The sequence below is a fragment of the Rhinolophus hipposideros genome (assembly GCF_964194185.1).
Source record: "Rhinolophus hipposideros genome assembly, chromosome: 10".
Taxonomy (NCBI): Eukaryota; Metazoa; Chordata; class Mammalia; order Chiroptera; family Rhinolophidae; genus Rhinolophus; species Rhinolophus hipposideros.
The window spans coordinates 45,077,199-45,215,507 of NC_138056.1; the positions used below are offsets into that span (position 1 = coordinate 45,077,199).

Here is a 138,309-nt window from a genome sequence, read left to right on the forward strand (position 1 = left end):
CACTCTTCCTCTATGGTTTTAGGGTATTGGTCATTACCCACTTAATCTGAAAAAAGCAGCTAGTATTCACATAGGTAATCATTTCTAAAAGATAGAAATAACAGACAGATACCTGGACTAGTAGGTCAGTTTGAATCAGAGAGAATCAGAAGAAAAGAGTCCCTGGAAAGCATGATCTGTTTAGTTTGACCACAGATGTGCTTTCCAAATCAATATTCCTAAATTTCAAACAATAATGCAGAGGGAATACTATAATCCTATCACTTCCCTAGACTCAAATTCACTGTTGCTCGTTCTGTCTAATTATTTATTTTATGCCAGACATTGTTCTGGTTGCTAGAAATTAGAAAAAAAATAAGATTACACATACTGACTTTGCGGTGGCATAACACAACATGATGTTCGGGAAAATAAAAGGCCTTTTTTTTTTTTTCTTTTTTAGCACAGGTGGAGAATATGGTGCATCTGACGTATATGAACACTTTCCTCTTGAAATCTTCATTTGTTGGTCTCAACAATCCTATCATCTCCTGATTCTCATCCTACCTCTCAAAATAGGATTAAAAAAATTCTCCAACATTTATTTCTCTTCTACTGCTAAAAGGCTGATATCCTCTGTGGAGGCACCATGTACATTGTGGTTAGTTTGAAGATGCCTGAATGAAAGTATGTGCTTTTAATGTATGTCTATATCCAGTAGACTGATCATTTGGTCAACAATCCCAGGACCTTCTCTATATTTGGGTCAGGCTTGGTATGATAGGAATCATATTTGAATTCTGAGCATTATGCCAAAGGTCAGCAAGAATTCCTAGGGCAGCATCTGTTTTATATGTCATATGAACCTTATATATGATGATACAAGATTGATAGCATGTAGCCAGCAAGGATCAGCTGTGTACATATTGAGTGTTTAGGTCTCATGGCATTTTTACAAAGTGTTTGCATTTATCTTGTTTTTATACCGCTATAATTGCACAATTTTAATTTATAGATTACTTCATTAATTCAATAATTATTTAATAAATACCCACTCTATGCTAAGTCTCATTTTGTATATCAAATGAGCAAAAAAACAGACATAGTCTTAATTTCCTGGAGCTTCCAACAGATCTAATGGACAATCAGCACATAATAAGTGGTATAAATACAAATCAGAGAATTGCAATGAGAGTAACTTATTTGAGAGGATGGGAGAAAAAAATGGTGGTGTGATAACAAAAATCCCTCTGAAGAAGCAACACTGAACTGAAACCTGAATGATGAAAGGAGCTTTTGTGCAAATATTTGGAGTAAATAATTTTAAGCAGATAGAAGATCAAGGACAAAGCTCCTGAGACAGGAATACTCTTATTATTATTTTTTTTTTTTAATATAATGATACCCAGAGTTTAGGGAGTGAAGGCAACCAGTGGTCTATGATGTCGGAAAGCTATACGGGCCAAGTCATATAAAGATTTCTGAAGATGATAAATAATTTATATTTTATTTTAAGAGCAATGACAATCTATCAGATTTTTTTCTCAACAAGGACTTATATGACCTAAGAAGAAGTTTGTAGAAAAGCATGGTTTCTCTGGGGAGAATACATTTTTAGGAGGCAAGTACAAAAACAATGAAACTAGCTAGTAAATTGTTATAACAGCCAAGGAACAGATGATGATGTTATAAACAAAGACATCCGTAGTGTATAGGTGAAAAGTGATCGGATTCAGGCTTGTTTTTTTAAGGTATAAATGATAGAATTTGATGAAGGATTTGATAGACAGGAAAGAGAAAAAAAGTGAGGAATCATGAATGACTCTTAAGAGTTTTCTTAAGCAATTGTGTGATGGGTGCAGTAATTTCTTGATATTAGGAGGAAGTGGAGAGAAAATAGATTTCTGGGGAAAATCAAGTATTTGATTGCCATTATTTGAGTTTTTAGATTAAATAACCAGATGGAGATATCAAGTAGGCAGCTGAATCCATGAGTTGGAGCTCATGGAAGCGGTAAGGACTTAGAGGTACAAATTTTAGGCTGTAATAGTAAGTAAAGGTTGACAGTGTTTTCACTCTCTGGGAACTTACAATTCAGTCTGTAGCAGAGACATTAGTCAAATAAGTAGGCTAATGAATATCAGATTATAAATTGAATACATTTTATAAAGATAAATATGTTATCAAAATAATAAATATGTGGGGGACACGTTTAATTAAGAGTCTTCGTAACTACCAATTTGTATTTCTTAATCCATTCACCTTTTTCACTCGGCTCCCCAATCCTCCTCCCCTCTGGCAACCATCATTTTGTTCTCTGTATCTATGAGTCTGTTTCTGTTTTGTTTGTTTGTTTGTTTTGTTCTTTAGATTCCACATATAAGTGAGATCACATGGTATTTGTCTTTCTCAGTCTGATTCATTTCACTTAACATAGTATCCTCTAGGTTCATCCATGTTGTTACAAATGGTAAGATTTCATCATTTTCTATGGCCAAGTAATACTCCATTATATAAATGTACCACATCTTGTTTATCCAATCATCTATTGCTAGGCACTTGGGTTGCTTCCATATTTTGCATATTGTAGACAGTGCTGCAGTGAATATATACATCTTTTGTTCACTGATATATAGGGATGCATGTATCTTTTTTGAATTAGTGTTTTGGATTTCTTCAGATAAATACCCAGGAATAGAATTGCTGGGTCATAAAGGTAGTTTTATTTTTAAAATTTTGACGAACCTCCAAACCATGTTATATAGTGGCTGCATCATTTACAATCTCACCAACAATGCACAGGGTTCTTTTTTCTCCTCATCCTTGTCAACACTTGTTGTTTGCTGATTTTTGATGATAGCCAACGGGCAGGTATAAGGTGATATCTCATTGTGGTTTTAATTTGCATTTCTCTGATGATTAGTGACCTTGAGAATCTTTTCATATGTCTATTGGCCATATGTAAGTCCTCTTTGGAGAAATGTTTATTCAAGTCCTCTGCCGATTTTTTTTTTTTAAAGATTTTATTTGGGAAGGGGAACAGGACTTTATTGGGGAACAGTGTGTACTTCCAGGACTTTTTGTCAAGTCAAGTTGTTCTTTCAATCTTAGTTGTGGAGGGTGCCGATCAGCTTCAAGGTGAATGGATTAAGAAATACAAATTGGTAGTTATGAAATAGTCACGGGGATATAAAGTATAGCACAGAGAATATAGTCAATAATGTTGCAACAACTATGTATAGTGCCAGGTGTGTACTAGACTAATCAGGGGAATCATTGCACAAATTATATAAATGTCTAATTACTATGCTGTACACTGGAAAGTAATATAAAATAATATTGAATACAAAAAAAAAAAGAGTCTTCCTGAGAAATGATGGTTGAGGTCCAGAGGAAAAATAATTCAACATTATTTTACAAAGAGGAGGCAGTGTTTTGGATTTGGAAAACTCCTTGTGAAAGGACATTTTAGGCAGAGAGAACATCAGGAGAAAACTCTCATGAAAGAAGACAAATGGTAATTTTGAGAGATAAAAGAAGATATGTGTTCAAAGACTGACAACTTTTTCTTCAAAGGGCAAAAACAAAACAAAACAAACCCACAAAAACAACAAAAAAACTCACACACACACACAAAAACCTCCAAGCATTTAGTAAGGGAAATGTACTAAAAATGGTGAACTAAGTTATCTAATGCTGAACAGTCAAAAGGTACATTCAGAAGAAGATCAGCCTGAGGAACTGTCTGGTGGGCCAGTATGACACAAAGATGAAGAATAGGTCACTAAAGGAAGCCAGAAACTGAAGCTACTTTAACATGTTGGAATGACTAAATCAAATGTGAAAGCCAGTATGGTCTTTTAAACACATGCCTACATTACAAGAACCTTGAAACCTCTGGCTCTCAGGACCAGAATTCAAGGCAGGAAATTATGTAAAGAAGAAGCCAATCAATTTTATTGCAATGAGCCTTTTTAAAATTCTAGATTTAGCTGTTTAACATTGGCCTTCTGATCTTTAGAATGGCAGATTCTAAGAAAAAGAAAACAATTGCTCAATCCCTTCCATAAGTGCATGTCAAATAAATACTCAACTGACTGATTAAATGAATGAATAACTGCATAGGAAACACTGGGCTGATGTCAGAGGGTATGGGTCTTCAATTTAAGTTTCTATTCCATAAGGACAAAGATGCGACAAACATCTCAGGGGACCAGAGCTCCTTTGGAAACCATGCACCAAAGGTCTCGTGCATAAATAATCCTCTGTACCTATTTTCCAGGAAATAAAAATTAATTGTTGGCTATGTCATCGGAACCAGTTAAAACAGGAACACCTTCACGAAACATTATTTGGAGGAAAAATATACTTGGAGACAGCACCAAATGGAAAATGATGGGTATGAAGTGACTGTTTAAATGAATTTGTGATATTCAAGCTCAAAAGATTAGTCTTCACTTTAAACTGTGGCTGCCTGATCATGGCACTGTACACCAGAAGCTAAACATTAACGAATGCCAACTATAATTTTATATATATAATGTGATGGCTCGGTGCAAGGTTGGAGGGATAGTGGATGGGGGGAGGGGGGTTCACAGTGTGAGGGATACAAATGATGAACGTCTAAGTATTACCTTGTTTTGTACACCTGAAACTAATAAAATAAAATAAATAAATAAATAAAAATAAAAAATAAATAAATAAAAATAAATGATATCTGGAAAAAGACCATTCTCTTCCAGGCAGCAGATCATATGATTCTAAAGAACAGAATTGCTTGACTGTATTTTACAAAGTTAGTAAACTTTTAGAATCATTTTATTTACTTCAAAATTCCATCTAACTCATTTAAAATTGGAGCATTTCCTTTGAAATATACACTCTTGCTGCCTGGAAGACGTATTTCAGTTCCAGCATGATGGCTTCAGTAAGCCCTAGCATGAATTCCTCATCCTTCCTGCTTACAGGATTTTCTGGCCTGGAGCAGCAATATCACTGAATCTCCATTCCCTTCTCCGCCATCTATGCCATGGTGCTTCTGGGAAACTGCCTGGTGCTGCACGTGATCCGGACCGAGCCGAGCCTGCACCAGCCCATGTTCTACTTCCTGGCCATGCTGGCCCTCACTGACCTGTGCATGGGGCTGTCCACAGTGCACACGGTGCTGGGGGTCCTGTGGGGGCTCAGCCAGGAAATCAGCCTGGATGCCTGCATCGCACAGACTTATTTTGTCCATGGTTTGTCCTTCATAGAGTCCTCTGTCCTCCTTGCAATGGCCTTTGACCCCTACATTGCCATTTGTCACCCACTACACTACTCCTCCATCCTAACTCATAACAAAACCATGAAAATTGGGATGGCAATCTTATGTAGGAGTACTTTACTCATATCTCCAGCCATCATTCGCCTAAAGTGCTTAAATTATTGCCATCCAAAGTTCTTAAATTATAGCCATCCCCACATCCTCTCTCACTCTTTCTGCCTACACCAGGACCTTCTCTGCCTATCCTGCTCAGACATTCAATTCAATAGCTATTATACCCTGATGCTGGTCATTTGCACACTATTGTTGAATGCTCTTCTTATTCTTTTCTCCTATGTCCTGATTCTTAAGTCAGTCCCGGCATAAATCATTTCAGACCTGCATCTCCCATATCTGTCCTGCCCTCGTGTTCTACATCCCCATCATTAGCTTAACTATGGTGCACTGTTTTGGGAAGTATTTCTCCCTCATGGTCTATGGACTCATGGGCAACATCTGTATCCTTTTCCCACCCTTGATGAGCATCTACCGTGTCAAGACTCAAAAGATTCGTAGCAGAGTGCTCAAAGTTTTTTCTCTAAAAATATATTGATATACTCAGGTCTTTTAAAAAACAAAAAAGGACAAAAATAATAAGTACACAAAAATCAATATAAAATAAATTTTATTAGAATTAGAGATTTTGCCCCGAGTCTATGATTCTTGATTTTAAAATGCATTTTAAATGTAGTCAGAGAATGACCTACAAATACATCTCATTTTAACTTATATCCTGGAAGTGAGTTGTTCTTAGGGCTGGAGGTGAGAGACTCCATCTGAAACATTTCATAAATCCTAACAACTGTTGTTCTGTGTGAAACAAGACATATGAAGGTTGTTCCATAAGTATGATCCTATTCATAAAGGTATAAAAGTAGTTAATGTGTCCAAAATAGATTTGGAAGCATTTTCTTTGCAGTATAACAAAGCTAAATTCAAATCCTAGGGCTTCCAGTTTCAAAAGCAGATAACTTGAAGCTTCTTTAGTTCTCTGAGATTCAGTGAATTAATCTTCAAAATGGAAACAATTCCAAAACCACAGGCATGTTGTGATAACTATATAGGCCAGAATTGTCCAATAGAATTTTTTCAAAAATGATGGAAATGCTATAATATAGAATAGCATATATAGATCAATATAGAGCAACAGCTACACATAGCTACTGAGCATTTGAAAGGTACAAAGTACAACTGGACAGCTCCTTTTTAAATTCCAGTTAATTGTAGTTAATTTATATTTAAATATTAAAACACCATTGTATTGGACAGTTCAGATATAGACTATTAAGAAAGACATATAATGAAATATGATGTGGGATTCAACTTTTATCATGTCTACTTTAAATTGGAATACTCACTTCTTATATTTTATGTGTGCACTCCACTGTCATTGAGCTGAAAGTAGATTTTGCTCTGAATCCTGTTTTTAAATCTAAAAGGCAAAGTCTCCTGAGCAGATGAAACTGTGTGCTTATGACTAATTCTGAGTCTAAGAGAAAAATATAAAAGACTATAAACAAGTTTCCTTCAAAGTAATTTAGTCCTGTTTTCAAAGGAAGGAAAGAAAGGAATCAGGTAGGTGTCTGTAGGGATAAAGAAAAAATAACTAGTTTAATCTTTCTATAATCTTCTAGGTACCTAAGTTGGAAAATGTTAACACTCAACAGATTAATGCATCAGAGTAATTTTACACCAAGAAAGCAATTATTTTCTAAGGATATTTTTAGATATAAATCTAAACTTATGTATTTAAAACTTACATTTAAAACCTGTGTTTATGCCTTTTCGTTTTTTTGTACTCCATTCAATTAAGTAGTGTCTGTTTATTGACTCAGTCAAGAAAGTAGAAATACTGCCTTTAGTTACCAATAGCTTAAGCCTCAAAGTTAGAATAGTTCCTGGATAGAGCAAAGTATCTTGGCCAGAAACAATAACGTAAAATTATCTTTAGGATAATAAATTAGGAATACTGAGTTAGAGTAGGGGGTTAATTAGAAGGAGAGGAGAGTGACTTTCCCGATATCAATAATGATCTAGTCTACTTTCTGCCAAAGCTACAAGAGCTGAAGAGTATAATGTAGGGTCTGAAGTGGGGATGAAAAATGACTATGTTCTAATTGCTAATTTCAATGTGATTCATTCTCTTGCTACATAACCAATAGAGCTATAACTCATTAGGTTAATATGAATGTGGTATTGGACTATGTGCCCTAATGGTAATAATCTTCATGGTCCATATTAGCAGACTAGCACATGGCCAATTTGACAAGATTGGTATGGCCCAGTTTTAGAATGAAAATAGCAGTTAGCTGCTGAATCTTCAGGGGTCATATAGGTGTCTAATCTTTGGGCACATGTTGCTCAATGGTCAGACAAGCTTCCCTTCAAAGTCTTGACACTGCATAATTGTCTCTCCCCAGAACTGACTCAATCTTGGGGAAGCAGGGCCTCTGCAATAGCAGGATATGTATTCCATCAGACAGTCATGATGGAAGACTGACAGGAACTTAATGTTGAGTTAAAGGAATAGAGTTACATGTCTGATACACCTGAGTGGTTGGTCTGAGAGTCATGTTTAATATGGTGGGTGGGGGGTTCATTTGAGAACTTTATACTATGAATACCTATGCCTAAAATTATGGCAATTTATAGAACATGAACCAACAAAGTTAGAGATAATGGCTGTGAAGATTTCTGATGTATTCTCAGAAATCTCAGGTTATTTTAGAACTATATAATTATACTATCATGATGAGATTTATGAAGAACTTCAGAATGTTTATAATTCATGACCAAATGAAACGAGGTCAGCCAAAGGAAGGGAGATGAGTAAAGGTAGCAGATAAAAGTAAATTTCTGTTGATTACTGGGTTTTACACAGAAACAAACAGGTTTGGAAAGTTTGTACTTTGGATTGTTTTATAAAGTCCTCTAGTTTGGGGAACTAACTTGAAAAATAACAACCTCTTCCTCGGGAGAAGGCCATTTTTGAGTAATTAGCCCAGGTCCTGACGATAATAATAGAGTGACTTATCACAGGTCTTAAAAATACAATCTAGCCCTCACAGCCTTTTGAGAAACTAGGTAGAGACATTCTTCCATAGATTCCAGAGAGCCAGCTTCTGAGGAATAAGAAAGCTGTTATCCATGAAGTAATTAATTCTGGGGCTGTTGTCAATGTGGTGGCCTGAAGAGCCAATGAGAAATAATAACCTTGTAGGAGTTAACCAGACTTCATTATAAGGCTACTGTAAGGCTACTGTCCAGCTTGGGTGGGAAACACTACTAAGATAGCCACACTGTGTTGAGGGAAACACACGTTCTCTGCTTGTTGCTTTTGTTACTAGGTAGACTGCAATGCCATTAACACTGCTCCCTGAATGTAGTCATAATTAATAAGAAGGATGCTAAAGGATATTCCACAGTTAGGGGATTTATAGAATTATTCTCTGTAAAATTTGACTCAAAAGAAAAGACAAATACCGATCAAATACCGATACTGGTATTTGAGTAATCCCTCACTGAATTGGGTAGGCTTGCTAACTGACAGAAGCAGGATGCGGTAAATCAGAAGGTCTAGTCTGAGTTGGATTCATTTGGCTCTCACATAAAAAAGCTAAGGTTGCTCTTTTCGGCCGGGACCGCCATCTTCCAGTAATTCGTCAAAATGACCAACACAAAGGGAAAGAAGAGAGGCACCCGCTATATGTTCTCTAGGCCTTTTAGAAAACATGGAGTTGTTCCTTTGGTCACATACATGCGAATCTACAAGAAAGGTGATATTGTAGACATCAAGGGAATGGGCACTGTTCAAAAAGGAATGCCCCACAAATGTTACCGTGGCAAAACGGGAAGGGTCTACAATGTTACTCAGCATGCGGTTGGCATTGTTGTAAACAAACAAGTCAAGGGCAAGATTCTTGCCAAGAGAATTAATGTTCGTATTGAGCATATTAAGCACTCTAAGAGCCGAGATAGCTTCCTGAAACGGGTAAAGGAAAATGATCAGAAAAAGAAGGAAGCCAAAGAGAAAGGTACCTGGGTTCAACTGAAACGCCAGCCTGCCCCACCCAGAGAAGCACACTTTGTGAGAACCAATGGAAAGGAGCCTGAGCTGCTGGAACCCATTCCCTATGAATTCATGGCATAAGTGTAAAAAAATAAAAGACCTCTGTAAAAAAAAAAAAAAAAAAGCTAAGGTTAATAGCTTAGCTTTTACCTTAGAAGTGATCCTTAGAAGTGAGAAAACATGTTTTTAATAAAAATAATCTGCTCATAATAAATCTACAAGCAGATGCTCACTGTACACTATACTAATTTTCCAAGGCCTATCAAAACTTTATTGTTAAATAGACTTAGAAGATTTTCTACCTGAGGCTATGTGTTGTTCCCTAGGATATTTGTGACCCCAGTATTTGAAAAAGGGAGAATGCTCTAGAGTAATGCACAAAGACCTCTAGATGAGAGAAATGAAATTTGATCCATTTTCTAGAATGACTCTTGTGGAAATTTAAAATATAATACTTGACCCAGTCAAGAAATCCTCTGCAAGGGAAATAGGTGTCCTAAAGCTTTTCCACCAAAAGTGTGGTTTTCGGTCCTGCAGCCTTAGGGCCATATGGGAGCTAGTAGGAAATGCAGAATCTTGAGCTCCGGTCCATCCCTAGTGAATCAAAATTTATATTCGTTTTAGTTTTGAGGACGCTGGTAATGTTCTTCTTCTTGGTCAGTGTTGGTTACAAGCTTTTGTAATTTTGTGCCAATTAATCTAGCTGTCTGATTATTTATGCACTTTTCTGTGCTTAGTATAATAATAATAAAATACGAATTTAAGAAATATGAAAGTGTCAATTTACAAGTAAACCTGAAAGATTAAAAATATATTTTTATTTCTGCTACTTTCTATAATCCACTAAAGCTATAGGTGTACACACAGAGACATTGTGAAAGGGGATGACAGCAGTGTATACACAAACAAATTTCATAAATATAGAAATCTTATATAGGATTCTCAAGAGACAAAACAGGTATGTAAATCTAAAATCTAGGTACTTGCAGGAGATACTAATGGGAAGAAAAAAATGATCTGTACAGAACAATCCTGGAAAAACACAGGGGTGGGAATGAGAAAGGTAGAAATGTGAACATTTGTGTGAGATTTCTTACCTAAAGTATTCAGAAATCCACTTCCTTTTAATTCTGGCAAAATGATTCATTTCTATAGTAACTGATTCAAATATGGTCCACATGTTAAGTACAAAGGATGCTAGGACTGAGGTGTTGTACATAAAAGAGAAAAATTATGTAAAATAATACACATTGAATATTGAAGCTCACGGAAAACTTGTCCCCACCCATCTCCTAAAATACTAAACAGACTACTATTCCACATCTAGAGGATTTATAGGATTATTCTCTGTAAAAACTGTTTCAAAAGAAAAGACAGATGGATATTGGTATTTTAGTAATCCCTCACTGAATTAGGTAGACTCCTTCCTCATCAGCCTACAAGGTAACAGACTTTATAACAAATCCCATCATGTTCATAGAGATCCGTACTTGATTCTTGGTTCCTCTCCATGAAACATGGATGGACAGCCAAAAATTACCAGGAATCTGATTTAATCCACCAATACAAAAATCACAAGTCCAAAATAAATTTTAAGGAAGAAAATTGACTGGGTGAAGCAGAGCTTATTCAGAGCAGAGAATAAAACTGAAAAAAAAAAAAAGTCCATGAATAATACTCTTAATGTTATACTCAGGTATATTAGATCCCTGATATAAGAACAAAGTACTATTAATAAGAAATAATTACATAACACAGAATATTATTTTTAAATTAAACAACAATATGAGAAAACCAATAGAAGTCTCAGGGGATAGATTTAAGGAAGCAGAACAGTGTTAAATATAAGGACTGAGAGAAAAAAACATAGGGTCAATCCAAGAACACCAATGTCTTACTACAGAAGTTGTAGAAAGACAGGGAAGACAAGATGGGCACTAGATTTATCAGGGTGATCACTTCGTAAGTTACATAAATGTCTAATGACTATGTTGTATACTTGGAACTAATATAACAGTATATGCCAACTGTAATTGAAAAATTAAATATATATATATATTTTTTTAAAGGTAAAAAAACACAAAAAACCCCACCAAAACAAAAAAAAAATGTATAGGAGAAATTTGTTAGAATTAGGAATTTATTAGGAAATTATATAAGACTTTTCCCAGAACACAGAACAGAAGTTCAAATTGAGAGCATCACCAAGTACACTCGGGGTGGAGGGGCAGAGAATTTATATATGTAATTTCATAATAAGTTAAGAGAATGAAAAAACAAGCCATAGATTCACAGAAAACATTTGCAAAATACATATCTAATAAAGGACTTGCATCCCAAATATGCAAAGAACTTCTAAAACTCAACAATAAGAAAATAAATAACTCAGTTAAAAACTGGCTTCTCTCTCTGCTCGGGCCACCATTTTAGGTCAGTTTCTCCATCAATTCCTATAGACATGCACAGTTCATGAGTAAAGTTTAAGGGAAAAATGTAATGAGGGAGGGAGAATATACTGGACCATCAAGTGGCATTTTAATTTGTTATTTTTCAGACTTCCATGCCAATATCTCTCGTCTCATATTGTTGCCTCACATTTCCTGTTCACTGACTGTTCATACTTCATATGGTTATGGTATATTAAAGCAATATTATTTTCCATATGATCATTTGAAAATTTTTCTGCTTAGATAAGATAAAAGTTGGAAGCCAATGCAAAATGAGATAAGGCCTCTGAAACAGTTCTTTTAGCTTTGAGAAAGAATGGAAACAATGGTGATGTTGACAACCACTGAGATTCATTATTATTGAAACGGTGACCCTATGTCTTCTATTTTGAGATTTAAACTTCTAGGATAATTCGACTTAACAGTGTTGTTTGGCTTGGGACGTTTTAAGTTTTTCTTTTCTTTGCTTTCCTCCACTCCCCGTCAAAACTTAATGACTCTGTTTACTATACATTTACTGTGCATACCAGTTTCAATGGTTCTGTTTACTCCAGACCTTATGCATACTTGCTTCAATGACTTGAAGGAAGTTTTTACATCTGTATAAGATCCATTCCTATCGTGGGGGCAGATCAAGTTTTTGGGAAGCACTTTTTTTCAGGAATTGCCTGACCAACTTCTCCTTTCCTTTGTTCTACCTCTCTTTGCAAGCCTATAAAAAACTTTTTGACTTATTAATCGTGGGAAGGCAGTCTTTGTGACAAGGAGTCCACTGACTTCCCTTAACGCTGGCATTTTGGAATAAACCTTTTTTTCCCACCAAAAAAAAAAAAAAAAAACTGGATAAAAGATCTGAATGGGCACTTCACCGAAGAAGATATACAAATAGCAATAATCATATGAAAAGATGCTCAATATCACTTCTCATTAGGGAATCACAAATTAAAACAACGATGAGATATCACTACACACCTATTAAAATGGCTAAAATCCAAAACACTGATAATACCAAATGTTGGTGAGAATGTGGAGCAATAGGGACTCTCATTCATTGTCGGTGGGAATGCAAAAGAGTACAGCCACTCTGGAAAAGAGTTTGGCAGTTTCTCACAAAACTAAATATTGTTCTGCTAAATAATACAACAATTGTACTCCTAGATATTTTACCCAAACGAGTTGAAAACTTATGTTCACACTAAGATATGCACAGAATAGCAGCTTTATTTATAATTGCAAAAATTGGAAGCAACTAAGATGAATGGATAAATACACTATAGTACATTCATACAAAGTAATGTTATTCTTTGATTAAAAACAGAGAGAGCTATCCAGCTGTGAACAGACATGGAAGAAGCTTAAAAGCACATTGCTAAGGGAGAAGAGCCATCTTGAGATGGCTACATATTTATATGACTTTAACTATATGACGTTCTGGAAAAGGCAAAGCTATAAAAACAGTGATAAGATCAGTTGTTGCCAGGGATTCAGGCAGGAGGGGAGGGATGAATAGGTCGAGAACAGGGGATTCCTGTCTAGTCTTTCCCTATTTAGGCCCTATAGTAAGGCTTGCATTAGAATTTTTCTCTCTTGCTCTTTGGCAGAGGTACTAGTATCCAGGAATCTCTCTTGCCTGTAAAACAGCTATGTAGGTGCAGCTTGAATAGCCCTAAATGATAATGCAGATTTAGAGCAAAAATTCCAGCCAGTTCAACATCCTCAATTTACAGGAAAGAAAGCTGAGACCCAAAAAATTTCCACCACTATTTTAGTTACAGAGCCACAATCCCTTATTTATTTTCTTGAAATCCACAGAACTTTGAAACCTGAAGCTTTTGGCTGCACAATCTGACCTACAGTGACGACAAAACCTGATATGAACTGATGTGAGGATATTGTCATGTTTATTTGTCATATTTCTTCAGAGTTAAATATTGATATGTTCGTTGAAATAATATGAATCTATTTGATTATGAGGGACTTAATAGGACCCCAATGATATTGTTATCTAATATCAAGAATATGACCATGTCATTTTTCTAAAATCTGGAAAATTATTTTCCTAAAAACTGTGGCCCAAGAATTTCAGATAATAGAATATAGACATGTGTAAGAGATACTAAATGTACTGAAGGTCATGGGTAATAATTAATCCATCTGTGGAAGATATTACTGGAGATGGGTTTTAAACTGGTAACAGTTTACTGCCTTCTTGTTTATTATATGTATCTTGAAATATTATCTACCAAAACTTTTTTATCCAAGGAGGAAAGCATAACTACTTCAAGAAGAAAATATGTATCTGAAGTCATTATCTACCAAAAGCTTTCGATCAAAACAATAATGCTTAACTCTTCAATGGGATGAGACAATCAAAATTCGAAAGTATCAGAATCAAATATCAGTAGATCCTACAGCCTTCATCTATGGATCCTATTCTTTGTTTTTCTGGTCACAATCAGACAATCAGATGAGGAGGCCAATTTCTATTGTCACCTAATTTCTCACTGTCTTTTTCAACCTCTTTTCCTCTACTATATTTTGATTTCCTTAATTTGTTTTCCAAGGATAGGTAGGATAAATACTGTTGCTTTTTTTTTATATCCAAAACCACAAGGAGAAACCATTCAATTAACCACCACTTACGGTTTTAAGACCTTTGGAAGAAAAGCATTTGAAATACAGGGAACATTTAATGTCTCTTTCCATTAGCACTCACACTTGTATAATAAGATATAGCTTCTTTCAGTGAGCACTGAAATGTCCAGGTAACTGACTGTGAGACGGGTACTTGTCTAGCATCGATCATCGAGTCAAGGTCAGCTGATGGTCAGTCATCATATTTATAGGGAAGTTATACTAATATAAATGAAAAAGGTTTTCAGGAAGCCCTTGCTCAATACCAGTAAACCATGGGTATTTAGAAGGCTTCACTTGAGAGAAGTTAATGAGAAAACATCTTTTTCTCCACAAATCTCTTTCATCTGCATGGAGTCAGTTTTCAATACCATTAGTATAATGGAATTTGTCTCTATCTCGTTTTTCCTCCACCCGGAACCCCCTTAATGTGTCCTTTAAAAAAATGAAGGGGATCGCTATAGTAGCTGATAGCATTTCTGGACCCCTCTGATGGTGACTCTGTGACCAATGGAGGAGAGGGGAAGCTAAGGAGACTTAAAATTTCAAAATAAATAAGATGATAGAATCTAGTTTTAGGTGCCTGCTAAGAAATGTACAATTCTTCCACATATGGCATTGACAATTTATATTTGCAAATGACTCCATGAGAACTCCATGAGAACAGGAATCACTGTAGTAGCATGAGTCTCTGACATGTACAAGAAACACGTAAGTATATGTTTACTTGGGTGTCTGAAAGTGCTAGCCAGAGGAACAACTGAACAAATTGTAGAGGAAGAGAAAGCAAGGGTACTTCTCCTTGAGGATTATGTACCAGAACCACTGTAGGCCATCGCTTTCTATAAAAGGAATACAATTCAATCCTCTGAGGACTAAAGAGGTGCTTAAAAGGAGGCATAAATAGAGAGTTCCAGATTCTTATGTGGGTTTTGGGCATCTCCTTGCTTTTATATTTATTCTCCACTCAACCAGTTAAATATCTTCAGGATCCCAGAAAATATAGGTAAGTAAATTGAGTTATGCTCAGTGAAGACATGTAGAAAAAGACACCAGGATAAAAACATACAAAACAAACAGAAATCAGTAAACTGTAGAAGCTGCTCATTTTTCCTAGGACTTAATCATCCTGCCTTTTTCTCCAACCTGACCTGTGATGTGTTGAACGTGGATCTAACTCCAAACTTCATCTGCAATTGAAGCCTGTCTTTATGCTCTTTTATTAAATGGGTCCTCTTCAAAGAACACAGATATATATTTTTTTTCCTATTAGGTATGTTTATGCAATGGTCATTTTTCTTTGATATGAAGATCTGAATGTTGTGTTTAGATATGTTGAACTTATATTCCAGTAGTTAAATACAAGGCTTAATGGTTAAGCAAATTTAGTAGTTAAGGATAATGCATATATGTACATGTACACGAATATTAGGTTGGTGCCAAAGTAATTGCAGTTTAAAAGGTTAAAAATAATTGCAAAACTGCAATAACTTTTGCACCAACCTAATATATACAATATTTTTTCTGATAGAATTTACTGAATGTTCATTATATATCAGGTGCTGGTGTAGGGACAGATACAGAAGCTGAAACTCAGAGATTCTAATTTCCTTCCTTATATAACAAAGAAGCTACATTGGTGATAGGGCAAGAATATTCTGCTTCTAAGCCCAAGTGTTCATCACTATGTTGAATTGCCTGTGCCTTATAAAAGTAAAATGATAGTTTGGGGGTAAAAATTGCCAATTGTTACCATGTGCTCAGTATAAGAAAATAAGTCTTGGCCTTTATGGATACCTTAAACTAGCTCAGTCTTGGTTTAGTGGATCATAAGCCTGAAGTCCAGAAATTTAAACTTGCTCAAGCAACAATTATTTTGGTCTTAATAGTAGTAATTTTGCAAGTGCCCTAATTTGATCTGTTGTTGAGATAGAAACATATCTGGTATACGTAGCAGCCATCCTAAAATACTAACTTTAAAATGGACTCATTTATAATTGGTGCTTGTTTTGACGTATTTTACAAATAAAAACTGAACTTTAAATTAAGTAACATTTTTAAAATTAAAGTTTATTGGGGTAACAATTATTCGTAAAGTTACATAGGTTTCAAGTATACAATTCTGTAATACATCATCTATATATCACGTTGTGTGTTCACCACCCAGAGTCAGTTCTCCTTCCATCACCTTATATTTGATCCCCCTTACCCTCATCTCTCACCCCCACTTCCCCCTTACCCTCTGGTAACCACTAAACTATTGTCTGTGTCTATGAGTTTTTGTTTTTTCATTTGTTTGTCCTGTTCCTTTGTTGTTTTCAGTTTTATATACCACATTTTTCAATGGTCATACAGCCAGAATATGACTTAGCCAGTATTTAAATTCAATTCTACGTAGCACATTATTTGTATTACCACACACTGCCTCTGTGTATATGTTAATGATTCAGTCAAAATATTCCACCAGTAATACTACAAAATAAGACTATAAAGAGCCCAGAATTAAAAGTTAGGTAACCACAGGTGATAATGCTACAGTCAAGACAAAACTAAATAAAACAAAACAGATCGCTAGTGTCCCAAAAGATCACCAGTAAAGTTAGAAAAAAACTTGCAGAATTTGTTTTCCTTCCCCCGTGTCTATTTCTGTGTTTCTTTCTATCACTTAGACTCTTCTCTCCCTCGTCCCTAATGTCCTTATGAAGTCCCACTCACTGTAAGCCCCACCTCCATACTGCACTTCACTCACACACAAAGCTCTGGCATAGATCTGTGTCGGTGTGTCCCCAAATTGGTCTTTTCTCTCACTCTGAAGCATCAAAATGCCAGTCAAAAAAATTCAAACAATTAATTTCAGCTACATGATAAATGAGTAAACAATTGGTTTATAATTAAAGTAGATCTATAGACACATGCATCTTTTTAATTTATCTTTTAATTTATTAGGGTGACAATTGTTACTGAAATTACATAATTTCAGGTGTACAATTCTGTATTGCATCATCTATAAATCCCATTGTGTGTTCACCACCCAGAGTCAGTTCTCCTTCCATCACCATATATGTGATCCCCCCTTACCCTCATCACCCTCCCCCTACCCCCCTTACCCTCTGGTAACCACTAAACTATTGTCTGTGTCTATGAGTTTTTCTTTCTCATTTGTTTGTCTTGTTCTTTTGTTGTTTTTGGTTTATATATCACATATCAGTGAAATCATATGGTTCTCTGCTTTTTCTGTCTGACTTATTTCACTTAGCATTATACTCAAGATCCATCCATGTTGTCACAAATGTTCCTCTATCATCTTTTCTTACCGCTGAATAGTATTCCATTTTGTATATATGCCACAACTTCTTTATCCATTTATCTATCGAAGGACATTTTGGTTGTTTCCATGTCTTGGCCACCATATACAAAGCTGCAATGAACATTGGAGCACACATGTCTTTATGCATAAATGTTTTCAATTTTTTTTGGTAGATACCCAGGAGAGGGATTGCTGGGGGAAAAAATGACATATGCATCTTAACGTTTTATTTTATTATTTTTAAAGCATCATGACCTTAAGTGACATATCAACTTAAGGAAAGTCCTAATGTGCTGACCATTTAAGTATTATACATTCTAACCTGCAACAAAAAATGAGGTCCAAACACTTAATCAAATAAAATGATGAATCAGGATATTGAAAACTCAGTTAAAATAAAAGCAAAGGTGGTAAAACTATACTGTACAATGATTAACGTACTGAACTACAGTGGAATCAAGAGATGAAGAGGCAGTCATTTCTGAAATCTGTGCACTACTTCAGAAAACAAGAAATTTAGCTAGCTTTTATTTGAGAATAGGGACTGGGGGAGGATGGGAGCCACTTGTCATCCATTTATTTTGTATCTATGTTTATATCTATTTTTATAACTCTATATTTATATGTACACACACACACACACACACACACACCCTACCCTAATGTTGTATCTCCGAGCCCAACACCTCCCTTGCTTCTATGCACATTCTTTGGGAACTACAGAAAAACAGTAATCAATAAATTACCCTCCCTTTCTTTTATTGAAAGACTATGGACCCCTGTTTTATAATGTGAAAGTATTAAGTTATTTGCTGCTATGGTGGCACTTGGAAATATGAAGGTTATTGTCTAATTTTCAATCAGCAACCCAAGTGGGATAGAGTGTTTTTCTTTCACCACATGCTAGGCATATCTATTTAAGAACCCAACTCAGTTTGGCATTAAAAATAGTTTAGGTTTTTAATGTTCATCCTACAATTTTAAAGAATGTGTTGATTCAAGGATCAATCAGTTTCATTCAGCTGAGTGTCCTTAATGCCTAGCACAGGGCTTAGTGTGAAAGTCAGTGGTCAATCATAATGAAGAGGGCATATGTGCTACATTGCCTGAAATCTACTTTGTCAATGCCTATTTTCTCCCATTTCCATAAGCAGTATAATTCAATTTCACATCTGTCTGTTTTACTCAGAGATGTGGTCAGTGAAAAATTTGATAACACGTTTTTATATCTAGTTTTATTTTTATAGCCAATAATATATGGTTGTTAACATCAGAGCTTTTAAATTGACCCTGCCTGACATTGAATCTAGTGGGACCTAGAGCAAAAGGATGAAGGTCTGTGGGACTCTTTTTTTCATTTATAGGAACATAACAATATCCATATCACAGATTGTTGTAAAAGTGTTTTCAACAGGCTAATTTGAAAATTTTATATATATATACATATATATATATAATGACATATATTAAACACTTATGAAATGTTAACTATTATCTTTTTCAGGATACAATATTTAATTCTTCTATGGAAGGAGTCAGAGTGCATTTTAAGCTACTAATCCATCTCATTGCTCTTTCAAAGAGAAGAACATGTTGAGGGAATAAAATCTGATCAAATATCTTTCAGCTTAAGGTGGCATTCCCAAATTTTCAGTCAGTCCTGTGGTCTTTCCTAAAAGGTACTTGGTCTAGAATATGTGGTCACAGATGGCTCCTTCCTTTCACAACCACACCAATCCCCAGGATATGTGGTATGTCCTGATTGGAATCCCAGGCCTGGAAGATTCGCATATCTGGATCTCCATCACTATCTGTTCTATGTACACTGTGGCAGTTGTAGGCAATATCTTCCTGATCTTCCTGATCGTGACCGAGTCCAGTCTCCATGAGCCCATGTATCTCTTTCTTTCCATGCTGGCCTTAGCAGATGTCCTGCTCTCCACGGCAACAGCCCCCAAGATGCTGGCTATCTTTTGGTTCCATTCTATGGATATATCCTTTGGTAGCTGTGTATCCCAGATGTTTTTCATACATTTCATCTTTGTGGCAGAATCTGCTGTTCTCCTGGCCATGGCATTTGATCGCTATGTGGCCATTTGTTACCCACTGAGATATACCACAATCCTAACATCTTCATTCATTGGAAAGATTGGCATAGCAGCTGTGGTCAGGAGCTTTCTCATATGCTTTCCATTCATTTTCCTGGTATACCGACTTACGTATTGTGGAAGGAACGTCATTCCCCATTCTTACTGTGAGCACATGGGCATTGCCAGATTGGCATGTGACAATATCAATGTCAACATCATTTATGGACTGACTGTGGCCCTACTCTCTACAGGACTGGATGCAGTGTTCATCATTATGTCCTATGCAAGGATCCTTCTCACAGTGTTTCAGATACCTTCTTGGGCTGCCAGGAGCAAAGCCCTTAACACATGTGGTTCCCACATTTGCGTCATATTTATGTTTTATGCCCCAGCATTCTTTTCATTTTTTGCCCATCGCTTTGGGGGTAAAACCATCCCTCACCACATCCACATTCTAGTAGCCAACTTCTATGTGGTAGTACCTCCTATGCTCAACCCCATCATTTATGGGGTGAAGACCAAACAGATTCAAGACCGAGTAATTTTGCGTTTCTCCCCCATCAGCACATGTTGTTAAAATGAATAATAATAATACATACTGGGTATTTCTGAATGAAACACACACACATGCACACACATACACATTGTTTAATAGTGTGTTGTTTCAAGGAGGAATAAGAATAGATAAAATCCATAAAGTAGCGTCACACACATTTAAAAAGATAGTATCTACCCAAGTTTCCAGTGCATTTTCCAAAATCTCTTAAAATTTTGAAAAAATATTTTAAATTAATTATATTCTCAATTCTTCTAGACATTCTATTATCATGCATTTCAACACACACATACACTCATATACATAAAGATAACTCTGAGAAAAGAGAAATATATTTCAAGTTTTAACCCAGATGTACTTTTGCTGTGTAGAGTTGGGAAGTGGAAGTGGTGAGACACTCAGCTTTTTTATAGACTGTTGAAATTCTGCTGAAATAGAAACACTCTTAGTGCAATCAGCTGATAGTGGACCAAAAGCATTAGGCCATCGCATTATAGTTATTTGTGTCTGCACCTGTTTCTTAAGTTAAAATGTGAGCTCTAAAATCAGATATTTCCTAATTGACTGATACAAAGTTTACTGCATGGAATTGATACATAGTATATATTTATTGAATAAATGGATAATACTGAATTAAAACAAGTAATAACCAACATTAAATTAACTTACTGGAGACCACATAAATAACTTAAAAGCTAATATTTTTTTTCTACATATCGGGGATTGTAGGTCCAAATCATCAAGGAGTATTGTGATATCAATAGAGACTTCACTGAGGGACTAAAATTTTGAAAAATTTCATACCCCAGACACAAAAATAAAAGGCAATAGAAGACTAAACAGGATATTTACACAAACTCTCATATGAAAAAGGCTCCAATCACACCAAATATAATTATCTATGGACTTATCTCCAGACTCTAATTCCTTCATAACAAGAAAAAATTTTTTACAATCTCTCCTCTTCGAGGCCTAGCACAATGCCATGAGAATGTGAAATCTGACTTGATTGACAAAGAAAGACAAAAAAAAAAAAAAAACCCAAAACCAAAAAACAAACTTTGAAATGTTCTCATGAATATCTGCAACCTTTAGAAGGTTAATTTTTTCATCTGTTTATAGCACATACATATACACACACATACACTCACATACATACACTTTGTGCATACATATATACAAACATATATATACATGCATACATACATACATACACACAATGGTGCACAAAAGAAGAAGAAATCTATGAATAGACTTTCCTATATCATTTTCATTTTGGAGAAGGGGGAAGAAGACAGAGTAAATACAATTAATGTGTGCCTACTGGTGCTAGGCTAAATAAATACTATTTTGATGTATCTTAAAAATATTTGGAGTTCCCACCCACAATTTTAGAAATTTAAAGTAGATATTATTTTTTACTACACTTTCAGGTATTTTGCTGTGAAATTTATATTCAGTGCTGCATTTATTCATCACAACAATACTGTAACGTTATTTATATACAAATGCAGGTAATAATATCTGCATTTTATAGGTGAGGGACATGTGTGTAGGACAGAGAGGTAAAGTTAATTTCTCAAATTATCAGAGCAAAAGTCAGGCTTGAACAGAAATCCTGTTTTGTACAAATAATGTGGCACTATTAATAATTTTAAAAGGAAGGAAAATATGATTCAGATAACTTATTAGAATAGCAATATGAGTATTATGTGAAGGGCCATATATTAACTAAAAGATAAGTTAAAAGTCAAAGTGAGAGATGAAAAGATGTTCCCTTCACCTTTGGAGTCATAGATAGTTATCTTGGCTTGCAATATGTGTTCTAGTCACTTTAATTTCAGCAAGGAAGTGTATTTTAGGGATGATGGAAAATTGGATGTTAGAAACGCTGGTTTGACTGTCACACACTAACTGTATGGAAATTGGCATGTTACATTAACCATTGATTCTCAACTGGTAAAATGGAATTATTTTAGTACCCTCCGCATTTATTGATAATTAAATGAAACATGTCATATGATATATTCAACATTTAGTAGACATTCATTTTTTTTTTGTTTTTGATGATAATGCTCATTTTTATGAATAGATGCATTAAATAACCTAATCCATCAAACAACCTAGGCCTGCTGCCAATAATCCTTAGAGAAATGTTTGGCATGGGTCATCCTCATAGATACCTAAGTCACATTAAAAATTGACAAAAGTCGCAACAAATAAGATTCTGAATCAGGGGCAAACTTCAAAACATGAAGGGAACTAAGAGAGTAAATAGATTATAGCATGATGACACAATATATAATTAAAGACCTTAAGACATTTTTATGTTTGCATTTGGCAGTGGGAGACTAAGAAAATGCCAATTATACAGAATGTATAAGAGGAACAAAAATAATTGAATTGACAGCCTTAATTTTACAGAAACGTTCAGGTTGAGGACTCAGGAATTTGTCGATGTGAAATGAGTTAGGACCTCAATGTCTGTGCTTAGCTGTCAAATGTAACATCACTGAGCTCTTGCCCTGGAATTTTTTTTAATTTTATTAAATTTATTGGGGTGACATTAGTTAATAAAATTATATAGGTTTCAAGTGTACGTCCCATAATACATCATCTGTATATTGCATTGTGTGTTCACCACCCAATGTCACATCTCCTTCCTTCACCATATGTTTGGTAGAGACTTGTCATGTCCTACTGTCTCCTTGACCACTAAGCTTTTGGCTAGTTAACAGTGACAAACAAAGACAGGATGCCACACAAAATGGAAATGGAGAGAGTTCTGGAGGGTCTTAAGGAAAATCAACATGCTTTTTCAGATAGATTTTTTGTTGTTGTTGTTAGGGTTCTCAGAGATGGCTAAATAAAATGAGAAGAGTCCTTTGTAAGAGGGAGAAACTGGATAACTTGTCATCAGACACTGAACTCAGATATTTAATTGACACATTGTTTCAATGGGTGAACTGTAGGTTTCTCCCAGAAGTCGATTTAGAGAGACTAAATAGTCAGAAGAATAAATGCTCCTTGTATTCTTTTTTTTTTTGTCTGCCCTACAAAACTCTGTGACATAAAGAAGAGTGTTAAGAAAGGGTTTCCATCACTAATCATTAAAAAATTCAAATAAAAACCACAACAAGATACCACCTCACCGCAGTCAAATGGCTATCATCAATAAATCAACAAACAATAAGTGCTGGCGCGGATGTGGAGAAAAGGGAACCCTTGTGCACTGTTGGTGGGATTGCAGATTGGTGCAGCCACTATGGAAAACAGTATGGAGGAATCTCAAAAATCTGAAAATGGAACTACCTTATGATCCAGCAATTCTACTACTAGGTATGTATCTGGAGAAATCCAAAACTCTAACTCAAAAAAATTTATGCACCTCTATGTTTATTGCAGCACTATACACAATAGCCAAGACATGGAAACAACCGAAATGCCCATCGGTAGATGACTGGATTAAGAAGCTGTGGTACATTTATACAATGGAATATTACGCAGCCATAAAGAAGAAAGAAATCTTACCATTTGCAACAACATGGATGGACCTAGAGAACATTATGTTAAGTGAAATAAGTCAGACAGAGAAAGACAAATACCATATGATCTCACTTATATGTGGAATCTAAAGAAAAGAATAAATGAATGAACTAATTAGAAACAGTCTCAGAGACATAGAGGAAAAACTGAGGGTTGCTAGATGGGAGGGGGGTGGAGATAAGGGGGAAGGTGAGAGGATTAGAAAGCACAGTCGGTAACCACAAGATTGCTGCGGGGTTGTGAAAGTCAATTTGGGTAATGTAATCAATAATGCTGTAAAATTTTTGTAGGGTATCTGATGGACACTTGTCTCATTAGGGAGACTACTTTAGGGGTGATGTAGATGTCTGATCACTGCACTGTACACTTGAAGCTGAAGCTGAGCAATAATGAATGCTAATTACAATTATATATATATTTACAAGAAATAGTACAGCATTAGGAATAGAGACAGTGGAAATGTAATGGCTGTGTGCGATGTCAGAGGGATAGTGGATGGGAGAGGGGTGTTGTCACTGTGTGAGGGATATAAATGATAAATGTCTAACAATTACATTGTTTTGTGTACCTGAAACTAATTTAAAAATGTTATAAAAAATAAAATAAAAAGAAAGGGTTTCCAAAAGTGTGAAGAGGGTAGACAGGACCAGGACACTCAGTGTCAAAACTACTGCAAAATATTGTGTTATCATTGACCTTTGAACTAATATAAATCAAAGAAATATAGGAACTAGAAAAAAAAGACAAATCTGAATTTTGTTTGTTAATTTTTATTTATTTATTTGCTTATTTATAATGCAGATGGTATGGCTTTTTATCTATAAAGCGTAGGAAAGTCAGCAGAGTTCTATAAGAATAACAAAAATCTATAGTGTTTATATTGTATTATGTTCTTGAAATTTGCCAAGAGGGCAAATCTTGGGTATTCTCACTACAAGAAAAAAGAAGAAAAAAAAAGGAAAATGGTAGACATGTTGATTGGCTTGGTTTGGGTGTATATTTCACAATGTATACATATATCAGGTCATCGGGTTAAATTAAAAAATGACCTCATTCAAAATGATATTAAAAATGTATATGTACTGAAATTAAATGTAGGAAATGCTTATGGTATATTGTTCATTGTAATGATAATTCTCTTCAAAACAACCTATGAATTCAATGTCATCCCACTCAAAATACTAATATGATTGTAATATGTTTTACTGGTGATTCAAAAACATTTTTTCGAAACCTATGTAATTTTACTAACCATTGTCACCTTAATAAACTTCAATTTAAAAAAAATTGTTTTCAAATTTTTATTGTGATAAAATATCTGTAGCATAAAATTTGCTGTATTAACCTTTTTTAAAAAGAATTTTTTCTTTAAAGATAATATTTTTAAATTTTTCTTAAAGTACAGTTGGCATACAATACTATATTAGTTTCAGATGTACAATTCCATGATTCAACATTTATTTACATTAACTATTTTTAAATGTACAATGCAGTGGCATTAATAATATTCACAGTGTTGTGCAACAATGACCACTATCTAATTCCAGACTGACTGTCTGCCAGTCCCAGTGAGACTGAAGGGGGCTGGAAACCCAGATGCCCTCTTAAAGGGCCTGTACCTAGACTCACTCACTTGCAAACACTCACACAGTCTCTGGTGGAGGGGCGGCAACTTGAGCATCACCAGAGACTTATGGAGAAAGACTGAGTTGTGTGGTTGCAATGGCTGGAGGGAGAGCAACAATTATCGCTGTGTGGAGCCTTTCTCATGTGTAGCCTACAAGCGAATCTTATGCTTTTTATGTTCTGCTCTCACCCAAAGGGCCAAATCTGAGACTGCATTGGTCTGGTAAAATCTGTGCTTGTGCAACACAAAGAGGGTTATTCTGAGTGTCACTCCAATCACAATTTGTGTAAGAAGTTGGTGAGTTAAAATGGTTGTATGTCTCAGAGGATCACAAATTGCCACGTAGTGGTCTAGGGTCATGGCCAGTTGAATATCTGACTCAATACTCTGGACGGTGTGGATGAGCCACTCTTTAAGAGATAGGCATCAAATTACATCTTTGGCTAATGAAACAAGAATATTCCTAGCATTTTTTGGTAGTATGAATATACTAAGAACAAAATCCGAGTCTCCAAGCATTTCCAGGAAGAGATACATGGGCTTGTGGAGGCTACAGTCAGATTTGATGAATACAGGGAGCAAGGATTTCCCATAGGGAGCAGTGATGTACACGGCACAGAAAGGAAGGCCGACCCAGAACTGAACAGACTCCAAGCCGGGGATCCCAATCCGTGTAAGTCCCGAGGGCATGAAGACTGTGCCATTGAGCTTGAGCATGTTGCCTTAGAGCTCCCTAATTAATGCTTTGAGTTTTTTTGTGGAGTTTCTCTCTTCTGCTATTTGTTCTTATCTAAATTTATAGATTTTCTTTTTATAGGAATGCATATTTGGTATTTATTTATTTTATTTATGTACTTTTAAGGACAAATGTTAAGGAGTCATATTTGTTAATGTGTGTATTTCTGTGGTTTTTATTTAATTATTATCTTTTTTTTAGTTTCAGGTGTACAAAACAGTGTAATAGTTAGACATTTATCATTTATATCCTTCACAAAGTGATAACCCCCTTCCTTCAATCTACTACTCCTCTGACATTGCAAACAGCCATTACATTTCCACTGTCTCTATTCCTAATGCTGTACTCTGCTTCTTGTAACCATATATATGTATATAAAATTGTAGTTGACATTCATTATTGTTCAGCTGCAGCTTCAGGTGTACAGTGCAGTGATCAGGCATCTACATCATCCCTGAGGTGGTCTCCCTAATGAGACAACTGTCCATCGTACACCCTACAAAATCTTTACAACATTAATGATTATATTCCCCAAACCAACTTTCATATTCCCGTGGCAATCTTGTGGTTACTGATTGTGCTTTCTAATCCCCTCACCTTTTTATGGCCATACCACCATGAACGCGTCTGATCTCATCTAATTATTTTTTTTAATATTTATTTTTTTCAGTTACAGTTGACATTCAATATGATTTTATATTAGTTTCAGATGTACAGCATAGTGGTTAGGTGTTTACATAATTTATTCAGTGATCCCGCCAATTGTTTAGTACCCACCAGACACTACATAGTTGTCGCAATATTATTGACCATATTCCGTATGCTGCATTTTACATCTCCATGACTATTTTGTAACTACCAAATTTTATTTCTTAATCCCTTCACCTTTTCCACCCAGTCCCCCATCCCCTTTCCTTCTGGCAACCGTTTTTGTTTTTTGTATCTATGAGTCTGTTTCAGTTTTGTTTATTCGTTATTTTCCTCTTTAGATTCCACATATAAATGTGACCATATGGTATTTGGCTTTCTCAGTCTGGCTCACTTCACTTAGCATAATATCTTCTTGGTTCATCAATGTTGTCACAAATGGCAAGATTTAATTCTTATATTTATGGCTGAGTAATATTCCAGTATATATATGTACCATATCTTCTTTATCCAATCATCTATTGATGGGCATATCTTCACTATTGTGAATAGCACTGCAGTGAACATAGGTGTGCATATATCTTTTTGAATTAGCATTTTGGATTTCTTCAGATAAATACCCAGTAGTTGAATTGATGGGCCATAAGGTAGTTCTATTTTTTAATTTTTTGATGATTCAAAATGTTTCCATAGTGGCTGCACCAATTTGCAATCCCACTAACAGTGCACAACGGTTCCCTTTTTTCCAACTCCTTGCCAACATTTGTTGTTTGTTGATTTATTGATGATAGCCATTCTCAGAGGTGTGAGGTGATATCTCATTGTCATTTTAATTTGCATTTCTCTGATTTAACCAAGGAGATAAAAGACTTGTATTTAGAAATCTATAAGACACTGAAGAAAGAAATTAAAGGAGATACAAATAAATGGAAGCATATATCGTGTTCTGGATAGGAAGACATAACATTGTTAAAATCTATCCTACTCAAAGCAATCTATAGATTCAATGCAATCCCTATCAAAATACCAATGGCATTTTTTTGTAGAACTAGAACAAATAATCTTAATTTTTTTGTGGAATCACAAATGACCCTGAATAACGACAACAATCTTAAGAAAGAAGAACAAAATTGGAGGTACTATTCTATCTGATATAAACTTATGCTACAAGGGTATAATAATCAATACAGCATGGTACTGGCATAAATATAGACACATAGATTAATGGAAGAGAATAGAGAGCCTAGAAATACATCCATGCCTACATGGTCATTTAATCTATGACAAAGGAGGCAACAATATACAGTAGGGTAGACAGTCTATTCAATAAATGGTGTTGTGAAAAATGGACAGATTACTTGCAAAAAATGAAACCAAAGCATTTTCTTATACCATATACAACAATAAGCCAAAAGTGATTAAAGACTTAAATATAAGACCTGAGATCATAAAACTCCTAGAAGAAAACAGAGACAGTAAACTCTCTGACATTGCTTAGTAATGTAAGGGAAACAAAAGAAAAAATAAACAAATGCCACTATATCAGACTAAAAAGTTTTTACCCAGCAAAAGAAACCATCAATAAAATGAAGGCATCCTATTTAATGGGAGAGAATATTTGCTAATGATATATCTGATAAGAGGTTCATATCCAAAATTTATAAAGAGCTCATAAAACTCAACACCAAAAAAACCCCAAACAATCCAATTTTAAAAAGGAGCAGAAGACCTAAATAGACATTTCTCCAAAGAGGACATACAGATGGCCAAAAGACTTATGAAAAAATGTTCAACATCGCTAATCATTAGATTTTTTTATTTAGAATCAAAAGTTGAATATCACTTTAAGTGGCGTTTTGTCAAGCCACTTTGTCAGTATATGTTTACTGATTATGTAAGTCCAGGAATGCATAATTAGATGCAAAAAATTTATTCTCTCTCTTCTCTTCTCTCTCTCTCTCTCTCTCTCTCTCTCTCTCTCTTTCTCTCTCTCTTTCTCTCTCTCTCTACCTCTCTCTCTCAACACAAAGGCACACAAATAAGCATGCAATTCATATGCAAAGGAGACCCATCACAACCAGTGGTGTATGTGCCCTTGTGTGCATTTATCACTTGAGGTGTATTAGTTCGGTTTTATAGCAGGTTGAGAAACTTTTAAATAAGATGTTTTACATATATCAATTCATTTTTACCCAAGATACATTCGCAAGCAGTCATTTAGTCTGCACTGAATAAATAAACTGGGCCATTCTCTATTTCAAGCGGTGTTCTTGACCCTGGACGAATAAGCAGTTATGAAGTAGTTACTCGGAACTTAAAGGCAACAATCTATTTGTGAAGATACATTATTACAATAAAAAGTTAAATATCTCAGTGCTCACAGATAATAAAACAATATTATTAAGGTGTTACTCTTTCCAACTTGATATATAGATGCAATGTAATCCCAATCAAACTCACAGCAGGTTATTTTGTATTTATGTACAAACTGTCCTTTAGTTTACAAGGAGAGGCGAAAGACCCAGAATAGCCAACACAACTGAAGAAGAACAAAATCGAAGGACTGACACTACCTGATTTCAAGACTTACACACACATACACACACACACACACACACACACAGAGACAGAGAGACAGAGAGACAGAGAGACAGAGAGAACCTGAATAACAAAGCCTTCCATTGAGTATGAAGGAAATCTTCAGGAAAGGTTCTTCAACTTCATTTTAGAAAGCTGGAGTGAATGACATAAACAGCTTCAAAATTAAATAAAAAAATCCATCAGAGAACTCTAAAACTAGATTTATTCCTTTAACAGTATTTGGTTTCTGAAGGAAAAAAATGTGGTAAAATAAAAAGAATTTTGCAGATTTTGATCAGTCAAAACTAGTTTATATGCAGATGTCTTCTCTTTTTGTATGACATTAGGTACAATTACATTAGTAAAATCTGTAACAACATTTTTATCTTTTATGGAAACAATATTTCTTAGAATTGTTAAAATTATAGTATATGAAAGGGCAGCAAATATGGGATCAAACGAATGATAGCAAGTATGTGTACTGAATTCAAAATCTTTAATTTTCTGGGCACTTCTTAATGTTTTAACGTTATCCTTTGAAACACTGCATTTCTACAAAAGTCAACTACCAACCAAGTAAATTGTAAGTTTTTTAGAAAGTTTTAATGACTATAACGGATTATTTTAAAACATGCACGTAACATTTATGGATTTTATTGTACCTAGAAACAAAAATTAATTCGCATTTTTTGTGGGTTTTTTTTTTTTTTTTTACTTACGGCCAGTGAAACTTATTCTTTAAATACATTCGTATTTCTAATTATGACTTTTCTTTCATAATACACACCAAAATAAACTGTTCAAATTTTTCTGTCTCCACTTCTTCATAATGTTATAAGAAATTGCAGACACTATGAAGCAGAGTGGAGAATCTTCCCAGAGTTTATTAACTGTTTTCCAAATCTTGTGTAGAAATATATCTGTAATAGTCAACTGCAAAGTCTCAAACAAATGAATGTTATGTTGTATTCAAAGTTTTATTAAATATTCCTTTTAGTTTTATGCATCCCATTTATTTTTATGTACTTCAATAGTGCGTATACTCCTTAACTGAATTTTCCATGCCTCTCTCGGAGTGTCACGGAGATATCATGCTGACATTTGGGAAAATGGCATTCAGGCCATCATTTGGGTTGATCGCTGTATTTAGGCAGATTTTTGTGTAAATGCAAAATACAAGGTAACTTTTTAATAATATTTAGGTAAGATGATATTTAAAGATGAATGAGTAAAAATAAAAACACTAAAGGACAATTAATTTTATCCAAAGTTTTCTAAATGATGTCATTTTAAAGTCCCTCGAAATGCTTACGACAACCCAGTTAAGGTAGGAGGTGCAGTTTTCAGGGCTGGCAAGATTTTCCCTTAGGAGTTATGATATTGACAAAGATACTGTGGATTTGGAGAACTAGAGTTGTTAGGACCTTGCAGCCAATTTGGTGGTGGACAGCATCAACAGAGCACACTGTCTGTGACGTCGGGGCTTTTCAGTGAGGCCCCCATCATATTTTCTACAACATGGAAAACTCAAAGATGATTCATGTGATATCTCTATCCTCAAAGTGTTTTTCATTGATTTGACAATGACATGGACACAAAAAAAGAACATTATATTAAGCGCCTAAACCTAATAATTGTAACTCCTGTGATAAACTCAAAATCACTAGAATGAAATTTGAAAACCTTTCCAAGCCTTTCTACCTTATGATGATTAGAATTTGCTTGGTAGAGTGATGATGAATGCATTGTTTAGGCTCATTACTATCAAGGAATCACTACTCAAAGTACCTCTCAGAAGACAAGGAACTAGGGAATACATACACACATCCACACAATACACACAATACATATCCATACCTCCAAACATTATATACATTATTTCTGTATTTATTTCTCTATCAACATATATACTGAAAACCTCAATTGTTCACTGATACTTTTAATTCAAATCTCTAAATAAAAGTTTCATTCTAATTTTCTCTTTTTTTTTTGATATGTGTAATTTCTATCCCCAAGGTGAGGAACAGGCCTCTAGTTAATCTCAGTTTTCAGGTTCATCATTTCTAACAAGTGTCAAATATTTTATGGGGTTGGTTTAAGAATAAAATTAGATTAACTAATGGACTTTTATTATTCCATTTATGGAACAAAATCTTATTCTGTATATACCACTGTCAATGCTACACTAGGTACAGGAGTTATGAACGTAAATTAGACAAGCCTCTTTTTCTAGATCCCTGTTTTTAGGTGCCAACTGCATATCTACACTAGGGAATTCTATGTCTTTTATTAAATATGTCCATAAGTGTAGAGATTTGTGTGTGTGTGTTTATTTCTTCACTTGAACTATCCTTCAGAAAAAATTCATTGTCTCATAGAATACCACACAAAATCGTCGAGACCAGTAAAAATGCAACAGTTCAAGTCATAGAGTATTTATTGTCATTCATATACCAAAATCTTACAAGACGTTGAGTAATAAAAAAAGAAATTACTAAACATACACCATAAATCCTTATTTCTAAAGTTGCATTTTAATTTAATATAATTGAAAGCTGTACAACTTTGAGCCCAAATGGAAACCTCAGTTAAAGCATTCTAGAAGAGATACCAAGAAAAATCTGAGCCTAGTCTTGAAAAATTATGATTTATTATGTAAAGACAGAAGACATTGCCAGTAAAGGAAACAATGAAAGTAAGAGTGGGGAAAAAAACAGAAGTAGAAACACTGCCACAAGAGAATAAAGTCTTAAAATCAGAATGAGCAGAGAGCTTCAAGATAAAAATTACAACTAAGTATATAGCAAATATGTCCAGTAAAAGAAAATTCTGGCTTTTGGCATTATGGAGGTCATTGGCTACTCTTGAATTAGAGGACAGTGCAGTATTAATGGTGAAAACCTCAAAAAAATGTGTCTAGGACAAATAACTGGGGCTCTACATGCAAAATCTATTACAAACCCTGGGCAAATTAATATAATGGAAGTGCTATTTTTTGCCCTTAGAGAGTCTGACATTATACTTCATCAACTACATAGAATGGGCAAATGTCAAAGTTATATGCGAAAGCCTGATGTGGACATATACTAATCAGGAGGTAGCATATAGATTGAGGGGCAGGATGGAAATCCACATCTTTAATTATCCCAGGTGCTACCGTCTGCCATCAGGTGACTGAATTTAAGCCAATGTCACTAATCTCCCTGTATAGTTGTGTGTATCAGCCTTCACGTGCCCGGTATATTTAAACTTTCTATTGAAGGTTTCTACAAGATTCATTTATCTTAAATCCACAAACATATTTACAATAATACACATTTAAAGTAAAGGTTTAATAAACTCATTGCCCATTTACAATATATACCCACATATGTGGCAATTATTTTAGATACTAGTTCCAGGGAAACACAAAAATAACGACAAAACCAGGAGCAAATTAAAATATACATATATGTTCTCCTTTACAGGACCATTTGTTTCCTCTTGAATTATAGTTATAGAAATTGCTTTTATTTGAAAAAAAGTATTTTACTTTATGTCAGATCTTAACACAAAACAAGTATGTTAAAATGTATCGTTTTATATTTACTTCATCCTTTGTCTTTAATTCAAATTCCAATATGTCCTTCAATTATATGATAACTCTATTATGTGTCTTTTTAGTATGTTATGTAAGTACTTTGTGGAAAAGAACTAGTTATAAATACATTTCAAAAGGTAAATTATAAATCCACTTAATATTCAACTGATAATTAAACAGTAAAGACTTTAAAGCCTTAATAATAGTATTATAATGAGTGAGATCATAAACAATAATACTGATAATTTGTTTCATATACATCAAATTCTAACATTTTACACCATTTCTTATGTAGTGGAATCAATGTCACTTCATATTTTTAAACACAAGCTAAAATACATTTAGTTTTGTTTTTTTTTAAAAACAAAACCTTTATTAAGGTATAATTGACATTATTTAATTAACTCCTTTAAAGTATTTAATTCAGTGGTGTTTAGTATCTGCACAGGTACATGTGGCCATCACTACAGTTGATATTAGAACATTTCATCACTTCAAAAACAAATCCTGTTCCCTTTTAGTTATCATTACTCCCTACGACAAATCCTCCAGCCATAAGCAACAACTAATCTACTTTCTGTCTCTAGATTTCTTTTCTTTTTAAAAAAATTAGTTTCAGGTATACAAAACAACGTAATAGTGAGACATTTACACCCCTCCCAAAATGATAACCTCCCTCCCCCAATCTATTGCCCCTCTGACATCGTATATAGCTGTTACAGTTCCATTGACTCTGTTCCCTACGCTGTATTATATAGTAACAGGATGTGGAGTACAGCATAGGGAATAGTTGTTCTTTTAGGAAATATTCTTTACTAAACGTTCATTTCACTACAAATAAATATTCATAATTTTTTTGTCATTTATCAGCTCAATATATGTTCCAAATAATGAAGAATTCATAATGAGGGAAATTATTTAAGTAGGAATTAGAGCCTTGCTGGTTGAATGGAAACTTACAACTCTATACTTCAGCACACAGTGACTTGAGAAAGCACAGACATTCACTAAGAACAAAGGTTTCTCCAAGTGACATTTTGTTATTTGATATAAATTAAGACAATAAAAAATCAAGAAGTATCCATAGAGTGGAAAATCTTGGACATTCGATCTCGAATCTGTTTGGTCTTCACCCCATACACAATAAAATTGAGTACAGGTGGGAGAAGCAGATAAATGTTGGACAGAAGAATATGAATATAAGGTGGAATATGGAACCCAAACCTGTGTGTAAAGAAGGAGAAGAAACCTAGGAGATAAAACTCAAGGAAGACACAAATGTGGGCAATGCAGGTGTTGAAGGCTTTGAGCCTGGCTTCCTTTTGAGGCAGACTGAAGACAGTTACAAATATTCGGATGTAGGAGAGTGTGATGAAGATTATGTCAAAGCCAAGTATACTAAAAGCCACAAACAGACCATAAATTTTGTTGATTCGAATATCTTCTGCTGCCAACTTCACGATGGCCATGTGCTCACAGTATGAATGGGAGACCACAGTGGTTCGGTAATATTTCAGCCTGCATTTGATGAGGATGAGACATGGAAAGGCAAGGAGTGCTGCTCTGAGTGTCACTCCAATTCCAATCTGAGTGATTAGTTCATTGGTAAAAATGGTTACATGTCTCAGAGGATCACAGATTGCCACATAGCGGTCCAGGGCCATGGCCAGCAGAATACCTGACGCAATACCCTGAAAGGTATGGATGAGCCACATCTGAAAAAGACAGACATCAAAATATATTTCTGGTAAATGGAACCAGAATATTCCCAGCATTTTTGGTAGGATGCAGGTACTGAGACCCATGTCTGTCGCTCCAAGCATTGCCAGAAAGAGATACATAGGTTTGTGGAGGCTTGACTCAGATTTGATAATGATCATAAGCAGGGAATTTCCAAGCAGAGCAATGATGTACATGGCACAGAAAGGAATGCCAATCCAGAACTGAACAGACTCCAAGCCAGGGATCCCAATCAGTGTCAGTACCGAGGGCATGAAGACTGTGCCATTGAGCTTGAGCATGATGGCTTACAACTCCCTGCTTTAGAGCTTTTGATTCAAGGTAGCAGTTGTGCTTAGTGGCCGTCTTCTATTTTCAGTTTTCACCTAGATTAATATAATCAGAGTTTAAATATGGTTTCAAATGGCATTTTGAAAGACATACTCACTTTGATTGGGCAATTTAGTTTTTCCAGGAATGCAGATACAGTATCCTTGAATGATTTATCTTAATTTCAATTCTCTTCTCTGTCTTTTCTCCCCCATTTCTTTTTCCCTCTGTCTGTTCTTCTCTGCATCTCTCTCTCTCTCTCTCTCCCCACCTCTCTTTCACGTGCACACATACACACATACACTTAGTTACTAACAGGAATATGCATATTCATTATTGAGAAAAGATATAGTCTAGTACTGTGAGGACATATGTTTGTATATTATCAGATAAAAATTATCCGAATGTATATCAGTTTTTTTGTTTGTTAATAGAATATGGACATATATGGTGATGTACTGATACGTTACCAAATATTATTTCCTGTGTCCTATCACAAAAAGCTTTTAATCAAGAGATCAGGCAGAAAGAAATGAAAGGCATACTGACTATTTCAAGTGCTGGGGCAATAAAAACTGATCAAGTAGGGCCCTCAATTTCAAGGAGACAGTGACCTACTGTATGATGCCATATAAGTGTCATGTTAAAATATTCACAGCGAGACGTGTATAGAAGTGGTATAACACAGAATTTGCACCCTACCTTCATTCCAGAATTGGATGCTGGGTTTTTTTTTTCCTTAAACTTGGATAAAGTTAGATATTTTGAGGGTAGAAAAAAAATGATAGATGAATGAAAATTTCTTATGAAAATTTAGAACTTCAAATTTTGGTATGGAAAAAATTCTACTTGATAAAACAATGGCCAAAAAGTAAAAGTTGTTATACATTTTATTTCTCCAGGAAAATTTTGATTACCAAAATCTGTTCATTAAATATCTTTATTTGAAAATATACATGAATAAAGGAGCCAAAAACATACAATGGATAAATGGAACCTTCTTCAATAAATGGTGTGGGAAAATTGGAAAGCCTTGTGGAAAAGAATGAAACCAGAGATTACGTCTAAAAATGGCAGCATGAGGTAAGCCTCTTAAAATCTCCCCTAGAATTTACAACAAATTGAACAATTATAATTCCACAAAGGACTCCATACATAGCAGACAGACAAGACTAAGAGGTGCTCAACTGAAATCATCTAAAGGTGGGCAAATTGGTAGAGCAGAGGAGGAGGGAAGCAGCAAGTGCTGAGACACGGCCATGCGTGGGTGCAGGACACAGACCTAGCTCGGTGTTCAGAGTTCTCTGCATTCCAGAACTACTGCAGCTGTGGGAGAGAGAAGAACTCAGACTTCTAGGGCTCCGCTGATGGCCCACAGTGCTGAGGGAACTGCATATAACACGGCTGAACCCAATGCTCATGGCTGAGACCACGAAGCAAAGACTGAGGAAGAAGGGTAAAAATGGTGGTTTAAGGCTTCACTGCCAAGCGGAGGACAAAAGACATAGGCATGGAGCCTACCCAACCCCTCCCAACCTTCCCAGAGCTAGAAGCAGAATGGAACCAGTGTCAATTCAAAAGAACAGAATATTTGCAGTTCTGAGAACTGAGCCAACAGCCATGGACTCAAAGCTCAAACAGTTCTGGCAAAGGTGAGAGAGCCTTGGGTGCAGGACTGCCTGAGGAGATGTTCGCCACCATTGCCCAGGGCCACATCTCACAACCCACCCCGCCCCTGGCCCCACCTATCTGGGCAGATCCCTGCAGGAGTAAACAGAACTGCTGAAATATACAGGCTCTAAATCTGGTGCAGGAAGAGCTTTGGAACTTCAGAAGCTCTCCGCATACCCACACAGACACTGCATCCTGTGACCCAGGCGAACTGTTAACAGAGGAGAAGCCCGTCTCCCAGGGAATCCCCCATTGTGTGAGAAGCTGGAATAGTGCAGAGAAAACACAGCACTACCGTGTGAGAGAGAAAAAAAAAGGCTCCAGTCAGAGAGAAAATAAAACATTCTACCAACAAGTACTGGAAAACAAAAGAAAGACTGTTTCCTATCAACCTGTGGCAGAAGCCACTCCTGTAGATGTCTAGGAAGAGAAATAATAAATCAGTAATTGCCATGAATAACCAAGGCAACAAGAAAGCTCAGAAAGAAAGTGAAAAGTCTCCAAAAAAGGAACTCAATGATATGGAAATATGTGACGTAAATGACAGAGAATGCAAAATTGCAGTTCTGAAAAAACTCAACAAGATGTAAGAAAACACAGAAAGGCAGTTTAATGAACTCAGAAACACAATCAAAGAACACCATGAGCATTTTACAAAACAGATTGAAATTTTGAAAAAGAACCAAATAGAATTTCTGGAGATTAAGAACTCAATATAAGAAATGAAGAATGAAACAGCCAGCGTAGGTAGTAGAGTTGACCAGATGGAGGAAAGAATCAGTGACATCGAAGATAGAAACCAGAAAAAGACACAGATGGAAGAAGAAAGAGACTTGAGACTTAAAAGAAATGAAACAACTCTACAAGAACTTTCTGACTCCATCAGAAAGAGCAATATAAGAATAATGGGCATACCAGAAAAAGATGAAAGAGAGAAGAGAACAGAGAATATATTCAAACAAATTGTTGATGAGAACTTCCCAAACTTGTGGACAGAACTGAATCCTCGAATCCAAGAAGCAAATAGAACACCTAATTACCTCAATCCCAACAGGTCTTCTCCAAGGCACATTGTATTGAAGCTGTCTAAAATTAACACCAAAGAAAGAATCCTCAAGGCAGCCAGGGAAAAGAAGACGGTAACCTACAAAGGAAAGCCCATTAGATTATCATCAGATTTTTCAGCAGAAACTCTACAAGCCAGGAGGGAGTGGAACCAAATATTCAAACTACTGAAAGAGAGAAATCATGAGCCAAGAATAATATATCCAGCAAAGATATCCTTTAGATATGAAGGAGGAATAAAGACCTTTCCACACATACAGAAGCTGAGGGAATTTTCCAATACATGACCTGCACTACAAGAAATACTAAAGGAGGCTATTCGACCACCATCAACAGGGACAATTGGTGGCAACCGAAACATAAAAAGGGGGAGAGTAAAGGCCTGTACCAGAATATGGGGATGGAGAAAGTAAGCGTGCTGAAGAAAATGGAATACTCTAAATATCAAGCTTTATTTTATATAAACTTAAGGGTAACCACTCAAAATAAAATCTAGAACTGAAATATATATACTGTAATAAAAGAAGAAACAGAGAGAAACATCATAGAATACCACAACACAGAAATAATAGACAACAACAAAAAAAAAAGAAAGAAAGAAATAATAGACAACAACAAAAAGGCATAGAAGCAATGGAGACACAGCCTTACCAGAAAACTAAATATAGAATGACAGGAAATCCTCACATATCAATAATCACCCTAAATGTAAATGGACTGAACTCACCAATAATAAGGCACAGAGTAGCAGATAGGATCAAAAAACTAAACCCAACCATATGCTGTCTGCAAGAGACACATCTCAGCTCCAAGGACAAACATAGACTCAAAGTGAAAGGGTGGAAATTGACACTCAAAGCAAATGGTACCCAGAGAAAATCAGGTGTAGCCATAACAATATCAGATGAAACAGACTTCAGGGTGAAAAAGATAACAAGAGACAAAGATGGACATTTCATAATGGTAAAGGGGACTATACAACAAGAAGAGATAACAGTCATCAATATTTATACCCCAAATCCGGGAGCACCAAAATATACCAAGCAACTACTAACAGAACTAAAGGGAGAAATTGACCAAACACAATTATACTAGGGGACTTAAATATATCATTGACAGCTATGGATAGATCATCCAAACAGAAAACAAATCATGAAATAGCAGCCCGAAAAGACACAAGAGATGAAATGGACATAATTGACATACATAGAGCACTTCATCCTAAAACATCAGACTATACATTCTTTTCTAGTGTACATGGAACATTCTCAAGGATAGACCACATATTGGGACATAAAATCAGCCTCAGCAAATTTAAGAAGATTGAAATCATACCAAGCATATTCTCTGATCACAAGGCTTTGAAATTGGATATCAACTGCAAAAAGAAAGCAGGAAAAAACACAAGTACATGGAGATTAAACAACATACTTTTAAAGAACGACTTGGTCAAAGAAGAAATTAGAGGAGAGATCAAAAGATACGTAGAAACAAATGACAATGAAAACACATCCTACCAAAATTTTGGGGATGCTGCAAAAGCAGTTTTAAGAGGGAAATTTATATCATTACAGGCCTATCTCAAGAAACAAGAAAAATCCCAAATAAATAATCTCACGTTACACCTTAAAGAACTAGAAAAAGAAGAACAAGTGGAACCCAACGTCAGCAGAAGAAAGGAAATAACAAAAATCAGAGAAGAACTAAATGAAATAGAGAACAAAAAGACAATAGAAAAAATTAATGTGACAAAGAGCTGGTTCTTTGAAAAGGTTAACAAAATTGAAAAACCCTTGGCTAGACTCGCTAAGATAAAAAGAGAGAAGACACTAATTAACAAAATCAGAAATGAAAAAGGGGAAGTTATCACGGACACCACAGAAATACAAAGGATCATGCAAGAATACTATGAAGGACTATATGCCACCAAATTCAATAACCTAGAAGAAGTGGACAAGTTCTTAGAAACATATAGCCTTCCAGGCTGAACCATGAAGAACTGGAAAATCTAAACAGACCAATCACCAGTAACAAAATTGATCCCTCATCCAAAACCTTCTAAAAGCAAAAGTCCTGGACCAGATGGCTTCACTAGTGAATTCTACCAAACCTTCAAAGAGGATCTAATACCAATCCTGCTCAAACTCTTCCAAAAAATTGAAGAATAGACAGTACTCCTTAACTCATTTTATGAGGCCAACATTACCCTGATGCCAAAACCTGGTAAGGACAACACAAAAAAAGAAAACTACAGACCAATATCTCTGATGAATACTGATGCAAAAATTCTAAACAAAATTCTAGCAAATCGAATACAACAATGCATTAAAAAGATTATTCACCACGACCAAGTGGGGTTCATCCCCGGGGCACAAGGATGGTTCAACATCTGCAAATCTGTCAATGTGATACATCACATAAACAAAATAAAGGACAAAAATTGTATGATTATATCAATTGATGCAGAAAAAGCATTTGACAAGATACAACACCCATTTATGATTAAAACACTTAATGAAATAGGTATAGAAGGAAAATACCTTAACATAATAAAGGCAACATAATAAATGACAAGCCCTCAGCTAATCTCATAATTAATGGTGAAAAACTGAAGCCCTTTGCTCTACGTTCAGGAACACGACAGGGCTGTCCCCTATCACCTCTGCTTTTCAACATAGTGTTGGAAGTCCTTGCAAGAGCAATCAGGCAAGAGAAAGAAATAAAAGGCACCCAAATTGGGAATGAAGATATTAAATTATCACTCTTTGCAGATGACATGATGCTATATATAGAAAACCTCTAAAGACTCCACCGAAAAGCTATTAGAAATAATCAACAAATACAGTTAAGTTGCTGGCTACAACATCAATATACAAAAGTTCATTGCATTTTTATATACTAACAATGAAATCTCATAAAAAGAAATACAAAAAACAATTACTTTTGCAATTGCAGCAAAAAGAATAAAATACCTAGGAATAAACGTAACCAAGGATGTAAAGGACCTATATGCTGAAAACTGTAACATATTTTTGAAAGAAATTGAAGAAGACAGAAAAAAAATGGAAAGACAATCCGTGCTCATGGATTGGAGAATCAACATAGTTAAAATGGTAATATTACCCAAAGCTATATACAGATTTAATGCAATCCCCATCAAAATCCAAATGGCATTTTTTAAAGAAATAGAACAAAAGATCATCAGATTTGTTTGGAACCACAGACCCCGAATAGCCAAAGAAATTTTAAGAAAAAAGAACAATACTGGAGGTATCGCACTCCCTGACTTTAGCTTGTACTACAGGCTACAATAATCAAAACAGCATGGTACAATAATCAAAACAGCAAAACAGCAGAAAAACAGACACATAGACTGTTCTCAATGGAATAGAATTGAGAACCCAGAAATAAAACCACATAAATATGGACAGATAATTTTTGACACAGAAGCTAAATACATACAATGGAGGAAAGACAGCCTCTTCAATAAATGGTGCTGGGAGAACTGGATAGCCACGTGTAAAAGAATGAAACTGGACTGTGATCTGTCACCATGTACCAAAATTAATTCAAAATGGATCAAAGACTTAAGCATAAGACCTGACACAATAAACTGCATAGAAGAAAATATAGGTACTAAACTTATGGACCTTGGGTTCAAAGAGCATTTTATGAATTTGACTCCAAGGCAATGGAAGTAAAAGCTGAAATAAACAAATGGGACTATATGAAACTTAAAAGCTTCTGCACAGCAAAAGAAACCATCGACAAAATAGAGATAACCAACTGCATGGGAGAGATTTTTGCAAACAGTGCCTCTGATAAGGGGCTAATATCCAAAATATACAAGGAACTCATGAAACTCAACAACAAAAATACAAGCAACCCAATTGAAAAATGAGCAGAGGACCTGAAGAGACATTTCTCCAAAGAGGACATACAAATGGCAAATAGACATATGAAAAAATGCTCAACATCACTCATCATCAGAGAAATACAAATAAAAACCACAATGAGTTATCACCTCACCTCAGTCAGAATGGCTATCATCAACAAGACAAATAGTAACAAGCGTTAGAGAGGCTGTGAAGAAAAAGGAGCCCTCATACACTGTTGGTGGGAATGCAGACCGGTCTAGCCGTTATGGAGGGCAGTGTTAAGGTTCCTCATAAAATTATGAATAGAATTACCATATGACCCAGCAATCCCTCTCCTGGGTATCTACCCAAAAAATCTGAAAACATTTATTCATAAAGACACGTGTGCTCCAATGTTCATTGCAGCTTTGTTTACGGTGACCAAGACATGGAAACAACCAAAATGTCCTTTGATAGATGAATAGATAAAGAAGTTGTGGTATATATACACAATGGAATACTATTCGGCGGTAAGAAAAGATGATAGAGGAACATTTGTGACAACATGGATGGATCTTGACAGTATAATGCTAAGTGAAATAAGTCAGACAGAAAAAGCAGAGAACCATATGATTTCACTGATATGTGATATATAAACCAAAAACAACAAAAGAACAAGACAAACAAATGAGAAAGAAAAACTCATAGACACAGACAACAGTTTAGTGGTTACCAGAGAGTAAGGGGGGTGGAGGGTGGGAGATGAGGGTAAGGGGAATCAAATATATGGTGATGAGAGGAGAACTGACTCTGGGTGGTGAACACACAATGGGATTTATAGATGATGTAATACAGAATTATACACCTGACATCTATGTAATTTCACTAACAATTGTCACCCCAATAAATTTAAAAAAAATCCAGAGCTGAAATATATGTGTGTGTGTGTGTGTGTGTATACATATACACACATATATGTATTTAATCCAGAACTGAAACATAAATACAGAAGAAATAGAGGGATAAATCATAGACTACTACCACACTGAAATAACAGCAACAAAAAGGCAAAGAAACAATGGAGACACAGTCTTACCAGAAAACTAAAGATAGAATGACAGGAAATTCTCACATATCAATAATCACCCTAAATGTAAATGGACTGAACTCACCAATAATAAGGCACACAGTAGCAGATTGGATCAAAAAACTAAACCCAACCATATGCTGTCTCCAAGAGACACATCTCAGCTACAAGGACAAGCATAGACTCAAAGTGATAGAGTGGAAATTGACACTCCAAGCAAATGGTACCCAGAGAAAATGAGGTGTAGCCATAACAATATCAGATGAAACAGACTTCAGGGTGAAAAAGATAACAAGAGACACAAATGGACAATTCATAAAAATAAAGGAGATTATATAACAAGAAGATATACCAGTCATCAATATTTATGCTCCCAATCAGGGTCCACCGAAGTATACCAAGTAACTACTAAAAGAACTAAGGGAGAAATTGACCAAAACACAATTATACTAGGGGTCCTAAATATATCATTAACACCTATGGATAGGTAATCCAAATAGAAAATAAAGAAAGAAATAGCAGTCCTAAATGACACATTAGATAAATGGGACATAATTGACATTTATATAGCACTTCATCCTAGAACATCAGACTACACAATTTTTTCTCGTGTACATTGAACATTGTCAAGGATTGACCAAATATTGGGACATAAAACTAGCCTCAGCAAATTTAAGAAGATTGAAATCATACCAAGCATATTCTCTGATCACAAGGCTTTGAAATTGGATATCAACTGCAAAAGAAAGCAGGGAAAACCACAAATATGTAGAGATTAAACAATATACTTTTAAAGAATGACTGGGTCAAAGAAGAAATGAGAGATCAAAAGATACATAGAAACAAATCAGAATGAAAATACATCCTAGCAAAATTTTTGGGATGCAGCGAAAGCAGTTTTAAGAGGGAAACTTATATCATTACAGGCCTATCACAAGAAACAAGAAAACTACCAGATAAGTAACCTCACGTTACACTTTAAAGAACTAAAAAAGGAAGAACAAATGAAGCCCAAAGTCAGCAGAAGAAAGGAAATAAAAAAAATCAGAGCAGAACTAAATGAAATAGAGAACAAAAAGACAATAGAAAAAATTAATGCAACAAAAAGCTGGTTCTTTGAAAATATTAATAAAATTGACAAATCCTTGGCTAGATCACTATGATAAAAAGAGAAAAGACACAAATAGGAGTGATGGCATAGGAAAGGCAGCAGTGAGGCTGACTTTTTTAGTTTTCTTACGGATCTAGTCACAAACGGGACATCTATAACCCATAAAAGGAGTCTCTGCTCATTACGCAGAACAGCTAAGACACTCGTGCAAGGATTACTTCAAGGTGGGCAAATTGGGTGAGCAGGGGAAAAGGGAAGGGAGCGGAGAGGAGACGCAGCCACATCTGCGGCTGTGGAGACACATGGGATGCCAGGACGGAACAGAGAACACAAAAGCCAGGAGATGGGTACTTTCCTTGCATCCCACAGCTGGTCTCTCCTGCCAAGGGGGCCGCATATCCAGCATCTAAAGCATTAACCTCAGCTGAGACCTCCAGCTGGGCCCTAGGTTGAACAAAGGAAACAAACTCCATACCTGGGCCCCACCCCGACTCTCCCAATCCTACCATTGCCTTTCCAGAGACTTAAACTGGCCCCTGAACTGAGGAGTAGTGTCAGATTACAGAGGAGCCATAGTGTTCTAGTTCTGGGAAGACCTGCGTGCAGCTCTGACCCAGGGAAGATACCATCTCATACCTGTTAGAATGGCTGTCATCAATAAGACATGTAGTAACAAGTGTTAGAGAGGTTGTAGATAAAAGGAAGATGCATACCCTGCTGGTGGGAATGTTAACCGATACAGCCACTAAGGAAGACAGTATGGAGACTCCTAAAAATAATTAAGAATAGAATTACCCTGTGACCCATCAATCCCTCTTTTGGGTATCTACCACCCAAAATTTAAAAGCATTTATCTGTAAACATGTATGTACCCCTATGTTCATTGTAGCATTCTTCATGGTGGCCAAGACAGGGAAACAACCAAAGTGTCCTTCAGTAAATGCTTGGATAAAGAATATATTGCACATATGCACAATGGAATATTACTTGGCCATAAGAAAAGATAAAATACTGTCATTTCACAAAGAAAAAACTGAGAGTTGTTAGATGTCGGGGGTGGGGATAAGGGGAAAGGTGAAGGGATTAGGAAGCAGCTGGTAACCACAAGATGGCCTCAGGGTTTTTGAAAATTAATTTGGGGAAGGTATTCAATAATGTTGTAAAGATTTTGTTGGGTATCCGATGGACATGCGTCCTATTTGGGAGACCACCTCAGGGATACTGTGGATGCCTGATCATGGCACTGTACACCAGAAGCTAAACAGTAATGAATGCCAACTATAATTTTATATATATAATGTGATGGTTCAGTGTGAGGTCAGAGGGATAGTGGATGGGGGGAGGGGGGTTCACAGTATGAGGGATATAAATGATGAACGTCTAAGTATTACCTTGTCTTGTACACCTGAAACTAATAAATAAATAAAAAGAAAAGAAAATTATAAAAAAAAAATACTGTCATTTGTGACAACATGGATGGATCTTGGGTTTATCATGCTAAGTGAAATAAGTCAGAAGATAAAGTTGAGAACCATATGATTTCACTTATGTGTGGGATAAAAACTGACAGCAACAAATAAACATGACAAACAAAAACTCAGACACAGACAACAGTTTAGTGGTTACTGGAGGATAAGGGGGAAGAAAGGGGTGGTAGAATAGAGTAAAGGGAGTCAAACATATGGTGATGGAGAAACTGACTGTGGCTGATGAACACACAATGAAATATATAGATGATGTATTATAGAATTTTACAGTTGAAACTTACATAATTTTACTAAACAATGTCACCCCAATAAATTTAATAAAAATAAAAATGAAAATATGTGCAGACAAATGATATTAATTACTATTATTTTAGTGAAATATATAAAAAATCATCAACATAAGGAATAAATATTTCAAATACACTACGATATTGAATAGGCAATAATATTTGTTCAGTGAATTCAATTTAAGATATGATATTGATAAAAACTAACCAGTTTTAACCTATTTCCTATAAATATGATTGCTATGATAATATAAAGTTTAATTATTCTTCATTTCAATAGGATGGGGTAAAATGTCTCAAAATTCTCATCTCACCCAAACTTGCAGAATTATAAGAAATAAATTTTTCTTGGACAAGATGATGCATAAAAGTTTTTAAATAATGCAGCAAATATAATTATTTGGAATTATACTTTTAATAGAAGTGTGGTGATTTTCTACAACCTTACAACCTTTCCTTTTCTACGTCACCTCAATTACCTTTTCCTATTCAAGCTACCGTTGGATTGCAGTACATAACCTCAGTTTCCTTTACTTCAAGTTCATTCATTCTGCTATGGAAGTATTAGTTCATGTTCCAATTTATACATTTGACTACAATTCCCATATAAAAGACACTACTATAATCTCCTGGAAGTTTATTTTTCCTCTTATACATTGAGGTCAATACTACATTAATATAGACTAAAGTCATATATAGTCTATCCCATTCAACTCCTTTTTTGCATCTTTTTCCACTTCAGAGTCTGTTGATAATGCATCTCATTAATTTTTTCAGAATTCATTTTTTCTTAGCAATGGGTGAATTTAGTGTGATGAAGGAGATTCCTGGTTTCACAATGTTATCTAAATTTTCAAAATTAAAAGAGGTAAGAGTATAAAAATGCATAACCTATTTTATAAGTGCTGTACAGAAATAGCAAAGTTTCAGAAATAATTATGATTTCTAAGGCTGGATTCTACATATGATTATGTATGGTGAGTGGCCTCCCTGTGGAAAGGTGACTATGTAAGGAAGTACATCTAATTCAGGAAAAAGTACTGAAAAGCTAATTTGGCTTTCTATTGGATTAGTCTTTCTCAATCCAACATTGCCAACATGCATCCAACATATATCAGTGAGTTTAAAACTTCTGTAGGGAAGTGTAGTGTTTTTTATGTCTATTTTTAAAAATGGCTGTAAAATACCAAATTTCTCTAGGAAAAAAAGCACTGAACGTTTTACCATTCTTTCAAAGTCTCTCATCCTTGCATGTATATTCAGCCTTTGAACACCCATCTATTGCTTTGTCTCATCTCCATGATTACGCTTTTCAGTCTCTTTTGCTCACCATATATTGCTGGCATTTTATCCTCATTGTATTCTCTAGCTTAGATTTTTCTACCTCCTAAGTCATGCCTTCTATGCAATCAAAAGTTTTATTTATTTTTTAGTTCAGTAAAATATAACTTTTTATTAGAATTTATTGGGGTGACAAGGTTAGTAAAATTACATAGGATTCAAGTGTACAATTCTTTAATACATCATCTATACACCACATTGTGTGTTCACCACTCAGAGTCAGTTCTCCTTCCATCATATTTTCCATCTCTTTCCATATATTTAAACCCCTTTACCCTTTTCTACTATTCCCTCCCCCAAAAGTTTTATTTTAAAACGAAACATAAAAATTCATGTAGCTGTGGTATTTTATACTTCCCAGCATGAAGGTTACATGAAACTACCTGGGAACTGTATTCTGACTACATGGAAAACTTTATAGTGAACTGTGTAAGATCATGAATTCTGGAAATTGAGTCTAAGCTCTACTGTCACCAGCTCTGTGTCCTTTGCCAAGTTCCTAAAAGTTTTCTGGGCCTCATTTGCCACAACTAATGAATAGAGGTAATAATCATCCTTCCTCATATGAATAATAAGAGAATTACTTGAAAACAATGCTTGAAAGAAGTATTTAAAAACAATATGCTTCTAAGAGTGTTTGACACATAGGAAGCACAATATGAGGTCAGAAAATTAAGTTTGAAAACTCATCCTAGAAAAAGTGCTACATACCTCATTGCTGAATATCACTACAGTCACCTTCAAAGTACTCCCCTTGGGTAGCTATGCACCGACGCCAGTGCCTAGTCCACCTTTCAAAGCAATTTTGGGACACTTTTTCTGGAATGGCCATCAGAGCTGTCGTCGTATTACCCTTGATGTCCTGAATGTCATCGAAATGTCTTCCTTTCAGTATTTCCTTTATCTTTGGGTCAGATCAGGTGAGCAGAGAGAGTGTTCCAGTACAGTTATTTGTTTACTGGCTAAAAACTCCCTCACAGCCAGTGCAGTGTGAGCTGGTGCATTGTCCTGATGCAAGAGCCATGAACTGTTGACAAAAAGTTCAGGTCCCCTAACTTTTCCATGCAGCCTTTTCAGCACTTCAAAATAGTAAACTTGACTAACTGTTTGTCCAGTTGGTACAAATTCATAATGAATAATCCTTCTGACATCAAAAAATTTAGGAACATCGTTGTAAAAATTTTGCAAACTTAATTGTCCTACCTCGTATAATTGTATGCTATTAATATCATTGTCATTCACTTCAACCTTCCTTACAAACATCTTACTACTCATTAGGAAATGCATTTTGGAATTCTGTAAAATATTTAAAAATGCTACAACATATATCTTATACTTTCTTATGCTTACAGCCTGTTTCTTTTAGATTTTTTCTCCTGTGCCCATGACATTACCATCTAACAAGTATCTATTTATTATTCAATTCTCAGCTCAAGCATCACAACCACTATGAAAAACTATTGATTTCCTTATGTAGAAGTCCATATTCTTCCTTTGTGTCCTCATTGAAAGATATGGACTGTTTAATGAATATATATCATTGAAAACTAATGAATCAGAGTTTAATTTCCCTGAATTAATTAGATACCTAAAATATATAAATTTTAATGCAGATGAAAACTCATTTGCCTTATTGCTTTTCAGGTGTACATCAGCAGGGGTAAATGGAGGGCAAGAATTAGGAAAAATGTAAAATCAATCTAGAAAAAAATGTTAAGAATCATTGTACCTTGATTTATAAGGTTCATTTGCTTTTTGTTTGTTTCTTTGTTTTTACTTTTTAATTAAATTGATTGGGGTGACATTTGTTAGTAAAATTATGTAGGTTTGAAGTGTACATTCCTATAATACATTATCTACATATTGCATTGTGTGTTCAGCACCCAAAGCTAATTCTTCTTCCGCCACCATATGTTTGATCCCCTTTACCTTCTTCATTTGTTTTTATTAGGGCTTGACCTTCCTATGTTGAACTAAGCAAGGATACATACCTATTTGAGTTGAAGATTTGAAGCATTTTACTGTTCCTGAGAGAAGAAAAGAAAGGGTCCAACGAATACCCACAAGCCCAAGAGAAAAGCACCCTTCATGTTCTAGCTCAAAATGAAATAGTAATCTCCTTTTCAGAACGTCTACTCAGAGCTTAAACTTGGAGCTAAGCTCTTTAATACAATTACACTCCCTTTGGATCCTCTCTAAATATTCCTCTCTAGATCTCACAGGCACCTGTGAGATTACATACTCACAAACTTAATTCTCTAACCTTATGTGCATGCACCTGCTCATGCTGGCACTGCATTCCATGCAGATAAAGAAATCCATTCTCAGAGGTAGACATAGAACAAAAATAGTATCAGCACTTGGGCAAAAACTGTGAGACAATTCTCCTGAGGAATGGACATGACACAAGCACCTTCTCTAAAGGCCATAACATGTATCCAATTTTCCCTTTGTTTAAATTATTACTATATGGGGGAAGCATATATAAGAAGCTTTGCAAAGTTCCTAAGCTTCCATCCCTGAATCTTAGTGAATCACTCTCCACTCTCCCCAGGTCTCCCCTTAAAAGTTTTAGTATAGTAAGTCTCCGTGTTGGACTGCCCTTAACCCTTGATTTAATAAATGAGTTCAAGAAATAGAAATGCCATCATAAACTATACGACATTTATTCTGGTCTTAAATGAATGACTACTAAAACTGATGGAAGGAGAACTGACTGTGGGTGGTGAACACACAATGCAATATATAGATGATGTATTATAGACTTGCACATTTGAAAACTGTATAATTTTACTAACCAATGTCATTCCAATAAATGTAATAATAATAAAAAATACTGAGAAGGGGTTATCTCCAATTGCAGGACACCATTTCTAGTATACAAAGGGACTCATAATTTAACTTAATGAAAGTGAAAATGAGATGGTGGAAATGAACTGTTCCTAGCCTCCAGAACTATGAGGTAATACATTTGTGTTTGAAGCCATTATATTTACAGTAATTTGTTACAGCAATGATAGACAACTAATACAGAGATTCTCTTGTTTTAATTAAAATTTATTGGGGGTGACAATGATTAGTAAAATTACATAGGTTTCAAGTATACAATTCTGTAATACATCATTTATATATCATATTGTGTGCTCACCACCCAGAGTCAGTTCTCTTTCCATCACCATATATTTGACCCCCTTTACCCTCTTTTACTATCCTCCTCTCCCCTTACCCTCTGGTAACCACTGAACTATTGTCTATGTTTATGAGTTTTTGTTTATTTATTTGTTTGCTTCATTCCTTTGTTGCTTTCAGTTTCATATATCATATATCAAGACAGTCATATGGTTCTCGACTTTTTCTGTCTGACTTACTTCACTTAGCATAATAATCTCAAGATCCATCCATATTGTTGCAAATGGCACTATTTCATTTTTTCTTATGACAGAATAGTATTCCATTGTCTATATATGCCACATCTTCTTTATCCAATCATCTATTGAAGGACACTGTTGTTGTTTCCATGTCTTGGCCACCAAAAATAAAGCTGCAATGAACATTGGAGCATATATATTTTTGCAGATCAATGTTTTCATTCTATGTTTGCTAACTGGTTTAATAATTAAATTGACATAAGGCAGATTAACAGGAGAAAACCAAGTATAACTACATACATATGGGAGGCCCACAAAGACATGAAAACTCAAAGGCAGTTTGGCAATTGAGGCTTACATGCCATCCTGAGCTAAGCAGAAGGGGGTGGGGGTCTGGAGCTTCAAAAGGGAAGAAGACAATTCAGATGAAGACGAAAAGAGCAAATGTTTGGTAAACAAATATTTGGTAAACAAATGTTTGCCATGCCATGCAGTTAAGTTTTTCTTATATTAAAAGTTGTCTCTGGTAATAGCTCTTTTCCTGGTACAGGCTTCCTATCTAAATTATTTTAGGCAGTTTAAAGGAGAGGTTAAAACCATTTCCTGAGTCTCCTGGGTCTTAATTACCTTCAGCTCAAAACAATCCACATGCCAAAGTGGCACATGCTGGGTTGGTGTGTTCTGCTCCTCCCCAGATGTAAAAAAAACCAGAGTCTATCAGATTATGGCAAACCTTGAAACCTTTCTTAGTGAGTTGAGATTTTATCTTAAGATCAATAAAACTATTAGATAAGTTTATTAAATATGTATTTTTCTTACTGGAAAGCCAGGTTTCTACTATTGTCCTACATGTATCCCACAGTGTATATCTATTCACCTGAAATTTTAGTATAACTCTTAATTATTTTGGAAGAAGAAACATACCTTAGAAGTAACTAAAAAGTTTGAATACAAAAATTAAAGTTCTACTTCAACCTAAGCCTCAATTCCCTCTTCTCTAAATGGGGACTATAATAAGCTGCCTATCTATGAAGTTGGTACTTATCAAGTGCTTTTTCTGCTCTAAGAAGTTCACAGCTATATTATCTCATTTAGTTACTTTTATCATCATCTTCATCATACATGTGTGGAAACTAATTCATACAAAAAATAAGTTGCTTAGGCTTACACATTTAGAAAGTTTTGAAATGTGTATTTGAATCCTGATCCTTAAGCACTTTGTATTGGAAAACCATATGATGATTTTTTTACATTTCTGCCTGGACAAGGCTTCTGAACAAGGGGGAAGAGGGTGGTCGATGAGGGTAGTAAACAGGGTTAAATATATGGTGATGGGAGGAGAACTGACTCTGGGTAATGAATGCACAATGTGAGATATAGATGATGTATTACAGAATTATACACTTGAAACCTATGTAATTTTACTAACCATTGTCACCCCCAATAAATTTTAATTAAAAAAAAACAAACTAATTGATTGCTGATAACTGTAACTTTTATTTATAATGTCCAATTTTAAATTTCCTGTTTGTCAAAGTAGCCTCAGCATTCTTACTGAATTCCTTTATAAGTACACATCAGAAATTTAATCTTTAAAAAGAAATGTATTTTAATAAAATAATTTTTATTAAAAAAAATTACTTGAAACCTGGGCTGAAGGATAAACTAAGGAGAGAAATGACTTATCAGACATTCCAGACTGTACTGTTCGCAGCAGTAGGTGGGGCTATAAATTAACTTCTCTGCCCAGGTCTGCATGGCACATTGTATGGAAATGAACCAGTAAGATTGTGTCCTAAATTCCCTGCCAGACAGAGCCACCAGTTTTCCTGTGCAGACAGGGAAAGCCACAAGCTGTGCCCTCTGTAAGCAGGGCTGTTGGATGAGCTGCACAGCTTCCCGTGTGTTCTGGTTAGGTTTCTTGGTCAGATGGCTGAAGACTGGATTTAGCAATGGGCAGGTATGCCAATTCGTTTCTCTGCAGGGGAGAAACAGCTTCAAGGACTGTTTGCTCATCACTAAAAAGATGGAACTCAAAAGCTTGTACATTTACAGCCACTACGGAAAAAATTTTTTCCTCAAAAAATTAAGAATAGAATCACCACAAGACCCAGCAATCCGTCTTCTGGGTATCCACCCCCAAAATCTGAAAACATGTATCCACACATAAAGATATATGTGTCTCTATGTTCATTGCATCATTATACACGGTGGCCAACACATGGAAACAACCAAAGTGTTCTTCACTAGATGATTGGAGAGAGATGTGGTACATATATACAATGGAATATTACTTGGCCATAAGATGAAATACTGCCATTGGTGACAACACGGATGGATCTTGAGATTATAATGCTAAGCGAAACAAGACAGAAAATGTTGAGAACCATATGATTTCACTCATATGTGGGATATAAAACTGAAAGTAACAAGACAAATAAATAAAAACTCACAGATACAGACAACAGTTTAATGATTACCAAAGGGTAAGGGGGGAGGGGGTGGTAGAAGAGAGTAAAGCGGATCAAATACATGGTGATGGAAGCTCTAACTCTGGGTGGTGAACACACAATGTGATATACAGATGATGTAATACAGAATTGTACACTTGAAACCTATATAATTTTATTAACCAATGTCACCCCCATAAATTTAATAAAAATAAATTTAAAAATTAAAAAAAAAAAAAAGCTTGTACATTTAACCTTAATATAATCTAAAAGTTTCTCTAGAAAATGATCACTGATTTTGGTGAATAAGTATTAACTATTTAATCATTAAAAAAACCAAAGCATTTCATCTACATAAAATAGACTTGTCAGCAATAAAAAGGGATGAAGTACTGATACGTGTTACAACATAGGTGAACCTCAAAAACATTATACTCTGTTTAAAAAGTGAGATACAAAGAACACATCTTATATGATTCTATTTGCGCAAAATATCCAGATTGGAAAATCTGTAGTTTTCCATTCTGTAGACAGAATGTAGAAAAGTGGTTGCCTAGGATTGGCAGTGGGAATGGAGAGTGATTCTAAATATGTTGGGACGTTTTTTTCCTGCGGGCACCTCTAGGAGCTTCCATCCCCCTCCTCCTCCTCACACAGCAGTTAGAGACTTTCCCGTCAAAACAGTGTTGAGGGATCACAGCTGTTAGGGATGGACCTCCCCAGCACCCCAGCCAGATTTAACCAATCCTAGCACTGCAATAGCAATGGCACGAACCCCCCCAAACCCGGAGGCCTAACCCTATAAACAAAGCACCCGACCTCCGGTTAGTGCTCAGTCTTTGGGAACAATCCCGCTAAACCCGCTGGCTTAATAAAGCTGTGTTCTCCCTGATCTCTGCGTGCTGCTTGAGTCTCTCCATCCTCGTTGTTTATCCGCAACAAATAGACATAAGGTTTCTTTTTGGAGTAATTGGGATTTTGTAAAATTAGATTGGGGTGACTGCTGCCCAACTCTGAAAATATTCTAAAAATGGGTGAATTTTATGGTTTGTTAATTATATTTCAATAAATTTCATGGATTAAATACATAATTCTATAATGTACCTCCTTCCTATATCTCAGGGCTTCGAAAAATCTTAAAAGTGAAATGAATTTGTGCAAGAGATTTAACTTGTATTTTAGAAATGCTCTCCAAAGTATTTGTAGATAATTACTATAATACTTCACAGGAAAAATAAATGAGAGGAGAGAGATAAAAAAGGGGGGGGGGCTGGAGGAAAATGAGTGATGAGTATGCAGAAATCCTGTTTTATTTTTGTACCTTTTTTGTACCTATTTTGTAATAAAAAAGTTAAAAATATTCAGTAAAATAAAAGGAGGTTAACTCCTGTTGTAAATATTTGTGATCATCATCCTCATGGTTCTGACTTACGGATAATTTTCACATTTATTTTGACACTGTCCCTGTGGCAAGGTAAAAAGCCCTTGCTTTCAGGTAGCATGAAAATGGAAAGAAAAAAATTAAACTCAAAGTGCATATATTACCAAAAGTAAACTTTAGTAATACTTCTGTTTGTGATCTCAAGTATGAGTTATTAATTGTTACTGATTAGATCAAGGTAGAAGATCATAAGAAGTAAGGTGGCATTTCCCCAGGCAAGGTATTTATTTTTTGTCCTGTGACCATTGGGAAATACTTTAGATGGTTAATTTGGCAGGAATATTTATCGTTGGAAAGTAGCTATCGTAATACAATGACAAAAACAACAGGGAAAGAAAATACAGTGGTACCTCAGTTTTCAAACGTAATCCACGAGCTCTGAAACATTCGAAAACAGCTGACAGCTAGGTCTCAGGATCTTGCACTCAGGGGAAGCTGTGTGACATATTCCACTTCTGAGTCCTGTTCTAAAATCGAAGCATTTACTTTCAGTTTACGGGACTCATAAACCAAAATGTTCATCAGCAGAGATGTTCGAAAACCATGGTACTACTGTACAATTAAGATTTAATCATGAATCTGTTATATAAGTAAAAACAAATAGAGAAGGAAGGGAAGAGAAGGCAATGTGGAAGAAAGGGAGATAAGAGTGAAAGAGGGAGAAAAAGAGAGGAAGGAGGGAGAGAGAGAGACTGACAGACAGACAAAGACAGGATGGCAGAAAGAGACAGTGGGAGGGAAGAACTGAGACAGGTTACTTAGCATATCGTTAGGTAGACAGGGACGTCCCTAGTGGTATAAACAAAGACAGCCATATCCTAAAACTCCAGGGTTTTTTTTGTTTTGTTTTGTTTTTTCATTAAATTTATTGGGGTGACAATTGTTAGTAAATTTACATAGATTTCAGGTGTACAATTCTTTATTACATCGTCTATAAATCCCATTGTGTGTTCACCACCCAGAGTCAGTTCTCCTTCCATCACCATATATTTGATCCCCTTTACCCTCATCACCCACCCCTCACCCCCTTACCCTCTGGTAACCACTAAATTATTGTCTGTGTCTATGAGTTTTTGTTTCTCATTTGTTTGTCTTGTTCTTTTTGGTTTATATACCACATATCAGTGAAATCATAGGGTTCTCTGCTTTTTCTGTCTGACTTATTTCACTTAGCATTATACTCTCAAGATCCATCCATGTTGTCACAAATGCTCCTATATCGTCTTTCCTTAACGCTGAATAGTATTCCATTGTGTATATGTACCACAACTTCTTTATCCATTCATCTATTGAAGGACATTTTGGTTGTTTCCATGTCTTGGCCACCGTAAACAAAGCTGCAATGAACATTGGCGTACACGTGTCTCTATAGAGAAATGCTTTTATATTTTTGGGGTAGATACCCAGGAGAGCGATTGCTGGGTCATATGGTAATTCTATTCGTAATTTCTTGAGGAACCTCCACACTGCCTTCCATAGCGGCTGCACCAGTCTGCATTCCCACCAACAGTGTATGAGAGTTCCTTTTTCTCCACAGCCTCTCCAACACTTGTTACTATTTGTTTTGTTGATGAAAGCCATTCTGACTGGGGTGAGGTGATATCTCACTGTGGTTTTCATTTGTATTTCTCTGATGATTAGCGATGTTGAGCATTTTTTCATATGTCTATTTGCCATTTGTATATCCTCTTTGGAGAAATGTCTCTTCAGGTCCTCTGTCCATTTTTCAATTGGGTTGTTTGTTTTTTTGTTGTTGAGTTTCATGAGTTCCTTGTATATTTTGGATATTAGCCCCTTATCAGAGGAACTGTTTGCGAAAATCTTCTCCCATTCAGTTGGTTGCCTCATTATTTTGTCAATAATTTCTTTTGCTGTGCAGAAGCTTTTCAGTTTCATATAATCCCATTCATTTATTTTAGTTTTTACTTCCATTGCCTTTGGAGTCAAATTCATAAAATGGCCATATTACCCAAAGCCATATACAGATTTAATGCAATCCCTATTAAAATCCCAATGGCATTTTTTAAAGAAATAGAACAAAAAATCATCAGATTTGTTTGGAACCACAAAAGACCCCGAATAGCCAAAGCAATATTAAAAAAAAAGAACAATACTGGAGGTATCACACTCCCTGATTTTTCCTTATACTACAGGGCTACAATAATCAAAACAGCTTGGTATTGGCGGAAAAACAGACACATAGACCAATGGAATAGAATTGAGAATCCAGAAATAAAACCACATAAATATGGACAGATAATTTTTGACAAAGAAGCTAAAAACATACAATGGAGGAAAGACAGCCTCTTCAATAAATGGTGCTGGCAGAATTGGATAGCTACGTGCAAAAGAATGAAACTGGACTGCTATCTGTCACCATGTACCAAAATTAATTCAAAATGGATCAAAGACTTAAGCATAAGACCTGACACAATAAACTGCATTGAAGAAAACATAGGTACTAAACTTATGGACCTTGGGTTCAAAAAAACTCCAGGTTTTGAAGTCACTCCTTGCTCCAGGACAAAATGTAACAATGCCTTGAGGTCAATCATAAAATTCCTTTTGGCCTGACAAACGGAGCAGATCTGATAGATAAGAGTGGGTTAATTCACTAATTCCTTTAGGATGGACAAGCAGAACAAACCTGGTAGACAGATTTCATTAGAAAGCACCAGTCCCCTTCTTCAAACAGTTCCCTTCTTCAAACGGATAAAAGATCCAAGAATAGTCAATTTGGGGAATGTAATAAATAATGTTGTAAAGATTTTGTAGGGTATCCGATGGACACTTGTCTCGTTAGGGAGACCACCTTAGGGATGATGTAGATGCCTGATCACTGCACTGTACACCTGAAGCTGAAGTTGAACAATAATGGATGTCAACTACAATTTATATATATATATATATATATATATATATATAGATATATATATATATATATATATAGATATATATATATATATATATATATATTTACAAGAAGCAGAGTACAGCATTAGGAATAGAGACAGTGGGAATATAATTGCTGTGTGCGATGTCAGAGGGATAGTGGATGGGGGAGGGGGGTTGCCACTGTGTGAGCGATATAAATAATAAATGTCTAACTATTACATTGTTTTGTGCACCTGAAACTAATAAAAAAATGTTATAAAAAATAGGAGGTTTTACCCCAGACTGGGCACCCCTATTCGGGACATCCCTCCTACTCAGGAGATCTGACCCTTTGCTTTCAATAAACTATCCTCTTTTTAAAATTCTTTGCCTCTCCTGGGTCCGTATTTCCTGTCTTAGGTCTCACAAGACAGGATTCCAGCCCACACTCAGAAACTGCCAGCAGATCCAACATCATTTACATCAGAATGAAGGAAAATGGAAGGAAGAAAACAAGAATGAAAGGAGGGAGAAAAGGAGGGAAGGATATAAGGAAAGGAGGATTATGGATCACACTTTGACCACTACACTTTTCTGTGGCAAAATTCTCACTAACAAACAAACAAACAAACAAAATATTCATATCACTTTCACCTAATAATTCAAATTCCCTTCATGAATTTTTAAAACATTAATTCCATTCAATTCCCACCACTCTGCAAACACTGTTCATAAGTTTTGCATTGTTTTTCTAAATCTAGTGGTTAATTTTCAGTACCTAATTTAAATCACTCTCATGTAATTTCGACATACTCAGTCCCTTTTTTAAAATACCTTTCTTTTTGGACTCACTGACATTGTGTTCCTCTAATATTTTTATTGTTTCCTTTGAACACTATTGCTGGTGATTATATTGCTCAAGTTTTTTAGTATACTCATACTATTTCCTTTACTTGGTTAAGTCATCAACTCCCATTATCTCAAATACCACACCTTTTCCCACACCTTTCTTATCTCAGTACAGGAATACCTCAAAGATATTAAGGGTTTAGTTCCAGACCAACACAATAAAGTGAGTGTCGCAAGTCACATGAATTTTGGTTTCCCAGTACATATAAATGTCATACTTACACTATTTTGTAATCTATTAAATGTGGAATAGCATTATATCTTTTTAAAATGTACATACTTTAATTAAAAACACTTTATTGGTAAAAAATGCCAACCATCATCTGAGTCTTCAGGGAGTCATAATTTTTTTGTGGGTGGTGAATCTCACCTTCAATTTGCAAAGAGCACAGTATCTGTGGAGCTCAATAAAGCAACGTGCAATAAAAGGAGGCATACCTGTACATGGCTATATGATCTCTGTAGTTTCTCATTCCAAAAATCTAACTATGATTTAGTGCCTCCTATTGTCTTATCCCTCACAGCCAATCACCAAATCTTGATTCTACCTACTAAATATGTCTCATATACTTCCACTTCCTGCAACTCCCTGAGCTTGCTCTTGTTCAAACACTACTACATCCTTTTATTAAGATCCTTTTACCAAATATTCTGTGGTCAACTCTTGTCCTTCTCATCTATTCAGTAGGAGGATTGATGTTCTTAACATATATGTTTGATCAAATTACCATTCTAATTACCTCTACCTCTAATTACATCTAAATTATTAGTAGTTCATATTGCCCTAAGAATTAAAATTAAATTAAAATCTCCTCTTTCATAACCTTGCTCCTAATTTTCAACTTTTCCGCCTGGAATTTTAGAGCCACTTACTCACCTATTTTTAATGCAGCCCAATGTATTCTCCACATTTTTTTCTTTTCTGTTTTGCCTGAAAATTTTCCTTTTTATATTTCCCAGGTTACTTTCCTTCCTTCTACAAGCCTCAGTCACATACCTCTTTCTCAAAAAAGTCATTACTAAAATATTCTCATTTTTCTGGAATATAAAAATCTTTTAAATTAGAGTATAGTTGACATACAATATTATATTCGTTACAGGTGTACAACACAGTGATTTGACATTTCTACGAGATTGGAAAATTAAGTTCATCAGCTTGTAGCAACGATGTTGCTAATTTTTTTTTTTTATATCACAGAGATTATTCATTATGATGGGAATATAAAAAGCCAGGACAGCACAAATGTGGAAAACACACGTGTGTAAAGACTTGAGCTTCTCTTTCCGCGATGCGATTGCCAACACTGTCTGCAAGATGAAAACATAGGAGATGAGAACAAGAACAGCATCCAACAGCAAGGTACAAACGACCAGAGCCAGGGCATAGAAGCTGTTGAAGCGGATGTCAGAGCAGACCAGACGGAGTAGGTCCTGGTGCAGGCAGAAAGAGTGGGAGAGGTTATGGGGGCGGCAGTAATGGAAGAACTTCAAACGAATGATAACAGGAAGAATAGACAGCACTTCTCATCACAATGCTCACTACGAAATGAATGATTCTCCTATTAGTCAGGATAGATGTATATCTCAGAGGATTGCAGATTGCAGTAAAGTGATCAAAGGCCATGGCAAGAAGGATTCCAGACTCTGTGCAGGAGAGACCGTGGACAAAATAAGTCTGTGCGATGCAGGCATCCAGGCTGACTTCCTGGCTGAGCCCCCACAGGACCCCCAGCACTGTGTGCACTGTGGATAGCCCCATGCAGAGGTCAGTGAGGGCCAGCATGGCCAGGAAGTAGAACATGGGCTGGTGCAGGCTTGGCTCGGTCCGGATCACGTGCAGCACCAGGCAGTTTCCCAGAAGCACCATGGCATAGATGGCGGAGAAGGGAATTGAAAACCAGGGATAGTACTGACCTAGGCCAGGGAACCCCCTGAGAATGAATATGGAGGAGTTGATAGCAGAAGAAGCAGTCATAGATATTTTAATGTAATTTCCAAGATCAGATAACTATTTACTCATTCACAGTTTTGTTTAAACTGTCTGCTGTCTTTGAGAACAGTCATGTATAACACAGCTATTTGGAGTATAGCACAGGTAAAGCTAACTGTAGAATCCCATGGCAGCTCAAGCCTGTAGGAGAAGCTATAGCACAAGATGATTTCATAGGGAACCTCCTTGGTGTTAGGTCTTAGAGGTTGTAGACACAAATCGGTATTAATTTCATTCACTTTTAGTCTCTCAGCCACTGTCACCATACCAGGTGACAGTGACTAAAGTTATTGAGAGAATAGGGCTGATGCCCCTCAGTAAGCCTCCTAAAACTATCTCCGTTTGCAGTCCTTAGAGCACAGAGCGTCAGAACACACAGACTTATGAGAAAGGAATGAAGAGGATTGTGAGCAAGGTGAACCCAGGCTCCTGGGAGACCCCTATTCCCTCCTGGTGGATGATGCAAATGAAAGATTCTGCCTGATTACCTCCAGGCTAGTAATTCTTTGAGATTGTTAGGAATGGATAAATAGCATCATTTTCCCCAGAGTTCACAAATCTTTTCTAACCTTAGAGAAGGAAGACTGCTGCACAGACTGAAAAGTCAATACTAGAAGGCTAGAAATAAACACCCAGTGGAAAATTAGAGTATCAGAATTCTGAAGTATTTTCCTTTTTAAAATTTTTAAATTTATTTTTTCAGTTAGAGTTAACATTCAATATTATTTTATGTTAGTTTTAGGTGTGCAGCATAGTGGTTAGACATTTTTGTAATTTATGCAGTGATCCTTCTGATTAGTTTAGTATCCACTGGCACTGTACATAATTGTTACAACATTATTGACTATATTCTCTCTGCTGTACTTTACATTCCTGTGACTATTTTGTAACTACCAATTTATATATCTCAATTTCTTTACCTTTTTCACCCACTCCCCAACTCCCCGCCCCTTTGGCAACCATCAGTTTGTTTTCTGCATCTATGAGTCTATTCCTGTTTTGTTTTTTAATTTCTTTTGTTCTTTAGATTCTACATATGAGATCATTTGATATTTGTCTTTCTCAGTCTGATTTCACTTAGCATTATACCTTCTAGGTCCATCCATGTTGTCATAAATGGTAAGATTTAATTCTGTTTTATGGCCAAGTAATATTCCATTGTATATGTATAACTTCATCCAACTGTCTATTGATGAGTACTCGGGTTGCTTACATATCTTGGCTATTGTAAATAGTGCTGCAATAAACATGGAGTGCATATATCTTTTCAAATTAGTGTTTTGAATTTCTTTGGATAAATACCCAGAAGTGAAATTGCTGTGTCATAAGGTAGTTCTATTTTCAATTTTTTTGAGGAAGCTCCAAACCATTTTCTATAGTGGCTGCAGCAATTGGCAATCACACCAACAGTTCTCTTTTCTTCACATCCTCGCCAACATTTGTTGTTTCTTGATTTATTAATGATAGCCATCCAGACAGGTGGGAGGTAACATCTCATTGCTGTCTTAATTTGCATTGCTCTGATGATTAGTGACATTAAGCATCTTTTCATATGTCTATTGGCCATGTGTGTGTCCTCTTTAGAGAAATGTCTATTCAGATTCTCTGCCCATTATTTAATTGGACTGATTTTTTTTTTTTATGTTGAGTATAGGAGTTCTTTATAAATTTTGGATATTTACTCCTTCTCAGATGTATCATTGATGAATACCCTTTCCCATTCAGTAGGATGTCTTTTTGTTTTATTGATGGCTTCTTTTGCTGGGCAAAAACTTTTTAGTTTAATGTAATGCCATTTATTTATTTTTTCTTTTGTTTCCTTTGCCCAAGGAGATAGATCAGAAAAATATTACTAAGAGCAATGTCAGAGTGTTTACTACCTACGTTTTCTTCTAGGAATTTTATGATTTCAGGTCTTCATTTAAGTTTTTAAACCATTTTGAGTTTATTCTGGTATATGGTATAAAAAGGCGGTCCAGCTTCAGGGTTTTTTTGCATGTATCTGTCAAGTTTTTCCAACACCATTTATTGAATAGATTGTCTTTACCCCACTGTATATTCTTCCCTCTTTTGTCATAGATTAAATGGCAATATAGGCATGGGTTTATTTCTGGGCTCTCTATTCTCTTCCATTGATCTACGTGTCTGTTTTTATGGCGAAACCATACTGTTTTTATTACTATAGCCTTATATAAAAATTAACTCAAAATAGGTCATAGATGTATAGGTAAAATGCCAAAATTCCAGGATAAAACATATGAGAAAATGTTGTAATTTTTGGTTTGCCAATGAGTTTGTAGATATAACAAAAATAAAATAAGACAAGTTATAACAAGTGTTGGAGAAGTTGTGGAGAAAAAGCAGCCCTCATATACTGCCGGTGGGAATGTAAATTGGTACAGCCCCTATGGAAAACAATATGGAGGTTCCTCAAAATATTAACAACAGAATTACCATATGACTGAGCAATCTCTCTTCTGGATATCTACCAAAAAAATCTGGAAACATTTATCCATTAAGATATATGTACGCCTATATTCATTGTGGCATTATTCACAGTGGCCAAGACATGAAAACAACCAAACTGTCCTTCAATAGATGATTGGATAAAGAAGATGTGGTACATATGTACAATGGAATACTACTCCGCAGTAAGAAAAGATGAAACACTGCCATTTGTGACAACATGGATATATCTTGAGATTATGATGCTAAGTGAAATAAGTCAGACAGAAAAAGTTGACAACTATATGACTTCACTCACATGTGGGGTACAAAACTGAATAAATGAACAAAGTAAACAAAGAAACAAAAACTCATAGACATAGACAACAGTTTGGTGGTTATCAGAGGGTAAGGGGGGAGAGGGATGGTAGAAGAGGGAAAAGGGCATTGCATATATGGTGAAGGAAGGAGAACTGACTCTGGGTGGTGAATACACAGTGCAACATATAGGTGATGTATTATAGAAATGTACATTTGAAATCTATATAATTTTACTAACCAATGTCACCCCAATAAATCTAATAAAAATTAAAAAAAAACCTTTTGGTTTTTTTTTGGGGGGGTCACAGTTAAGAGAAAGAAAAAACAATTTACAAACTGAATATAACAATATGAAAATCATATATCTGCTAAGGATTTTGTAATTAAAATATTTAAAGAATTCTCCAAACTTAATAAGAAGAAAACAACATTACAAAAGGGAAAATTATTTAAATAGGCACTTCATCAAGAAGATGTATATATGACAAATAAGCATATGAAAAGATGCAAAAAAGTATGTGTCATAGAGGAAGTATAAATTAAAACCACAATGATATATCACTACATGCCTATTCATATAGCAAAGCAAAATTTAAAAAAACACATTGTAACTATTCTAAGTATTGGCCAAGATATGGAGGAACTGTAATTTTCATATACTACTCGTCAGAGTGTCAATGGCATAGTTGCTTTAGAAGACATGTTGACAATGTTTTTGAACATTAAATAAATATCAAACCATATGATCTAACCATTCCATTCCTAGCTATTTACCCAAGATCAAATATTGATTTAATAATTTCCAGTTTAAAATGTATGTTACTTATGTTATATAGAAATACATAAGAGGTAAAATTATTGCAAGGGTCAGAAAAGACAGAAATCCCATGTAGGATAAAGAGATGCATGAAAATAGAGAAGAAAAATGTGGAATATAAAGAATAAAAAGTACAGTTAAAATAATTGTGCAAAAGTAAATCACTTAAAGAGGGGTTAAACAAGGTGAAATGTGCAATGAAACTTCTGATTCCACTTTGTTACGTTTCTCTTACCTAATTTTATGTTCTGCAAAGTTAGATTGCTTTAACCAGTCCATTTCATTTGGGAATCTTATGACCCTTTGGGGGTAGTAAAAGGAACATATGTGGTACCCAAGAGAAAAATTACTCATATATTTCACATTTTTCTGAGGATGCTGCCAGCCATGGCAGCAGTAGACACCTGTGATAATATATTATCTTACTTTGTATATAAACAGATGCTCCCAGAAGTTTCTTCCAAATCCCATGTGTCCATTAACATTATTGCTTCTGCATAAAACTCCCTAGCCTCCAGGTATTGGTAGTCACTAGCACGGAAACTCTGTGTCTAGACAACAGATTTTTGGCCTTCAGGATAAAGAGTCAGGTTTCTATAGATTTTGCTGAGTTTATTACACTAAAGAGAACTGTATTATATTATATTTCATTTTCTTCTCAAAAACAGAAAAAGGTTACTAGAAAGTAGGGGATTATAAACTGATCTAATTTGCAACATCTTTCTAGAAATATTCCAGTTCTCTCTTAATGTCTGCTATCTCTATCTTGAACTTCAATAGTTCCGGATTTATTCTCACTGGTTTTCCTGGCCTAGAAGTTGACTATCTCTGGATCTCCATCCCTTTCACTTCCATCTATGCTATAGTTTTCCTGGGAAATTGCTTGGTGCTCCATGTGATCCAGACGGAGCCGAGCCTGCACCAGCCCATGTTCTACTTCCTGGCCATGCTGGCCCTCACTGACCTGTGCATGGGGCTGTCCACCATGTATACAGTGCTGGGAATCCTGTGGGGATTCATTCAAGAGATCAGTCTGGATGCCTGCATTGCCCAGTCCTACTTCATCCATGGTCTGTCCTTCATGGAGTCCTCTGTCCTCCTTGCGATGGCCTTTGACCGCTACATTGCCATTTGTCACCCACTACGCTACTCCTCCATCCTAACTCAAGACAAAATCATGAAAATTGGGATGGCAATCTTATGCAGGAGTACTTTACTCATACCTCCGGTCATCATTCGCCTAAAGTTCTTAAATTACTGTCGTCCCCACATCCTCTCTCACTCTTTCTGCCTGCACCAGGACTTAATTCGAATGGCCTGTTCAGACATCCACTTCAACAGCATCTATGGGCTGGCCCTGGTGATTAGCAACCTGTTGTTGGATGCAGTGCTCATACTTATCTCCTACATCATGATCTTGCATGCAGTTTTAGCTATTGCATCACAGGAGGAGAGAATCAAGTCCTTGCAGACCTGTGTATCTCACATCTGTGCTGTTTCAGTTTTCTACATTCCGATCATTGGTCTGACCATGGTGCATCGCTTTGGAAAACACCTCTCACCGTTAGTTCATGTCCTCATGGGCAGCATCTATATCCTTTTCCCACCCTTGATGAACCCCATTATTTATAGCATCAAGACCCAGCAAATACGAAGGAGAGTCCAGAGATTGTTGTACTTGAAAGTAATGTAGGTGTTGAGATCAATTATGAATATTTAAAAGTCAACAAGTGGATCTCAAAAGGGTAAGAGTTAATAAATAAAATTAATTTAATGACTTTTATTTGTATAATGTTTTCTTTGTTGCAAATACTTTTCCTCTCCATTCTTCCCACAACCACAAGTCAGTGACATGTACATGGGTTATATTATGATTAATTTTATGAATCATAAAATACATATATAATGGACTGAGAATCATTAATGTGTGAGACAGATTAGCTATTAAGATTCATATCTTGTGGGAGAATTGTTTTGGATCCACCCAATATGGAAAAGGTAAGTTTTAGTAAAAGGGCTTATTAAAAGATCAACAATTGTCTTAGTCATTTTCACTACTCTAGGTAGCATTCTTGTTTATTGTTTAGCCACCATTCCCTGTTACCCAGTTTAGCCACATAGTCATGTAATGGAGTAAGCATCATAGGGAGATTGAACTATTTGGATGATTTAAAAAGTTGTGAAACAAATAAAGAACAAAAACTAATCTGGTACTTTTTGCCCACCAAATACTCTTTCCTTGCTTCTGTCCTATGAGTAGTAATTGAACTGGAGATATAAACAACCAGTAATTGCCAGAATAGAAACTTTTGTAATTAGTTTGTTTATTCAAATAATAATACCAATAGCAACAACGATTTAGAAACAATTTGAAAATGTTTAGTATGAGGCCACATCTCATTTAAATCCCTGGCCCCAGTTTAAAAAGAGAACAAAATAGCATAGCGTGTTACTATGGCCAAGTAATATAGATATGTTTCTAATATATCTCCCCATCAAGACTCTGTGGTAGATATTATTTCTATTATATGCATGGATAGTTTAAAACACACAAAGGTTAAATGATATGTCCTACTCTAGGAGATAATCACATTATAGCTTTCCTTCCTACCTTTCTTCTGTACTTTTAAAATCTGAACTCTATTAAATGGTCATGTAGGTATTATAAAACATTTATATAAAAACAGTAGTAGAAAAATCCTCAAAGTAAATCATGGATAGTAATATTTGGACTCTGTGCATACATTTGGACTCTGTTGTTATTTATGGGTTTCCTCAAAGTATTATTACCACAATGATATTTATATCTATTGAATATCTATCTATTGATATATAGATATATTCAATAGAATATATCTATTGAATATTTATATCTATCTATTGAATATATGTAAAGCAAGTTTTTGGATGCACAAATACAAATAGTAATTCACTCTGTTTAGATGTGCATGTATAGTTTGGTAAGCTCTGAAAATTTTTTACAGTTATGTAATCACCACCACAATCAAGTATAGAATATTTCTATCACCTCCAAAAATGAATTTTACTTCTTTGTGGTCAGTTTTCTCCTACAGCCCCAAGTGCCTGGCAACTACTAATCTGATTTCTGTCATACAGTTTGCTTTTAACAGTAGGTCATGTAAATTAAATCATAAAGTAATATTTTATGTTTGGAGTCTCACTTACTACTATAATGCTTTTGAAATTCATTCTTGTTACTGACTGTATCCACGCTTCATTTTATTTTTGAATCTTATTTCACTGTATGACCTACAGCAAATTTTTTTGTTCATCAATTGGTCGGCATTTTAGTGTTTCATAGTTTGATTTTGAATAAAACTGTTATAAGTGTAAACACCCTATGATTCTAAAAGCATTTTCTCAAAATCTGTACAGTTTATTTTTATTGTTTATATCTTTACTACTAATAGTACAACAAGCACAGTAATAATAATAATAGTCAGAAATAACGTTTAGTTTATATTTATCGGATGCCAATAATAGGCAAAGCACCATGGAAGCACTAAGTAGTGATCTTGTCATTAATTTTCAGAGCAAATCTCTGAGATAAATTATAATCATTTAAGTTTACAGATGAGGAAATTGAGGTAAAGAAATTTTAAATTACTAGAAAATAATAATGGGGCAATTTAGTTTCACAGCACATTTTCTATTGCTACTACTGTTTCATTTTACATTTACATTTTACATTTAAAGTTCAATTAAAGTTTTTAAGTTAAAAAAATATCTTTGCTGTGGTGTAACCTAATTTATTTAAAAAAACAAACTCTCCTGTCAATTGGAAATTGATATTCTCTGCTATACTATTGATTTCCTTCATAGATCTATGCTACTCACTCCTACCCCCATCCAAGTCCCTTATCCCCCTGCATTAAAGGGGAAACCAGTTGTTCCAGGAATTGGATGGAACAACTGGATGAGTCTCTGGTCTAAGTCTGCAATACTTGGCTGACTGTCATTAAATGAATCTGATCTTACTACCTCCTCTCTGAGTCTGGGATTTTATCCTTTCTGCACCCTCTGCTGAATGGTGACTCATTATTTTCTCTTGATCCACTTAGTGACCCATCTATAATGTTGGTGTATACTCTGAAAACCCTGAAACATGACCCATTTTCTCTTAATTCCCTGACTCTAACATTTGCTATTATGGTTCAGATATTATTATAAAATGCTTTATATATACTTCCTCAATTAAAAAACATGGACATGTAGCTACAATAACTTTCCTAAGATTTTATACTTAGAACAAATGGAGTAGAGATTTGATTATTGGAAGGCTTGACTTCAGAGATTTCCCTCTTAGTCACACAACTATATTATATCCTATTGCCTAAAATTAGTATTTCCTGATTAAATGATCACACTCAATCAATTATACTTTAAGCCTGTTGTAGTAAAACTCAATATTGCACAGAATCTAAGGTGTTCTTGGTCTGATACTGTCCTGAACAAAATCAGCAAAAAGAGTAAGACTTTAACATGATCTCATTTTCTCAAACATTTACTATTATTATCCTCTCCCAATGCTGGCATGATATAAGATATCCAATATAATTTTAGGCTAGGGTATAGAACAGTTGGATAACACAAACATGGAAGCCACAAGTACCCAGAACCTTGAGTCAAGCACTGTGAGAGAATTTTGAACAAGGTATAGAGTATAAAGGTATAAGAGATAATGATAAACACCACATCCAGGAATGAGGAAAATAGGGTCACAGTAGCAGTAAGTAAGCTGATAAACCTGTAAAACCAAGGGAAAACAGATGAAGAAACTCCTAATCACAGATGCAAAACCCATTTTTCCAGTGATTGAGGGGGTTGGAATGGTAGCATATCTTAGTGGATAACAGATGGCTACATCGCAATTGAATGCCATAGCCAGCAATATGGCAGGCTCTGCCCCAAAGATGAAGTGTAGGAAAAACATCTGGGACAGACAGCTACCATAAGAAATATCTCCATCTTGGAACCAGAAGATTGCTATCATCTTTGGTGTGGTGACTGTGGAGTAAAAGATATCTGCCAAGGACAACATAGGGAGGAGAAGGTACATGGGTTCATGAAAACTATGCTTAGCAAAAATCAGGAACAATAAGAGGTCTATGACAGAAACCATGTACATGGAACAGGTGGAAATAGAGATTCATGTGTTGTACATCTTCTAGTCCTGGGATTCCAATCATCATGTACCAGATGTCTCTCAGATTGGTACAGTTTGAAGAGGTTGTTGTCTTTTACTCTGTCCTCTAATAGTGAACTGTGGAGGGGGGGGGGAGAGAGAGAGAGAGAGAGAGAGAGAGAGAGAGAGAGAGAGAGAGAGAGAGAGAAAGGGAGGGATGGGGGAACGGGGAGGGAGAGGGGGAAAGCGAGAGGGCGAGGGAGAGGGAGAGGGAGAGGGAGAGGGAGGAGGAGGAGGAAGAGGAGGAGGAGGAGGAGAAGAAGAAGAAGAAGAAGAAGAAGAAGAAGAAGAAGAAGAAGAATTATTGAGGTTATTTTATCATGTTGAGTATGAATCTTGGTCTTGCATTAAAATTATTATCTTAAGAAAGGACAGATAATCAGTAATAATTCCAGGATGTTAAGCCACATAGGCTTCATTGATATGAAAGTTACCATGACTTTATAGGGCTAATGCTACTAATGCTACTGATAATCATAAGGATAATAATGAAAATAATGATAAACATTTCATGATTTCATAACTTGGCCGAGGCACTATAGCCAATACATTATACTTACTGACTTAGCATCACACATGAAAGTCTCTTATAAGCTCTTGCACATCCTAGTTTTTCTCCTTGTCTCCTTCTCCATTTCTGGTGATTAATCACACTTTATTTCCTGGAGCCCCAGTGTTCACACTAGTGGTCTGGCCCCTTTGGGAGCTCAAGATCACTAAATCAGTGACTATAACTCAGTATGAAACTTTTTATCATCAAACAAAAATAACTTGGATAGAAAGAAAAATAGAAGTCTATATAGTCCTAGGTTTGCACAAAGTTGTATTAATTTAAAGCTGTGCATATTATTTTAGAACCATGTTCTCTCTTTGCATTGATCCAGTATACATGTGCTTCAGTTAAACCACTACTGTGCAAAGCAAACACTCATATGACATCATTCTAACTCAGTAGACAATGTACTCTCATATTCCACACACATTGCATTCCTCCTCCCATTCTCTCTTGCCTATAATGCCTTTTTTCTCCCATTTATCCCTGCCAGTATGTGTTCAAATGTTTCTCTTTTCCTTCCTTTCTTTTTTTCCTTTTCTGCTCAAACTTTAATATTATTACTGGAGGGAAAAAAAGGCAGCTTACAGATAATAAAATAATAATACAAGAGTTGCAAACACATGCAAGAAATAAGTTATGAACATTTCTTTAAGTTTGCTCTATATATCATGCAATGCTAAACTAGGAATCAAATATAAACCATAAATATCTTCTATTTCAAGAATGTCCTACCTTTGTGAGGATCATGAAACATGGACACAAATAACTACCCCTCAAGTCAAATCAGGATAAGAATGATAAGAGATATTCAATCATATGTATAACACAGAAAACACTACTTTTAACTAGGGGGATGGTGAAAAAATAACGGAATCATTAGATCTGTTTAAAAAACAAAAACAAAAAAAACTTTAGGCTTTCAAGAAGCTGACTTTGAAAAGAACAAGATACAAAGTTGAAAAGTCAAAATAATGAATGTAAGCAGGCTGAAAATCAAGTCATCTAGCACATTGAGGTCTTAGAGACATGAGAAATATGACTGGACAAGTAGATTGTACCTTGAAGACTCAGAATTTTGAAAGTCAAGCTAAAGACTTTGGGTTTAGTTTAGTTCTATACTAAGAATTGATTTACTATTCAACAATTTTTATGAAGTCTCTAATATATACCAAAGTTTTAAGAACATACTATGATCAGAGTTTGATTCATCTTTTTAAAGACTTCTTTTTATGCTTTTTTTTCATTCTGTTTCGCAATAGCACACCTATAATATTTCTAATTACATATTTTGTATTATTCTTCATCAATATATCTTAAGTTCCACGATGGCTGTGAGTACATAATACATTTTTGTTGAATAAATATAGTTTAGAAGACAACAAGATGAAATGAAGAGAAGGAAGGCAGCTACCAGGAGTTGCTCTGGGAAGCTTTTGCAAAGGACCAAAGCAGAACAAAGAACATGGCCTTAACAATGAAAACAGGAAATAGAGAAGAAACATGTTTAAAAAATTAATAAAATGGACAATTCCAGATGATAGTTTAAGTGAGGGATAAATGAAAGATAATAAAGTATTTGAGACACATTGTCTGGAGAAAACTAGTGATACCACTAATCAATATTAAGGAATAGCGTAAGAGATGGAGGATTAGAAAGGGTTGATGCAATTGTTTTGATATAGCACATGTTTTTGGAATCACTAAGGAAATAAATCGGCAGACTGTCTCAAGCTTGCATTGTGGAAAGAGAACTGGACTAGACATGAAGAACTATCTGCTCTGTAGCCGCGAACCAACTAGACCTTGTAGAGACATTTCACCACTCTGAAATGTTATCCATATAGGTTGGAATGAAATTAGGTCATAGATACATTCTCCTTTAGATACACAAATCTAAAATTCAATCAGAGACAAGGAGCTCAAAGCAAAAAAATAAAATAAAGGCAAAAATATATCAGATGGGGAAATTCAGTTATACTGTAAGTCTATCATTTAGATTTAAACAAAATGAAGAGAAGGGTTCTTGGTATTGAATCTCTTCCTTAGCTGTATCTCAGGAAGATACAGCTACCTGTAGTCTATTTGATCACAGTGACAGCTTCAATCACCTGGGTTTTTAACCAAAAGGACACATTTTAGCCCCCATGCTATTTATATTATTAAAATAACTTTGGAGCATTTATCATGAGCTATATCTTGTGTTTATCATTTTACATAATTTAATCCTTACAAAATACCATTTAAATATAATAATAACCCAACAAAATGGCTACTAGTATGATCTCCATTTCACACATTAAGAAATTATGGCACAAATAGGTTGAATAACTTGTCTAAATTCACACAGCTAGTATCTAACCAAGCTGAGATTCAAACTCAAGTCAGCTTGCTCTAAAATCCCATCATTTTGATGTCCTTCTTTATTTCTCACCTGTCTTAGACAATCCTGGGGAATTAAAAACAGCTCTATTAGTGGCAGCAATCCACACAGAGACTGCTCTGACAGACACAAACAAACCATAAAATTATGGGATATTGTTGAAGTTTCCATTTATTAAGTGTATGAATTTTTGTGGGAGTGCAATTGTCAGAGCAAGGGTGGTCCATGCTTTAGTGTTGAGAGAACGTGCTCCTGAAAAATGCACAAAATCCATGGAGGGGGGAAATAGTGCAATTTATCATCAAATATTTCTAAGACCTTTTATTCTGTGTTAAATCTGAGTCAAATACAGATGTATGAAGGAATATGCAATCCTTGACTTCTGCCCACTGTCCAGTTAGAAAGGGAGATGCATCTGCATGGGAAAATTTGCCTTTAGTATCGACTTCCATTGCTGTAGAATTTATCAAGTTTAAAAAAAAACATTTTCTGATATATAATTTCTTTTATTTTTATTTTTTTATTTTCTTTTTTTAACTAGTTTCATGTGTAGAAAACACTGTAATAGTTAGACATTTATCATTTATACCCCTCACAAAGTGATAACCTCTTGGCCCCAATCTACTAAATCCACAAAGATTTATTATTATTTTTCACTGGCTAGATGAGGAAATTGAAGTTCAGAAAGTTGTGTCACTTGTTCACCTGCACATATAGTAAATAATCAGGCTGAAAATTAAATGCAGGTCCCCCATTGCCAAATCTCATGCTTTTTTTAGACAACACTCTGTTATTAATAAAAATTCAGAGTGATCAAGTAAAAGAATAAATGCTTCTCCAACAGAGTCATAAAATCACTCATTCAAAGCTAGAAAGTATTCAGTCTTTTTTTTTAAATTTGTATGTATGAAATACTATGAAAACAACAGGACTGTATGGATATACCTACACTAGACGGCAAAGATGCAGCACTCCGTTATGTACCCACCTCATCCAGAATTGTAAGATTAACAGAAAGGACCCCAATTTGGAAGGAGTGAGATGAATAAGTGTTGAAATGAATATACATGTAATTATTTATACATAGGGAAACAGAGATAGAAATAAAGATAGATATAGATATAGATATAGATAGATATAGATATATGACACTATATAGCGTAATTGGACAGAACTGTCTCTGCCCTGGACCATAACTTTGAGCCTGCTTCTTTCTAATACCTACAGGAATCCAGTCTACTCCAGCAACACAATGGATGATTCAGGGTCATGATTGGTGATGTAACCAACATTGCACAGTGATTTTAGAAAACTGAAAAGGCAGAAAGATCTGTAATTCATTAATACAAAGAGTTTCTTTAATAGTCCTGGCATTACAAATTGTAGTTGTGTTGTTAACTTTCCTTTTTTTCATGGTGGAAGATATGAATTTAGCAAACATACATTGATAAAAAGAACACAGAGAGATAGTTCTTGGAGCTGAACAGAAAGAGATAGAGCTTAAACACTAGGAAGAGTCTTCACATTCATTGATTTGGACAATAAAAAATATATAAGTTCTTTTTCTCTACCTGTTAAATCTTCATTGATAAATAACTATACCGTATGTGGGCTCATGGATTTTGTATTGCATTTTAAAAATAAAGTTGTTTATACTGACAGGGCCCCACACAAATACAATATACTTTTCTACGTACTGTTATATCTAGGAGAGGCCCTGATAAAGATCATTTTTATGCACGTATATTTTTGATTGGATGCCAGATATTGTGAATTTTACCTTGTCAACTATAAATATAAGTTATATTTACTGTAAATTATTCCTAAATCAAGTATTTATATACCTGTAAATATTATTAAGTTTGTTCTGATATCACGTTTACGTTACCTGGAAACACTTTCATCCTTAAGGTCTTATGTTTAAAACTTGTAAGGCATGACCAGACAGCATTTAACCTAGGACTAATAACTACCCACTACTGGGACCTTATTTTTCTAAATTCTCTGCCTAATGCTCTGTGAACTATGACTTACTTCAGTCTAGCTGGGAACAGGCACTTATTCTGGTCATGTGAGCACTGGACCTGATTCCTCTTATACTTTTATGATTGTTTCTTTGTCCTCAGTTAGTTCCTTTATACACATGCACCAATCAATACCCCAATGAATATTTGAGGGAGGCTGCAATAATGTGATTCATAAGAAATATATACTTAGTCATTCAGATGATAAATTATATTTCTCATTTATTTGGTTTTCATTCATAATTCCTGGCTTACAGTTCCCAAAATCCTTTTTCCTGAATGAAAAGAGCAATGGGAGCATCTTCTGTTATAATATTTGGTCTCCTGTCTTCAGCTCCTGAAATCATTTCAGAGCCATAAACATAAAATGAGTGTCTTGTTATTCATTACAAACCCCTTCTCACTACAGTTGAGTTTATGTTAAGCAGGTAACTTTTGGAAAGCACCTAAAGATGGGGGCTGGTTACCAGGGGAACCAACCATAAATAGAGGGTGGGACATTATGTTCTACCCCCTGATTGGATGAAGAGGATGAAGGTTGAATCAATTACCAATTTCTAATGTCTTAATCTGTAATGCCTATGTAATGAAGCCTCTATAAAACCCCAAATACAAGGTGTTTAGAGAGCTTTCAGGTTGGAGAACCAGAACCCTTCCATGTGCCACCGCCCTGGGCCCCAAACTCCACAAGGACAGAAGTTCCTTTATCCAGGACCTCACCTTATGTGTGTCTTCACCTGGCTATTGATTTATATCGTTTAATTTCCTTTATAATAAATTGGTAACCTAATGAGCAAGTGGGTTTCCTGAGTTCTGTGGGCTGCTCTGGCAAATTAATTAAACCCCAGGAGGGGAGTCATGCAAACTTCTAATTTATAACCAGTCAGTCAGAAGTATAAGTAACAACCTTGACTTGTAATTGCTGTCTGAACACAGGAGAGTATCATAGGAACCTCTAATCTGTAGCCACTTAGTCAGAAGGACAGGTAACAACATGGACTTGCAATTAGCACCTTAAGTGGAGAATGGTCTTGTGGGACTAACCTCTTAACCTGTGGAATCTAATACTATCTCCGAATAGAAAGTGTCAGAATTGAGTTAAATTGTAAGAGACCAAGATGATGTTGGAGAATCACTCCTTGGTGGTATGAGAAACTTCCCTTCTCCCCATGTTGTAAGTGGTGTCAGAGCCTTTGTAGGGGCTTTCTGCAAACTTCCAAGAGGCTTTCCTTGTGCAGCTCTTTCTTCTCCAGTACTCCGTCCTACGAACAAAAACTTTGGTCTTCTCTGGTTCCCAGCCATTGTTCCTGAACACAGGAAGTTCATGGACTCTGTCTGGGTTTCTGTTACCATGGACTGAAAACTCTTTCAAAGCTCTGAGCTGAGGCAATTTTATATTTATTTTGTGTGATTCTCTCAGAGACTATAGTTCTTTGTTGCCAGCTGTTCATTGTCTTGAAAACTATTGTTTCATACATTTTGTCTAATTATTTCGGTTCTTTTGGATTGGAAGATAAATTCAATCTCTCTTATTCCATTTTGACCAAAAGCAGAAGTCCCCATCACCATTTGTTCTTCACTGATTAAGGATATGTTGAATCACATCTATATACTGAGTATCATCTTTGGCTTCTCAATAGAGTAGGAAATAAAGATTAAAACTTTGGAAGGGAACTTTTGAGCCACTTCTTTGTGCTTGGGCCCACTCCTATCTCTTTGGAGTATACTTTTGCTTCTAATAAACCGCTCTTTCACAACTGTGTTACTGTGTCTCTCTCAATTCTTTGCTCAAGGTGCCAAAAACCTGAACACCATGGCAAGAAGGACCTGCTCTCCGGTAACATAATTTGGTGAGCCAACCAGGAGGTAAGTCCCATTTAGGGGACCTCAAAAACCTTTTGCTCATTCTTATGTAACCTCTTTTGTTTTCTGTACTTTGTGGGCCCAGGTCGGACAATTAATAGCCAGTAGGGTGCCCACTGCTTGAAGACTCCCATGACAGGGTTACCCAGTCTTGGAACAGGTCATTCAGGACCTGTTGGGCTCAAGACAAATCCAAGTACGTGTCAGGTCTATGTTTATACAGCATAATATCTCTCTGGAGATTTTATTTTTCATCTCCTCTTTTCTTTTCCATCTTGCCAACTTCCTCTGGGGACCTCAAGCTGTCCTCCTTTTCTGCCTTACTTCTTGCTATGAGGGGCCATATCCTATCTGCCCCATTTATGTTTTCAACTGGGCACCTGTCAGTAAGAGGCCACATCTGAACCCACTTTTCTGGCTTGCACTTTTACACTTTTTTTTTTTTTTTTTTTTGCCCAACCCAATGGTCTCCTCCACTCAGAGGATCTCTTCAAACATCTTCATTCTCTTCCTAAAAAATCACCCACGATTTAGGGTCATTATGGGTTTTCTTTGCTCACTTATGAATTTTAAAGAAATACCTAAAAGATTTGGAGCCATCCCCATTCCCTTTGTTGCTAACTTCTGTAACAATTATTACTAGAACTATTACTCAATTATTGGCCACTCATGGAGCCATATCGAGGAATGTTTTTCCAACTGGCAGGATGCAAAGAGCCGAGTACTCCACCCAGGGATACCAAAGGTTGTCATAGGACATAATCTTTGGAGGAGTTTCATGCTTAAGCCTAAATCAAAATGGTACCAGTACTCACCTAAGGCCAGAGATGTCTGGCATCCTAAGTCAGGAACCGCTCAGGAGGACATACTGGAGGATCCATCCAGGACTAACCATCTCCTAGAGGGATGCCTTGTATGGAAAGTTTTGTCCTTACCTAGACTCTCCTTAGACTCTTTCTTCTCTTGCAGACCAGCATGGGAAATAGGCTGTCAATCTCAATCCCATCAGACTCACCACTGGTCTGCATCCTTGGGACATTGGGACATTCACTGGGACAAATTTGATCCTGTTTATTTAAAGAAAAAACATCTTGTCTTTTAAAGAAATTTTAAAAGAAAAAAAAATCTTATCTTTTGTTTACAATGTAGGTTGGCCCCAATACAAGCTGGGTGACCAAGAAAGTTGGCCAATTAATGAAAGTTTAAACTATAATATTATTTTATAGTTAGATTTATTTTGTAGAATGGAAGACAAATGGTCAGAAATTCCATATGTTCAGGTCTTTATGGCCCTCTATTAGGACCCCTCTTTACGCCACATGAGCTAAAGAATCAATACAAAGATCAAAAACAAAGCCCAAATCATCTAGACTTCATAGATGACCCCCTACTTAAGGTCCCCCTGTGTCTCGAAGGCAATGGGCTCACCCACCCTCTCAGGGGAAACCACATCCTCCACCATATCAACCTCCCCCAGCTACTCCCAGAGTCCCTCTATTTTATTTTGTTCTCTAGTGTGTCTTTTCCCTTTTTCTTTTCCTTTCTATTTGTATCTTAGACACCAAGCTGATGGGGAATTCTATATCTATACCTTCTGAGATTCCTCTAGGTCATATATTAGCAAAATAGTCAACTTAAATTGTTTTGTACACCAACTGTATATTCAGAAACTTGGCAAAAGTAAGTTTTGAAAGGTTTTTCTAACTGTCAATACCTTTCAGAATCTTGCAGATAACCTGAAATATAAACAAAAGGGGCTGCTGCAGCTGCTGCTTGAGGCTGAGGTAACTGAAGAGAAAAAAAGAGGCACTTTTTTTTTGTTAGTTTCAAGTGCACAAGACAAAATAATACTTAGACGTTTATCATTTATATCCCTCACACTGTGTGAACCCCCTCTCCCCAACCATTATCCCTCTGACATTGCACACAGCCATTACATTTCCACTGTCTCTATTCTTAATGCTGTACTCCACTTCTTGTAAGTATATACATATACACATTTACATATACATATATATGTATACAAGCTTATATATGTGTATATAAGATGAGACCAGAGACAGACAAAATTTTGGCCACAGTTATAGACAATACAGGGATAAAGCCACCTCAGCGCACCCCAGAAGCCACAGAAAAGGAAACACCAAATAAAGGAGCCTATTTTGGATGTGGAAACCCAGACCCCTATAATAAGAAATATCCTAATCCTCCAAAGCAGATGTGCCCCTTGTGCAAACTAAAGAGCGCTGGAGAAGGGATTGTTCCCTGTTCTGAAGGGAGCAGGGACCAACTCCCTCTCCACAAATGGCTCTGATCACTAATGGGCCTGAAGCTCCCAAGGGCTCCCAAACTATTCTCATCACAGGGGCAAAACTGCAGGTGACCCTTGACATGGCAGATAAGCTTATTAATTTCCTGATTAATTTTATTCTGTCTTCACTGCTCACTCTGGACCTTTTTCCTCTGAAAACTGCTCAGTTGTAAAGACAAAGAGAGGCCCCAGGTCTGGGCTTATTTTACTCAGCCTCTTCCTTACCATTGGTCTATACCTTAGAGGAAAGGTAAAACAAACAAATTAGACTTAAAAAGGACTCTGGAAAAGTTCTGTCCAGATACTTCTAAGCCCTGGCTCTAACTGATGCTCATCATTTTGGATTTTAACCTCAATTCTGTTATTTCCTGTATTATTAATTTAAAATGTCCAACAGGTACTTAAGAAATATAGGGAACCAACTGCTATTAGAAGCTTAGAGGGAAAGGTCTCTAGCAGACCAGTTAGTTTCTACATGAAAGCCACCCTTTACAGTTTTTCCAAGCACCCGAGCTGTTGTCAGGCTTCAGAGAGTCAGTGGCTGGGTCCACTTCCCTCAAGTCAAACTTATTTCATTTATGTCTCCACAGGACTCCCGAGAAGGTACACTGTCACTACTGTTCCTGTGAGCCAACTGAAAACCTAAAGCTCCTCTTCAGACAGAACTGCTGGGGCTACTCATTATTGTTTTTGTCTTAGAACCCCTGGTATATTTTTCCTCTGCAGGACTAGGTCTTATCTATGCCTTCCAACTAGTTGGACAGGAACTTATACCTTAGTTTACTTGGCTCTGGATTACATAGCTCCCAATAATCAATCCCTAACTGTTACTTTAAGGACATATATGAAAACCAAACAGGCCATACAATTCATTCCCCTTTTAATAGGCCTCGGTATCTCTACAGGAGTAAGCACAGGCATAGACGGACTATCCACTTCTCTCTTACCCAGAGCCTATCTAAGGATTTTTCTGATAGCCTAGTCAACATATCTAGAAGTATCATCACTTTGCAAAACCAATTAGATTCTTTGACAGGAGTAGTCTTTCAAAATCATGAAGGACTAGACCTCCTAACTGCTGAAAAATGGGGGCTATGCTTATTTTTAGAATTTTTACATTAATCACTCTGGCATAGTCAGAGAGGCTGCTCAAAAATTAAAAGATAGAACCTCCAGGATCCACCAACAATTAAGTGAATCTTGGGGATCCTGGTCTAAGATCTAGGGTTGGGCATCCTGGCTTCCTCCCCTTGTGGGACCATTATTAATGATTATTTTAACCCTTATCTTTGGACCCTGTGTTTTAAATCTTCTGACAAAATTTATTTCTTTCCACCTAACAGCCTTCAATTTCCACATGATGTTACATGAAACTAATCCAGAAGTCATACTCTCACATCTAGACAACAAGGGGTGAGAGTTTCATAACTCCCCAATAGTCTCATAGATATGAGATCCCACTACTGTCAAGGGGGAAATGATATGGGCCAAATGAAAGGGCTTCTCACTATAGAAACTCTAAGTTTACTTTTCCCTAGTGTTTTGGCTCCATAGACCCTGGTTATAATTATTTTTCAATCAGTCTCTTAATCATAAATAATAGATTGTTTTTAACCTGAATTATAGAAATCTGCTACCCCCTGTTTTCGATAATTACTATAAAGCTAGTGATTAATGTATGTTGACTATGGTCATTGTATCACAGCACTCTTTCCAGGCCTAGCTCGCAGGTGAACAATAACTGAATGACTGGTTAAACTAGAAGAAAGCCAGCCTCCATGAAGTTGAACAAATTTTTCGTCACACAGTCACCCTGTGTCAATGGCTTTGAATCCTGCTTTTTGGGCCAACACTTTCAACTCTATCAACTAAAACCTATCTCTCCTCCTCTAGGGGCCATGGTGATACAAATGATACTCCAACAAGACTTCCAGTACATCCCTACCAAAGACGTCAACATGGTTCTCCAGGTGGATCTTGAGACCCCTTCCCCTCATCTAAGATCAGATAGAGCGAGAGTCCTGTGCATCCCCAACAGGCAGGGACAATTCAGCAGGAAGCAGAGACAGAAGAAGAGGTCTCCTATCCCGCAACTTCCCATAGAGATCTATGGGGATCACATCTCTCAAGGGGGACATAAGGCAGGCAATCAGAGACAGGAATTGGGTCTCCAAGATGCCTGGATATGTCAGGTAACATTCCTGCACATCCAACATAGTCTATGGGAAATAACTGTCCAAAAGACCTCCCTTCTCCCCCCAAACTTGCCCTTGTTTACCATAACCATTAGCCATTATCAATCACAGGTATTATTCAAGCAGCCCCACAATTAGAGAGGAGTAGCACATTCTGGAAGAGAAGGAAATAAAAACTCCAAGTCCTCCCAGTCAGCTCCTTTTGAGTCACTCTTTTGTGTTTGGGCCCGCTCCTATCTCTTTGGAGTATTTTCCCTTAAACTGCTCTTTCACTACTGTGAAAAAACAAACAACAACAACAAAAACTTTGGAAGGATAGAAAAAAATTTTCTGTCCTATTATGTCATAGGAAAGCCATAATAAAACCCGTAAAAGGAAAGGAAAAAATAACTTACAACTAACAGCTTTACAGGAAGAAAAGAGAAAGAAAAACAAACCTTTTAATGAGGCCACACTAACTCAGTTTAACATAAACAATCCTATATTTCTCTAATAATTACATCATTATAATATTGTGAAACAATGTAATAATGGACATGCATAACAATGGGAATGAAAGAAATAGTTTTCAACCTTCAGCTTCTACTAAAGAGAGAATTACATTTTAAAATGATTTGCCTCTAAAAAAGATCAAAACTAAGTTTGGATACTTAAAAGTTACTTAGGAAAAACCACTTCCAAGGAAAAGCTCATTACATATTTATGGTGAAGAATAGAGATACAACTTTTTCCATGCTTGAACGTATGATTAATTATAAGGACTCTGGAGTATTGAGAAAAGTAAGTTTGGTGTATCCTTGCTTCCAAATAATTTATTTTTGCGACATCTCATGTATAGCATATTGAAAAAACTATCTCGGGTATATTTTGTTAACCTCTCTCTGGCCCCTACCATCTAAGACTCTCTATTTGTTGCAATAAATAACTGTGGTACCTGGCAGATACCTCTATGAAAGGTTTCTAACATCTCATAAGAAACCATTTATTCTTCGTCTATGCCAAGGAGGGTGGGACTAAAACAGAATTGTGCTACTGATCTCACTTGTCAAGTCATACTGAGGGGGCTTGTTTCATGATGAGATTATACAACACATAAAAATAACTGTTGTATTTATGTTCCTTAAAAGAACAGAGAGGTGTCACCATTGTTAGAATTTGCTTAGTGGAGGTTTTCCAGATTCAGAATGAAAGTCATGGAAGCTCAGTGTCCTTAGAAAGGAAACAAAAAGTAGAATTCAGAAAAGGTAAGAGTACAGAAGCTTAACTGAGGAACCAAGAGGAGTGTTATGGATTTTCAGGTTAACTAAAAGAACTTGACATTGCATATGTGAGAGAGCAAGATTTTGTTTTGGAGCCTGGGCAAGACTGGAGAAATAATATCTTAAAATGATTTTAGGAGGTTGAAAATAGGACATATTTAACTGGAACAGTTATATTTCTTTTGGAGCTCCAGGAATAGCCTGCAAAATGTCTTTGTGGCTAGGATGGGTAACCCAGTATAGATAAATGGAAATCCAGTATAAGGATAACTGGAAATTGAGCAGATTGATAAACACAAAAATTTATATTCTCTATCTGATTATACATATTTCTTGTTCTCTTTTCAAATTTAATGGCATCCATTCTTTAGTTCTAAATGAGACTCAGTGGGGAGGATGACCCACAAATCTTTTTGTGCATCAGAGTTTAAAAGGGAACCTGGTTAACTATGGAGTTTTAAATCTTTGCTAGGGGTTAGCAACTATATGCCACAGTGGGAATCTGTAAACAATTAATTTATGTGCTTAAGAAAAATTCATTGGGTGCTTTCTATGTCCAAACAATGTTAGTCTTTCTTTACTGTGAAATATGTGAAGGGTACAATCACAGTTTTAAAGGCATTTGAAATCAAATTGGATAAGGAAAATTCATTCAGCTAACAGTTGGAAGGTAATATGAAATCATATATGGTAAATGACATTAAAAAAAATGAGCACATCCTGCTGGAATTTAATGGCTGGAGGAATTCTTATAATATGAAATAATTGTGGAGTTTATAGAATGTTGGATATAGACTGGTTTTCAAAGAATTTAATTATCATCAGTTGAGATAAAGCATGATTGCATTTGAGACCGCATCAAAAGTTATACAAATATTCTGATGTCGAATGATTAAGTCATATATTGTGGTATTAAGCAACCAATCTGGCTAGCATGGAGAATAACTAGAAAACAATTGTTAGTTGAAACAAAGGCATTTTTGTTAAGAAAGGCGAGGCACAGGCACAAGAAGTATTTTAAAAAATGATAGGTAGCAATATGAACTAAATATATATCTGAGTTTTACATTAGTGGTTGCAATTGTGTTTATGGTGGCACTGATGTTTGTGGTAGTAGTACTGATTGGGTCAGTATCTGAAACAGAAGGGAAAAATGAATATAAAGTAAAGAGTGAATTCGAAGATACTCTGAAAGATAGTTGAAACAAAGGGAGGAAAGCTGGTTATATATGTACATAAATGAACCTGTAGTTTATGCATTCAGGTATATTTAAATGCATTGCATGGTATGTTTTAGTAGGTAAGAACTTTATGTTTATAAGAAACTCCTCAGAGGGACTTGTTTAAGATAGGAGGGCGATTAAGGATGGGTGAAAGGGTAAGGGATTAAGAAGTACAAATTTGTTATTATACAGTAGTCATGGGGATGTAGGGTATAGCATAAAGAATATAGTCGACAATATTGTAAAACTAGGTATAGTGCCAGATAGTTACTAGATCTATCAGGTTGATAATTGGGAATGGGGTTGGGGGCAGGGTGGAAAAGGTGAAGACATTAAAAAATACAAATTGGTAGTTAATACATAAAAAATTAAAAGTGATACTAACGACTTAAGAAAAAAAGAGACTCCATGTCTCAGTGGGGTGGGATGTAGTGTTGAGGGACTGATTGTGGGTAGTGTCTGTGGTATATTTGGGTGCCCCAGTGTTATGAACCATGACTTCCTTCTTTTTTTTTTCTTCAACATGAGTGACTCTGATACTTCACATGTACAACTAAAAAAAGTTATATAAAGCTTAGTATTCTAAATCCTTAAGAAGTTGGCCTTCTTGTTAGGGGCCCTCCTTAAGAGCAGTCCTCAGCTAAAGGACATGCTTTGTAGAACATTCTTTGCTAGGAATAACATGAATGAACATAGGAAGATGTAGAAGACATTCACTGACAAAAATATGTGAATGGATGACTGAACAAGCATAGGTATATACACCAATGGATGAAAATGTATACACGATGATTCATCTGGGATCTACTCTTCAAAGATATATTTATATTTATAAAAATATAATTTTGTTTGTTTAAATTTACATGATCTTAAAACCACATAGTACTTCTACTTTTGGCTGAAAGCAAAAAAAAAAATATTAGTCTCTTATCTCAGTCTTCCCTGTCTGTAGTCTTTTTCCTGAGAAAGAATCCTTCTTTGATTTCTGTTTATGGTAATTTTTTTCTGGTGCTCTGATTTTTGGCCATACTTTTAAATAATATGATTTTACAAAAGATGTTTTGATTTCATGCTCTTACAGATGAGGTCAGTTATTATTACCTCTCTTCCTTCTCCTCCCCCATACACAAATATATAAATGCCCCATTGGCCTAAATGTAGTTACATTGTTATTTTGCTTCTGCTTGCAATTTTAAACAAAACACTTAAATCTATATTCAACTGATCATATGTAATCTCTTCCTACCCTTCTTTGTAGGATAAGACATAAAGTCTAACATTATTTCCTCAATTACACCATTTCTAAGATATTTATAAAAAATTATATTTATTATTTTCTAATATAAATTTATGTGTTGAAATAGAGATATTGATATTTCCAATCGTATCAAGAAATTGTTTGTTGATGTTTGATATTCTTCTAGCACCAGCTAGGAAGTAATGGCAATATTCATTTTGATGATTTTTATTACTGTTTCATATTTTGAAAAATTAACATGTTATTTTCAAAAGCACATCAAACAAGCTAGAAATTAACTATAAAAATAAATGGTTTCACATGATTTTTTTAATGACTTGGGCTTTGTGTGGGTTATTGAAATAGCCTGTGCTTTATTTCTGCAGGTATAAATAACAAGAAAAATACCCAGATTTCCAGATGTCTGAATATTTACAGGTATGATGTTGTGGTGGAGAGTTCAGGAACATCTTTCAGAGTTTCAGCTAAGATAACTATAAATAAAATTAGATGCAAACATAATTAAATAAATTAAGAAATAAAAGAGTTCTGAGAATCAAATTTTTCTATGCATTGGGATAAGCAAAAGTATGTCCTTAACTTCCGTTGTCACTTGATCAATGATTAGCGTGTTTTGGGACAAAAGAGTAGTTCTAACATTTTAATAGCACTTATCCATTGCTCTAACTTCAGGTAGTTATTTAGATAGTTTGGAAACATTCTTAGGATCAATTCCTTGATCTAAAGATGCCTAGGATTAGTACTGTCTAGAGGAGTTACATGCATTATGTTCTCCTTTCTTAAAATCTATGTTTTTCTTTCAATAGGAACATTTACAAGCTGATGTAGACTGAATCTCAAGAAGTATCTTTATGGAATTTATAAATAGTAGCTGGTTCCAGCCACCCACTCTTCTTCTAACAGGCATTCCTGGACTGGAGGATGTACAAATATGGATCTCTATCCCACTGTGTGTCATGTACGTAATCACCCTTCTAGGAAACTGTACTATCCTCTTCATTATCAAAACTAACTGCGGTCTTCATGAGCCTCAGTACATCTTTCTGTCTATGCTGGCAGCCACAGATGTGAGTCTGTTGTTATCAACTCTACCTACAGTACTCAATGTCTTCCTCCTGAATCACAGAGAGATTGAGTTCCATTCTTGCCTAACACAGATGTTCTTCATCCATACCTTCTCCTCCATGGAGTCAGCCATCCTGTTGGCCATGACTTTTGATCAATTTGTAGCTATTACCAACCCACTGCACTACACTGTGGTCTTAATCCCTTCTCGGATTATCGGGATGGGATTTGCAACCATGGTTAGTAGTGTGGTGTTGATGGCACCCTTGCCAATCCTGCTCAAGCGATTTTCCTTTTGCAAGAATGTGATTCTATCTCATTGTTACTGCTACCACCCTGACGTTATGAAGCTAGCCTGTGTATCTGTCAGAGTCAACATCATCTATGGGTTGTCCCTTGTCCTCTGCTCCTTTGGAGTTGACTCTCTGTTCATTGTCATTTCATACATCCTGATTTTAAAAACAGTCCTGGGTATACCCTCAGAAGATGGTTAGCTCAAGGCACTTAATACTTGTGTTTCCCACATTTTCACTATATCTTTTACATGCCACTCATTGTGCTGGCTCTAATTCATAGGTTTGGTACATTCACATCTCCTCTTCTCCATGTCACTATGGCCAATCTCTTCCTGTTCTTGACCCTTGTCCTTAATCCCTTGGTTTATAGCTTAAAAACTAAACAGATAAAGTCTGCAGTATACAAGCTATTCAAGGACAGGAGAAATTGGCTCAAGTAGTCAAGTATGGCGTTAGTGAAAAAGACACCCTAAATCCTTCTTCCCCTTTTATATGTCTGCTTCCCCCTCAGAACTATACCACCATTTCACAGTATGGTTCTGTGAAGGTTGAGGTATTTTCTTGTCTGACAAGAAGATGGTGCTATTTTGGTTATTGTCTTGATCCAATTCATCATTCACAGAAGTGCATAAGGAATCTTACTGAAATAATTTTTATGTCTCTTTTCTACTTAAATATTTAAGTTTAAATAATTGTGTTTACAATTAACTATATGATGAAGACCAAGTTGTTAACATTTTTAGAAAGCTTTCCATTGTTTTTCTTTTTAAAAATTAAATTTATTGGTGATGACAATGGTTAGTAAAATTACATAGGTTTCAAGTGTATGATTCTATAATACATGATCTGTATATCACAGTGTATGCTCACCACCCAGAGTCCAACCTCAGCTCCCACTACACAGTGACACTTCTCAAACTAGATAATTCCACATATTTTTACACATATATGCCAATCTTCATATGACTCCAAGCTTTCACCATATGTTTGGCTTCAAATTCAACATCAGTTTTAAACAAAACTTCTTCTATTATGAATGTTTCCAACATTTTAGTAGAAGTGTTATTTCCCTTTTCCTCTCAATATACCCTATGTATAATTTTATTATAATACTCAGAGTACAAATTTTACTTACATTTTCATAACTATCTTTCTCAATTAATCAAGAATTGTTGTGGGGAGTCATTGTGTTGCTTTGTTCTAAATCTCTGGTATATACTGTATTTAGTGGCACAGTAAATTCCAATTATTTTCTTTAATAAATAAATTAATTTTTATGGGCATAGATGATTGCACTTGACTATTACAGCTGCTAGCAAAATTACTGTGCCATGACTCTTCCCTTCTAAACAATCAGGGATCATGTCTGTTGTCTTTGTCATTACATCTTTAGTATAATACCTTATGGAATATCTATAATATTGTATACAACAAATACATTTTAATGCATAAATTCATAAAAAATGTAACTCTAAAACAAGTGAGAAATATCCTTAAAATATTTTATTCTAGAAAGGACAAAAGAAATTGAGTTGTTGAAGTCTACCTCAAGCTCCAAACTTTAAATATATTACCAAAACTAGCTTCTCTTAAACTAAAACAGGTGAGTTTGAGTAGCATTTTAAAGAAAAGGAGACAGTTGAAAGATACTAAATAAATTGATAGCATCTCCCCAATCAAAAATTATTGGATTCAGGATTAGAAACCACCACATTTTATTTACAAGAACACATAAATTCTGTTAAATCTTTCTTTTTTGTCTGATGTAAAATTTGAATGTATGAAACATATAGGTGTCATTGAACCCCATTTAATTATTTATAATATTTTAACTTAATTTTATTTTTATTCATATCCTTCCACTAGAGCGCTATGAATTACCTGACTCCAGCAAGCATTTCTCTTGTTCAAAAATCTACTATTTTGACTATCAATCTGTGTATGAATAAAACACACAGTGCCTAAGAAAGCTGCTAGTTATAGAACTAGGACTTAAACTTACATCTGTACTCCTGTGAAAATCATGCTCTTTTTTTTTAATTAAAGTTTATTGGGGTGACAATTGTTAGCAAAGTTACATAGGTTTCAGGTGTACAATTCCGCAATACATCATCTATATATCACATTGTGTGTTACCACCCAGAGTCAGTTCTCCTTCTATCACCATATATTTGATCCCTTTTACCCTCATCTACCACGCCCCTCCTCCCTCTGGTAAGCACTAAACTATTATTGGTGTCTATGAGTTTTTGTTGCTTCATTTGTTTGTCTTGTTCCTTTGATGTTTTCAGTTTTATATACCACATATCAGTGAAATCATATGGTTCTCGACTTTTTCCTTCTGACTAATTTTGCTCAGCATAATCATCTCCAGATTCATCCACGTTGTTTGCGACAACATGGAACATCATGCTCTTAATCCACTTCATATTTAATGCCTGAAAAATCTGAGGTCTTAGAAGAAAATTGCCAAAATGTTTATCTTTACCACATTGTGAAATGCGATTATATGTGGAAGTCAATGTATAACATGTGTATTTTTATTTTGTTTTAGTTTTTAAAGAACCACTTGTAATATTCAAATTGAAAGACTATAGGGATGAGACAGTTAACAATCATCTTCTGAAAAACTAGAATGAAACCAGGATTAGCCAACAGAAGAGAGAAATAGATTATAAATTTCTTTATAATCTTCTACTTATGTATGCAAAGAATTGTTCACTTATACAAGTGAAATATCTGATGATTAGGGAGAGTCTACAGGTTTCTCTTAGTGTTCAATAGACATTAGAAACTGAAAGTTGTTCATTCTATGCAAGTTGATCATTGAAAGATGGTCTGTTATTCAATGGATGAATGGATAAACAAATTGTGGTATATACAGAAAATGGAATATTATTCAGCCATAAAAAATGAAATACTAATACATGCTACAACATAGAAAATCCTTGAAACATTATGCTAAGTGAAAGAAACTAGACACAAAAGGTCACATATTTTATTATCAGTTTTTAATTTTTTTATTGGGGTGACATTTGTTAGTAAAATTACATAGATTTCAGGTGTATTGGGGTAACAATGGTTAATAAAATTACATAGGTTTGAAGTGTACAATTCTAGTAAATGGGGTCAAATATATGGTGATCAAAAGAGAACTAACTCTGGGTGGTGAACACACAATGTAATATATAGATGATATGTTACAGAAAGGTCATATATTTTATGATTTCATTTACATGGCATATTCATAACTGGTAAATGCATAGAAACAAAATAAATTGGTGGTTATATGAGGCTTTATTGTGGAGTGATGAATATATCCTGGAACTAGATAGAAATGATGGTTGTACAACACTGTGAATGTACTAAATGCTATTGAATTGTACACTTTTAAATGATTAATTTTATGTATGTCAATTTTACTTCAATCAAAAGAAAGAAAAAAAGAGAGCGTTCCCTAGACCAAATCAGATTGATATGCTAATATCCAGTGAGAATCAAGATCAATGTCCTAAAAGGATTTTATTTGAAAAAAAATGGGAAAAACATAATTCTAGAAATGAAATGATAATGTGGAATTTGGCTCACTTAGACTAGACAAGAAGATAATTCTAAGAGGCAGAGATTTCTCAGTGGTTACCATGTGTCACTACACAACTGACTCTTCTTTCTATTAAGAATGGCAACCATTAATTATTTATTGATAAATTATTATATTATATTAATTATTATTAAATAATAATTGATAAATTATTTATTAATATTTTAATCTTTTATCATGGGAAACCTCACACTCAAATTTCCATCCTTTCATAAATACTTGAGTTGTTCTGTGTTCCAAAGTTTGGAAGTTCTCTTTTGTTCATGCAATATGATTTCCCTGATCCACTGCACAGATAGCATATGTACCTGGATCTAGCTAAGGGGATATGTCAGCCTTTGGTACTAAAGGATGAACTTATCCTATTGTCTGATGAAACTTACAGCAGTGTAAAAGATGTATATAATAATAGCTAGAAAAGTGAGGTTCCACGTACCGCCCAGGACACCAAATCTATACTTTCTTAGCACAGCTAGGTCAGATCTTCTTTAATTGATGGCCAGGTAATAAACTTTGGAAATACATTTGGGAGCACAGTTCTCCACTTGATGGCCAGGGAATACAGAGACCAGTCTCATGGTTTGAAGAGGGAGCACTAATTGCCCACTGGATGCTCAGGTAGATACTCTAAGGAAATACAGAAGAGACAACAGATGTGCTATGGAAAGGGAGATAATGGACACATGAAAAGAAACAGTTGTGTATTCTAATATTTCTGGAAATATGAGGTTTCCTTCCAGTTTTAAATATTACACTGGGAAATATACAATGTGATTTGGGGAGTGAAAGTAGTCTTGGTAAATAAACTGTTGTTTGATAAGTGACCTAAGCTGTTTTCTTATGTGAGCAATCTATTATTCTCAAATAATTTCCACTTTCCTAAAGGAGCATAATGATTATTTGAATAAATTTATTTTCAGGACTTTAATGAGACAAATAGTGAAGTTATTTATTGTTTTGCATCTTTAACTGTTTGGCAAGAATTTTCTTAAACAAATTAAAAAGTTGACACAAGTATCCTCAGTTCATAGTCTGCATATAATCTGTGTGGGTCTAGGAATTATCAGTTCTGTTTACCATTTCATTAATAGGAATAGAAGGAATTTTTATATCTATTAAAGTTGGAGTTGGTGCTATGTTTTTCAGTCTAAATCTGAAATTCTAGATGTTTTCAATTATTCTCAAAGGCCCCTGAGAGGTTAAATTAATTGATGAATTCTATAATGTCATTTCATATAATCATTGTTCACTATAATGCCTTATGTACAGACACAGTCATTAATACATTAATACATACAATTATTAATATATATTTTGAATAAATAGTACATAGCTAGATTTATAAATATTGATATAATATTTATTTAATTTCCTCTCTCTGCTAGGCCTTGATATATCTGATAAATCAACAGAAGAATAAAAATAAGAATAAGAAATACTCTTTTATCTAGATGTGATCAAACTCTATTAATTTGAACAGTTCATCTAAGAATCTGTTCTCACATTTTAGGAACCACTTATATGGCAACATCTTCCACTTGTTCCTAGTCCCTTACTTATAATTTTTCCAAAGGTTATGGGTTTTCACAACTTTAAGTAGAAAGAAAGTTGCCCATTTTATTTTAATCTAAGTTACAAAGAAAATTTAATGAATTACGAGCTATTAATATAATACATATTTTAATATGGCTACCTTCAATTAAACAAACAAAAAATGACATAACACCCAGAAAAATGTCAAGCTACTTCTCCTCTTTGAATAATATACACTTCTCGGAGGTACTTTATTTTATATACATTAGTGGCTTCAATTCCACAGTATATTATTTTGGGTTTAGGAAACTTCAGGTTGAGAAGAATCAGGTGAGATAGCAGATTAACTTACATTTGCACTTAAATGATTATCGTGTAATTTCTTCTTCACCATAGAAGAGAAAAATCAATATTGTTGCTTTACAGAGGAGATACTTTACCAATAAAAGTAAGACCAATGTAAATTATAACTTTGATGTTATTTTGAAGTATATTTTGATAGAAGGATGTGCTCTGAACCATGAATGATCTCTGAATCCTAGACTGTCTACATATTAATTGTCTGACACAGGGACAATAAATTTATTTGAATTTCAGTTTCTTCAAAGATAACAGTGATTTGCTGGGTTGATGTGAGGAAAATGTGTTTTTATATGTGAAAAGGTAAACAATAAAAGACACATACAAGAGCTTTCTAAATTCACAAGCATGACTCACCATAAGAAGAGTCTCCTTCTATAGTCACAATATTTCTAGTTGAATTCATGGAAATCTGACCATTATTGGAATGTCATTTTAAAACTATGTGTTTTGCTAGCCTGAAAGATCATGTCCATATTTTTGTTTGAAACTACATTACATAAAAAGTCCCTTGATATACAGTTATGTGTATGTGTTTGTGTAAAGTGAGTGGTGTGTGTATGGGTAAGATGTGGAATGATGACAGAAAACCATAGATAGATTAGCATTTCAGAATTCTAAGGTAATTTCTATATGCATTCAATAGGGTTTCATATTTGAAACATATAATATGAATTGAACAACAGCAGTGTTCAAACAGATGCCTGCTACACAATTAACTTTTGAGAATCCCCAAATGAATATGAATAAAATATGAATAAACCCAAATTATAGATATTATGTTATAAAAATAACTTTGAAGTGAATGGAGATTACACAAAGAATTAATGAGTGATTTTCAACTCACCTGATACAAAACAGTATTTGGATCATTTATAGAGCATTCTCAGGTAGAAATGAAAGATAGACTTTAGATCAAGAAGAGAGACTTCCCAGGAGATTACTATCCTCAGGAGATAGCTGCTTGAATAATACAGAAGCTCAAACCAGGTCGCAAGCATTCTTGATTTTGGACGTGAAAGAGAAAGCTGTCCCTTTAGGACATTAGCAAGCCCCCTGCCTTGAGACGCCAGGTGAGAAAGAAAATATTGTTTACTTGAATTTGGAAAAAGGACTGAAATCAAAGAGCCTTTGGATAAATTAGTGAATAGAGAAACTCTAGCATATAATACAAGGAATCACAGACATTTCTGTGAAAATATTTGCACTTAAATATTTGCACTTAAATTTGTTTCCCTCAAGAACCTGAAATATTTGGACAATGCTGTTGAACCAAATAAACAGAAGTCGGTTTCATGTATTCCTGAACTAGAGAAGCACAAAACTACCCATCTATTAACATTGACTATAGACCAATCAGCCTCACCCTTGAAGATGAATACTCTTTGGGAGACGAAAGAGCATAGATTCTGAAAATACTTAAAATATCATGGATAAGAAAAAGCATTGAGAAGAATCCTGACCTTTAATATTGGAAGGCACAATGATTTGACTAAGCAAATGTGCTCTTATCCAACAAAGACAGTTTCCTAGACCCGCCTCCCACTTTCTCTATTTTTCACAACAAAATTCAGGATTAGAAAAATGGTAATAAGCTTCTAAAGCTAATTCCACTTTTCTTAATTTTTTAAAGATAATGCACAGCATTTTAGTTAATCCCTTCTTATTTTTTCTAAAAGTCTCATCCAAACAGATTCAGATTGAGATTCTGAAAAATTGACTAACCTGACAGATGAAAGCAGGAACAAGTGAACAGGATCCTTGTTTCTTGTTCTCAATCCTTATTCTAAATCCTCAGATTGAGATTTTGAAAAATTGACTAGCCTTGTCCAGGGCTAGGCAGTAAGACTTTAGAGAAAAGCTCTTTTCTTGTTTCTTCTTTTATTTTTTTTTAATATTACTATTTTCTCTAAAAATGTTACTTTGACCAAAGATCAGACTTAAGGGGAGTTTGAATAAAAGTAGCTGAAAATAGTCAGGCCACCACAGCTAAGGTCTGTATGCTGCACGCAGGGAATGAAGGTGTGAAAGTGAACATCTCTACAAAGGCCCACAAATAATACCAAGAACAACATGAGTGAGTTGAGGTTAGGTGAGGGATTGGTACTATTAGTATATGCACTGTTTGTAAGGCTTATTGCTTATGGGACTGACTATGTAAGATATAAGTAATATATATCCAATGTCTGTTTAGGTTGATAAATACAGAATGCGGTGATGGGTGGACTCAGAAAAAAATGTGTACTTAGCTTGTGGGAAAAAGACTCAGTGTATCCACAACTGATTTTATCTGGAAATAAGTTTTGGTAGCATAGACCATGAAAATGTTTTCACTTCTGACCTATTGTACATCATAGTTGAATGTTAAACAGGCTCTCATTTCTTTACTATAAGTTGCTAATTGTGCTTTCTTAGATCTTTGCTATAATCTTAAACAAAGCTTATAGTCAGGCATGTAGAGAAAAATAATTAATATTTATTAAATATTTAGATGAATAAATAACCATATCCATATTAAATTAAATCAATAAAAGCATTATTGTTTAATATTTTTATTGTTATTAAGAATGAACTATTTGTTACACAAATGTACAGTAACTATATGAAACATATGCATATCTTATTAATGGAAATTTAAAGTATTAGCTCTCTAATTAAAAAAAGAGCCTAAAATCAAGAATTTAAAAAAATAAAACAATATGTTCATTTTTTGTTTCTTTTCATGTTCAATTGAATAAAAATAACATGCTTACATTCAACAATTAATTATCCTGTAACATTGTTACATAAACTATGTAGTAAAGGTACATTTTCAGAATTTCAGTCACAAAATAATTATTTGTAAAATATAACTAAAATGCTATCTAGGAAAAAAGAAATGAAAAAACATCCAAAATGCAATAATATTATTATAGTATACTGATTATTATTATTAAATTAAAGAAACACAGATATATTATGTCACATTAATGCAAATGTTTCTAAATGCAAATTATATTTTCATTTTCTGTGCTCATTCCATTGCAGAAAAATGCTCATGATCTACAGTTTAAGTAGCAGTGTCTAATATGTATCAAGGTGGACCAGGCAGTAAGGAATGATGTACTACTGTAATTAAAATAGCAGGTATGAATTTGTGTTAATTTTTAAAAGAAACGTATTTAAAGCACATTATTTATTTAGGATTTTTCATTTTAAAATAGCATTAGATCAATTAAATGACAGGTAAATTAAATACCAAAGACACTTTTTTATTAATTTCCCTTCAATAAGTCATAATATCTGGGGAAATTGATCAGAAAAGAAGTCTATGTTGAGGGTAAAAGGGATCAAATATATGGTGATGGAAAGAAAACAAATAAAGAAGTCTAGAGGCTCTGATTCTCTATGTTAGGAAACAGCATTTAATTTTATAGTAGACATATATCAGGGTCAGTTTAAAATAAAAGCTATTATGAGTAGCCAATTAAAAGCTCAAGTCGAATTTTAACATCTGTGCCTGAGACAATGTATTTCATTCTAGGAAAGGCGTGCAGCTCTGGCATCATGTTTCCTATCAACAAGACCAACTCATTATTCTCCACCTTCCTGGTGACAGGCATACCTGGGCTGGAGGCTGCATACATCTGGATCTCCATACCCTTCTGTGCCATGTTCTTCATTACTTTGGTGGGCAATGTGACCATCATTGCAGTTATCTGGCAACAGCATACCCTCCATGGGCCTATGTACCTCTTCCTTGCCATGCTAGCTGCCTCTGATCTGGGTCTGTCCCTTTTCACCTTCCCCACAATGCTGAGGATCTTCTGGCTGGATGCTGGAGAACTCACCTTCTCAGCTTGCTTCACCCAAATGTTTTTTATCCATACTTTCCAGGATTTTGAGTCTGCTATCATACTGGCAATGGCCTTTGATCGTTATGTGGCTATTTCTCATCCATTGCATTATTCCTCCATCCTTACCAGTAGTGTAATTGCCAAGATAGGTCTGGCCATTGTAGTGCGAACTTTGACTATACAGGTGCCCCTTCCTATCCTTTTGAGGAGGCTGTGCTTCTGTCACTCAAATGTGCTTTCTCATCCCTACTGCCTGCATCCTGACATTATAAAGCTCTCCTGCACCAACACTAGGATTAATAGCATCTATGGACTATTTGTGCTGCTCTCCACTATGGGACTTGATTTCCTCCTAATTCTTTTTTCATATATTCTGATACTGAAAACTGTACTAAGCATTGCATCCTATGGTGGCTGCCTCAAGGCTCTTAACACCTGTATTTCCCACCTCTGTGCTGTGATCCTCTTCTTCACACCCATGCTCTGCCTGTCTATACTGCACCGCTTTGGCCCAAAACTTCCCTCACACGTATATGTGACCATGGCCAACATGCATTTTCTCATTCCTCCTGTGATGAACCCCATTGTGTATGTGATGAAAAACAAGCAGATACGAGATAAAATTCTGAAACTCTTCAACAAAAAAGGACCAGAAAAATCCCAAGTCAAATTTATAACATGAATGAGCACTATCCTAATAGAGAAAGAATGCTTTATAAAATAAAGAGCTTGCTAATATTCCAAATGCCCACAAAGACTCTGTTTGAACACTGACTCTTCTGAATTATACAGGATATTAGGTTGGATAATTTTTCTATTTTATGATTTGAATGAATATGTACTGAACAGTAACACTTATTCAGTAAATTAAAATTTTGAAATAATAAACTAGTCTCATTATTTCTTAGTCCAAAAAGTTGTAGTCTTATGGTTCATTTTTTCAGTGATTATAGTACTTCTTTTTATCATCTGTATATATATCACTCTTGATAGGGTGATAATTATTTAGTGAACACCTACTTGTCTGACTTTTTGAGGAGTTGCAGATACGCTATGAATTAAACAAACTTTTTGCCTTTACAATGGTTTGTTTTCTTAATGATAGTGTTGAAGTAGGAGACAACAAGAAAGAAACAAATAAACAAATGAATATCTAATATTGCTGTTGAAAAGATCTAAAAAGCCATGAAATTTACAATGTCAACAATCTCTACCTAAATATGTACCAACATGTCTATTGCCAGACTCTAAATCTGTAGCATAATGTTCTTTCAAGTATGCTCACTTTTTGACTTCACAGCCTCTGGATTTTGGCCTTGAGAGCTCTAGTCCCTGTCCTTTAACCCTCACCTTCTCTAAGTCTATGAAAACACTGTTTGTTGTCTTTCATATTCACCCTGGGTCACACATTCTCCAGGAAAACCTCTACAACCATACATGAACTTCATTTCTTTAGCATGTGTTTTGCTTTAATACAAGCTAGCTTTTTTAGCCTGATAGAACTGTTAACTCACTCGCATTCTTTCCTCAGATGGTTCTACCTGTATATATACTGTGTCCACTCCTTTTAATCATTAAGCCCTTAGGACATTAAGTTTGGGTCAGGGTCAAACTTAGTTAAGAATAAAGCTTCAGGTCTATCAACCATGACCAGAATATAATAACTAAACCTCAAACTAAAAAAAGGTTTTAAAAACCTTTTTTAAACAAAAGTAATACCTAAAACAAAGTAATACCCTAAGCTGTACTCCACATCCTGTGACCATATATATATAATTATAGTTGGCATTCAGTATTATTCAGCTTCAGTTTCAGGCATACACTGCAGTGGTCAGGCATTTACACTGTCCATAAAGTGGTCTCCACAGCTTAAGGAATAGAGTCAATGGAAATGTAACAGCTAAATGAGATGTCAGAGGGGTAGTAGATTGGGAGAAGGGGGTTATCACTTTGTGAGGGGTGTAAATGTCTATTACATTGTTTTGCACACCTGAAACTAATAAAAACAAACAAACAAACAACAACAACAACAAAAAAGATAACACGTTGACCTCAGTTATGTTTCAGCTCCGGATTATAAAAGTAGAATGACCCCATGTACAGCATTTCCTGGAAACTGGATGGAACAATACCGTGACTGACATTAGGACCTGATGCCATGATCAATTGCTCCCTGCCTTAGATTAGTAGAACCCCCAGCCCCAACTGCCTAGTAACCATGATTAATGAATTTTCCCTTATAAAACCCAGCCACTAGAGGCCATTAGAGAACCAGGTTTTCGAGAGCTCTCCTCACCTGTCTCTCAATTTGGCACCAACTCCTTAAAAGAAACTTCACTTTCTTTGCAAAATCTCCCACTCTCATCGTATTTGCTTGAATCTGCGCAGGCAAGGGGACTCTTTGAGTCTAAAATGACAGCTCCATCAATGTTCATCCTTTCTTGTTTTTTGTACTTTTCAATACTAAACTTACTTTTGGAATCAGTTTAAATATCTATATTTTCTACTCTTACACCTATACTTTTCAGTTCTAATTAAGAATAACACTAGATGTTTATATTGTAATGAGTACAAAATAATATTATTTAATTCATTTGGTCTTTCAATGCCTAAATGTTTATTTTTGAAATCCTCGATGGCTTTATTGCATATTCCAGAGCTTCAATTTCACATGTTCACAATCCTCTTCCCAAGATACAGAAATGGGGCCATGAGCCAAAGAATGTGAATACCCCTTCAAAGCTGGAAGAGGCAAGACAATAGATTCTTCCCTATAGTTTCCAGAAAGAAACTGCCTTGTAGATAACCTTTATATAAGCCCTGCAAGACTCATTTTGGACATTTAATCCCCAGAACTGTCAAATAACAATATCGTGTGTTTTAAACCACTGAGTTCGTGGTAATCTGTTACGGCAACAATAAGAAATAAATACACCTCCTTCACCAAGCATGAATTTACTATACTTCCTTAAATAGAAATAATTTTCTCCAGCCAAGCCAATCCTTCTCCACTAGCGGCTTTACAACAGTTAAAAATTATTTTAAACTCTCTCTTCATAAAATAAACTCTTACTAACCATATGGCAACAACTAAGTACTTAATCAATATTTTCCTTTAGTTCATAATTAAGCTACTTGAAAAATAATATGCATTAGTTTTCTTCCTCTTGTCAAATCTTTTTAAAATTTATTGTTGTGAAATATAACACATATACAGAAAACAGTATGGAAATAAGTGTGCCATTCAATAAATTTTTGTAAAATAAACCATATAATTATCACCTAAGTAAAAAAAATAATAAATTTTCAACACTCCGATTTCTTCAGCAGCCTTTACAGAACATAACCTCATCATAGCCACTACGTTAAATCAGTATTCTGACTTTTATAGTGTTCATTTTATTGTCTTTGTCTATATTGTGACTATTTAGATATGAATCCCAAAACAACAGTTTACTTGTAATTAGACTGAACTAAAAATCATTTCCTCTTCAACTCCTTTGCAATAAAATTTTGTCTCTACTACTCCATTGAAATTGCTTAGGCAATTTCAATTCATGAACTTCATGAATTTCAAATTCAATTCATTCATGAACTCTAAACTACCAAATCAAATAATCCATTTCAAATCCTGTCCCCTCATCAATAATTGACACTGTTGACTGCTCACTTGTTATTAAATTTCTGTACTTCTTTGGCTTCTCTAATACTTCTCTATTCTGGTTATTCTCGGATCTCTCTGGCTAATTTTACTCGTTGCATTTTCTGGCTTCACTTCCTACGACTATCCTCTGAATAGGAATATTGTCCCCTGCCCCAGAATCTCAAACTCAACTTCTTTTCTGAATTCCAGATGGGTTCACACCTCACTCCTGGATAATTCCCATTGTATGCTATATGGAAACCTTAAACTCGACTTGTCCAAAAGGGAACTTAGACAGACTAGCAGGATGTCTCCTGCTCCATTTTCAACTGCTACTTCCTACTGCTCCCACTTTGGTATTCTCCAGGTGAATGGCATTTCCATTCACTTTCTCACTCCAGCCAAAAATATGAACTATGCCAAGGATGCGCCTTACTTTCTCTCGCTCATAATTACAATCATTCACCATATTGTAGACTTTATTAATATTTTCCCGACAACCCTCATTTTTGTATTTCCACAGCTCCTACTTCAGTTTAGACGTTAATAACTAATTAATAATAATGAAATTAAACTATTTTACCCTTCTTGTTGTCTTCCCTACTTTCAGTCTCAAACAACTCCAAGTGGAACTAAAAGCAGCTTTAAAAAAATCTAAGCATATTATGACTACCAATTTGTGCTTTTTAATTGCCATGGGAATATGAAAGACAATTTGGGGAACATAATCAATAATGTTGTAAAGATTTTGTAGGGTGTCAGGTGGGCACTTGTCTTATTAGGGAGACCATTTCATGGACAGTGTAGATGCCTGATCACTGTGCTGTACACCTGAAGCTGAAGCTGAATGATGATGAATGCCAACTATAATTTAATATATATATGTATAATATATCTATATAATATACATATATATATATATATATATAGTCACAGGATGTGGAGTACAGTCATAGGGAATAGAGTCAGTGGAATACAATGTCAGAGGGGCAATAGATTGGAGGAGTGAGGTTATCACTTTGTGAGGGGTGTAAATGTCTAACTATTACATTGTTTTGTACATCTGAAACTGTTAATAAAAAGAAATCTAAGCATAATTATGTTGCACACTTATTTAAGTCTTTTCACTGCTCCTCTTCATTTATAGGTTAGTTTTTGCTCACAAAAAACACCATTATTCTTTGATTATTTTCTAGCTCTAAATGCTCATTTCTGACTATATATTCATTCCATGCTCTGAAATGAATAATACTTCCTATGTAAACAATTACCATACTTCTAGCAAGTTATTCCAATCCTTCCAGCTATACACTTCTCTTTAAATATTTTTGTTATTACTTAAGGGTCCATAAGAGTACTCATTTTATTTTGAATTGATAATTCCACTCTTTTGTTACTTCTTTCACTTAAGTTTAGAATTATTTTTTTAGGCCACATTAGAAGCTAGTCATATTTCACATATGCTGTATGAAAACAGTTTAAACACATATCCAGTGAAGTTATGACATACTTCTAAAAATAGACTGAAGATCCCTACAAGAAAAGAGTTAATGCAACCAATCTATTTTATTCAGCTCTTGCTTATCTTTGTAGCCATGTTTATGAATGGCCTTTGACAAAACCCTGAGAACTACTCCTCTGGAATGATCACATAGTTACCGAGCAATAATATTATTTGTGTCCAAAGCAATAGGTCTACGTTAACCAGATTTGTAGCATGTGTAACGTAAGCATAGAGTTTATTATGTGTACCTGTGGTCTGATTTGGGGATCTACACATACTTGTCATAGGACAGATATATGCCTATGTGACAAGATCCCTTTAGGGAATCTGGACTCCAGAACATATGAAGACTTCCCTGGATAGAGATATCTCTCATGTATCTCTGAAGTTTGCAGCTAGAGAGACTGAGAGAAAAAATATTTGGAAGCCTGTATGTGACCTCTCTTGCATTTACCTATGTATATTTTTTCTTGCTATTCCTTCACAGTGCCCTTTGTTATCTCAAATCTTACCCATGAGTATAACTTTATTTCGAGTTTTATGAGTGTTTCAAGTGAATCACTGAACTAGTGATTGGTTGTGATAGCCCTAAAATGGATCCTCTACCTCATTCCCAGCTTGGTTCCCATCTCAATTTCCCTTCTAATTCCATACCTATTTCACCAGAATTTGTATTTTATATCATTCGCTCCTCAGCTTCAAAACAAAACACAAGCCTATTTTACGTGCTCCTGGTGAATCCTTTTTAATTTCATCCACGTCTCATAATCATTCCATCAGTGAATACTAAGAATTCACTTTGAGAGAGGGAGGAGGTGAAGGGACAACATCAATACAAAGTAAGTGGTATGTTATAAAAAAAAAGGCCAATCAGTGTAAAAAGATTTTATGATGGAGGAAGTCTACTAATATCATCACTCATAGAAATAGTACTATAGCTATTCCACTCTTACTGCCCCCCAAGATATTTATAATTAAGAAAATAAAAACAGCTGAATTTGGATGGTTAGAGGATATAAAGGATTGTATATCCTGGAGATAAAAATATGATGCAAACTATTTCTGGGCCAGAATAGCTATGGTCTATGTAAGAACTTCTATCTCTAGGAGCTAAGAAGGTCATAGGCTGGGGATGAAAGAAAGGAAGCCTGAAGTAGAACTAGCTATATGTCCTAGGGTTTATATCACATATCATATGGAGAACTGGCAAAGGATGAGTAATAGATAGCTGTCTGGCACATGCCCATTTGATGCTTCCCTGAAAGCCTATATCACAGGAATTGGGTGTGAGCCTCCAGGGAGAGCCAGTACCAGTGTTTTATAAACATGCTCACTTGGCACTATGCTCAAGTCAGAGAGCCTCATGAGGCCCCAGCTGTACCACCATCCACAGAACTTGTGTTCCTGCCCTCGGGTCTGGTAAGTGATAGAAACACCTCGGGCTAGGTTAACTCAAATCGTGTGGTATGTGTACTTGAGATGGAAGTCAAGAGATCATAGGCTAGCCTAGATATGGTTTCAAACTCTGCATGGGGACCTCTGAGTCAGGAAGGACATTTATTGGAGATATACAGTACCTCTAATCCTCTTAGGTGATATAGTCTATAGTTTTGGGAAACACTCCCTGGCCACTCCTTTCTCATCCAATAATCATTCAAATCTTGCCCTTAGAGTTTAAGATCAACTGCAAGTCAAAATACATTTATGTATGACACACATTAGACAGTGTTTCTCAGAATGTTATACATTTTTGAAAAAAGACATCTGGGACATGGAGTTTCATATTCCTTTTAGGGATGTTGCAGAGTCAACTTAGCAGGAGTTTGATAAGGCAACTTTGAGAAATATGAAAATTTTGACTATTATTTTTTCCTGGCAAAGCTCAAATGTAAATGACAGCACTTTTGCTGCTCACTTTGTGACCGAAACATCTTGTCAAAGTTTCATGTGGGAAAACTAATTTCCCCATCTGCTCATACTCAGCAGTGGATAGCATGAGGAACAATAGTCAGGGAAATACATGCTTCTAACCTCTACTTGATTATGTCTACTAAGTCCTTAAACACTTAGCACCATGACTGGGCTTCCTAGGAATACATGTCTCTTTTCTCATCATAGATCACCACAGCTATCTAAGGTAAAATGCTGCTTTTTCAATAACCATGTGTTTTTTTTTTTCAGAATTTGGCTTTATATGTGCCATTACCTCTCTCAAAAATCCAGCAGTGTTGTTAACTCATAAGAGTCAATGAATTATACTGAAAGAATTAGTTCATACCATTTCCAAAATGCAGTACGCACTACTGCTTTTCTCTCCTTGCTTTCCTTTCTCATGTAATTCCACACATCCCTAGTGTCCCCGATTCTTTCTACCCAGCCTCATATTTTGTGGAGATTCATTCTCATTGGGAAGATGGAAGATGTGACCTGTCCTTATACAGCTCAAGACCCCATCCCTGAACAGATTCAGGTACATGGGTTGAATGTATACCCTAGGTCTAAGCTTAAGAGTGTAAGAATAGCAGATTCTCTTTTCTGACATCTTTAGAATGTGGAGTCAAAACAAAGACTTCCAGGTAGCCCGCCACACTATTCCCAATTATGAATTGATCACCAGCTTGTTTATATGAGTACCACCTTAGGTCTGTCTTTTGAACATAAAATTATCCTCTTTCCTACTCTTGTTATGCTTCAAGAATGAATTTGCTATATACCAGTTTGTTAAATATTCTCTCAGAAATATTAATACTGAATCTCAGATGTTTTATTTTTATTAATAATGATGCACTTTTTACATTTATGAAAATTTAAGTCTATTATATTTTTGGGGGGGATGCTTTTCCTTTCTTTTGAAAACACATTGTGTTTTAACAGCCTTTAAGTAAAACTGATCAGAGGCAGGTTGATGGATACAAAGTCCATTCATTGGCCACCTCTCCTTCTATAAGCAAAATTCAGAAAGACATTTTATTAGGACAGCATAGATGAGTCCTAGTACTCACCCACCCTTACCTCTCTGCAGGAATACCCACAGAAAAATCCAGTTCCTCTCTTCCTGTTACAGATTTTTTTCTCAAATCTGGTAGGCTTACCTGTGCTTTTTGCTTTTCTTACAGGTGGTTATTATTGTTATTATAATTATTCCATAAATTTTCCTATAATTACTGCCAATATTTATTTACCGTTCAATTGCCATGCTTGTTTTAATTCTAACACCATTGCTCACCCTTCACAGAATTTCTTCTCTGAGTTTTCCTTAGACTAACTTTAACATGTGGAATGGAGACTATAAGTATTCTTCATGAATTTATAGGATAGCACTATAATTAGCTTGTGAAAGATAATTAGAATATAATGAAGACTATTCTACTGGTCAAAGTTGCCACACAAATGACTGGCCAACAATGTCTCCATTGTTAAGAGAATTTGCTAAGATTTTGAGAGAGGAAATCCTCATTCAGTTGGACTTTAGATATGTGAGCAAAGTTTCCTTTGAATTCTATGCCCTCAGATTCCACACTTTATTCCTTTATTTAATAATGTTCTTGAAGATACTCAGGATCATTTTTTAAAAGTTGAGTCTTAGAGAGCAGGATGTGGATTCACAGTTGGGACTCTTTATCTGTCCCATGGTCAGTACCCTCATGAACTAGATTATGAATATGTTCTATGTTGATCAGTGGGTTACTAGAGTTTCAAAGACAGGAGCTCTATATTGTGTGTCATCATATAATTTACATTGAGTACATAGCAGGAGCTCAGTAAATGTATGCTGTCATTGAAAAGATAATGTGTTTCCAACTACAAATATCATCTAGTTTTCAGTTTCTTTCTCTGACATATCTGGACCAGCAATCTAAACAGTTTGTAGAGAGCACCCTATAACAAAGACTGAGAAAGGATGTAAATCCAGAAAACATTCATATCAAGCCGAAACCCCTCCTGGTGTTTTCTTTTCATATATATTATTTTTAATCTCCTGAATCCTTTCCAAGAAAAAGATGTATCTGTTAATATCAGGAGTTCAGAGTAGTATTAACATCCTTATACTTTATTTTCTAAATCCCAAGCAGCCATTAAAGACAATTATTCTTATCTAGGTTTCTTTAGAACCCTATATTTTGGTACTAAAACTAAGTTAGCTATGCACACGGATACTGTGCTCTCAACAGAGTTTCACTTTGCATTTTTCAAACTTTGAAACATCTTCAAATGAGAAAGGGATTTTCTGCATTTGAATGGCCCAAATATGCTAGGAAAACTAGGATGACCACCAAAAAGAGAGACGGAATTTTTCACTAGTGGAAACATCTAAAGGTATAGGATGCCATACTGTGAGAAGAGAAGAGGAAGGGCAATACTACTCTGCAGGCACAGAGTGCCTGCAGGCACAGAGTGTCATGTGGGATGAGATAAAAGAAAAAATGCTGTGAAAGAATAACTTTTTGTTTTCTTTGTAATTTTTCCAGGTAAGTCCTTTCCAGACATATGGCAAGTCCTAGCAACAATAATGGCAGCAGCTTCTTCTTCATACTGATGGATCTCCCAGGACTGGAGGCTGCTCATTGCTGGACAGCCATTCCTATCTGCTCTATCTATGTTCTCTCTTTGCTGGGCAACATCACCATAATGCACATTATCAAGTCTGTGCCCAGCCTTCACACACCCATGTACCTCTTCCTTTCCATGCTTTCAATGGCTGACCTTGGCCTCTCAGCTTCTACACTGCCTTCTATGGCAGCGGTCTTTCTCCTGGGCCAGAGGAAAGTGGGAGCTGCCACCTGCTTTACGCAACTTTTCTTCATCCACACTTTCTCAGTCATTGAATCAGCTGTGCTGTTAGCCATGGCTTTTGACCACTGTGTGGCTATCCGGGAGCCCTTACACTATGCCACCATTCTCACAAGCAAGCGCATTGGGGTCATTGGGCTGGCCATTATTACCCGTAGTGCTGCCCTCCATCTGCCCCTGGCTGTACTCCTTGGAAGACTACAATTCCAGCCTATGAATGCTCTGTCTCACTCTTATTGTGTTCACCCTGATGTTCTAAGGCTGGCCAATTCCAGCACTCTTGTGAACAGTGGCTTTGGGCTCTTTGTCATGCTTTTCACATTGGGAATGGATGCTATTCTCATTCTCCTCTCCTATGTGCTGATACTAAAGACAGTATTAAGCATTGCTTCCAATGCTGAGCGGTTCAAAGCCTTCAACACCTGTATTTCGCATATCTGTGCTGTGCTACTATTCTATACTCCACTAGTCAGCCTGTCCATGATCCATCGCTTTGGGAAAAAGAAACTACCAGCTCAGGTATACATGCTTCTCTCATATCTACACTTTCTTGTTCCTCCAATGCTCAACCCAATTGTCTACAGTGTCAAAACCAAAGAGATTCAGGTACGCATTCTGAAGATGCTCCGCCCCAAAATGCTGTGAGCCACAGGGATAAAATATTGGTTGTGATAGTCAGCCTACTGGAAGGAGAACTGACTCTGAGTGATGAGCACACAATATGATGTATAGATGATGTATTGTAGAAATGTACACTCGAAAGTTATGTAATTTTACTAACCATTGTCACCCCAATAAATTTAATTTAAAAAATGGTCAGCCTACTGACTGAAGACATCCTAGAGAGGAGGTACAGTATAGCTTTCACCTGACCTATCAATCAATTAATTATTCAAAAGCATTGACTGAATACATTATGCTGTTTCCCCAGCCATCAGAAAAGTCTCTGTTCAATGGGAAAAAAGACATGTTTCTCATTCTACAAAAGTCAATATCAGCCTGAAAAGCCTCTGGTTATTATAGAGGAAACTGAAAGACTCTTGAGAGAGTACCATTTCCATGTAAATGTAAACAGATTTGAAGAGTAGGACTCAATGACATTAAAGTTCTCCTTCAACTAAAAACCTAGAATTCTACCAATTTAAGCTCAAAAAAGCCCCACTTGATTGCACTTTCTGAAAATTTGACAACTGTGTGAAATCGAATTTTTTTTCTGATTTGCATATTAACACTACTTAGTCCTTTGAAGTTAAAGCATTGTTCCTCACTTACTCTTAGGTATGTAGGATATTCTGTGCTCTCATAAACTACATTGAGAAACTACAATTTTTCAATGATAGATACCATATACAACCCAATTTTCCCTTCATACGTCAGACAATCTTTAAAAAAATATATTTTGATATAGTCCCATTCATTTTTATGTACCCCTATGTTCACTCATGGTGGCCAAGACATGAAAACAACCAAATTGTCCTTCAATAAATGGATAGATGAAGACGATATGGTACATATCGTGTTTCCCCCAAAATAAGACAATAGCCAGACAATCAGCTCTACTGCGTCTTTTGGAGCAAAAATTAATATAAGACCCGGTCTTTTTTTACTATAAGACTGGGTCTTATATAAGACAGGGTAATATAATATAATATAATATAATATAATATAATATAATATAATATAATATAATATAATATAAAATACTGGGAATATAATATAATATAGTATAATAATATATTATACCAGGTCTTATATTAATTTTTGCTCCAAAAGACCCATTAGAGCTGATTGTCTGGCTAGGTCTTAGTTTTGGGGAAACACGGTTTATACAATGGAATATCACTCAGCCATAAGAAAAGATGAAACACTGCCATTTGTGACAACATGGATTGATCTTGAGATTAGCATACTAAGCAAAATAAGCCAGACAGAAAAAGTCAAGAACCATGTGATCTCACTCATATGTGGAATATATAACTGAAAGCAGCAAACAGACAAGACAAACAAAAACTCGTAGACGCAGACAACAGTTTAGTGGTTACCAGGGTATAATAGGGAAGGGGAGTGGTACAAGAGGGTAAAAAGGGTCAAATATATGGTAATGAAAGAAGAACTGACTCTGGATGGTGAACATGCAATGCAATATATAGATGATGTATTATAGAATTGTACACTTGAAACCTATATATAATTTTATTAACCAATGTCACCCCAATAAATTTAGTAAAAAATCTAAGCAAAATAGACATCCTACAAGTCTTTTATTAGAATTAACTAGGCTGTCATAAACAATCAAAGCTAGGGAAATTGATTTGCTCACTTTGGCATGGTCTCTTTCATTCGGAACTAAATGTTCAGCTAACTTGTCTGATAGAATTGCTCTATTAAAAATACACCCAGTAATAGGTTAAGTTTTTCACTTCGGTGGTAATACTTTGTATCAGATTATATTGTGAAATTATTTACAATGTTGTGATGGAAAGAAAAAAGGAACCTACCAATATTTGATTTCTGCCTTATACAATCATTCATTTAAATCATATTTATTCATCCATTTGGTCCACCTCCTATTTAAAATATATAGAAAACAAAATAGAATATTGCTTCCTTAGTGTGAAAAGTTTAAATTGTTAGGGAAAATAGGCTTGTAAACATATAATTCTCCAGTAAGTCACAGTGGCTTTGATGGAAGACATCATAGCTTAGTGGAAAGACACAAAGGGTGAGTTCATTTGATCAATGGGATTTCAAGGACACTTCTTTGAATTGATAAGTTTTAAGGGGTGACTAGAAAGATTAAATATTTTTTTAAAATTTTACTTATTTATTTATTTATTATTAGTTTCAGGTGCACAAAACAATGTAATAGACATTTATCATTTATATCCCTCACACAGTGACAACGCCCCTCCCCCCATCCACTACCCCTCTGACATCACACACAGCCATTACATTTCCACTGTCTCTATTCCTAATGCTGTACTCCGCTTCTTGTAACTATATGTTAAGTGAAATAAGATTAAATATTTAAGCATAGCAAAAAGAGCTTTTATTGATGTTGCTTTGCAAATTGAACCCCCTACATGGAGGGAAAGGAGAGACAAAAGAAAGAGGCAGACCACTCAGATTGGTAAGTGGCAGGTTTAAAAAGACAAGGCATGTCTTTGGCAGCTATAAGATCAGTAGATCTCAGCACCGCCCACCAGTCTTCAAAGTTTATGTAGAGGTCTTAACTGGGTTCAGTCCCATATACTATCCAGACGGTCTCAATGACACATTGCTTTCTCATGGCTACGCCCTTTAAAACAAGCTCCCCTGGGAATGGAAACAGTGGGGCATACCTGATGAGAGCAGAGAAATTGTACAGGTAGGCTTTTGATGACCACCCAGTTTCAGATGTCAAAATCGCACATGTTACTGAATCTTAATTTCCGGCCTTACACCACATACTCCTACTTCTGTGCTGTGGCCTTCCAGACTTTCAAATCAATGTCCAAGGTATTCAAAGAGATTTTTCTACTCTCCCTTGTTGAAAGCACAATGTGTCCCAGGGCTATATGAATTCTAGAATCTCTATTCAACTTACAGCCCACCCTTTTCCTTCGAAGCTGTTCTCTGCCAAGGTTTCTAGAGTCTTGCCCTGTGAATTTGGATCTCAGTTTCTGGTGAAAAACTCAAGTGGTCACCTAAGCAGATTTCTAGGACTCTTTCCTCTACAACTTCTTCCTAACCATAGGTGGGCCCAAATTTTGATCCATCATAGCCTATCTGAAATCAGTTCTCTATTCTTTCCCTCCAGTAAGGAAAGGGCTGCTTTCAATTTGCAGTGAACTTCCCTGACTGAGCTTATAAAGTGCCATCAGGCAGAGAGCTTGGGTGGATATGGACTTCACCTCTTGTTTTCTTTCCAACAAGGAGTCACAGTTCTGCACTGTCTGTTTTTGATGTCTGATGTATTTTATGTATATTGCCCAGAATTAGAGTTGTTTATTTGTTGGAATATGCTCTATATCCATTACTTCTTTATGACATATTACAGTATGATAGAAAGCTTTTGGGGCCTTTCTATTTTTTCACATTCGTGCTCAAGGGTTTACAAATGAGAGCCCACCCAGTTTTATGTTTTGTTTTGCATCTATATTGTGAAACAAAAAATTTTACAAAGCATTATTTTTTTCTGGGCATTTGCTGCCTGCCTTGGTGTTCAAAGCTGTGGCTAAATTTGTGATTTTCTATTTAACTATAGAGATGTATCCTCAAAGTTGGAAAGTCTTTCATTTTAATAAACTCTTATTATCTCTGTTGCAATGATAAAAAGTTTCCTTGCTGCATTTGTATGAACATAATAATAACAAAAGTATTAAATGTTTAATGAGGGACTTTTTAGGAATGACAGTGATTTGCATGTTTACTCACAATATTATCAGGCAATAATAATATTAAAATAATAGGTAATTGTTTGAGTATCGACAAACATTATTATATGTCTTTTTAATGGAGTGCCCCATTTAATTTTCATAACAATGATGTGCATTTTTTTTTTCACTTTTCCAATTTCACTGACAAGGAAACTGAGTCAATGAGAGGTTAAATAACATGCCTAAAATTTTATAGCTATTAAGTGCCAGAGTAGAATTCGAATAAACACAATTTATGTAACCCCAGTGCCGTTTGTTGTTAACAACATATCCATTACCTCCCAATGATGGTACAGACTTAATAAGGCTCAAAGAACTTGTGCAACTTATATAATGACCGGTGGGGACCATCTTTAAGTCAGGTCTTTCTAATGTTGAAGTTGCTACTCTCAAACATACAATTACATTTTAATCACAATAAGGGGACTCAGTAACTGAGACAGACTTGGACAGGGCTAAAGGATTTCCAATCACAGCAGAGTCTCTTTATAGCCTTGAAAAACTTGTGTGACAGTGACATGGTTAAAGGCAATTTCTGCCCCAAAGCCCAGGCTGCCAGTTATGTTCATTAAGGGATAATGTCCAGGAATCAGCTGATTTGCTGTAAAATTGCTCTTCATTGAGGACCCCCTTCCTTTGTACCCAGGAAGAGGGTGAGGAATGTCATCAGCTCTTGTCTCCTTGTGGGTAACTCAATAACATGGTGTTTGGAGAGGAAAGAGGTAAAGTTCTTATTAGTGCTCATATAAGAATACTGTTAATTAATATGTTTTGAGTTAGGATCCTGAAAAAGGACAGCACATTGAAAATTTAGAGGAAGAAAAGGGGTTCTTCATCTTCAGATACCATCTGGCAGCTACTGTGTGTGTTTCCAGAATTCCTCAAATGTGCTGTCATAATGGATAAAACCAATTAAATGGGCAATTAGGAGATGGGCTGGTCACTCATCAGCAAAAGTCCTCCTTGCCTTAAATACAGCCTGACACAGGTGTACCTAAAGCTCTAAGCAGGTGGATTCTATGTCCCTCAAAGAGAGACAAGCTAAGATGAGGAACAGTTTGAGGAGCAGAATGGTATGGGGAGCTGCTCGTTTGTGAAGATAGTTTGAAAAGACAGTCTGTTTCTTCTTGCATGATGGAAGGTAACAGAACAATGATGTAAATTAATAAATCCAGGGTGATCAAAACTAACTGTAATTCTTTCTAAATATTTGAATCATTTTTGAAAATCTCCTTGAATTTTGAGTATGGTAAGTAAATTTAGGGGAAAAATTAAAGGACAAGCACATACTATCAATTATTTACTTTCTAAGTACCTTAAAGATGTTAGGAAGTCTTATTTTATCTTATTTTATCATAAATTAAACCTAAGAAATTAGTATGTTATGAGAATTAGTACAATTTACCTATTTCCATTTATTAGTGGAAGCAAAAACTGAAATCAGCACGGTATATGTGAGTGGACGTATATGGTTTGATAGGATAATCCTTTGTGCACATGAAACCCATTCTCTTATTATTTCTTATTATTGTCATGACACAATATTGACTCATAATTCTGTTGTCTAAATCCTAATGTGGTTGCAGAACAAAATAAACATTGGTGTTAGAAAATCCAACATGGTTTCCCATTTTGTCTGCTCCATGATGCCACAGGTTTACATCTGATTGAAATTCTGCTGATAAAACAAAAGGCATAGATCCTATACAGAAGAAGTTCATCGTGCATTCTTAACACTTTCGGGAAATAGCTCTTACCTAATCTCAAGATTTGTCTATGTATTTTCTTTTTTTTTGTTTTTAGTGGTTTTGTGCTGAAGCCAGGACCAGAAACAGGTACCTTGACTTTTCAACTATATTTTTCTGCTTCTTAACACGAAACCCTTTTACTTAACAATGACTTCTTAACAAATAAAACAAGAAAAACCATTACACATACACAAGCTCATGAAACTCTTCCTCTTCTAGGCAGTGAGCTTTGTGCAATATGTACAAAACTGATATGCCCCACATCTATGAGCATCTCAATGCCTTTTTTTGCATTTTGTTTTTTTAATTAAATTTATTGGGGTGACATTTGTTAATAAAATTATATAAGTTTCAAGTGTACAATTATATAATACATCATCTATATATTACATTGTGTGTTCACCACCTAAAGTCAAATCTCCTTCCATCACCATATATTTGACCCCCTTTAACGTTTTCTACCTCTTCCCCTCCCATCCCTTATCCTCTGGTAACCACTAAACTGTGTCTGTGTCTATGAGTTTTTCCTTGCTTGTTTGTTTGTATTGCTTATTTGTTGCTTTTTTTTTTTAGGTCCATTTTCTCAAGCGATATGTAAGTGAAATAAAGTCAAGAATTCTGAATCTGCGTGAATGTACACTCTGCACATTCACTGTGCTGTACCTTTGCATTTGAAATTGATGGGTAAAGTGAGAGAGCTTTCCATGTGTTAAAGAAATGTTAAGGCTTTTTCTCCAATTAAAAAACAAACAAACAAAAACAAAACAGCGACAGTGCACGGTGAATGTAGGCTGGAGAATTCATAGATAGAGAACATTCAGACACTTAATTTGACCCCAGAGTTCTTCCTAGTCAATATCCTCAAACATTTATTTACCGTATTTCACATTTCTTCATCTGTCAGTAACTGAATAGAAGTTCATAAATTTATACACAGAAGGGGTAATGCAGCTTGTCCAACTTCCCACAGCAGTAGAATATAGCTAACATACAAGTTTTCTTTTTAACAATTTTTTTACTTAGCACAATAAATTATAAGCAAAAACATAGTGTCCTTATTTATTATAATTACCATATGCTTTTTGGTCTTTAATGATCTGTGGGGCATCATCTGGGGCATCACGATGAAAGAATCTGTTTGTGACTGACCATCGTTGCTCACTCAATCTCCGAGCTTAGCACTGAGAAGCAAGGTTTCTTTCTTTGTCTCAGGATGTTCCTTTTCTCTTAATTTATAACCTTTCCTTTTCTTCCACTTTCTTGTTTTAGTGAGTCTTCAACAGCATTATTGCACGTTTCTTTTTACAAAGCAATACTATAGCTACATACGTACTGCTATGATTCTAAGACTTTGGTTTTCACAGAATCACATGGAGGATTTGCTAAAACATTGAATGCTGGGCTGCAACCCAAGAAATCCTGATTCAGTAAGTTTGGGGTGGAACATAATGATTTGCATTTATTTGAAGTCCTCCTGTGCTGCTGATGCCCATGGTCCACAGTTACAGAGCTACTAGATATTTACTCAGCATAGAAGAGAATAACCCCGGCGCCCCAGGTCAGGAACAATGTAGTTTTCTTAACTGATTGTGTTGGATCTAGAAGGTTGTCTCTGTTCTTATAACTCTCTTATGCCTATCACAATTCCAGCTATAACAGATACCTATCTCCTACCTAACTTGGGTGCTGATAACTTGAGGTTTTTCCTAATGCATCTCTATACATTCCCTACCAATCACTCACCCACGCACCCAAAGATCTCTAATTCTCTTGTTTCTTTCTGCTGTTTTCTTTTTCTCCAATTGCTTCCTCCTCAGAGAGCAATGATATAAACTTCCAACTTAAAAAAACACTCCCTGTCTTTGCACATTTTTTTTTACACATTTGAAATAATATTGACTCATGCTTCTCTTATTTTAGGGGCATTATTGTTTTTTCATAGTTCTATTTCCTGCATCTAGAACAGTTTAATTACTGAATGAAAATGCAGGCATCTAATGTGGAGGTAATGAAGTACAATACAAGAAGAAAATCAGAAGTAGCCACCATACAGGAAATTTTTTAAAAATACAAATTCATGGGAGTTTTTGGTTTACTTTGACTTAAGGATAAGGCTTGGGAGATCTTTAGTCTGTTCACCAATAGCTGACATTTGTCTTCAGCTACTAACAACAATTTCCAGAGTAAAAAGCACCGAGTCAGGCAGAATTAATTCAAGTGCTGAATACTTCTTTTATGATCCATGTGACTTCAGCAAAGTTATATATTTGAATCTTAAACTGAGTGCTGAGATGCTTTAAAATGGTATATGTGAAAAAGTTTTGTAAGTTACTTTAATGAAATATGAAACTAATGAATTATACTTGCTCATTTTTGCCAGTAGAAAACAAAATGACAGAATTCATTATTATGTGGGCCTACTGTTCAAAGAGAGAAGAACACTAGATTGTATTCCACAAGATACAGGAAAGGAAATGTGACAAAATAAGGAGAAAATCAATGCCATCTGGAAAAAAAAAAAAGAAAAGAAAAGAAAAACCACTTCTGATTATATGATTAAATAAGATTCCTACAAATTAAACCTTCCTTTTTGGTTATTATGTTTTTGTTTTTTTAAATTTTTTTATTATTTTATTTTTTAAACATTTTTTAAAATTTAGTTTCAGGTGTACAAAACAATGTAATAGACATTTATCATTTGTATCCCTCACATAGTGATAACCCCCCACCCCCTATCTACTACCCCTCTGACATTGCATGCAGCCATTACATTTCCACTGTTCTATTCCTAATGTTCTACTCCACTTCTTGCAGCACTATACACAATAGCCAAAACATGGAAACAACCGAAATGCCCATCGGTAGATGACTGGATTAAGAAACTGTGGTACATTTATACAATGGAATATTACACAGCCATAAAGCAGAATGAAATCTTACCATTTGCAACAATATTCTTTATGTTTTGTACTTCTAAAAAACTCCAAAAACCTCCTTCGTTTGTTTATGATTAGGAGGAAAGGTAAAAAGCTTTCAGATTGAGTTCTTTTTCACTGTGTTCTCAGAAAATGGATCAAAATGGATTAAATATACAGATATATTTGAGATGGCAGGAAGTGAAACAGTGGTCAAAGTTCAAGAGGAAGAACAATGGGAAAACAGAATATCTATTCCAAGATTATTTTATTTTTCCAGAAATTACATTAGAAGTGGAGCTAGGCCTGATTCCTTAGCAAATAAGTGCTTCTTTCTAGTTTCTATTCTCATCAGTAGAGCACTGAATAGTTACCAAGAAGCTTTAAAGTATCTGGTATCTGTTCATTAGGCTATGAGTTAGAAGTCATTCTATTTTAATGTTTCACACGCACAGCTCCATTAGAGAATGAATCATATTTGGATAAATGTCTAACATTTTGCTATAGCTTGGCATTTTAAATTGTATGTGTGGAAAACTGTATTTGTTCAAACAGGTGGGCTAACAGGTTAATGGGACTTTGTAAATGTGTTTTAATTAAAAGAAAGATGTCTCTGGAAATTTTTCACATTCACCACATTGTAAATATTATTATTTCAAATATGTAAAAAAAATGTGGAAAGAGAGGGAGTGTTTTTTAAGATTGGAAGTTTAGATAATAGCTCTCTGAGGAGGAAGCAATTGAAGAAAAAGTAAACAGTAGTAAGGAACAAGAGAATTGGAGAGAGATCTGTGTGTGCGTGGGTGAGTGAGTGATTGGTAGGGAATGTATAGAGATTCGTCCGGAAAAACCTCAAGTTATCAGCACACAAGATAACTAGGATATAGGTATCTGTTATGATAGAAATAAGAGAGTTAAGAGAACAGAGACAACCTTCTAGATCCAACACAATCACTTAAGAAAAACTGAATGTGAGAAATACCTATGAAAGGCAGTGTGAACGGGAAATTAAAAGAAGTGAGGAACTTTGATTCTAGTTCCAGCTCAGACATACTAAATACATTGGATGTTAGAATTCATTTCCCAAACTGTATAATGTAGAGTTGGAACATTACTGTCTTGGTCTCTTTCAAGAGCTATATTTCAAACTCTGATTTTGGGGTAAATTTCGTTATGTGGCTCATGAGCCAAGGTTTTCATGTGTTCAAGATTTGTTCTAAAAGTTCAAACGAACCTTTCTTTCAATGCCTCTTTATGTATGAACTAGGTAATAATCGAGCAAATTGCAAGGCCATAGTTATCGGAGAAACATTTGGGGGAGTTTTTATGTCTTCGTTTATAGAACAGCAACTGACCCAACAACTCCTTTGATTCTAGGACCTGTGATTGCACTTCTGCCTGGAGTTCTGTCCCTCCAGGTCATCATGTCATACTCCAACCACACCAGCATTTTTTTCTTCCTAACAGGCCTCCCAGGCCTTGAGGCTATGCACACCTGGCTCTCCATCCCTCTGTGTGCCATGTATGTGGCATCTCTGTCAGGGAACAGCCTAATCCTATGGGTGGTGAAGTCAGAACCCTCCCTGCACCAGCCCATGTACTACTTTCTGTCCATGCTGGCAGTGACCGACCTGGGTTTGTCTGCCTCCACGCTGCCCACCATGCTCACCATCTACATGCTGGGTCTCAGGGAGGTGGCCGTGGATGTGTGCCTGGCCCAACTCTTCTTCATCCACAGCTTCTCCATCATGGAGTCCTCTGTGCTGCTGACCATGGCCTTTGACCGTGTTGTTGCAATCAGCAAGCCCCTGCACTATGGAACCATTCTCACGAGTCCCCGGATTGCCCTAATGGGGCTGGCCATCATCTGGCGCAGCGTCGGGCTCCACATCCCGGCTCCCATCATGCTGAAGAAGCTGCCTTACTGCCACAATTTCCGGCTTTCCCACTCCTACTGCCTGCACCCAGATGTCATGAAGCTGGCCTGTGCTGACACCCACATCAACAGCGCCTATGGTCTCTTTGTAGTGCTCTCCACACTGGGTGTGGACGCAGTGTTCATTGTCCTCTCCTATGCGTTGATCCTACACACAGTGCTGTCCCTTGCCTCCAAGGCCCAGCGCCTCAAAGCCCTCAACACTTGCATCTCCCACATCTGTGCTGTGCTGCTCTTCTACACACCTATGATTGGCCTGTCTATGATCCACCGATTTGGGAGGTGGGCTTCCCCATGCAGCCGTGTACTGCTCTCCTATATGCACTTTCTCACACCTCCATTGCTCAACCCCATTGTCTACACTATTAAGACGAAGCAGATCCGAATGAGGATGCTGCGTCTCTTCTGGTGGAATAGAAGAGCAATAGGAACAAAGCATAATTAAAATCTGTGCTATACAGAGCAAAGGCAGAGTGATGCCCAGCCATAGTTGTAGCTTAATCAATGATTTTGTCCCCGTCAGATTATACAGAGAACCAGTGAAAAACAATACTCATCCTCGGTGTCAGTAACTTCACTCTCTAATGGTGAGTTATTATCCACATAGTCATCTATATGTTCTTTCATTAGAAACATACTTATTGAGCATTTACCATATATTCTGGACTCTGCTATAGCCTAGAGATCAAAAGAGAATTAAGTTCTGCCTCAGTTTGGAAAGTCAACTTCGTCATCTTTGATACTCACGTAGGAGGCTATTACTATGATTAAACCCTTCAGACTCATGTAAAATTGCTTAAGGGAATGAGCTATAGTTTTAAAATATCTAAACCTCTGACTATTGTTCTTGGAAGGAGAAGAGGCTGTTAAGTCAGAGGTCATACATTTGGAAATTTGTATTCCCAGTTCAATGTCATCTCAGGGTGGACAAAAATCATTTTTCCTGTGTTAGTCACAGTGTCCGCTGAGTATGGTGTCATATTTTGCACAGAAATGGTTCTTATTGAGTATTTGCTCAATCAATAGAAAAAAATCATTCAATTAAGATTTGCAGGAAAATTTTGTAGCAAATTTAAAATGTTCATGAGGAGAGGGAATTTAAGATATAAAAGTATGAATATCTCATCTTCAAAATGCTTCTTTACTGTCATGAAGAGCACGTGAAGATTTTGCTGTTCTTCCCTCTTATGTAAAAGAAAAATGATGCATGAAAAGAGAAGGGAAGATATAATCAATAATATTGTGATAAGTTTGCATGGTGACAGATGATTATTAGAATTAGTGGGGTCATCAAATTGTAAAGTATAAAAATGTCAAACTACTATATTGTACACTTGGAAATAACCAACGTAAGGTTGTATACCACTATAGTTAAACAAATTTTTTTTTGAAAAAATTGTAGGATGATTACTCTGCTGTTTGAATCTCTATCGGCCAGTCACCAAGTAAGGAAAAAGCATAAGAATGAAAAAAATTCATGATAATTTACCATTAATTGGAAGCCAAACTTCTAAAAACTTATCCATCCTGAATGCAACCCAGTACTTAACAGCAGGTGAAATAATTATTTTGAGAATGAAATGTGTATATTTTTCTAGTATTTCCTTCATTAAAAATAATAACCTGCTCATAATTCTAAAAAGTTGCTATTTGGCTTCCTTACTTATAACCAATTACAAACAGTAGATTACTAGCTTAGGATATTACGGAGAGAGGGGAGCTAAAATTGTTGCCTGATAGCGGTGGTAATATCCATGGAAGGAAAAAAACATAGTAATAATTATTAAAAAGTAAAAATAAAAGTGGAACTGTCAAATGGTCAAATAGTCCCATGCTCTTTGACAGATTCTTGGCATATTATTAAACACGAAAATATAATGTACAATAACAGTGCTAATATTCTCCAAGTCTTCAAGGAGATATTCATACTAAATATTTAATATAATAAATATATTTAGTACTTAAAAGTAGCAACCTTTTCGTTTAATAATAGTAAATCATTCTGATCCTGCCAAATCAGTAAACAGGTATTCTATTTAATTTTTTAACATGTCTATTTCCACCTCTAGCTCCACTAGGCTTTCTTTGCCTAAATCATGGTAGTTCCACCTTATATTTCTTCATGTGTCCTCCTTCTTTATTTATATTTAAGAGTTAATCATTAATAAATCATTCTAGGCAAGATGTCTTGAAAACCACATAAAGTAGTTAAAGTCATAGGACGGGACATTTTCATCTCTGCTTTGTGAATCCTAGAGAAACATGCATTAATTCCTTCAACAACTATTTGACAGTTACTATGCTCAAGTCTGGAGACATAGAGTTAAATGAAGTGGATATCCCAGAGAGATATGCCTCAACCTCCTGAACATTGTGGCATATAGGTCAAACGGGCTTTAAAAAAATCAACTATCTTGAGTTTTGTGTTGCCTATCTTGAATAGATGTGTTGAAGGTTTAAGTTTTATCCAACTGTAGTAGTGATATATGACAAACGAGAACTTTGCCAAACAGAAGCAAGAAAAAGACTTTCTGATTCAGAAAGGAATAATAGGAAGGGCTTTGTCCAATGACAGCTTTAGGAATTGAAGAAACTTACTAACATTTAAAATGGCCAAAACTGAGGGTGAAAGGATATAAGTAGGTTGGAAATGAACACTGGAGAGGTGGTAGAATTGTTGAGTTTATAGGCCAAAGTAAAGTGATTAAACATTATTGTAACACAAAAGTTAAACTTTTGAAGGGTTTTATAAAGTAAAATTTCATGCTAGGTTGATATTCTTAAATAAAAAACATAGATTTGATTGTTGAATTCCAGTTATTGTGGTGTAGCACTAAGATCTATACAAATTCCATAGTTCAACATTTCAGTTCATTTACTGGGAAATAATACGTTGAAGGACCTTTGATAAGTTTTGAAGAGTAAAAAAAAAAAAAAAAGAAACATGCAATTTTTTTCTATAAGACTAAAGAAGATAAATGACAAGACTACATCTCTAGGGAACATAAATTTTAGGAGAAAATGAAAAGACTTTGAACTACAGAAGAAATTGTTGAGAAAGGATAGATTTATTTTTCACAGAAGAAGCCGAGTAATTGACACAAAAAAGACGATGGAAATTTGGTCAAATATTTTCAATGTAGTTCTAGTGTTTGTGGTAAAAATACATCTATCCTGAATTGTAATATTTTTATTCCCTCAGATAATTGTCCAAGTCTTTTCACTCAAGTTTTATTTATGCTCTTTCTTGAATCAGATATATAATATTGTAATTTGCACATTTAACTATATTATTACAAGTCTATTAAAATTTTCATTGTTACTGCATCATTTTCATTGTTGGAATACTTATATGTATTTATATGTGTGTTTATATTATATTCCATACTTGATTGTAAGTTCCAAGAGAACAGAGACATGATAAACTTTATTCATTGCTTCAATACTGATCATGTATACAGGGCTTATGAATAAATGAGTGATTGAATTAATGAATGAGCTACCCCCAAAACTGCCTTGCCATTGGGATAAGTGTTGTTTATATAATTTAGTTTGATAATGTAAATATATATGTTGTAGATTTAGCTATTTTAGCTACAGAGAGTAGAAGACAGATTGTGACTCTTAGAATATTTTTCTGCTGTTAGCACCTCATGCCTGGTCCAATAGGCAAGTTTTTTATCACTGCAAAAAAAAATTTTCCCAGGAGAACCTTTCACTTGCATCATGTACCAGGAGGGAATAGGCATCTCCCAGGAGACTGGGTCCACCTGGCTCACCGTCCTCTTCATTCCTTCCTCATAAATGTGAGTGTTCTGATGCCCTGTGCCATAAGTGCTGGTAACAAAGAGAGCATTCGTGAGGCTTTTTCAGAGCAGCAGGGCAGCAGCAGCCCTATGCTTTCGATAACTTTAGTCACTGTCACTTGATGTGTGTGGCGACAGTGGCTGAGAGAGACTAAAAGTGAATGAAATTAATACCGATTTGTGTCTACAACCTCTAAGACCTAACACCAAGGAGGTTCCCTATGAAATCATCTTGTGCTATAGCTTCTCCTACAGGCTTGAGCTGCCATGGGATTCTACAGTTAGCTTTACCTGTGCTATACTCCAAATAGCTGTGTTATACATGACTGTTCTCAAAGACAGCAGACAGTTTAAACAAAACTGTGAATGAGTAAATAGTTATCTGATCTTGGAAATTACATTAAAATATCTATGACTGCTTCTTCTGCTATCAACTCCTCCATATTCATTCTCAGGGGGTTCCCTGGCCTAGGTCAGTACTATCCCTGGTTTTCAATTCCCTTCTCCGCCATCTATGCCATGGTGCTTCTGGGAAACTGCCTGGTGCTGCACGTGATCCGGACCGAGCCAAGCCTGCACCAGCCCATGTTCTACTTCCTGGCCATGCTGGCCCTCACTGACCTCTGCATGGGGCTATCCACAGTGCACACAGTGCTGGGGGTCCTGTGGGGGCTCAGCCAGGAAGTCAGCCTGGATGCCTGCATCGCACAGACTTATTTTGTCCACGGTCTCTCCTGCACAGAGTCTGGAATCCTTCTTGCCATGGCCTTTGATCACTTTACTGCAATCTGCAATCCTCTGAGATATACATCTATCCTGACTAATAGGAGAATCATTCATTTCGTAGTGAGCATTGTGATGAGAAGTGCTGTCTATTCTTCCTGTTATCATTCGTTTGAAGTTCTTCCATTACTGCCGCCCCCATAACCTCTCCCACTCTTTCTGCCTGCACCAGGACCTACTCCGGCTGGTCTGCTCTGACATCCGCTTCAACAGCTTCTATGCCCTGGCTCTGGTTGTTTGTACCTTGCTGTTGGATGCTGTTCTTATTCTCATCTCCTATGTTTTCATCTTGCAGACAGTGTTGGCAATCGCATCGCGGGAAGAGAGGCTCAAGTCTTTACAAACCTGTGTTTCCCACATCTGTGCTGTCTTGGTTTTTTATATTCCCATCATTGGTCTCACTATGGTGCACCGCTTTGGGAAGCATCTCTCACCTTTGGTTCACGTCCTTATGGGCAATATTTATATTCTCTTTCCACCCATGATGAATCCAATCATCTACAGTGTGAAGACCCAGCAGCTCCGAAGCAGGATGAAGAAGTGGTTTTCTTCGAAAATTTAGTGAAAACCTTTGAATTTTATCAGTAAAAGTATTTTAAGGTCAAAAGAATAATGCTAGTTCCCATGTGTGCAACAATGTAAAATGTTAATAATATTTTCTACAAATTTTTGTTTGTATGAGGATTTGAATATTAAAGAACTTAAGTATCTTGCTGATGCAAGAGAGGTGATAGAAGTAAATTTTGCCAATACACATTCCAGAAAAGGTTTCTGAAAATCTACTAGAAGATAATCATAGCTATTATGGACATGACAGCAAGTGTCTTTGCATTTTATTGACATATTCTTTTAGTATGGTTGTCATGAAAATTGTGTTACCCTGAGTTCATCAATATTTTCATTCCATTTAAACACACCTCTATCTAAAATTTTGGAAGCATGCCTGCCTATTTTTTAGACTCTCAAAGTAATGATGTTCACACCAAATATGATGCAGTGAAATTGGACTTTTCTCATTCCTAGAGGTGAGGTGAATAACTATGATATTAAAACTATGATGCTGAGCCTTCCCTCTACTATATTCCTTTTTTTCTCATTAGAGTTGTAATGTGAGTCCATTTAATGAATTTTGGGATAAAAAGACTTATAATCTCTCTATTCCAAAGAGTTTTCTCCTTAATTTCTTTCCAAGCTTGAAGATATGATATTATTTCATATAATTTTTCATTCTGCAAAGTTTTCACACATATTATATCACTAAGATTTTTTCATAGCATTATAAGTTCTTCATAAATTCTGCAGGAAAAGAGTTTAGAAATGATTGCAAAAGCACGATTAAGAAAAATGGTGGCAGCCTCTCTTAGCATAATGGTTGTGGGAATAGAAGTACAGTATAGAGATTAATGATATTTAGGATATATAAACACACCTTAATAACTGATTGAGGGTTTGTGAACAGAGAGTGGTTTCATAGTTGATGCTTAGGTTTCTTACTTATGAAATCAAGTTGATGGTGTGTCATTCAATGAGATAGTGACCCAAAAAGAGCATTGTTTACATAACAGGATAGTGGAACCTACTTTGAACACTCTAAGTTTGAGGTATCTGTGAAACGTAACGTATACAAATACATTAGAAATCTTAAGTAAGTATTTCCAGTGCTTCAGACACAGTTAGACACTGCTAAGGTACAGAAAAATAAGAGAACAAAACTAATACTTTGCCTTCAATATAGCAGGTGATACATACAAAAAATATTAAGTATACATCTACATTTACAGTGATGATAAATGCCATTATTAAGAATAAAGAGTCAGTGATAGCCTAATGGGGGACTGTATCTTTAGAGTACAGAGAATATGAGTAATGACTTCCCTGAGAAAACGGTATGTAGTTAAGATTTGAAGATTGAGGGTAAATAACCTGGAAAATATAAAAAGAAAAGTTTTCAGGCAAAAAAGAAGAAGGAAAGAAAGGTTGAAAATACATTGGACTGTATGAAAAATAGGTGAACAAGCGGCTAGGAAACTTCAGGTGTAAATGTTGAAAAGTAGACAGAAATGGAATTATGAAAGATGAGATTTTGATTTAGTTTTAATTCTTAGGACAATATGCAACCACTTATGAATTGCAGTTAGAATGCCGAAATAATCATGTATGTTAAATCATGTACGTTAGAAACAAAATGCTATATATAGCTGATGTATTACAGAAATGTACACTTGAAACATATATAATTTTACTAACCAATGTCACCCTAATAAATTTTGTTTTAAAAAAAGAACATCAGTTCTGTTACTGAATACGAGATGACGAAGACAAGACATTGCAGCAGTAAACTAGACAACAAGAGTTAATAAAAGTTTATAGTAATGGTTGAGCAAAGTTCAACTCAGGGAGTTGCAAGATTGGGTGATTGATTGGCCATGAAGAATAAGACAAAAGGAGCTGCCAGTCACATTTAGATGTTTGGAATGAGAAACTACAAAGATATATAGCCATGTAGGGAGATAAGGAAGGTTTGGGTCAATAGGATTTGTTTTAGACATATTCTTTTTTATTTGATCTTCCCAAGATACAGTTAAGAAGAGATGTCCACCCTAGGGTTTGACAATGCATCAGAGCTCTAATGAGAAGAGTGGCCTTAGAAAATGTATTTGGAAGTGATGGCCATAAATATTTGAGATCATGGGAGTGGATGACTTGACCAAGTAAAGTAAATAGTATGAACATACTAAAATACTGAACATTATAATAGGGTATAGTTGAATCACCCAAAGTAGTCTGAAAAGGAAGCAATAAAAATATTGGTGGAGCATGATGTCAATGAATCCAAATGGAAAGTTGTTTTAAAGAGGGGAATAAGTATGTAAAAATCACATGAAAATGACTTAAATTGGGTACTGAAAAGTTTTGGGAAAATAATGGAAAACATTATGAAGAGTACTTGTGGAGAGGTGGCAACAGATTCAATGCTTTAAAAATTCATGAAGGAAATTTGAACAAGTAGGTAAAAGTAGATACATATTGAGATTTTGGCCATAGAGGATAGAACATAAAATTGTAGTAGTTAGAGGGTGATCTGGAATCCTTCATTCGTTCCTTCTGTAAGCCAAAATTAATTTTAGATTGTAATGAAAAAGGCAGTGGTCATCCTCACATGACTCTTATTTTAGAATAAAAAGGTATTTATTTGAGCAAAAGGAGCTGAAGCCCAGGAGACACAGATTTAGGCAGTAACCTAGATTACGTTCGCCTGAGACAAGGGGAAGCTGCCTTTTATAGTGAAAGTTCCCCACCCAGGTTCCCAATTAGGTTTGTTTTATGTAAATGAGGTATCCAAAGTGTGCAGTTCTGATTGGACAGGGCAGATCTCAATCCATTGATAGAAAGACAAAACCAGGGCTTCCTTGCAGTTGTTGACTCAGATGGCATAAACAAGTGGGGCATAGTATAGTGCAGGAAGCCCAGCGTTCAGTCTGAGGTTTTTTTTCGCATACAGAGTACCTGAGAAGCCCCTGTCAGCAAATGGCCACTAGGCTCTTATTATTTATAAAATTTGGGCCCTCAGTTGACCATGGGAAGTTCATCTCATTAGATAAATTCCTTCTCAGGGTTCACATTAAGTGAATATTTTTTTCACAAGGTCTGCACTTCCTCCCGCCTTCCTTCCCTCCTTCTTCCTTTCTTCCTTCCTTACCTTCCTTTCTTCCTTTATCTCTCCCTCCCTCTCTGTCTGCTATCCTCTCTGTCTCTCTCACTCTCTCCCTCTCTCATCTTCTCTGTTGTGTTGTTGTTTGTCTAACAGATACATGATTAAGTCTTACTTGTATTTCCTTTTGCTGTTTTTTTAATTTTATTTTAAAAATGCTTTCTACAGAACAACATAATGACTAGACATTTACACACCTCATAATATGATAATCCCAACAAGCCGACTACCCATCTGATACAGTACATAGCTATTACAATATCATTGACTATACTCCTTCTGCTGTACTTTATATGTCATGAATATATCTATCTATCTGTCGGTCTATCTGTCTGTCTATCTATCTATCTATACACACACACACACACACACACATATATATATATATATATATATATATATGACATTCAATATTATTTCATATTAATTTCAGGTGTACAGCACAGTGGTTAGGCATTTATATAATTTATGAAGTGATCCCTCTAATAACTCTAGTGCTCATCTGATGCCATATATAGTTTTTAAAATGTTATTGACTATATTCCCCATACTGTATTTCATATCCCCATGACTATTTTTGTGACTACCAATTTGTACATACTAATCCCTTCACCTTTCTCACCCATTTTGCTTTCTCACCCATTTTGCAACCATCAGTTTGCTCTTTGTACCTATGAGTCTATTTCTGTTTTGTTTGTTTGTTTATTATGCTCTTTAGATATAACATATAAGTGTGATCATATGGTATTTGTCTTTCACAGAGTCTGACTTATTTCACTTAGCATTATATCCTCTAGGTCCATCCATGTTGTTGCAAATGGTAAAATTTCATTCTTTTTTATGGAAGAATAATACTCCATTGTAAAAATGTACCGCTATTTTTTGTCTGTTTTTTGTGTTCATATGTATAATTTATTTAATCAATTTTAGCAATTTCCAGGAAAAAATTCTATTTATCATATGTTTACATTTATCAATATTCAATATTATCTTATTCCATTTAAATCTGCTCCACAATATGTTTGTATCCCTTTTTCATTTCTAACATTATTTGTTTGTATTTCTTCTCTTCCTGATTTTTATAGTGAAAAGTATTACAATTTTGTTAGCCTTTAAAAATATTGAAAACACTTGGAGTAATCAAGTATGCTTCATTTTTTATTTCATAAGTTGCTGTATTTATATTTCTTATATATTTCTGCTTGTTTGGATTTATTTTATTCTTCTATTTCTATTTTTTTTAGTTACATATTTAGTTTATTTATTTTTAATATCTCTGGTTTAATAATGAGAGTGTGTGAGGCCATGAACATACTCCATTGTATTGATCTGGCCACATTCCATGAATGCTTATATATAACGTTCTGATTTTCAATACTTACAAAATAGTTTCAAATTATAGTTTTTATTTTCTTTTTTTATGAAATCCTTATATATATATGTATATATATATATATATACATATATATATGTGTGTGTATATATATATGTATATATATATATATATATACATATATATATATTTAAAATCTAAGTGGTTGAGGGTTTATATATTTTTTAAGCTTTTTATTAAATTTAGAGCTAACATATTATGTTAGTTTCAGGGATATTCCATAGTTATTCAATATTTATATACCTAAAGAAGTGATCACCATGCTAAGTCCAGCATACCAATTGTCTTCTCTGATCCCAGTGCTATGAAATTAGAAATGAACTACAGGAAAAAAACTGGAAGACACACCAATTCATGGAGGCTGAATAGCTTACTACTAAATAATGAATGGGTCAAGCAAGAGATCAAGGAAGAAATCAGAAGATATCTCGAGACAAACAAAAATGAAAACACGATGACCCAAAATCTATGGGATGCAGCTAAAGCAGTCCTAAGAGGGAAATTCACAGCATTTCAGGCCTACCTAAAAAAAAACAAGAAAAATCACAAATCAACTGTTTATCTTCATACTTAAGGATCTGGGAAAAGAACAGCAAAATAAGTCCAAAGGCAGTACAAGGAAGGAGATAATGAAGATTAGAGCAGAAATAAATGAAATAGAAACCAGAAGAACAATACAAAAGATCAATGAATCCAAGAGTTGGTTTTTAGAGAAGATAAACAAAATTGACAAACCTTTAGCCAGACTCAATAAAAAAAAGAGAGAGAGGACCCAAATTAATAAAATCAGAAATGAAAGAGGAGAAATGACAACACATACCACAGAAATACAAAAAAATTTAAGAAATTACTATGAGCAACCATATGCTAACAAATTTGACAATCTAGGAGAAATTGACAATTTTCTAGAAGCATTCAACCTTCCAAGGCTAACTCAAGAAGAAACAGAAAACCTAAATAGACTGATTACCACCAGGGAAATTGAATCAGTAATCAACAATCTCCCAACAAACAAAAGGCCTGGACCAGATGGCTTTACAGGTGAATTTTTCAAAACGTTCAAAAAAGAATTATCACCTATTCTCCTCAAGCTCTTCCAAAAAATCCAGAAGGAGAGAAGGCTCCCAAACACTTTTTACGAGGTCACTATCACCCTGATCCCAAAATCAACAAAGACACCACAAAAAAAGAAAACTACAGGCCGATATCTCTAATGAAAATAGATGCAAAAATCCTCAACAAAATATTAGCGAACAGAATTCAGCAATATATTAAGAAGATCACACAACATGACCAAGTGGGATTCATCCCTGGCATGCAAGGGTGGTTCAACATCCACAAATCCATTAATGTAATACACCACATTAACACAATGAAAAATAAAAATCACATGATCATATCAATAGATACAAAAAAAAGCATTTGACAAAATCCAGCAGACATTTATGATAAAAACCCTTTAGAAAGTTGGAATAGAGGGATCATATCTCAATATAATAAAGGCCATATATGATAAACCTACAGCTAACGTCATACTCAATGGGGAAAAGCTAAAACCATCCCCCTTAAGATCAGGAACAAGGCAAGGTTGCCCACTTTCTCCACTTCTATTCAACATAGTGCTGGAAGTTCTAGCCACAGCTGTCAGACAAGAAAAAGAAATAAAAGGCATCCAAATCAGTAAAGAGGAAGTAAAATTGTCATTATATGAAAATTACATGATACTATATATAGAGAACCCTAAAGACTCCACCAAGAAACTATTAGAGCTGATAGATAAATTTAATAAAGCAGCAGGATACAAAATTAATATTCAGAAATCAGTTGCATTTGTATATACCAATAATAAAACATGAGAAGGAGAAATTTAAAAAACCATCCCATTTACAATTGCTTCAAAGACTGTAAAATACCTGGAAATAAATTTAACCAAAGAAGTAAAAGATCTGTACTCAGAAAATTACAAGACACTGAAGAAAGAAACGAAAGCAGATGCAAATAGATGGAAACACATACCATGTTCATGGATAGGAAGAATTAATATAGTTAAAATGTCTATACTGCCTAAGGCAATATACATATTCAACGCAATTCCTATCAAACTGCCAACAACGTTTTTCACAGAAATAGAACATATAATCCCAAAATTTATATGGAACCATGAAAGACCCCAGATAGTCTCAGCAATCTTGAGAAATAAGAACAAAGTGGGAGTTATAACAATACCTGACATCAAATTATACTACAAGCCCACAGTTATCAAAACAGCATAATACTGGCATAAAAACAGACACATAGATCAATGGAACAGAATAGAGATCCCAGAAATAAATCCATGCCTATGTGGCCATTTAATCTACAACAATGGAAGCAAGAATTTATGGTGGGGTAAAGACAGTCTATTCAATAAATGGTGCTGGGAAACCTGGAGAGACACATGCAAAAAAATGAAGCTGCACCACCTCCTTACACCATATACAAAAATAAATTCAAAATGGCTTAAAGACTTAAATGTAAGATCTGAAACCATAAAATTCCTAGAAGAAAATATAGGAAGAAACTTTACAGACATTACCTGGAGTGAGATTTTTACTAATATATCCCCTTGCGCAAGGGAAGTAAGAGAAAAAATAAACGTGGGATTACATCAAACTAAAAAGTTTTTTCACAGCAAAGGAAACCATCAATAAAACAAAAAGGGATCCTACTGAATGGGCAAAGATATTTGCCAATGATATATCCGATAAGAAGTTAATATCACAAATGTATAAAAAACTCACTGAACTCAACTCCAAAAAAACAAACAACCCAATTAAGAAATGGGCAGAGACAGAGGATCAAAATGGCGGCGTGAGATGAGCCTCTGTAACGCTCTCCTGGAATTTACAACTAATCGGACAACAATAACTCCACAAAGGACTCCCTGCACAGCAGACAGGCAAGACGAAGAGGTCCACTACTGAATTCACCTCCAGGTGGGCGAATCGCCCCAGCGGGGGAGAAGGGAAGGGAGAAGTGCAGAAACTGAGCCGCTCAGGCACGGGACGCAGACCTACCTCAGTGCTCCGAGGTCGCTGCATCCTGGAACTTCCACAGCTGAGGGAGAGGGACGAACTCGGACTGCTAGGGCTCCGCTGAAGGCCCACAGGGCTGAGGGGGCAGCATAGAACACGGATGAACCCAACGCTCACGGCAGAGACCTTGGAGCAAAGATTGAGGGAAGAAGGCTGAAAACTGTGGTTTAAGCCCTCACTGCCGAGCGGAGAACGGAAGCCTTAGGCGCTGAGACTAGCCGCCCCTCCCTACCCTCCCAGAGCTGGCCCCGCCCACACCTGCCTGGTGCTAGAAGCGATAAAGTAGCAGTGTCAGATCAAAAGGACAGGATTTTTGCTGTTCTGAGAACTGTGGACCGCAGAAACAGATTCGCAGCCCAACTAGTTCCGGCAAAGGGGAGGGAGCTGTGGAAGCAGGACCGGCTGTGGTGGTGGTCGCCGCCATTGCTCTGCGCCACCTCTCACAACTCACCCCGCCCCTGGCCCCACCTATCTGGGCAGATCCCTGCAGGAGTAAACAGAACTGCTAAAACATATAGGCTCTGAATCGGGTGCAGAAAGAGCTTTGGAACTTCAAAAGCTCTCCGCACACCCACAGGGACGTGGCTTTCTATGACCCAGGTGAACTGTTAACAGAGGAGAGGCCCGTCTCCCAGGGTATCCCCCCATTGTGTGAGAAGGTGGAAAAGTGCAGAGAAAATATAGCACTACTGTGTCAGAGAGACCTCTTCCTATCAACCTGTTGTAGAAGCCACTCCTGTAGATGTCTAGGAAGAGAAATAATAAATCAGTAATTGCCATGAATAACCAAGGCAACAAGACAGCTCAGAAAGAAAGTGAAAAGTCTCCATAAAAGGAACTGAAAGATATGGAAATATGTGACTTAAATGATAGAGAATTCAACATTGCAGTTCTGAAAAACCTCAAAGAGATGCAAGAAAACACAGAAAGGCAATTTAATAAACTCAGAAACGCAATCAAAGAACAACACGAGCATTTTACGAAAGAGATTGAAATTTTAAAAAAGAACCAAATGGAATTTCTGGAGATTAAGAACTCAATAAAAGAAATTAAGAATTAAATAACCAGCTTAGGTGGTAGAGTTGACCAGATGGAGGAAAGAATCAGTGACATCGAAGATAGAAACCTGGAAATTACACAGATGGAAGAAGAAAGAGACTTGAGACTTAAAAGAAACGAAAGAACTCTACAAGAACTTTCTGACTCCATCAGAAAGAGCAATATAAGAATAATGGGCATAACAAAAGGAGAAGAAAGAGAGAAGGGAACAGACAATATACTCAAAGAAATTGTTAATGAGAACTTCCCAAATTTGTGAACAGAACTGGATCCTCGAATCCAAGAAGCAAATAGAACACCTAATTACCTCAATCCCAACAGGCCTTCTCCAAGGCACATTGTATTGAAGCTGTCTAAAATTAACACCAAAGAAAGAATCCTCTAGGCAGCCAGGGAAAAGAAGACGGTAACCTACAAAGGAAAGCCCATTAGATTATCATCAGATTTTTCAGCAGAAACTCTACAAGCCAGGAGGGAGTGGAACCAAATATTCAAACTACTGAAAGAGAGAAATCATGAACCAAGAATAATATATCCAGCAAAGATATCCTTTAGATATGAAGGAGGAATAAAGACCTTTCCAGACATACAGAAGCTGAGGGAATTTTCTAATACACGACCTGCACTACAAGAAATACTAAAGGAAGCTATTCGACCAATATCAACAGGGACAATTTGTGGCAACCGAAACATAAAAAGGGGGAGCGTAAATGCCTGAATTGGAATATGGGAATGGAGAAAGTAAGCGTGCTGAAGAAAATGGAATACTCTAAATATCAAACTTTCTTTTACATAATCTTAAGGGTAACCCTCAAAAAAAATCCAGAACTGAAATATATACTGTAATAAAAGAAGAAACAGAGGGAAACATCATAGAATACCACCACACAGAAATAATAGACAACAACAAAAAGGCAAAGAAACAATGGAGTCACAGGCTTACCAGAAAATTAAACATAGAATGACAGGAAATCCTGACGTATCAATAATCACCCTAAATATAAATGGACTGAACTCACCAATAAAAAGGCACAGAGTAGCAGATTGGATCAAAAAAACTAAACCCAACCATATGCTGTCTCCAAGAGACACATCTCAGCTCCAAGGACAAGCATAGACTCAAAGTGAAAGGGTGGAAATTGGCACTCCAAGCAAATGGTACCCAGAGAAAATCAGGTGTAGCCATAATGATATCAGATGAAACAGACTTCAGGGTGAAAAAGATAACAAGAGACAAAGATGGACATTTCATAATGGTAAAGGAGACTATACAACAAGAAGACATAACAGTCATCAATATTTATGCCCCCAATCAGGGAGCACCGAAATATACCAAGCAACTACTAACAGATCTAAAGGGAGAAATTGACCAAAACACAATTATACTAGGGGACTTAAATACATCATTGACAGCTATGGATAGATCATCCAAAAGGAAGATAAATAACGAAATAGCAGCCCTGAATGACATATTAGATGAAATGGACATCATTGACATATATAGAGCACTTCATCCTAAAACATCAGACTATACATTCTTTTCAAGTGTACATGGAACATTCTCAAGGATACACCATGTATTGGGGCATAAAAGCAGCCTCAGCAAATTTAAGAAGATTGAAATCATACCAAGCATATTCTCTGATCACAAGGCTTTGAAATTGGATATCAATGGTGAAAAGAAAGCAGGAAAAAACACAAATACATGGAGATTATACCACATACTTTCAAAGAACGACTGGGTCAAAGAAGAAATTAGAGGAGAGATCAAAAGATACGTAGAAACAAATGACAATGAAAATACATCCTACAAAATTTTGGGGATGCGGGGAAAGCAGTTTTAAGAGGGAAATTTATATCATTACAGGCCTATCTCAAGAAACAAGAAAAATCCCAAATAAATAACCTCATGTTACACCTCAAAGAACTAGAAAAAGAAGAACAAGTAAAACCCAAGGTCAGCAGAAGAAAGGAAATAACAAAATTCAGAGCAGAGCTTAATGAAATAGAGAACAAAAAGACAATAGAAAAAATTAATGTGACAAAGAGCTGGTTCTTTGAAAACATTAATAAAATTGACAAACCCTTGGCAAGACTCACTAAGATAAAAAGAGAGAGGACACTAATTAACAAAATTAGAAATGAGAAAGGGGAAGTTATCACAGACACCACAGAAATACAAAGTATCATTCAAGAATACTATGAAGTACTATATGCCACCAAATTCAATAACCTAGAAGAAATGGACAAGTTCTTAGAAACATATAGCCTTCCAAGGCTGAACTATGAAGAACTGGAAAATCTAAACAGACCGATCTCCAGTAAAGAAATTGAATCAGTCATCCAAAACCTTCCCAAAAGCAAAAGTCCGGGACCAGATGGCTTCACTAGTGAATTCTACCAAACCTTCAAAGAGGATCTAATACCAATCCTGCTCAAACTCTTCCAAAAAATTGAAGAAGAGTCAGTACTCCCTAACTCATTTTATGAGGCCAACATTACCCTGATACCAAAACCTGGTAAGGACCACACAAAAAAAAGAAAACTACAGACCTATATCTCTGATGAATACTGATGCAAAAATCCTAAACAAAATTTTAGCAAATCGAATACAACAATGCATTAAAAAGATTATTCATCATGACCAAGTGGGGTTCATCCCTGGGGCACAAGGATGGTTCAACATCCGCAAATCCATCAATGTGATACATCACATAAACAAAATAAAGGACAAAAATCATATGATTATATCAATTGATGCAGAAAAAGCATTTGACAAGATACAAAATCCATTTATGATTAAAACACTTAATAAAATAGGTATAGAAGGAAAATACCTTAACATAATAAAGGCCATCTATGACAAGCCCTCAGCTAATCTCATAATTAATGGTGAAAAACTGAAGCCCTTTGCTCTACGTTCAGGAACACGACATGGCTGTCCTCTATCACCTCTGCTTTTCAACATAGTGTTGGAAGTCCTTGCCAGAGCCATCCGGCAAGAGAAAGAAATAAAAGGCGTCCAAATTGGGAATGAAGTAGTTAAAATATCACTCTTTGCAGATGACATGATGCTATATATAGAAAACCCTAAAGACTCCACCAAAAAGCTGTTAGAAACAATCAATGAATACAGTAAAGTTGCTGGCTACAAAATCAACGTACAAAAGTCCATTGCTTTCCTATATACTAACAATGAAATCTCAGAAAAAGAAATACAAAAAAACAATTCCCTTTGCAATTGCAGCAAAAAGAATAAAATACCTAGGAATAAATTTAACCAAGGATGTGAAGGATTTATATGCTGAAAACTATAAGACATTTTTGAAAGAAATTGAAGAAGACACAAAGAAATGGAAAGACATTCCGTGCTCATGGCTTGGAAGAATCAACATAGTTAAAATGGCCATATTACCCAAAGCAATATACAGATTTAATGCAATCCCTATCAAAATCCCAATGGCATTTTTTAAAGAAATAGAACAAAAAATCATCAGATTTGTTTGGAACCACAAAAGACCCCAAATAGCCAAAGCAATCTTAAGAAAACAGAACAGTGCTGGAGGTATCACACTGCCTGACTTTAGCTTGTACTACAGGGCTACAATAATCAAAACAGCATGGTATTGGCGGAAAAACAGACACATAGACCAATGGAATAGAATTGAGAACTCAGAAATAAAACCACATAAATATGGACAGATAATTTTTGACAAAGAAGCTAAAAACATACAATGGAGAAAAGACAGCCTCTTCAATAAATGGTGCTGGCAGAATTGGATAGCCGTGTGCAAAAGAATGAAACTGGACTGTTGTCTGTCACCATGTACCAAAATTAATTCAAAATGGATCAAAGACTTAAGCATAAGACCTGACACAATAAACTGCATAGAAGAAAACATAGGTACTAAACTTATGGACCTTGGGTTCAAAGAGCATTTTATGAATTTGACTCCAAAGGCAAGGGAAGTAAAAGCTAAAATAAACAAATGGGACTATATGAAACTTAAAAGTTTCTGCACAGCAAAAGAAACCATAGACAAAATAAAGAGGCAACCGACTGAATGGGAGAAGATTTTTGCAAACAGTTCCTCCGATAAGGGTCTAATATCCAAAATATACAAGGAACTCATGAAACTCAACAACAAAAAAACAAACAACCCAATTGAAAAATGGACAGAGGACCTGAAGAGACATTTCTCTAAAGAGGACTTCCAAATGGCAAATAGACATATGAAAAAATGCTCAACATCACTAATCATCAGAGAAATGCAAATAAAAACCACAATGAGATATCATCTCACCAGTCAGAATGGCTATCATCAAGACAAATAGCAACAAGTGTTGGAGAGGCTGTGGAGAAAGAGGAACCCTCATACACTGTTGGTGGGAATGCAGACTTGTGCAGCCGCTATGGAAGGCAGTGTGGAGGTTCCTCAAAAAATTACAAATAGAATTACCATATGACCCAGCAATCCCTCTCCTGGGTATCTACCCAAAGAATTTGAAATCATTTATACATAAAGACACGTGTGCTCCAATGTTCATTGCAGCTTTGTTTACGGTGGCCAAGACATGGAAACAACCAAAATGTCCTTCGATAGATGAATGGATAAAGAAGTTGTGGTATATATACACAATGGAATACTATTCAGCGTTAAGAAAAGATGATATAGGAACATTTCTGACAACATGGATGGATCTTGAGAATATAATGCTGAGCGAAATAAGTCAGACAGAAAAAGCAGAGAACCCTATGATTTCACTGATATGTGGTATATAAACCAAAAACAAGACAAACAAATGAGAAACAAGAACTCATAGACACAGACAATAGTTTAGTGGTTACCAGAGGGTAAGGGGGGTGGGGGGAGGGAGATGAGGGTAAGAGGGATCAAATATATGGTGATGGAAGGAGAACTGACTCTGGGTTGTGAACACACAATGGGATTTATTGATGATGCAATACAGAGTTGTACACCTGAAATTATGTAATTTCATTAACAATTGTCACCCCAATAAATTTAAAAAAAAAAGATTATCTATTAAAAAAATGGGCAGAGGACATGAAGAGACATTTTTCTAAAAAGGACATACAAATTGCAAACAGACATATGAAAAAAATGCTCAACCTCACTAACCATCAGAGAAATGAAAATAAAAACCACAATGAGATACCACCTCACCCCAGTCAAAATGGCTATCATCAATAAATCAACAAACAACAAGTGCTGGTGAGGATGTGGAGAAAAGGGAACCCTTGTGCACTGTTGGTGGGATTGCAGATTGGTGCAGCCACTATGGAAAACAGTATGGAGATATCTCAAAAATCTGAAAATGGAACTACCTTATGATCCAGCAATTCCACTCCTAGATATCTATCTGGAGAAACCCAAAACTCTAATTCAAAACAATTTATGCACTCCTATGTTTATTGCAACACTATACATAATAGCCAAGACATGGAAACAACCGAAATGCCCATCGGTAGATGACTGGATAAAGAAACTGTGGTACATTTATACAATGGACTATTACGCAGACACAAAGAAGAAAGAATCTTACCATTTTCAACAACCTGGATGGACCTAGAGAACATTATGTTAAGTGAAATAAGTCAGACAGAGAAAGACAAATACCATATGATCTCACTTATATGTGGAATCTAAAGAAAAGACTAAGTGAATGAACTAATCAGAAACAGTTTCCGAGACAGAGGAAAAACTGAGGGTTGCTAGATCGGAGTGGTGGGGATAAGGGGGAAGGTGAGGGGATTAGAAAGCAGTCAGTAAACACAAGATTGCCACAAGCTTATGAAAGTTAATTTGAGGAATGTGATCAATAATGTTGTAAAGATTGTGTAGAGTATCCGATGGACACTTGTCTCGTTAGGGAGACCACTTCAGGAAAGATGTAGATGCCTGATCACTGCACTGTACACCTGAAGCTAAAGCTGAACAATAAAGAATGTCAACTACAAGTTTATATATATATATGTATATATATATATATATATACATATATATATATAATATAATATATACAGATATGTATATACTTACAAGAAGCGGAGTACAGCATTAGGAATAGAGACAGTGGAAATGTAATGGCTGTGTGCAATGTCAGAGGGATAGTGGATGGGGGAGGGGTGTTGACACAGTGTGAGGGATATAAATGATAAACGTCTAACTATTACTTTGTTTTCTGCCCTTGAAACTAACGATTTTTTAAATAAATAAATAAAAAATAAATAAAAACTGAAATTTTCTACAAATAAAAAAGGTCAGCGTGGAATTCTATTGTGAGGATACACAGTAATTTAGTTAACTGAACAGTTTGTTATTTGTAGTTTTTTCACTTATAAACAATATTGCCATGAAGATTTCTGTTCAAAGACATAATTAAATTCTTAGGTTAAAATTCTGGAAGTGCCATTTGTTTATTTTATCTTTTACTTCCATTGCCTTTGGAGTCAAATTCATAAAATGCTCTTTGAACCCAAGGTCCATAAGTTTAGTACCTATGTTTTCTTCAATGCAGTTTATTGTGTCAGGTCTTATGCTTAAGTCTTTGATCCATTTTGAATTAATTTTGGTACATGGTGACAGATAGCAGTCCAGTTTCATTCTTTTGCACGTGGCTATCCAATTCTGCCAGCACCATTTATTGAAGAGGCTGTCATTCCTCCATTGTATGTTTTTAGCTTCTTTGTCAAAAATTATCTGTCCATATTTATGTGGTTTTATTTCTGGGTTCTCAATTCTATTCCATTGGTCTACGTGTCTGTTTTTCCGCCAATACCATGCTGTTTTGATTATTGTAGCCCTGTAGTACAAGCTAAAGTCAGGCAGTGTGATACCTCCAGCACTGTTCTGTTTTCTTAAGATTGCTTTGGCTATTCGGGGTCTTTTGTGGTTCCAAACAAATCTGATGATTTTTTGTTCTATTTCTTTAAAAAATGCCATTGGGATTTTGATGGGGATTGCATTAAATCTGTATATTGCTTTGGGTAATATGGCCATTTTAACTATGTTGATTCTTCCAAGCCATGAGCACGGAATGTCCTTCCATTTCTTTGTGTCATCTTCAATTTCTTTCAAAAATGTCTTATAGTTTTCAGCATATAAATCCTTCACATCCTTGGTTAAATTTATTCCTAGGTATTTTATTCTTTTTGCTGCAATTGCAAAGGGAATTGTTTTTTGTATTTCTTTTTCTGAGATTTCATTGTTAGTATATAGGAATGCAATGGACTTTTTTTTTTTTTTTTTTTTTTTTTAGCTTTTTTTTTTTTTTTTTTTTTTTTTTTAGCTTTTTTTTTTATTAATTAATTTATTTATTAGTTTCAGGTGTACAAAACAAGGTAATACTTAGACGTTCATCATTTATATCCCTCATACTGTGAACCCCCCTCCCCCCATCCACTATCCCTCCGACCTCACACTGAACCATCACATTATATATATAAAATTATAGTTGGCATTCATTAATGTTTAGCTTCTGATGTACAATGCCATGATCAGGTATCCACAGTATCCCTGAGGTGGTCTCCCAAATAGGACGCATGTCCATCGGATACCCAACAAAATCTTTACAACATTATAGAATACCTTCCCCAAATTAATTTTCAAAAGAAAAACCCTGAGGCCATCTTGTGGTTACCAGCTGCTTCCAAATCCCTTTACCTTTCCCCTTATCCCCAACCCCCTCCCACACACCCATCTAACCACTCTCGGTTTTTTCTCTGCGTCCCCAAAACTGACTCTGATTAGTTCATTCACATAGTCTTTTCTTTAGATTCCATATATAAGTGAGATCATATGGTACTTGTCTTTCTCTTTCTGACTTATTTCACTTAACATAATGTTCTCTAGATCCATCCATGTTGCTGCAAATGATAAGATTTCTTTCTTCTTTATGGCTGCGTAATACTCCATTGTATAAATGTACTTTTGTACGTTGATTTTGTAGCCAGCAACTTTACTGTATGAAACTTAAAAGTTTCTGCACAGCAAAAGAAACCATCGACAAAATAAAGAGGGTACCGACTGAATGGGAGAAGATTTTTGCAAATAGTTCCTCCGATAAGGGTCTAATATCCAAAATATACAAGGAACTCATGAAACTCAACAACAAAAAAACGAACAACCCAATTGAAAAATGGGCAGAGGACCTAAAGAGACATTTCTCTAAAGAGGACTTCCAAATGGCAAATAGACATATGAAAAAATGCTCAACATCACTAATCATCAGAGAAATGCAAATAAAAACCACAATGAGATATCACCTCACCCCAGTCAGAATGGCTATCATCAACAAGACAAATAGCAACAAGTGTTGGAGAGGCTGTGGAGAAAAAGGAACCCTCATACACTGTTGGTGGGAATGCAGACTGGTGCAGCCGCTATGGAAGGCAGTGTGGAGGTTCCTCAAGAAATTACGAATAGAATTACCATATGACCCAGCAATCGCTCTCCTGGGTATCTACCCCAAAAATATAAAAGCATTTCTCTATAGAGACACGTGTACTCCAATGTTCATTGCAGCTTTGTTTACGGTGGCCAAGACATGGAAACAACCAAAATGTCCTTCGATAGATGAATGGATAAAGAAGTTGTGGTACATATACACAATGGAATACTATTCAGCGTTAAGAAAAGATGATATAGGAACATTTCTGACAACATGGATGGATCTTGAGAATATAATGCTAAGCGAAATAAGTCAGACAGAAAAAGCAGAGAACCCTATGATTTCACTGATATGTGGTATATAAACCAAAAACAAGACAAACAAATGAGAAACAAGAACTCATAGACACAGACATAGTTTAGTGGTTACCAGAGGGTAAGGGGGGTGGGGGGAGGGAGATGAGGGTAAGGGGGATCAA

At 35.6% G+C, this 138,309-nt stretch overlaps 8 protein-coding genes and 3 pseudogenes across 11 annotated transcripts; 8 read left to right on the top strand and 3 right to left on the bottom strand.

The window, feature by feature from the left end:
* The first annotated feature begins 4,894 nt into the window (after positions 1–4,894).
* On the top strand, positions 4,895–5,834 carry LOC308503835 (olfactory receptor 51V1-like; annotated as a pseudogene). The gene has a single exon. The product of its transcript is annotated as an olfactory receptor 51V1-like (transcript).
* A 3,114-nt stretch (positions 5,835–8,948) lies between these two features.
* LOC308503852 (large ribosomal subunit protein eL21-like) lies at positions 8,949–9,451 on the top strand (the record flags this gene model as incomplete). Its single annotated transcript, XM_081063523.1, has 1 exon — positions 8,949–9,451. The coding sequence occupies one exon, from the start codon at positions 8,949–8,951 to the stop codon at positions 9,429–9,431; it is 483 nt and encodes a 160-aa protein (XP_080919649.1). The 3' UTR covers positions 9,432–9,451.
* A 9,982-nt stretch (positions 9,452–19,433) lies between these two features.
* Positions 19,434–20,405, top strand: LOC308503792 (olfactory receptor 52Z1P-like; the record flags this gene model as incomplete). The annotated part of the gene is made up of 1 exon (XM_081063455.1): positions 19,434–20,405. The coding sequence occupies one exon, from the start codon at positions 19,434–19,436 to the stop codon at positions 20,403–20,405; it is 972 nt and encodes a 323-aa protein (XP_080919581.1).
* Positions 20,406–34,171: 13,766 nt separating this feature from the next.
* LOC308503815 (olfactory receptor 52A5-like) lies at positions 34,172–35,122 on the bottom strand (the record flags this gene model as incomplete). The annotated part of the gene is made up of 1 exon (XM_081063480.1): positions 34,172–35,122. One exon carries the CDS (start codon positions 35,120–35,122, stop codon positions 34,172–34,174), a length of 951 nt encoding a protein of 316 aa, XP_080919606.1.
* A 24,149-nt stretch (positions 35,123–59,271) lies between these two features.
* Positions 59,272–60,073, bottom strand: LOC308503411 (olfactory receptor 51V1-like; the record flags this gene model as incomplete). Its single annotated transcript, XM_081062711.1, is given in 2 exon segments — positions 59,272–59,614; positions 59,616–60,073. Coding segments are annotated over 2 exon segments (801 nt in total).
* A 4,346-nt stretch (positions 60,074–64,419) lies between these two features.
* LOC308503826 (olfactory receptor 51V1-like) lies at positions 64,420–65,364 on the top strand (the record flags this gene model as incomplete). Its single annotated transcript, XM_081063491.1, has 1 exon — positions 64,420–65,364. One exon carries the CDS (start codon positions 64,420–64,422, stop codon positions 65,362–65,364), a length of 945 nt encoding a protein of 314 aa, XP_080919617.1.
* Positions 65,365–68,256: 2,892 nt separating this feature from the next.
* Positions 68,257–68,929, bottom strand: LOC308503412 (olfactory receptor 52Z1P-like; annotated as a pseudogene). Its single transcript has one exon. The product of its transcript is annotated as an olfactory receptor 52Z1P-like (transcript).
* Positions 68,930–84,797: 15,868 nt separating this feature from the next.
* Positions 84,798–85,747, top strand: LOC308503413 (olfactory receptor 51G2-like; annotated as a pseudogene). The gene has a single exon. The product of its transcript is annotated as an olfactory receptor 51G2-like (transcript).
* Positions 85,748–94,347: 8,600 nt separating this feature from the next.
* LOC308503793 (olfactory receptor 51G2-like) lies at positions 94,348–95,319 on the top strand (the record flags this gene model as incomplete). Its single annotated transcript, XM_081063456.1, has 1 exon — positions 94,348–95,319. The coding sequence occupies one exon, from the start codon at positions 94,348–94,350 to the stop codon at positions 95,317–95,319; it is 972 nt and encodes a 323-aa protein (XP_080919582.1).
* Positions 95,320–104,272: 8,953 nt separating this feature from the next.
* LOC308503818 (olfactory receptor 51G2-like) lies at positions 104,273–105,220 on the top strand (the record flags this gene model as incomplete). The annotated part of the gene is made up of 1 exon (XM_081063483.1): positions 104,273–105,220. One exon carries the CDS (start codon positions 104,273–104,275, stop codon positions 105,218–105,220), a length of 948 nt encoding a protein of 315 aa, XP_080919609.1.
* A 9,860-nt stretch (positions 105,221–115,080) lies between these two features.
* On the top strand, positions 115,081–120,743 carry LOC308503415 (uncharacterized protein; the record flags this gene model as incomplete). Its single annotated transcript, XM_081062712.1, is given in 4 exon segments — positions 115,081–116,000; positions 116,995–117,037; positions 119,777–120,264; positions 120,266–120,743. Coding segments are annotated over 4 exon segments (1,929 nt in total).
* Between the last annotated feature and the right edge of the window lie 17,566 nt (positions 120,744–138,309).